The 130,458-nt window shown below is 33.6% G+C and overlaps 13 protein-coding genes, 4 long non-coding RNA genes and 2 other non-coding genes across 34 annotated transcripts; 4 read left to right on the top strand and 15 right to left on the bottom strand.

Moving 5' to 3' along the window:
- Window positions 1-14,366: 14,366 nt before the first annotated feature.
- On the top strand, window positions 14,367-17,101 carry LOC141689844 (metacaspase-4-like). The gene is made up of 2 exons (XM_074494331.1): window positions 14,367-14,846; window positions 15,971-17,101. The coding sequence occupies exons 1-2, from the start codon at window positions 14,501-14,503 to the stop codon at window positions 16,861-16,863; spliced, it is 1,239 nt and encodes a 412-aa protein (XP_074350432.1). The 5' UTR covers window positions 14,367-14,500; the 3' UTR covers window positions 16,864-17,101.
- Window positions 17,102-21,340: 4,239 nt separating this feature from the next.
- LOC141689847 (myb family transcription factor IPN2-like) lies at window positions 21,341-23,951 on the bottom strand. 5 transcript variants are annotated; one of them, XM_074494337.1, is made up of 6 exons: window positions 23,554-23,951; window positions 23,081-23,157; window positions 22,871-22,928; window positions 22,707-22,770; window positions 22,433-22,475; window positions 21,341-22,333 (listed from the first exon to the last, which is right to left on the bottom strand). In XM_074494337.1, the coding sequence occupies exons 1-6, from the start codon at window positions 23,705-23,707 to the stop codon at window positions 21,752-21,754; spliced, it is 978 nt and encodes a 325-aa protein (XP_074350438.1). In that variant the 5' UTR covers window positions 23,708-23,951; the 3' UTR covers window positions 21,341-21,751. The 5 variants fall into 5 exon arrangements, with proteins under 5 accessions (XP_074350438.1, XP_074350435.1, XP_074350436.1 ...); XM_074494334.1 differs by having other exon boundaries at window positions 22,707-22,773; window positions 22,862-22,928; window positions 23,554-23,950; XM_074494335.1 differs by having other exon boundaries at window positions 22,862-22,928; window positions 23,554-23,950.
- Window positions 23,952-49,644: 25,693 nt separating this feature from the next.
- LOC141689862 (uncharacterized) lies at window positions 49,645-54,894 on the top strand. Of its 2 annotated transcripts, none has more exons than XR_012562547.1 (5): window positions 49,645-51,684; window positions 51,933-51,982; window positions 53,889-54,070; window positions 54,353-54,637; window positions 54,757-54,894. It is a non-coding gene; the product is annotated as an uncharacterized LOC141689862 (long non-coding RNA). The 2 variants fall into 2 exon arrangements; XR_012562546.1 differs by having other exon boundaries at window positions 51,917-51,982.
- On the bottom strand, window positions 54,129-55,688 carry LOC141689845 (zinc transporter 1-like). Its single transcript, XM_074494332.1, has 3 exons — window positions 55,056-55,688; window positions 54,822-54,971; window positions 54,129-54,660 (listed from the first exon to the last, which is right to left on the bottom strand). Exons 1-3 carry the CDS (start codon window positions 55,686-55,688, stop codon window positions 54,355-54,357), a joined length of 1,089 nt encoding a protein of 362 aa, XP_074350433.1. The 3' UTR covers window positions 54,129-54,354.
- Window positions 55,689-60,419: 4,731 nt separating this feature from the next.
- Window positions 60,420-60,508, bottom strand: LOC141694484 (small nucleolar RNA snoR116). Its single transcript, XR_012563787.1, has one exon. It is a non-coding gene; the product is annotated as a small nucleolar RNA snoR116 (small nucleolar RNA).
- A 69-nt stretch (window positions 60,509-60,577) lies between these two features.
- Window positions 60,578-60,661, bottom strand: LOC141694485 (small nucleolar RNA snoR117). The gene has a single exon (XR_012563788.1). It is a non-coding gene; the product is annotated as a small nucleolar RNA snoR117 (small nucleolar RNA).
- Window positions 60,662-63,369: 2,708 nt separating this feature from the next.
- LOC141689859 (metal tolerance protein 10-like) lies at window positions 63,370-65,494 on the bottom strand. Its single transcript, XM_074494350.1, has 7 exons — window positions 65,337-65,494; window positions 65,267-65,289; window positions 65,119-65,231; window positions 64,721-64,966; window positions 64,556-64,636; window positions 64,198-64,428; window positions 63,370-63,818 (listed from the first exon to the last, which is right to left on the bottom strand). The coding sequence occupies exons 1-7, from the start codon at window positions 65,492-65,494 to the stop codon at window positions 63,468-63,470; spliced, it is 1,203 nt and encodes a 400-aa protein (XP_074350451.1). The 3' UTR covers window positions 63,370-63,467.
- Window positions 65,495-66,483: 989 nt separating this feature from the next.
- Window positions 66,484-69,015, top strand: LOC141689852 (tRNA-specific adenosine deaminase TAD2-like). Its single transcript, XM_074494343.1, has 3 exons — window positions 66,484-66,594; window positions 67,604-68,382; window positions 68,855-69,015. The coding sequence occupies exon 2, from the start codon at window positions 67,615-67,617 to the stop codon at window positions 68,188-68,190; it is 576 nt and encodes a 191-aa protein (XP_074350444.1). The 5' UTR covers window positions 66,484-66,594; window positions 67,604-67,614; the 3' UTR covers window positions 68,191-68,382; window positions 68,855-69,015.
- Window positions 69,016-69,124: 109 nt separating this feature from the next.
- LOC141689863 (uncharacterized) lies at window positions 69,125-71,768 on the top strand. The gene is made up of 4 exons (XR_012562548.1): window positions 69,125-69,262; window positions 70,122-70,395; window positions 70,544-70,994; window positions 71,544-71,768. It is a non-coding gene; the product is annotated as an uncharacterized LOC141689863 (long non-coding RNA).
- On the bottom strand, window positions 70,023-71,066 carry LOC141689861 (uncharacterized). The gene is made up of 2 exons (XR_012562545.1): window positions 70,939-71,066; window positions 70,023-70,429 (listed from the first exon to the last, which is right to left on the bottom strand). It is a non-coding gene; the product is annotated as an uncharacterized LOC141689861 (long non-coding RNA).
- A 1,406-nt stretch (window positions 71,769-73,174) lies between the features above and the next one.
- On the bottom strand, window positions 73,175-74,321 carry LOC141689860 (uncharacterized). Its single transcript, XR_012562544.1, has 2 exons — window positions 74,088-74,321; window positions 73,175-73,473 (listed from the first exon to the last, which is right to left on the bottom strand). It is a non-coding gene; the product is annotated as an uncharacterized LOC141689860 (long non-coding RNA).
- A 2,495-nt stretch (window positions 74,322-76,816) lies between these two features.
- On the bottom strand, window positions 76,817-77,806 carry LOC141692152 (uncharacterized). Its single transcript, XM_074496891.1, has one exon. It carries the CDS (start codon window positions 77,804-77,806, stop codon window positions 76,817-76,819), a length of 990 nt encoding a protein of 329 aa, XP_074352992.1.
- Window positions 77,807-79,155: 1,349 nt separating this feature from the next.
- LOC141689827 (uncharacterized) lies at window positions 79,156-83,614 on the bottom strand. 6 transcript variants are annotated; one of them, XM_074494250.1, is made up of 5 exons: window positions 80,661-83,614; window positions 80,108-80,324; window positions 79,887-79,943; window positions 79,536-79,607; window positions 79,156-79,371 (listed from the first exon to the last, which is right to left on the bottom strand). In XM_074494250.1, the coding sequence occupies exon 1, from the start codon at window positions 83,463-83,465 to the stop codon at window positions 81,654-81,656; it is 1,812 nt and encodes a 603-aa protein (XP_074350351.1). In that variant the 5' UTR covers window positions 83,466-83,614; the 3' UTR covers window positions 79,156-79,371; window positions 79,536-79,607; window positions 79,887-79,943; window positions 80,108-80,324; window positions 80,661-81,653. The 6 variants fall into 6 exon arrangements, with proteins under 6 accessions (XP_074350351.1, XP_074350352.1, XP_074350353.1 ...); XM_074494251.1 differs by having other exon boundaries at window positions 80,126-80,324; XM_074494252.1 differs by having other exon boundaries at window positions 80,193-80,324.
- Window positions 83,615-86,939: 3,325 nt separating this feature from the next.
- LOC141689857 (defensin-like protein 1) lies at window positions 86,940-88,216 on the bottom strand. The gene is made up of 2 exons (XM_074494349.1): window positions 88,068-88,216; window positions 86,940-87,232 (listed from the first exon to the last, which is right to left on the bottom strand). The coding sequence occupies exons 1-2, from the start codon at window positions 88,126-88,128 to the stop codon at window positions 87,024-87,026; spliced, it is 270 nt and encodes an 89-aa protein (XP_074350450.1). The 5' UTR covers window positions 88,129-88,216; the 3' UTR covers window positions 86,940-87,023.
- Window positions 88,217-91,759: 3,543 nt separating this feature from the next.
- On the bottom strand, window positions 91,760-98,086 carry LOC141692151 (uncharacterized). Its single transcript, XM_074496889.1, has 3 exons — window positions 98,052-98,086; window positions 97,844-97,900; window positions 91,760-92,708 (listed from the first exon to the last, which is right to left on the bottom strand). Exons 1-3 carry the CDS (start codon window positions 98,084-98,086, stop codon window positions 91,760-91,762), a joined length of 1,041 nt encoding a protein of 346 aa, XP_074352990.1.
- LOC141689835 (uncharacterized) lies at window positions 95,017-101,011 on the bottom strand. 5 transcript variants are annotated; one of them, XM_074494319.1, is made up of 5 exons: window positions 99,051-101,011; window positions 98,052-98,281; window positions 97,844-97,900; window positions 97,494-97,565; window positions 95,017-95,143 (listed from the first exon to the last, which is right to left on the bottom strand). In XM_074494319.1, exon 1 carries the CDS (start codon window positions 100,855-100,857, stop codon window positions 99,058-99,060), a length of 1,800 nt encoding a protein of 599 aa, XP_074350420.1. In that variant the 5' UTR covers window positions 100,858-101,011; the 3' UTR covers window positions 95,017-95,143; window positions 97,494-97,565; window positions 97,844-97,900; window positions 98,052-98,281; window positions 99,051-99,057. The 5 variants fall into 5 exon arrangements, with proteins under 5 accessions (XP_074350420.1, XP_074350419.1, XP_074350422.1 ...); XM_074494318.1 differs by lacking the exon at window positions 95,017-95,143 and adding an exon at window positions 97,002-97,329; XM_074494321.1 differs by lacking the exon at window positions 95,017-95,143 and having other exon boundaries at window positions 97,002-97,565; window positions 99,051-100,716; window positions 100,824-101,011.
- Window positions 101,012-107,798: 6,787 nt separating this feature from the next.
- On the bottom strand, window positions 107,799-118,575 carry LOC141689855 (uncharacterized). 2 transcript variants are annotated; one of them, XM_074494347.1, is made up of 4 exons: window positions 118,432-118,575; window positions 118,064-118,122; window positions 117,344-117,638; window positions 107,799-108,098 (listed from the first exon to the last, which is right to left on the bottom strand). In XM_074494347.1, exons 1-4 carry the CDS (start codon window positions 118,450-118,452, stop codon window positions 108,093-108,095), a joined length of 381 nt encoding a protein of 126 aa, XP_074350448.1. In that variant the 5' UTR covers window positions 118,453-118,575; the 3' UTR covers window positions 107,799-108,092. The 2 variants fall into 2 exon arrangements, with proteins under 2 accessions (XP_074350448.1, XP_074350447.1); XM_074494346.1 differs by lacking the exon at window positions 107,799-108,098 and adding an exon at window positions 116,268-116,541 and having other exon boundaries at window positions 118,432-118,571.
- A 1,091-nt stretch (window positions 118,576-119,666) lies between these two features.
- Window positions 119,667-121,250, bottom strand: LOC141689854 (uncharacterized). The gene is made up of 3 exons (XM_074494345.1): window positions 121,153-121,250; window positions 120,917-121,038; window positions 119,667-120,167 (listed from the first exon to the last, which is right to left on the bottom strand). Exons 1-3 carry the CDS (start codon window positions 121,213-121,215, stop codon window positions 119,807-119,809), a joined length of 546 nt encoding a protein of 181 aa, XP_074350446.1. The 5' UTR covers window positions 121,216-121,250; the 3' UTR covers window positions 119,667-119,806.
- Window positions 121,251-128,688: 7,438 nt separating this feature from the next.
- Window positions 128,689-129,489, bottom strand: LOC141692149 (uncharacterized protein At4g02000-like). The gene has a single exon (XM_074496888.1). It carries the CDS (start codon window positions 129,487-129,489, stop codon window positions 128,689-128,691), a length of 801 nt encoding a protein of 266 aa, XP_074352989.1.
- Window positions 129,490-130,458: the final 969 nt, after the last annotated feature.

Raw genomic sequence — 130,458 nt, 5'->3', positions numbered from 1 at the left:
ATATTCTCCTAAAATTTCTATAAAATCTTCTATTAAGATTTTATAGAAATTTCTAGATGCAAATCAAGCACCTGAAGTCTTTCAGTGCTTTGTTAAGTTTCTTTCTGAGACCTACTTTGTAGGTGCTCTAACTGCTAATCATGTGTTGTACTTAGATGTGCTAGGTGATTTCTGGAACACAGCAACAACCAGGACAGTTATGCATGAGAATCAAGTTGCGGCTATAGTGATAAACTGCACAATTAAGGGGCAGCAAGTGGAGATTCTTGAGGATGATGTCAACAAGGCTTTGGGCATTCCCACTGACAATCTGGTGGAGGCTCCAACTCAGGATGAGCTGAATGTGTTCATGGACTTCATAAACTATTCTGAGAAGATTAAACTGGCCAGCATGAATAAGAAGTATCTGAGGAGGGAATGGTCATTCCTATTTGACTCTGTGATAAGGGAATTTACTTGCAGAAAGTCAGGATTTGACAACATATCCAGTGTTGTCCAGAAACTGGTTTACTCGATCGCTCACAATAAACAGATAAATGTAGGACACTACATATTGGAGGAGCTAAGCATCAGGTTGACTATGTCATTGGAATCAAGAGGTAAGGAGATCTTTCTGCCTAGATTTATTATGCCAGCTTTAAATTATAAGGTGAATGACATACACATGCTAGAAGGTGTGAATAGAGCACTAATTGGCAATTGTAAGCAAGTATCCAAAATTCTATTTGGATCACTTCTTACTAAGAATAAGATTCCAGTAAGTCTTAAGTTAACACCTTTCATGATTGAAAGATTTAAGACTTATCCTTATTTTATGCTAGACATGAGAAGTATTGGTAATCAATCTAGCACAACTATGATCCCTGAACCTGTGAAAGTACAAACACAGGAACACCCACATGGATCTTCCCAAGCTGCAACCATTCTTTCAAAACCTTTGGAAGCTAGGCAACCAACCACCCCATCTTCTCAAAAGGATGAGGTGAGTAAAAAGAAGAAAAAGGAGGCAACCTTGACGGGTCATAACTGAGAGTGGTGAGGAGATAGCTGAAAAGGAATCACCTCTGGTCAAAAGATCCAAAAGAAGTAAACAACCTGAGCTGACCACTCTAGCCACCTCTGCATCCTCCCAACATGATGCAGTTATAAAAACAAGCAGGAGTCAGTCTGCACAGCCAGCACGAGAAGTAATTCAAGTGTATGGTAGGAGAAACAAGGAAGACACACACTATGAGGACACATCTCTTGAAGCCCCCACATTCATTCAGGGGGAGCTGCCAACACTCACAACTGAAAGTAACCCAGTCAAATCCCCTCTAATTCAGTTGGAGATTTCCACTACAAGTGAAGAACAACACGCTGTCAAAACCACAGAGCAATCTGTGAGTCAAACTGTGACCCCAGTCACAGGTGTTTCTGATGAACCATCCTCCTCACAACCTCAACAACCTCACATTGTCTCTCAGTGGCTGCAAGAATCTGGCTCTAAACCAACTTCTGTAGATGATCTACTAGTGGAGCAGATTTCTGGACTGACCAACATCTCTCAGCATCTTCTGACTTCCAACATGAGCAATCAAGATTATCAAGCTATCATGCTTACATACAATGAAGATGTTGAGAAGCAGAACGAGAAAATTGTAAATGATGCAGAGCAAGATGGAAATGTGGATGTATGGCTATCTGATGACTTTGTTTTGGAGATGAATTAAGTCTTGGCCAGATTCATGGAAGAGTATGTTACTATCCTTAGAGGCAATGTAAAGGCTTTGACTCCACAAGAAGTATATGATGCAGTCACAGAAGTGCATAAAGCTCAACTCAAGACTTTTCACCTCTTTGGTAAAGCACTTGAAGTCAAATTGACTGGTCACGAAGACAGGATCAGGTCGATGGTGAAGGAAAAGATGGATGAACTCATTCCCTCTCAAACTGAGATCAAAAATCAATTCAAATACTTCTCAGAACAAATGTCCAAATATGAACTCAGTGGAGTAGATATTGTTGGATTTTTAAACACAGCGGGGGCGTGGAAAAACACTATTACACATACAAAATCCAAATAAAAGAATATAAATCGTGAATAAAAATTCGAGGGATCGAATCTAACCTTTTAAAATAATTCGGAGACAACGATCAGAGATCATTAGCAGTTGCTCCTCAAGTGTGAAGCACTCCACCGGTATCCACCAAGAAAACGATGTTAAGGAGGAGGAAGAAGGTGGAGAAAATTGGGTTTTCCAAACTTTTTGGGTTTTCGGGTTTGATGTGTGTTCGAATAAAATAGGGTCTATAATAGTGTATTTATAGGCAAAATTTTCAGCTAAAATTTTCCCATAAATATTATTATTATTATCCCATTTATTATTCTTATTAATAATTAAAACACCTTTTAATTATTAATCCTTTTTCTAAATACTTTAGAAATAATTCTCTCTCTTGATTTAATTTCCAAAAATTAAATCCTTAATTAATAATATTAAGAGCTTTTCTTAATTAATTTATAATCAATTAAATCTCATTTAATCAATTATTAAATTTGCCAATTAATTAATTATTTCATAAATAAATAATTATTAGCCATTATTAATTAATTCATCCACCATTAAATCATTCTCTTTTTATGGTGTGACCCTGTAGGTTCAATATTAAGCCGGTAGTAGAAATAAATAATAATAAAACTATTTTATCATTATTTATATAAATTCTCCAATTTATTAAATATGATTAATTAATTAATCATATTTATTCTACATCGTGAGTGATGCTTCTCAACATATCGCGACTATCCGGATAATATGAATTCACTGCTTAGAATACCAAGAACCTGTCAGTGAATAGTTACCGTACAATAAACTCCTTCTACCCTACAATGTCCCGATTAAATACAAGGCATGGATCTCGTGTCAAGCCTATCTAATTCAATCACTTGCTTACCATTTACTATGCGTAGTTCTATGCAAATTAGAAACTCCTTTCTAATTTCATTTACTCTGGCCAGAGATTCCTGAACTAGCATAAGTGGATCAGCCTTGAACATTCGCTTCCTTCACTGGAAGGGGTAGATCCTTTATTGATCATACACTATCTTCGTGTACAAATTCCTATACCCAGAAGAGCCCTAATAATTGTCCCTGGAGACTAAAAACTAAACCAAAGCATAGTTCAGTGTACACAGGATGACTATGATGACCTCAAGTCCAAGGATACTTGTACAACTATCACTAAGCGAACAACTGCTGACACGTGAGTGAACTCCATCAGTTGTTTAGCTAGGCGAGTCATGTTCAGTGAACTTATTCTATAATAAGCACCTACATACTAGCTATAGTGTCACCACACAAATGTCTATGAGAACAGACATCCTTCATAATGAAGCAAGCATAGTATGTACCGATCTTTGCGGATTATTAATTACCAGTTAGTAATCCTATGACCAGGAACTATTTAAGTTTAGAGTTATCATCTTTTTAGGTCTCACTATTATGATCTCATCATAATCCATAAAAATCTTTACTCTAAACTATGGTATATCTTATTTAAACACTTGAATAGATAAAGTCCGTAATAAAAACAAAACAAGTCTTTTATTAATATCAATGAAATCAAAACATATTACATAAAAGTTATTCCTAAATCCTCATACATGATTGGACTTAGGACATATTCCTTTCAATCTCCCACTTGTACTAAAGCCAATCACTCTGGTAACTAATACCCATCTCATCTTTATGACGATCAAAGTGACTTTCAAAAAGTAGCTTTGTGAGTGGGTCTGCTATGTTGTTATGTGTGTCAATTCTAATTCAATACAATATAAGAAATGTTACCGCGCTCCCACTAACCCTTTTGTAGACGCATGGTTCATCTGCGTTTTTGATAAAATCAAACTCTTTGATTATCTCATCAAAATGAATGTTCCATCTTTCGAGAAGCTTGCTTTAAACCACATATGGTTCGCAGTAGCTTACACACTAGGTTTTCATTTCCCTTGGAAAGAAAACCATCTGGCCATCTGCCAGATTTCATAGTCGTAGTAAGCAGCATTCGCAAGCAAAATCCGAACTGATTTAAACAGGGCTACAGGTAAAAGGTTTCATCAAAGTCAATCCATTGCCTTTGTTTGAATCCTTTTGCCACAAGCCTGGCCTTAAAGGTCTTCACCTGGCCATCTGCTATAATCTATCTTTTGTATACCGTATACATAGATTCCATTCTGGATTTCATGCCATTTCTCTGAGTCAACACTACTCATAACCTCATTATAGGTTACAGGGTCGTCATCATCAATGATCGACAGCTCATTGTCATTCTCAATGACAAGGCCATATTACCTCTCAGGTTGGCGAGACACTCTCCCTGACCTATGAATGGGCTGTTCCACAAAAGGTTGTTCAGTCAGAACAGGTGTTTCCACTTGATCCGTAGTAGTTTGTGCTTCTTGAACTTCATCAAGTTCAATTTTGCTCCCACTGTTTCCTTCAAGGATAAACTCCTTTTCCAAGAAGGTAGCATGTCTGGAGACAAACACCCGATGATCGGTGCAAAAGTAATACCCTAAAGTCTCTTTAGGATATCCCACAAAACTACATTTTACGGATCGATATTCCAGCTTATCTGGGTCAACTTTCTTGACATAAGCTGGACATCCCCAAATCTTAACGTGTTTAAGACTCGGTTTCCTTTCTTTCCATATCTCATACGAAGTTTGAGGAACAGATTTTGGAAGGCACCTTATTCAGTAAATATGTTGAGGTTTCCAATGCATAACCCCATAGGAATACTGGAAGATTTGCATAGCTCATCATGGACCGAACTATGTCTAACAAAGTTCGATTTCTCCTTTCAGATACCAATCTGGAGGAGTCCACTGGGAGACTATACCATTTACTTTGAGATAATCTAGAAACACTCCATTAAAGTATTCACCACCTCGATCTAATCGAAGAATTATAATACTATGTTTGGTTTGTTTCTCCACTTCATACTTATATTCTTTGAACTTTTCAAAGGCCTCAGACTTGTGTTTCATCAAACACATATCCGAATCCAGATCTATCATCTATGAAAGTAATGAAGTATGAAAATCCACCCATGGCTTGCGTAGACATTGGTCCACATACATCTGTGTGTACCATTCTTAGCAAATTTGCAGCCCTCTCTCCATGTCTACTAAATGGAGACTGCAATGCCACTATAAAGTGAGATTTTCATCATCCCTTTTCTTTTATTAGTTTGTTCAATCTGAAATAAATTATGTCACATACATACAGACCATTATTTAAAGCACCATGTCCATAAAGAATATTATCTCTAAGAATAGAACATTCATTATTCTCAATAATAAATGAAAATCCAGCCAAGTCTAACATGGGAATAATATTCCTCACAATCGAGGGAACAAAATAACAATTATTTCAAACAATAGTCTTGCCCTTAGGCCTATGTAAATGAAATGATTCTACATCTTCAGCAACAACTCTTGCTCCATTTCCATCGGTAGAATCACCTCATCTTCCTCAAGAGTCCTACTTCTCCTTGGTCCCTGCAACAAATTGCAGATCTGAGAATCACAAGAGGTATCTAATACCCAAGTAGAAATTTGATTTAATGACATATTCACTTCTATCATGAACATACCTGAATCAGAAGCGGTAGTCTCACTACCCTTCTTCTTCTTTAATTCTGCAAGGTAAACCTTGTAGTTCCTCTTCCAGTGCCCCACCTTGTTACAGTGAAAGCAAACAACTTTGCTCTTGGGGTCTTCAGCTTTTGGTGGAACCGGCGTTTTCTCACCTACTTTCTTCTTCTTGGAAGAGTTCCTCTTCCTTTTCTTAGGATTGGAACCTTCATCAATTAGAAGAACAGAACTCTTCTTAGGGGGAAAATTCGATTCCGCAGTCTTCAACATGTTGTGGAGTTCAGGCAGGCTGACATCCAACTTATTCATGTGAGAGTTCACAACAAACTGCGAGAACGAACTCGGAAGCGATTGCAAGACCAAGTCTTGGCTCAGCTCCCCATCCATGGCAAAACCAAGTTGTCCAAGACGTTCAATCAAATTGATCATCTTAAGTACATGGTCATTCACAGATGATCCCTCAGACATCCTACAACCGAACAGCTCCTTCGATATCTCATATCGAGCTGTCCTCCCTGCCACATCATACAACTCTTGTAGATGCATTAGGATAGTGTGAGCATCCATATGCTCATGTTGCTTCTGTAGCTCAATGTTCATGGAAGCTAGCATGATGCATTGAGCAACATTTGCATCATCTATCCACTTACGATACACAACATGTTCATCATTATGCGCATCGCTAGTAGGTTCAGTAGGCTTAGGTGAGTCAATCACGTATTCCAGCTTCTCAATCCTGAGAACAATTCTCAAGTTTCGAAGCCAGTCAGCATAATTAGGACCAGTCAATTTGTGAGCATCTAGTATGCTCCTGAGTGATAGTGCAGAAGATATAACGTACAAAGTAAATCTGTAAATGATAAACACATAACAACACTTAGCAAATATTCGATTTCATTTCAAAACACTATATGAATCGGGTCTTTATTCATAAGTGGCTCCCACTATTTTTCCTAATTTATTCAACCCCCTACATGAAAAATTAAGCATTTATAATGCTAGTGGGAATAGGGATCCTATATTCCATTACACAACCCCGGCTGTGGCACGAAACGCCATGTAATGTTCAATAGGCAGACAACTCTTGTCAATTACATCTAATGTTATTCCCTAATCAAACTTTAGCCTCTTGAATAATTGAGTCACGGCTGTGGCACGACAAACTCGATATTCTAAGTCAAGTCTAACCCAACATTCCGTACAATTGAATCAGTCCCCAAAAGCCCACGGCTGTGGCACGTAGCGACCTTTAGATTCTTATTCAATGTACACATCTCTATGTAATAGACAAGTATTTCTTATTTCGAAATCAAAGCCCTCGGCTGTGGCACGAAACGACAATGATTCAAAAATAAGAACTACTTTCTATCATGTTGGAATGCTATGACCGACACAAGCCCGTTGTATCATTGGCCAATTACTACTTGATATTATTTAATTTTAGAGGGATTATATTACGTTACAATCATAATCATATTATAAAGAGATTCTTCCTTTTAAATTAAATATTTCAAATCAATAATCAATAATCAGATGATTCCCAGATCGGGTGGAGCATTGTCAAGAGGCGTCACTTAATAACCCTTTCTTACAGATAGAAATCTGTTGTTGACAGAATCATCCTTTCTCTCATATCGAAAATTCATATTCAATTACGTGTTTCATAAACACAAGAATCTCATGATTGTATTCATAATATTATTATTAAGGTTATGAAACAATTTCACTATACTAGGTTGTCTAACAAACGCCTTATGTTTATTTAAGTTCACCTAAATCTATCATCGCATGATAAACTAAGCATATATCACATATATCAACATGAATAAATATCAAGGTAGGCATGTTACATCCTCTAGCATATTAGTCTAAGCATTATACATCTCTATGTATCACATGAAGCATTTAAAAGCAATTAAAACAGTCAAAAACAGCTTTAAAACACTTCATGGAAATATAAACAGTTCAAAACTTTTATATAAACTAAAATTGATCACTCCATTAGATCCGTCTCGAAAAAATGAATCCAACGGTATATTGCACGCCTAAAACGGAGTTACGAAACTCCCAGTAAATCAATTTTAATATGGACAGTCGGGCTGTAACGCATTACAGGAACGCGTTACAAGCCCTGTAACGCATTCCGGTGATGCGTTACACCCCTTTTAAGCCACTAAAGGGTGTAACGCATTCCGTGAATGCGACACAGGTGTGTAACACATTCCCGGAATGCGTTACAGCCCTACTTTTTTTTCAGCAGCCGTCATTCTTCTCGATTAACGTGCGTGACATCTCCTGACAGCTGCCTGACATGTCTGTCTTGTTTGTTTTCTCCGTGCACCAGAAGTCAAATAATACAAACACAGCAGATGTATATAAACATATATATATATATATACTATATATACATATATTTACTTATTTAATTACGAATTTAATTGTAAGAACTTCAAAAATTCATAATAAAAAATCTATAAATCCTAAAATTATGAAAAAAATACCCAGACGATCTACAACACTTGTAGAACCCAGATCAACATTCAAAATTATTCTGAGAAACGATTTCTCATTAGACAAAATTAATCCATGATATAACTTGTAAAAATCATAATTAATTCATACAAGCACATAAAATTCTGAAATTTTTAATACAGATCTTTATACATACAACCTATGCTCTGATACAATTGTTGGATTTTTAAACGCAGCGGGGGCGTGGAAAAACACTTTTACACATACAAAATCCAAATAAAAGCATATAAATCGTGAATAAAAATTCGAGGGATCGAATCTAACCTTTTAAAATAATTCGGAGACAACGATCAGAGATCCTTAGCAGTTGCTCCTCAAGTGTGAAGCACTCCACCGGTATCCACCAAGAAAACGATGTTAAGGAGGAGGAAGAAGGTGGAGAAAATTGGGTTTTCCAAACTTTTTGGGTTTTCGGGTTTGATGTGTGTTCGAATAAAATAGGGTCTATAATAGTGTATTTATAGGCAAAATTTTCAGCTGAAATTTTCCCATAAATATTATTATTATTATCCCATTTATTATTCTTATTAATAATTAAAACACCTTTTAATTATTAATCCTTTTTCTAAATACTTTAGAAATAATTCTCTCTCTTGATTTAATTTCCAAAAGTTAAATCCTTAATTAATAATATTAAGAGCTTTTCTTAATTAATTTATAATCAATTAAATCTCATTTAATCAATTATTAAATTTGCCAATTAATTATTTATTTCATAAATAAATAATTATTAGCCATTATTAATTAATTCCTCCACCATTAAATCATTCTCTTTTTATGGTGTGACCCTGTAGGTTCAATATTAAGCCGGTAGTAGAAATAAATAATAATTAAACTATTTTATCATTATTTATATAAATTCTCCAATTTATTAAATATGATTAATTAATTAATCACATTTATTCTACATCGTGAGTGATGCTTCTCAACATATCGCGACTATCCGGATAATATGAATTCACTGCTTAGAATACCAAGAACCTGTCAGTGAATAGTTACCGTACAATAAACTCCTTCTACCCTACAATGTCCCGATTAAATACAAGGCATGGATCTCGTGTCAAGCCTATCTAATTCAATCACTTGCTTACCATTTACTATGCGTAGTTCTATGCAAATTAGAAACTCCTTTCTAATTTCATTTACTCTGGCCAGAGATTCCTGAACTAGCATAAGTGGATCAGCCTTGAACATTCGCTTCCTTCACTGGAAGGGGTAGATCCTTTATTGATCATACACTATCTTCGTGTACAAATTCCTATACCCAGAAGAGCCCTAATAATTGTCCCTGGAGACTAAAAACTAAACCAAAGCATAGTTCAGTGTACACAAGATGACTATGATGACCTCAAGTCCAAGGATACTTGTACAACTATCACTAAGCGAACAACTGCTGACACGTGAGTGAACTCCATCAGTTGTTCAGCTAGGCGAGTCATGTTCAGTGAACTTATTCTATAATAAGCACCTACATACTAGCTATAGTGTCACCACACAAATGTCTATGAGAACAGACATCCTTCATAATGAAGCAAGCATAGTATGTACCGATCTTTGTGGATTATTAATTACCAGTTAGTAATCCTATGACCAGGAACTATTTAAGTTTAGAGTTATCATCTTTTTAGGTCTCACTATTATGATCTCATCATAATCCATAAAAATCTTTACTCTAAACTATGGTATACCTTATTTAAACACTTGAATAGATAAAGCCCGTAATAAAAATAAAACAAGTCTTTTATTAATATCAATGAAATCAAAACAGATTACATAAAAGTTATTCCTAAATCCTCATACATGATTGGACTTAGGACATATTCCTTTCAGATAAGGGCATGACACAACTAAAGGACTCCTTTTGTTGCCTTGCACAAGCAAGTTCAAAATCATATCACTAACTCTAATGACACAAGGTTGAAGCTAGATCAGATGCACACTGCAAGATACACCCCTTCTCCCTTGGTTATGGATGAAATTCAGAAATTTGTGCAAGCTACATTTGGGTCTTCCACTGTTATCTCTACATCAAGCTCCCATCAACCTGCATCTACATCAACAAATCTACAGATTCAATCTCTACAAGGTTAAGTCACTGCATTGCAAGACTCCAACTCTTTTCTCACTGCACAAGTTAAGGTCTTGACATCTCTTGTCAAGAGCCAACAAACAGATATGCAAACCCTGGTGGACTCCCATAAGCATTTTCAAAAAGCAGAATTCTGTAGCCTTGGGAGCCATCATGGGTAAACTCGACATACCACTACCTTCTTTGCATGAACAAGTCAGGACTGAAATTCCTACTCCCCTTCTAATACCTGTCAACAAGACTAAGGGGGAGATAGAGGCTAGGTTGACACGATCAAGGTCATCTCAACAGAAAGTCCAGGGTGCTGAAAAGAAATCTAAAGAAGTTGATCTTGACATGGAGAGACTTATTAGGGCTGCTGAAAGACCTAGTCTGAGCAGAGAGTTTGATGAACTACTCACAGCTTTAAAAGCTTCTCTCAACGACAATCACTTCACATACAAAAAGGCCCTGGACAAGACAATTAATTTCATAAGAGTGATCATGGTCAATCAGGACAACTTTCTGCACAAGAGAATAGTGATCAATGCAAATGACTCAGGGACAGACATATGTATACAAGTGTCCCTAAATTACCTTGTCTCAAGGAGAGCATCTGAGTTAGATATCTTCATCAACAAAGTCAAAGTTGTAACTTATGAAGATACCTTGCTATTGACTGAATTGAGGAATGCTCAAATGGCTGCTTTTCCTGAAGCATATTTACAGCCAAACAAGGGTATAACAAACATCTGTCCAAACGCCAATTACTTCAAACATTTTCAGATCCCCAAACATTGTGTCATGAGCAACAAGAAGCTTATCATGATCTTAGGAACTGGCTTAAAAACTAAGAAAAATAAGAACAATGATGATATGAAAATGATAAAGCTACTAAGGAGATATCTGGACATTGCAGAAGCCAACTTGCCCAAAACACAAATCAACAAGGATAACTTGGATGGTGATGAGCAGAAGAAAGATGATCAAAATCCTTCTGGCTCAAATCCAAGTCAGTCCAGTAAGCCATCGGGCAGCAATGGTGGAGAGAAGAAGAAGGAGGATGACAAGAAAGATGAAGAAAGGAGGAGAAGAGGTGATAGGAAGAGCAGAAAGTCTCGTGATGATTCAGAAATTCAGACAACCCTAGAAATCCAAACACAACCAACTCAAACCTCAACTCAACCTACAACATCAACTATCTCGAACATCAAACCTTCCCTAACATCTAAGCCAAAATTTCTATACAAACAAACAACCAACTCTTTCCTAAAAATTCCAATCACCTCAAGCCACACTATTCTCAAGAAAATGACAACCCTACCTTTAGCCAAGCCTTCACTAAAATTCAAGCTTAAATATGTTGGGAGAAAACCTAAGAAATTCAGGCCTACAAAGAAAGGAGAAGTCACTAAAAGGGCCATCTGGAATTATTTTAAGGAGTCTGACTTTCTACCTCTAAATTGGTGCATCTCAGATGAAGACCATTTCCAATATCTAGCTGAGGAAATTGTTAGAGTTTGGATTGTATCCTTGAGAGAAGTTAGAATTTATTTTAAGGATGGTACATTCACTCTTCTAAACCAAAGCTTAATGGATTTCTTGGTTCCCACGAAAATTAAGAGAGTGATAAGTTTGTTAAAGGAAAATGATACTGCTATAAGGGCATGGAGATCATCTCTAGCTGAATGGTTGATTGAAAGGAAGGAAACAAAGAAAAGAAATGAGGCTGAAGCTGAAGAAAGAAGAAGGAGGCATGAAGAAGAAATAGATATGTACATAAAAAGATCAGAAGAGTTGAAAGCAAAAGGAATGAGCAGAATTTCTAAAGATGGGAGATTTCTGAACATCAAAGCTGGTGGATTCTCAAGATTCTGCTTAGAGGTTCTGGACAATGGTTATCCTAAGACAGCAAGACAAAAACTTGTAGAAGCTCTAAGTGGAACACTTATCATAGAAGAACTTTAAATTCTTGATCATTTGAAGGATAAACTTAGAGAAGAAGCGGACGTAAAAACTGTCTTGACCTGATTCTTGTAATCATTGAACCTTGTGAATCTTATGTTGTACAAGTTGTAAATCTATCAATCTTTATGTATTAATTCTATACTCCATCATTTCAACTTGGGGTTAGTCTTGTTAACAAGCATGAATTTGTATTAAGCAATCTTATCACAAATTGGGGGAGATTGTTGTAAGAGACATGCATGTACTTTAACAAGACTAAGATATTTTATCAACCCTAAGTAAGTTGTATTGTTATCTTAATTTGTATTTTGTACTTGTAACATTTAAAGTCTGTAAAAATGTCAAAAGAGCAGACTGAAACCTTTTTCTATAAACAGTATCAGGCCTAAAAATTCTATCTGGAAGAAGATTATGCCTCAGTAGAATTATAAAGAAGCTTGGAGTTGAATAAAGCTGTTTTAGGAAAAATACTCTAAGTGAAGATCTCTACAAGTCACGGATTTAATGTTATAGAGAAGTCATTCGAGAACTCCAGAATGGCTTATCGAGAAGTCAGGAAAGTTACAAGAGAACTCAGAGAGATATCGACAAGTCAAGAAGACATGAAGGTTGGAGATATCGACAAGTCATTTCTTCACTAGAGAACTCAGAGTTATCGACAAGTCTACATTCATTAGATAACTCTGGGTTATCGATAAGTCTAAGTCTACTAAAGAACTCAGAGATATCGATAAGTCACAATTCACTAGAGAACTCTAAGTTATCGACAAGATAAAGTGAAGACATGATGCTGAGAGATCTCGACAAGCTAAAGTTTCATTCGAGAACTCAGAGACCTCTATAAGTCAAATTCGCTAAAGCATTAGAGATCTAGATAAGTCATTATACTTATCGGGATGTCAAGATTTCTATGTGCCTAAACTGGAGATCTCGAGTAAAATTCTCAAAGTACAAAATCACAGAGAAGTTCAATATTCAAGATAAACAATCAACAAACAATCCAACCAGCTAGATTGACAAGTCTACAAAAAGCAGTTTGAAGAATGTGCAAGATCAATTTTTTTTTTTTTTTTTTTTTTTGTAAAGATTAACTGACAAAGGAATATCAAAGTGAACACTGGATGCTAAAGATATGCTAAGCTAGAAATGGAAGATCTACTTTTCTATAAATAAAAATGACAAGTGACAGTTTAGAAAAGCTAATAGCATATCTTATTACACACTGGGTAAACCAGCACTTAACTAAGTTATAAAGTTAACACTGGTCATTTAGTTAGTTGTAACAATTTAGTTCAAATTTCTTGTAACACTCTCGAGGAGAAGTTAAGCTCTTTATCAATAAAAAGCCTAGAAATTTTGTAGCAAAACAGTCTTAATATTAATATAAAATTAAGTGAGTTTTGAAGATATATGTTCTTTATTTTATGCAAGCTTTAATTCTGCATGAACACATTTCACTACAAGATTTAATTTACTTTGTTCAACCATAAATATTCAAGAAAAGCACAAAAACAGTAAAACACATTCACCCCCTGTGTGTTATTCATTTCCTAGCAGGATCAATAATATTTATTATTTTATTTTAGTCTGATTCTTCAAATCCAATTTACTAAATGAAGTTTTTATAGTTTTTTATTTAAAATTGGATCAATAGTATAATTTTGTATAGTTGAGCCGGGTGAATTTTTATATATTATTTGTTTTTTTTAAATCATTAGATATATTATAATTCTGTTATGAATATTTATCTATTTATGAGAGCTTTTTATTTTAAATATTACTATAATTATGATGACTAGACCGACTATCAATTAAAATTTTATTTTTTCATTTTTAATATAATGATATAGATATAGATGGTAAACAAAGAAAAATAATATCAATCCACGAGAAACATTTACTTCTCAAAAGATCATGTTAATTAATGAAAGATCTTATTGAGCATGGATAACTTCAGTGGTAAGTAGCTTATCATCTGTCGTCTCATGTCGTGGGTTCGATTCTGACTCACATGAGATACTCATTCGTAATACTATAAGCCATATTAATTAAAAAAAAATAAAAGATCATATTAAATCATATTCTTCATTTTCCAAAAAATACAATAAATATACTCCCAAAAACCCAAAAGATTTGGATGACACGTTCTCTCACCATCCCCCGACACTTCACTTTACATCTTACTAACTCCAATCAGTCCTGTAACAAAGTCAACCGCGTTACAAATAATTCTCCAACATAAAAAACACACACTTATTACACACACTTAACACACCATCATCAAACAAACGATGACTAAGAAAGCAGTGTTGATCGGATGCAACTACCAAGGCACTAAGGCCGAACTCAAAGGCTGCATCAACGACGTCAAACGAATGCACAACTGTTTGATCGAACGTTATGGATTTTCTGAGGATGATATTACAGTCCTCATAGATACTGATGACTCTTACACTCAGCCCACGGGCAAAAACGTTCGCACAGCTCTCACTGATCTTATACGTTCCGCGTCGCATGGCGATGTGTTGTTCGTGCATTATAGCGGGCACGGTACGAGACTTCCTGCTGAGACGGGGGACGAGGATGATACTGGCTATGATGAGTGTATTGTGCCTACTGATATGAATCTGATCACTGGTATGTTATTTTATTTTTTGAGTTTTTGAGTATGTGTATTATTTTTGTGGTTGATTTGGTAGATCTGATGTATTTGTTTAGTGTAGTTTGTCGAATTATGGAAATTATGAGTTTGATGTTATGGAGTCTAATGATGATAAATTGTTAGGATTGCGATTATGGTAGTAGAGTGAATTAATAGGATTGGAGCTGATTAGGTTGATTTATTTGTGTAATTTGTCGATTTTGTGGAATTGGGGTTTGGATGAATTGGATGATTAATGAAGATGGGGGTTTGGGATTGCGATTGTGATAGAGTAGTAAATTTGCAGTTTCGGAGCTGATTATACTTGTTTATTGTAATTTGTCACTGATAAGGATGCTTAGTGAAGATAGAGAGTTGCTAGAACACTGCAGTAATTCGCACATTAGCAGAATCGGGTTAGACTATGAGATGGAATTAGGTGATGTGGGTTGACTTTTTGTTGTTTGAGGTAATCGTGTATGCGGAAATGTTGAGTATGAAACTATGAATTATGCAGTTATATTATGTCACACTGTATCTTTTCGAGGTCTGAACAACATAATTTGCTAAGGGAAATGTGTAGGACGTTTTTATGCTTTTAAGGTATGCAGTTAACCGGTTACTTCAGTGATATACTTCTTTCTGTTTTGTTGTTGTGAGACTTTAGCAAGTAGTAGCCGCGTTCACTGTCTTAGATGATTCAGTCTACAATCAAATAGCTGATCAATCGGATAATGATGAATGAAGCTGATTTGGTATTTTATACCTGATTTGGTACTATATGCACATAAATAGCGAAGTAGAGTTTCAATGTATTTTATTGCTTATCACACACTGGTGAATGGCAGTGAATCATATGATAAAGTTAATTGATTTACACTATAGAATATCACTTTTAGTGCAGAAATAACATAGCAAATGACTAGTAATTAGGTATTGATGAGGGATACACCCTTTGATGATGATGATGATGATGATGATGATGATGAATTGCACTTATAATTATAACCAGTTCCTCTCATATACGTCAGGCATCATTATCCTTGGACTTGCCAAAGTCGATAAGAATAGCATTGCTTATTTAAATTACATTTAAACTGATTGCCGACTTTCTTTGCAGATGATGACTTCAAACAGCTCGTAGACGAAGTACCTCGTGGTTGCCAAATAACAATTGTATCTGATTCTTGCCACAGTGGTGGCCTTGTTCAGGATGCCGAAGAACAGATAGGAGAGAGCACAAATTCTTCCTCTGAGGGGCAAGGGTCAGGTTTTGGGTTCAAGAACTTTTTGCATCGGACTGTGGATGAAGCACTTGAAACTCGTGGCATTCATCTTCCCTCTAAATTCCGCCCTCATCGCAGGCAGGAAGAAGATTTTGATGACCAGGAAGTTGATTCAGGAGAAGGGGATCGAGGCTACACAAAAAGCAGATCATTGCCTGTTTCTACTCTTATTGACATACTCAAACAGAAAACTGGCAAGGATGATGTTGATGTCGGGAATTTGAGGCCAACCCTTTTTGATGTCTTTGGAGATGATGCAAGTCCCAAAGTCAAAAAGTTCATGAAGGTCATTCTGGACAAACTTCAAGGCAGTGGTGGTGGTGAAGGGTTCATGGGGATGGTTGGAAGCTTAGCACAAGAGTTTCTAAAGCAAAAGCTCAATGATAATGATGAATCCTATACAAAACCTGCAACGGAAACAAAGGTAGATAGCAAGGAAGAGGTTTACGCTGGTGTAAGCCACAAGGCACTTCCAGAAGGCGGTGTCCTGATTAGTGGATGTCAAACCAATCAAACTTCTGCTGATGCCAGCCCTTCCGGAAATTCAGCTGAAGCCTACGGAGCTCTTAGCAATGCAATCCAGGCCATAGTTGAAGAAACAGATGGTCAAGTTACCAACCACGAGCTAGTTACAAAGGCAAGGGAAATGCTGAAGAAACAGGGCTTCACCCAGCGTCCAGGTCTTTATTGCAGTGACCATCATGTGGAGGCCAATTTCGTGTGCTAGTACAATGAAGCAACTGCATTGAACTTGATTCTATTTTGTGTGGATCTCTGTTTTGTGTGGAGTGCTTATATTAAGCTTTGGCTAACATTGTGATTTTCAACTGGTTTTACTCTGTTTTTCTAGTTTTCTTCCTGTGATTGCCTGAATATTTTCTGATGTTGGAATTTTATATTACAATCTGGTTATATTTGCAAGTAATGTTGATGTTTGAAGAGCCTGATGGCTACTGGTAAGTCTATTCTTGCTTTCTTGAGTAATGTTGAACTGGTCAATATTACATATAATTTATAAATTATTTATAGCGTGATACACAACTATTAGTACTTAAGCATGTATTTTATTTAGTGCTGGAAATAATGTATGCACTACTAGTATGAAGATTCGGATGGGTCTCGTGACTTCTGTCCCGCTTATTTCTTTATTTTTTTTATTACTCGGCACGTATCTTAAAACGTATATAAAGTACAATTTCAGAACTTATCTTTTTTTAAAAAAATATTATTTCTCAATAAAAATTTAAATATTTAATTTTTTTCAGAATAATTTTTTTAAAAAAATTACAGGAACTATACTATATAAAAATCTAAAAATACGTGTCGAACCAGGTAAAGAATTAAGAGTGACAAAGGAATTATATTTTAATTTATCTTCAGGAATTTGTTTTGATGTGCAGGGAAAATATGAATCACCTATGGGCTATAACAATGTGAGCTTCAATTTCAGTTGACTAATCTGGGCCTCAAAATGAAGGCATAAAGCCCACCTATGTATTGGAAGCCCAAAAGAAGTGTTATTTTATACTAAAAAAAATCTAAAACAGAAGATTTGACAAAAGGAGCTTAACAAGTTTAGTGTCGGTTTAACGGGGGAGTTGAGCACGGTTGGATATCTTAAATGGATTTGACGAGAAGGAGCTTAAAAAGTTTAATGTCGAGCTGAGCATGTTGGATAACTAAGTGATTAGGAGTTTATCCTATCCTATGTCATCGCATGACCGGGTTCGATCCTCAATTATTCATTTGTAAAACTATAAACCATATTTGTCAAAAAAATAAGTTTAATGTCAATCTGGTTATAAGTTAATAAACAGCCCCTAAATTGAAATGTTTTTTTAACTTATAAGTAATTTTAAGTTGACGGGACTTAACACACCCTATGTCTATTTGTTTATACTTTCCTTTTTGGGATATCCCTTCCAATTGTTTACATTTCGAAATTTTCCAAAAATAATAAAGTTTTTATAATTTTTAAAATAACTACATCCACTACTTTTCTGTACTATACCCACTTTATACATATTATATTAATCGGTCTCATTACTTTACTCATTTTTTTAACTTTACTCCACTAGTTTATCATTTTTCTTAAACTCCGTTCCCAACCCAAATATAAACATTTGGGAGGGACCGAGAGAGTATATATTTTTTGATTTAAAAGTTAATTATAAGATATTTCAAACTAGAAATGACTTATTAGTGCAAAAAAATACGCAGAACACGCAACCTTATTTCTTTATCATATAAATGACACATCCAAGTACGTATGAATTTGTGCATGTAATGATGAGGAGTAGTGAATGAATCTATCAATCTTTTGATGGCAGAATTTTGGTACTTTGGTGCTTCCATTATTACATAAAGGATGCAGGGAAGCTTCCTTGAGGTTTGCACTCATGGGAGTGCTGTGTTGTCTTCACCTTCATTCTACTTGTGGATCTTAATGTGGAATCCTCCCTCCTCCGACCCCCTCAATTCTTTATATTGGGAACGGGGGCTCGACACGGATTTTAATGTTCTTATTAAATGTAGTTGCATAATTTTTTTTAATTTTTTTTTCTAAATTAAAATATAATGTTCAAACTTTTATACAAAAAAAATAGAATTTTAAAAATAAATTACGGAAATATATTTTATAGTTGCCTTAAAATGCGTGTCAAGCATGTGAAAAAAACTGTAAATAAATGAGAGGGACGGAGGTAGTATATAAAAGCTTCTTCCACCATCCGCTCTCCCCCTTATCCTCTTATAGTATCAATAAAACAAACTTGAAAAAAGGATTAAATATCAAAACTATCACTAAACTGAAAGTCATATATCAATTTAATCACTAAATTTAACAGCATATTATTTGAATCACTAAAATTAAACTAAATATCAAACAAATACCTCAAAATATGCACTCGAGAATTAAAAATTATTTTTATGAAGTTTCACGCTTTTTTCTTTAAATGCTACCGCAATAAAATGAAAAGTCATGATTTCTAGAATTTGAAATAAGATATCTAGATTTTATAAACTTAATATACTGATTATTTTTATTTATTTAAAAAACTTAACTATAACATTAAAAATAAATATTAGATATATTTTTTAAAATCTAAATATATTATCTAAAATATAAGAATTCATAATTTTTTATTCGATTATATTAGCTATATAATATAGCTAAATATAAAGCCTTGGCTCCAACAAACCAACCAATATTATAGCAAGTCCAATACTATCTTTGCTGCTATTATTATATCACAACATCAAATGCAAAAATACCCAGCTCCAAATGGGTGTCATACTTAGGTGTACATCTGTATATATGCATTCTTGATTTTATATTTGAAACCAAAAATGCATATATGCATCCTTACCACATGGAGGGGAAAAGTTAAATAACTATTGTCTCGTACACCACAAATTATCAAAACAATATTAAATTATGTAGAAGTTAAAAGATTTATAAAAATTTGAAACTAATTATCAAACTAGCTCTGGAGTGCAACTTTTATTTTAACACCAAAAAACACTTTTTGGTTTAATATTATAGCAATAGATATAGCTATTTTATATTCAACATTTGGTCTGCTCTTACTATTATCAAGAGATGGGAAGGAAGTGAGAAGGGTAGGAAAAGCAACAGCCACTGGACATATGAGTACAGAGTTAAGTTAGCAATGTCTTCTTCATTTGATACCCACATCTCTATGGCCATAGAATATATTATTCATGGACTTTTGAAGCTTAAAAAAGGCCATGCATGAAAGTTAGATACTCTTTGTCGGCTTTAGTCCTTCGTACTTTCTCCGTCCCAAAATATAATTTCTTTTTATTTTTTTTACGTATACTTAAGAAATATTAAAGTCATAATTTCGCATATTTTTTTGTTGAATTTAATTTAATATTTTTATTTTTATTTAGAAAAATAAAATTTTAAAAATAATTTATGAAACTATCATTTTTATTCTCTTTAAAATACGCGTAAAAGGTCAAATAATTTATATTTTGAGATTGAGGGAGTATATATTAGGGGTGTACGCGGTTCAGATCGGTTTTGGGGTAAAATTCGAACCAAACCGCGAAGAGCGGTTTTAGAAAATTGTCATCTGCCGCGTCAATTGCAGTTGCGAATTTGCGGTTATTACGGATCGGTTTGCGGTTCAATCACTTATTTTATAATAATTAATAATTTGTAAAAAAATAAACTAGGAATATTAATAAATTCAAGTTTAAGTTACGTGATAAATTTACATTCAAAAATAAAATACAAACTAATGCTCCGTTTAGAGTAAAAATATTAAAAACATACAAAAATATGGAGGTGAGAGAAAAGAAAAAAGAAAATGATAAAAAAAATTATATTTTAATTACATTTTCCATTTGTTTTGGTTATATATCTTATAATGATTGTGAATTTTATGAACGAAATCTTAACATTTACCTAAGATTAGTTAATAAATGTGTATACTTGTTAATTTATATGATATCAATTACATTTTTGGAAATATATTTTATTATTAATATATATTTCGAGTTGCGATTGCGATTTTACGATTTTCAAAAGTTTAAAACCGTATCCAACCCGCGAATGAGCGGTTTTTAAATTTTAGATCCACAACTAACTCGCGTTTCATGATTATCCGCAAAATGCGGTTCTATTGCGAGCGGTTGGATGCGGTTGAACCGTCGTCTGTACACTCCTAGCATATATCTTGTGGGCAGCTATATTTTCAACTCTCAAGCATTCATAAAGAGATCGAGAGAGACACTACTCCATCAAGAGGTTCAAAATCAAACAATCATCAAAGTGTCCATTTTTCGCACTTCCCGATGAATGATGATGCCTCTTTAGCAATCTCCTACTACCTAGCTAGTATTATATCTAGGCTTTAATTGTTTAGAGTTTATGTGTTCCCCAAAACCCCAACTCATCTAGCTTTCCTTTCGATTGTGTCATAAATTTGCAATCATATGGAGTAGTTTGTTCAAAATCAAATGATTGATTAGCAAATTTGTCTACAAGTAAAGAACATATAACAATCATACTCAATCTACCTAAATATCAACAAAAACAACCGATAAATATACGGGTTTCCTAATATATGCCCAATGACACACAATAAGTATTAACTCACATGAATTTGGTGATTCATCCTCTAATCATAAATATTGATGGACCCCTGCATTTACAACAACTCCACCAATAAAAATGTATCAAACTCATAAAATATATATAAGAACCTTTGTCAAGAGTCAAGAGCACAATATACTCATGGTGGTAATGAAGTAAACAGAGGTTTGTCTCCCTGCAGAGACACTCGTGTGTGAGTATTTAAAATTTAACTATCGGATGACGATAAAACACCAATAATTATTTACATTCTAAGAATTAAACATCACTCTGATCATTCACTGCAGCATATGCATCAATGTACACCGAATCATGCATGCATGCATTAGTACGTAATTGATCTCATACATTTACACTCATGCAAGCCAGTTCCCTCATGTCAGCATATAAAAACTGTTTCTGAGACTCTGTATACCAAAATCTCCAAGAAAATGTAATTAGGTAAAGTCAAGTATTTCTCCTATATTAATCGCAACTTTTGTTTAGTGTTTCACCCGAAAGGAGAAGCCCCTCGCGATATGCCACCAGCAATCATAGGGCTCATCCTTTCGGCCTGAAGATTTGGTCTTCTTGGCGACGGTCTTTCTAATTTAGAGAATGCATCAAATTTCTGATCATCAATGGAAACTCCGCGAAGAATTGGCTTTTGTTCATAGAAGTCAGCCACAGAATCCATATCAGCACCATCAATTTGAATCTGATCATGATCATTATCTTGAGAACCAAGACAAGAAGCTGCACTTCCACTTGCCTCATGTAGAAGAAGATCGTCTGACCAAATTATATGGCTCTTACCGCTACCACTGGTATAATTAGGGTTAGGCCTCTTTTCTCCAATACTACTGTAACCATCAAGTTCAACTTGTTCATCACCTCCATATAAATTAAGATCCTGAAAAGAGGGAAAATTGAGGGAATGGTTATATTCTTTTGGACCGGAAACATGCTCAGGCACTCCTCTGAAGCTGGAATTCGTCGTGTTTTCACCAGCAAGAGTTTGGCAAGCTTTGTCTAGGATTGTTTGCATGTACTTCCCTTGAGCTTCAATTCTCAATTGGAGGTGTCGTTGCACCTAATGATTGATACGTAACAAAAATATTATAAAATCTGCAAATTCTAAGAATCATCAATATCCGATCCTATTAAGAATACTTCTGTTGTATCAGCATACCTCCAATTGTTCGTGCAATCTTCTTTGCACCTCCATTTGCATCCTATTTGCATTAATCGTGTAAAAATTAGTGCAATTACATTAAATCTAACCAAATTGAAAAACTCAGAAATTAAAAATGGCAATTTTCTTTCCCAGTTATACATAAACTCTGAGCAGTAATGCCAAATTGTCGTATACAACTTGTTCCCACAACTAAATTAAAAGGAAAGGAATAAACATCAAGAATTGCAGACATGATATATAAAATTTCCGGTGCATATGATCGACTTACTCATTCATGCTACGAGCCATCAATCCGGAGGAGGATGCAGAATTCCTCTGCAGATCTAAAGCAGCTGCTGCAATGTAAAAATAAATAAAATGCATATAATTAATAATTAAACATGGTCTTAATTTCGAGTAATTGAGCTATAAAAGGAGTCACACCTCTCTCACCATCTTTAATCGAATGATCACTAAATTCCTTGTGGGGTTGTTTTCCAAGCCTAAATTTCTGATCAAAGCCATACAAATCAATTAATAACACAAAGAGCAAAAAGAAAAAGAGATGAAAACTTGTCAAGATCAACAAAGAGATTAAAGTGGAAAATTTACAAAAGAAAAAAAGGAAGCACAAGGGCTGGAAAATTTGTCTCTTGTTCAAACCTGAAGGTGACTCTTTAGATGATAAAGAGTAAGCCCCTTCACACCCATGGCTCTCATAATCGTCTTCGGTGTAGCCTCTGCAAAAATCGACTAAAAATTATAAGTATTTTGCAATTGTTACAACTGTATATGAATCACAACACTCGTGTGCTCAGGCACCTATATATATAAAATTCTCATGATCAAGGTATATGTATATAGTTAATTATCTCTGCTAATTGTTGAGTAACTAGTTCATCAAAACTCATACACGGTTAGAGACCAGGCTAAAACCATCTAAAACCTTAAGGTTTTAAGATGAAGGTCTTAACTGGATCTTATAAAGGATACATATGAGAAAAAAATCATGCCAGAGTTTGTGAATTTAAGAAAAAAAATCGTGTGTTTATATATGTGTGTGGGTGCATAGAATTTTAATGATCTTAACGATAAGTGTGTGATTGTGGAGAGATAAATAGGTATAGAATAAGTACTATCTGGTCCCCCAAGCTGAGTAACAGCATCAACAAAGCGTTCATGGAGCTCAACAGTCCATCGGAGACGAGGTTTAGGGTCAGTGGTGAGAACTAGACCGGAGTCGCCTTGAACACATGCTGACATGCCTCGGTTTTCGTGATGCGAATTCATATTTGTATTGTTGTTTACCTTCTTCGAGGAATGGAACTCTCTCTCTCTCTCTCTCTCTCTCTCTCTCTCTCTCTCTCTCTGTCTCTCCCTCTCCCTCTCTCTCTAGCTCTCTCTCTGCCTCTCTCCCTCTCTCCCAATCTCTCTCTCTCTCTCAGCTTCTTCTTTAGGAGAGAGATTCAAGAAGAACAAATGCGATGCAAATTTAAGAAGAATAGGGTGCGTTTTTTAACAAGAGAAAGCAAGCTTGGCTCTACAAAAAGAAATACTAAATTAATCTCGGCATATCATATGAGAAATATATACGAATTAGAAAAAAGAAAAGTTGGTTTATATTTTGTTTATAACATATTTCAAAATTATAGGAAAATGACGGGATACGTATCCCGCCGCTATTTTTTTTACCAAAAATTCATTTCTATATAATTGTGAATTGATTTGACTAGTAATACTTACATTTTATCCCGGAATGAATACGATCAAGCGATTGTTAGCCGTATATGATAACGAAAAAAATTGTGCTACATGTATAAAGATAAAGTTTCCACAATACGATATGACGTAACAATTGTGTGCTTTTGACTGGTCTCGATTCATGTGTATATTACTCTATCCGTTTCTATATATATGTCTATTTTGATTTTTGACTAGTCAAATTGATCAAAATTTGATCGAAATTTACACCTATTATATAATTGAAAAAATGATAAAAAAATATATTATTGAAAAATACATTTAGTCTATTTTAAACCGTAAATTTCAGATTCGAAAAATTATTAATTAATAATTTATAATGTTAAATTAAAAATTGGTCAATTTAATTTCAAAAAATAAATAAAATGAACATATAAAAAAGAACAAAGTGAATATTATTATACTGTTTAGCAAGAAAGATACGTTGAGAGTATCTGAAAATAGTCAAAAGTGTATCTATTGCTAGCTCGTTTATTATTCCCTCTTTTTTTCATTATATGACGTTTGACTTTTTGTCACACATATTGAGGAGGGTTGATTACATAGTTAGAATTATTATTTTAAAAAATTCTTTTTCTGAATAAAAATATGAGATCAAAACTTTTATTCACAAAAATAATTTTTTGAAAAAATTAATTTTTACTATACGGTCAAACCTCCTAAACATGTGTGTCAGAAAGTCAAACGCCGTATATTAAAAAAATCAGAAGTAAATACGAACTTCCGTTTCTGTTTGTGTACCAAGGCACGTGAATAAGGTTATCGTCTCGGAGAACATACAAATCCATACAATCTAATCAGCGTTATGCTTTCCTCCATTTATGTACGTATTTAACCCTCTAAATTGTAATTACATCACTGTCAAGTAGGGACAGTAATCTCGGACATGACCCGAAATTTGACCCGCACCCGATTCGATTTGTAATCCGATTTATCAAGTGAAAATCTGAAAATAAATTAAACACAACTTATATAACCCGAAATTGATCCGTTTACAAATACGAACACGATCTAAAATCCGAAATTAACATCTCTATTGTCAAATATGTTGCACAGTTGGCGAGTAAGGATAGAGTCTAGTGACAAGAACCGAAATCGATCATATATGCAATGGGAAAAAAATGTTTGATTTCGCTAGTATAAAAAGGTACAATGCATTATTTTTGTAAAAAGATATTTGAGAAAGATACTTTGATTTAATTACTTGTGACTTCGTCATTTTTAATTGATAAAAATGGGTCTGAGAATGCCCTCAGTAACTCCCGTGAGATTACAAACTCCTCCCACGCAAATTTAATGATATTTTTGTAAATTCCAGTAACTCATTCTGAAATAACAAATTTATCATTTTATTATTTTTTTTTTTTTTTGAGAAAAAACGTACTTGCATTGATTAAGCTTTCTCAAAATCAAGATTACATGTAATAAAATCCGGAGCAGTATGTATCCACTCCTGTAGACCTGCCATAGAATATGCAGCCTTAGCTAACAAATCAGCTACATTATTCGCAGACCTATGGACAAAAGTCACTAACACTTCATCAAAGTGTTTAATTATATCAACACAATCTTCAATCAGCATATCAAAGTTTGAGTACCCTCGATCTCCATTCACTGCATCAACTACCAATTTTGCGTCACATTCAAAAATGCATTTGGTATTACGCCAATGTTTAATCCACGACAAAGCTTCTCTCAATCCTATCGCTTCTGCTTCCCGGGACTGCACACTTCTGTGAATTAAAGTACACCGAGCTCGTAAGAAACAACTGTGTTCATCTCGAGCAACACAACCAATCCCAAACTGATCCGTCCCTGGAACACAAGCAGCATCAGTATTAATCTTAATCCATCCTGCAGGTGGTTTACGCCACGTTCGATCTCTATTCTGAAGGAGTGCTGCTGCTTTCTGTTTTTCCTCCTGAGCTTTATTCCACTCATCCAGCATATGATGGATTCTGGATTTCAAGCCAACAATAGATATATTTACATGATCCCATACCCAGCAGTTCCGTCGATTCCAAAGATTCCAGCACACCATGCCCACCATTCCTGCTTGACCTTTGTTTACTGACTGAAACACTCGTTGGAACACTGACATTACTGAATCATTAGGCCACACTGTGATCAGATGCCGAAGCCCCATCACCTCCCACACATCCACTGCAAACTTACACTCGAACAACACATGTTTGTCATCCTCCGTATATGTATGGCACCATGAACATATCGTACTAATATTAACATTTCTCTTCACCAAAGTGGCAGCAGTAGGTAAACAATTACGACAAGCTCTCCATATAAAGTTTATGACCTTACTTGGCAGCCTTAAACTCCATAATCTGTTCCAAAAACTTCTGTCTGGGCATGCATTTTCACCACGTATTTTTCTGTAGCAGCTTCTCACAGTGAATTCACCCTTGTTATCAAATAACCAAAACCACGAATCCACTATATTTCTCCTCTGCAATTGTACCTGCTTGATAAGATCTATGTCCCTCTCATTAAAAATGTCCCGGAGAATATCATCATCCCACTCCTTTTGATTCTCCATAAATAAATTATGAACTGTTATATCCTTAAGTTCCTCAGGCATAACAGTTGTAAGATTTCCGTTTTCCATACAAGGTAACCATGGCACATGCCATACTCTTGTGCTTTGTCCATCTCCAATTCTTCTTCTACATCCCTGTGCAATCACATCTTTTGCTTCGAAGATGCTTCTCCAGACATAACTAGGGTTTGTTCCAAGTTTGGCATTTAGAAAATCTGACTTTGGGAAGTATCGAGCACGCATAAGGCTTGTTACCAGAGGATTTGTATTATTGATGAGCCTCCAAGCTTGTTTTGCCAACATAGCTATGTTGAAGCTCCTGAGATTTTTAAAACCCAGTCCACCATCCTCTTTAACATTGCAGAGTCTCTCCCACGACATCCATTTTATCCCTTTCTTTTCCTTACCATTGCCCCACCAGAATGCGTTCATCTTTTTCTCAATGCTATCACACACCTCTGCAGGTATTAAAAACATATTCATCCAAAAATTCGGGACCATCTGAGCTGCTGATTTTAACAGGATCATCTTGCCTGCCTTCGATAAAGCCTGGTTCTGCCATCCATGTAGTTTTTTCTCAACCCGATCCTTCAAAAAAGAAAATGTTGATATTTTACTCCGGCCTATATTCATTGGCATACCTAAATATTTATCTGGCATCTGAATGGCTCTAATCCCCAGCTGCTCACAAACTTCTATTTTATCTCCTTCCTTCGTATTTGAAGAGAAGTTAATAGTAGATTTACTCTTATTTATCATCTGACCTGAGATGGCTTCATATCTATCCAGAATTCGTTTCATCACACCTGCTTCTGATTTTGTTGCTTTAAAGAAAAAGTAACAATCGTCAGCAAATAAAAGGTGAGATATAGCAGGTGCACCTCTAGATATAGTACATCTGTGCAATAAACCAGCCTCTTCATTACGTCTAATGATAGCACTTAAGCCCTCAGCACATAGAATGTATATATAAGGTGATAAAGGGTCACCTTGACGTACCCCTCGCTGTGGCACTACCTCTCCAAAAGTCATACCATTCTGCAAGAAACTATACGACACCGAGGTAATTAACTGCATGATTCTGTTATTCCATGACTCACTGAACCCAAACTTCTGCAACATATTCCTTATATACCCCCATTCTAATCTATCATACGCCTTGGATATATCTATCTTTAACCCTGCTACACCTTTCGACCCCTGGGTAAGTCTTTTCATGTAATGATTTATCTCAAAAGCGATCAAAGCGTTATCAGTCAGTAATCTTCCCTCCATAAAAGCGCTTTGTTTGTCTGAAACCAACTTTCCCAAACAAGATTTCAACCTATTCGCCATAACTTTAGATACAATACGTACCAACACATTACAAAGCGAGATGGGACGTAGCTCTGTCATTGATGTTGGCATTTTCACCTTCGGAATTAAGCATACCAATGTTCGATTAATCCCAGTAGGAAGCTCTCCTGTAGCCATAAAATTCTGACAAACTTTACTCACATCACCCCCAACAATTCCCCAATAAGTTTGAAAAAAGGCTGGATTTAGTCCATCCGGCCCTGGTGACTTTTCTGGGTGCATTGAGAACACAGCTTCCTTTACTTCAATATCCGTTACCTCAGCCATCAACTCCTCATTATCGTCTGCAGAGACTTGGTTAACCTGTTCTCGACTCGTCAAACTACCACCATGTGTCGAGGTTGCAAACACAGATGAGAAATAATTCATGATTACCTCTTGAATATCTTCTGCCCTTTCTTTCCACTCTCCATTCTCATCTTTAATACGTTGGATGCTGTTATTTTTCCGACGTGTTGAAGCTTGTCTATGAAAAAACCGAGTATTTTGATCACCCTCTTGTAACCAGAATTGTTTCGCACGCTGTTTCCAATATATCTCCTTCTTCTCCAATAGATTCAAATACTTCCAACGCACCTCATTGTACATCTGGATTCCACTTCTATCTCGACGAGACCTGAGCTTTCGTAACTTTTGTCGACATTCCTGTAAATCACGTTTAAATTCATGATTTAAACCTCCTCCCCATTCTTCCAAACGAAGGCAGCAGTAGTTTATTTTTTCTAAAATATCCTTCCCATCACTACACTCCCAGCTATTCTTTATCAGATTAAAGCACTCTTTTTCTCTGATCCAAATGTTTTCAAATTTAAACCTCCTGCTTCTTGGCACAAACACTTGCTTATTTAATTGCAAATGTAATGGAAGATGATCAGACGTGGCCACCTCAAGCACCCTTACCTCTGCTGTTGGAAAAAAATTACGCCATTCTTGAGTCGCCATACCTCGATCCAAACGTTCCTGTATCCAAGTATCCTTCCCCCTAGATTTTTCCCAAGTGTATTTTTCACCAATAAATCCCAAGTCTATCAAGCCACAATCATGCACAGTATCACTAAATCCAATCAAGTTTCTACGCGGGTGATCCCGTCTTCCTCTTTTTTCATCAGCAAACATCAGGTCATTAAAATCCCCTATAATACACCATGGCAACTCAGAATTACTAGCTAAATATCGAATTATCCCCCATGACTCACGACGTCTCTCCGCTTCCGGACATCCATAAAAACCAGTATATCTCCACCTACCTACTTGCGCATTCTCTACCTCAAAATCAATAAAGTGATTACTAGTTTCCCTGATTGTACATCCTCCCTCATTTTTCCATAGTAGTGCCAAACCTCCACTATGACCCCGAGAATCCACAACCAGACACCCTGCAAAGTTTAATGCCTTACAGATTACCTCTACTTTATTCTTGTTTGTTAACGTTTCAGATAAGAAAATAAAAGAAGATTTTATTTGTTGGACAATTTCCTTTAAAAATTGAACTGTACGTGATTTGCCCAGCCCACGACAGTTCCAGGCTAGAAGACTCATTTTTCTAGGCGGGCCTGCAACACAGGACCCGCCTCTTGCAAGTTTTTTGGCCCATCATTTAATATAGGCCCAGCTGGGATTTCCAATCCGTTAATCACATCAGTATGTTCCTTATCTGTACGCCTCCTTTTAGGATCCAAAACATCTGTAATATTTTCAAAATCTTTCCCTCCCGAGATGTTCTCCCCTTGATTGACAGGTTTGTTTCCAAATTGATCACGCTGCATAAACCGAATCCCCCCATTATCGCCTGTAATTTCGGTCAATTTACCATCCACTTCCATGAATCGTGCCTCCGCCTTATCCTTGCCGTCGCTGGTGGTAGTCTGGTGTGTTTTGGCCGTATTTGCAGTCCTTGTTGCAGCTTCATCAATTTCATTTCTTAACCATCTTGCTCCCATATTCTGATTCTTCATGTTTCTAGTAGGTGCCCGTAACCACACACCATAAGCTCTAGCGATTTCCTTTTCCGGATTTGCATAGACTATTCCACAATCTCTTTCCAGATGCCCAAGCATACCACACACAAAACAAAATGTGCTCAAACGTTCATACTTAAAATTAACCCAACTCCATTCTCCACCCTCCTTTTTAATCTTCATTCTACGCCACAGTGGTTTATTAATATCCATAGTTACCCGTATACGTGCATACATCTTCCATCCACCACTAATATTTCCAGGATCAGAACTTACAAATGTTCCCACAAAATTCCCAATATTCACAAAGATGTTCTCATAAAACAATCCCCTGGGCAAATCATAAACTTGCACCCAGATATCCATTTTATCTAACTGAATACGATGTGGATCTTCATTTTCCTTGAGTTTTTAATACACTAATAAGCTCTGTTCAAATATTTATACGAGAAAATGTTATAAACTCATGTAATACCCTACAGTCATTCTCTTGTACATGATTCTCTTATTTTCACCATTTTGTTTAATTTGTGCCTTTTAATTGTTAAGATTGTAAGCAATGTGCTAATATGAGCCAAGTATTAAAGAGATTATATACATAGGATGATAAGAGACATTACTTAATCTCACTTAATTATATAGCTAGATAAGCAGTAAATTATACTATTAAGGCTTGTTTGGCAAATCTTGTAAGTGAGCATATTGACTTATATATACGCCCGCAACAATTTATTGATGAGTGTTTGTCGACCTAATTTATAAGTTGAATTTACAACTTATAAACTGATAGGTTCAATGTTGGTAACGACGTATTTTTTCTAAACTTATTTTTTATTTTTCATTTTTTTTATTAATTTTAGTTTTAAAATATATTCTTTTAAATGTTAATCTAACTTAAAATATAAGAATTAAAAAAATTATATTTAAAAAAATTATTTTAGTTCATTTAAATAAAAAAAATCTGACTTATAAGTTAAATTATCCAAACACTTGTATAACTTATAAGTATTTATCAACTTATCGCTTATCAGTCACTTATTCGGTTTAAGTTATAAGTTACTCCCTTCGTCCCATTATACGTTTCCTATTTTGAAATCTGACATTATTCATGATAAATGATTGATTATTAATTTACGTCTAATCTATAAGATTAAATATAGTCATGAGTGATCTTTTTAAATTCGTATTTATGAGTACCTTAATACAATGAAGTTTTTATATTTAATACTAATACGAAATTAAATATATTAACAATTAAAAGTGTGCATAACAAACGTGTCCAATACAAATAAGAAACATTTTCAGAAACAGAAAAATACTTATTTTTTATTTTAAGATTTCCGGAACGGGCAATCGGGCACTAAAATAATAAAATCAGTGTGTGTCATCCACTTTAATTCCCAGTCAGTAATATTGCTGTGTCTGTGATCTACTAACTAGTAGCTAGAGTATTTTATAGCCTTGTATACAAATAGGGTAGCATTGCCAAGCTCTTCACAGGAAAGCAATATCCAACGAAATCAAATCTTTAAATATGACTGCAACAGCCTATACATATCATCCCTTTCTGCAGACAGCATATATCCAATGAAAGCTTCGTTTATATTTCATGCAAGCTCTGGTTTTCATGAGAATCGGGACATTCGTTAGTTGATCGAAGAACCCAAAAAAATGGAGTTGGAAATACAGCAGTGAAAAAGTTAAAACGTACTTAGAAAATACGTACCTATAATATGTACTCCCTCTGTCCCATTGTATTCTATACGTTACTTTTCGGCACACTTTTCAATACTCATTTAAAATATAATTCTACAATATTTTTTTAAAAAAGAGTTTTTCTGAATAAAAATTTCATGTTTAAACTTTTATTTAAAAAAAAAATTTGAAAAAAACATTACGGAACTATATTTTATAGAGGTCTTGAAATGCGTGCAAATAGTAAACGTATAGAAATCAACGGGACGGAGGGAGTAACTAATTATAAACTTCTCATGAAAGCACCTCCATCCTGGTGTCAAAAAATGCGTCAAATTATTATGTGACGTGACAATTTTGCTGACTATTCACTGGAAATTTAGGATTGTCAACCAAAATATTTCCTCGGTTTGAAAATACAAGTGTATTTGAGTTTTTACATGTAGTTTAAGGTATATAAAAGTCATATTTTCGCATATTTTTTTATAAAAAAACCTGAGTTAAAATTTAATATATATATATATATATATTTATTCAAAAAAAATTGAGAAAAAAATTATAAAACTATCATTTTTATTCATCTTAAAATACGCGTAAAAGTCAAACGAACTAGTATCTTGGAACGGAGAGATTAACAAATTTTCGGCATTTTTTGACGGGCCTCTCATAACGGAAAAATGCAAATATTTTCACCACACACATAACTTTAATCTCTATCTAGTTTCAAATATACATGATGCATCAATATTTTAACAACTTTAGTTGTCAGGAACATATATTTTCGAGAAGAGTGTTAAAGAGTATAAGACAAGAAAAAAAAAAACTCGCAAGGGTTAACTTAGTTGAATAAAGAGCGGATAATTATTCTCTTGGTCACATGTTCGAATCTCACGAGAGTAGAATTTATGGTTATGTCTCCTGAACCAGAATATGTTGCTCAAATACAGTTTATCTTGATTCACGTGATTTGCAGGATATTACATGTCTACCCGAAAAGTAAAGGTTACGGATTCCGTACAATAAAAAAGAAAAAAGAAAGAAAAAAGAAAATAATATAATATAAAAACATATGATAGTTTAGCATGTTTCGCTATTTTAATTGACACCCTTCCTTAAAGATGCTCAACATATTTATACTCAAGTCTCACTTGAAGAGAAAACAATGAATTGTCCAAATATAGCCAATGACAATGCAAGAAACAAGAATTTAGCGATTACTCCATCTGTGCCTCCCATTTGTTTACACTTTCCTTTTTGGGATGTCCCTTCCAATTATTTACATTTCAAAATTTTCCAAAAATAGTAAAATTTTTATAATTTTTAAATTAACTACATCCACTACTTTCCTCTACTATACCCACTTTATATATATAATATTAATCGGTCCCACTACTTTATTCATTTTTTCAACTTTTCTCCAATACTTTATCATTTTTCTTAAACTCAGCGCCCCATCCAAATGTAAACATTTGGGAGGTACGGAGGAGTACAAGAAAATCGACCGAGTAGACATTAAATACACCTAATTAAAGCTCCATTCTTTCTTCATGGGGGCCTTTAACTCTCTTCTAGTCTTCTTTAGTTTTGTTATATCTCCATACCTTTTATTTGGGCCTTGATCTCCAGCACTTTTGTGGAATAGAAGATTGTCCTCCCTCCTTCGCCATGCATGTGTGGTCACACAACCCTGTATATATCTATACCGTGAAACATGGTTTCGTTTGGTCGGTTCGTTAACACCTTTCTCAAAAGTATGTTATCACTTTTTAAAACTAAATTAAAAAAATATATAATTTAATTAAAAATTATAAATCATGTATTTAATATAACTACAAACTCTATGAATTATTATCCAACTTAATTTATAATCGTACTCAACTTTTTTTTCTTACCTCTTTTGTAAGGAATCAAACACTTTCAAAATTAATTTTAATAATTTAAATTATAATATAACAAAATATCTAATAAATCAAGAAAAAATTAAAAAACAATATTAATAAAACAATATCAAATCATTCACATACACTCAGGACTCCAACTTTCCTACAGGCTCTACACCCGCACAATAATATATAATAATTATTATATATTAGGAGGACCTTTTAAGATTTTAACTATATAAATTTTGAATCCTTCAATAATATAATACATACAAAATAATATGTAAATATTTTAACTTCATTAATCACAATAATATATAATAATTTATTTTTTTAATTAATTTTTTGTAAAATAATAAAATTATAAATGTTATAATCAGTTCGTGCATAGCACGGGTCATAGGTTAGTAATCATAATACGTGCTTCCTCAGTCATAATCGACCAATCCACTAACATGACCAATGTATACCCCAACTCATTTTGATTAAGTATGATTCGAAAAATTCGATTTTCCAATATAAATTGACCTCTTTTTTTATAAAATAACAATTTTTCGATTGGAATTAGTCGATTGAATTCGATTATCTTTTATATTGGAATTTAATTCACATAAAAAGTGTTATGGCAGTAAAAGGTCCTTGGTGATACTCTCTTTTCCTTCGTTCTACTTAATATCATTGTTCTAAAAAGTAGAAATCGACATTATTCGGTATAACAATTTTTCAGTAATTAATCAAATAATCCGTGATTAATCGGATTGATTAATTAGATGTATTTAATAAAATCTAAAAATAATTAATATATTAAACTAAATATATTTATTTAAGAAAAAAATGCGGTAATTAATCTGATTATAAAATCGAATCGACAAAATATATTAAAACAATTAATCGGATGATTAATCAATAAAATCGGTAATTTAACGGAGCTTAATACTAGTGTTATTATAACCATGGTGTTATAAATGAACAAATTATATTTTTTATGTGCAAAAAATATGTAATTAATTCAAGTTAAGTTATATCTGAAAGTCAAAGTCAAACCCCGTGAATTTGCAGAGAATGAAAATACTACTCCCTCTGTTTTTTTATTTGTTTCTTTGATTTTTACACACATTTCAATGTTTTTTGACCGGCTAGTTAAAATTATAATTTATAAAATTTTCTTTTTGTATATTAAAGATTTTGTAAATATACATAAATGGAGCGGATATCCGATCCGAAATCCGTGATCCGAACGGATCCGGATATAGATCGGCCTATAAAAAATTCGGAGCCGATCCGATCCGAATCCGAATCCGAAAAAATAAATGGATATGAATATGGATTTAGGCCGATCCGATCCAAACCCGATCTATTGACAGGCCTAAATTTCGACCTAAATGCAAAACAGAATAGATGCTTTCTTCTTTAGCAATTAAAGTAAGATGCTTCCTCTCGAGAAATCTTCATTCTTTATGCTTCACTGTTCCGTTTATTCATATAATTCTCTGTAAATTATCACATTTCTTCCCTGCCATGTACACACTCGAGCCGCTATTTCCTCGTATACTCTCTCCGTTCCACTTGATTATTAATATGTGGGCAAATACGGGGAATAACTAAAAAGTTATTGGTAAAAAAATGTTAACAATTAAATTGAATATTTAAAATGGCACATAGGTACTATTACGTTATTATAATACGAGAAATGACGGAGGCTTTAAATTTGTTTCCGGAGGAAAATTCAAATAACAAAATTTAATAAAAAAATGTTAATGATCATATTATGATGATATTTTCTACCGATATTTTTGTTGATTTTTGTCTGTTGAAGAAGATGACGGAAAAACGACCAACTCTAAGTCTGTACTGGGTTAGTTAGGATCATAATTGATATCAACAATGTAGTTTGCTAATATTCAGTTGAAAATGAAGATAAAAAATACGACCAGTTGTATATATTAATTGGTTATACTAGGTTGAAAATAACGATTAAAACTAACTAACAAGCACTGTTCCAAAAATCGCTAGGCGTGCCAGGGCGGTAAGGGTACCTTCGAGAGATTAATCGCTAAGTCGGAGATTAATCGAAACATTAATCGGAAGAATATAAATATTATTTTTAATATTTATAATTATATAATGATCAATATGTCAAATATTTGTTTGGAAAAAGAAATTAGAATGGTATTAAACAATATCTACACATTTGACATGCGTTGTGTACTAATTATTGGGTTTACAATATTAATTATATTTTAATTCACACTTTTAAATTATTATAATATGTTATTTTTATATTTTAAGTTAGAAAAGAAATATATTAGATTACTTGTTAATTCTTACCAATACTTTATATTACAAATTGACATGATATTATATGAAATTATGAAATAAATTAATTAAAATTATAAAAATGAAAAAAAAAATATTTTTTAATTATTTTCCGCCTAAACCGCCTAGAACCGATTTTTGACCGCCTAGGACCGATTTTTGACCGCCTAGTCCGCCTAATCCCGATTTTTTGAAAAAACGCCTAAATCACCGCCTAGATCCGAGTCGGGGCGTTTTACCACCGCCTAGCGCCTAGGCGCCGCCTAGGCGGCCGCCTAGATCGATTTTTAGAAGATCGATTTTTAGAACACTGCTAACAAGTGACGGTCACTTTTGTGACGGTCACTTTCCTTTTTTCGTATCACTGTATCGTATGTATACCATCAATTAAAATATATGATAAATAATTCGGTAACAATTTTGAATTTCAATTTAAAACTCCTACTATTGCTCTTATAATAATAAGTACTCCCTTCGTCCCTAAAACGTTTTCAATTTGTGATGAACACGTTTGTCAATGCAAACTTTTAATTGTTACTCCCTCTGTTCCTAAATACTTTTTCCATTTGTGTCGTACACGTTTGTCAATGCACGTTTTTGATTGTTAATATCTTTAATTTCGTATTGGTATTAAATATAAAAGTTTCACAGTATTAAAATACTCGTAAACACGAATACAACAAACAAGATCACTTATGAATATGTTTGATCTTATATATTAACTGTAAATTAATAGTCAATCGCTTAACGTGAACAATGATAAAAGTCAAAATGGGAAAAGTATTTAGGTACGGAGGGGGTAATATCTTTAATTTCGTATTAGTATTAAGTATAAAAACTTCATTGTATTAAAGTACTCATCAATATGAATTCAACAAAATCACTCATGGCTATATTTGATCTTATATATTAGACGTAAATTAATAGTCAATCATTTACCATAAATAGTATCAAAAATCAAAATAGAAAACGTATAACGGGACGGAGGGAGTAACCCGAAGAGTTGAAATATAAATTACTCAAGTTAACTAGGTTATGAAAAGTTGTTGATTTATATAGTAAATAATTAGTGCACAGTTGTACTACGAGTAGCTGTCCTGTTCTTAAAGCATACAGGCCTGTATTACAGAGGCACATAAAAGCTAGGGTTTAACTTTTAGTTAATAAATATGCACATATTATAATTAAATGGTTGTAAGAACATGATGGAATAGACAATTAAAGTAAGTTAGCTTAGATTTAAGGGCATGTTTGCTTGGATTTCAAGCATCTTTATATGCTTTAAAGAATTTATTCTCGACGATGAATATATTCCCATTTTTTTTTGACTAATTTTGGCTTATAGCCTTACAAATGAGTATCTGTTCTCAACAATTCTCGGGGTGAGAATTCTCGTGGTGAGCCAGGATCGAACCCAGGATCTGGGACGACAGAGGATAAGCCCTTTACCACTATATTCCCATTTTTATTCTCTTCTCTTGCACCCGAATTCAGTGGAAATGTACCGGTAAATATTACTCTACGTAAGTACGTAACATAAATATCGTAATATGCATTCATTAAACTAATATTACGAGTTTATCTGATGTATGTACACGGACCCACTCAAATTACTTACTCCCTCCGTGTCGAAAAATGTTTCATTTTTGTGTTGTACACGTTTATCAATGCATAATTTTGATTGTTAATATCTTTAATTTCGTATTAGTATTAAATATAAAAATTTTATTGTATTAAAGTACTCATACATACAAATTCAACAAGATCACTCATGATTATATTTGATCTTATAGATTAGACATAAATTAGTAGTCAATCGCTTACGATGAACAGTGTCAGAAGTCAAAACGGGAAATGTTTAACGGGACGGAGGGAGTAATAAGCTAGGAAATTGTTATTGGTGAGAATTTTTATTAAGAAGCAACATATCAAAAGCACATCCCACGGTAGGAGAATTTATGATTATGGCTTATGAGTCAGAGTTTGTCGCTTAAATGCGGTTTTTCTTGATTCACGTGTTTTGAAGGTCATTGTTTATCCATTGCTTACCCGAAAGATAGCGGCTGCGGGTTACCTGCGATTAAAAAAAACACATAAAAATATAGTTATTAATTGTATAGCTTTGGTTCTATTACATGTATCCGATTTTATGTTCATGTAGTATGTATAAATAAGTTATCAACTCATCCCAAATTGTTAGTTTATGGATCCTATTTTAGGTCAGAGTTATGCTGACATTACATATACAAAAGGGCATTTACGAGAGAATTTTTACACTAATTTTATCATAAATACCGTCATTTATGATAAATATTTTTTATCATTTAAAGTCCGGTTAAAAGTTCAAAGAAACGGTAAGAAGTTTATAATTTTGTACCCTAGTACGGGAACTAATTTTGTATCCCTAATATTTTCCTTTACGTAAATACAAGTTTTTCTCATGAAGTTATAGAGATGATGCAAAAAAAATCAATGAATATATATTTCATTAGTTTGTAAAGTTTACATTAAGAAATTTTTAGTAAAATTAAATAAATTCAATTCTCCCCTGACAAAAATATAAAAGAAAAAAAAGGTGAACTCCGATGAAAATGAGATACATCATGTATACTAGGGTATGACATGAGCCTGGTCTCGTGGGTAGGTTGATAGAGGTTTACATTTATACTAGCCTATAACCCGTGCTATGCACGAATTGTTTTTAACATTCGATATGCGATGCACGGATTGTTTTTAACATTCGATAGTTTTTAATAATTGTTGAAAAATAAATTGAAGAATATAATAAATTATAACAATGTATGTTTTATAATAATTTGAGACTTGACTGAAAATAAATAATATAATATAATATATTATTTAAATAAAAAATATAAAAGTTTAAATATAATAAGTTGTTGACGGGGTTCGAACCCTGAATCCATGAAAGCAGTTTAAATATTAATATAATAATATTTTATTATTGTATCCAATGGTTCTCATTTTTCTGACTTTAGATTTGACAGTTGTTAATTGTCGTACCCAATAACTGTACCGAGCAATTACCAAATAACTGTACCGAGTAAATATTAAATAAAGGGTGTTCTGTTTATAATAAGATAATATAGATGCTTATCGTTTGGAATTTGGCCTAGTCAACTGCTAGTTTGGCAAAATCGGCCCATTTTATGTTTTGATATCTTGGAATCTGATTCTGTTCTGGACCATATTTTTTTCATACGCACCTTCAGCCGTTCAGCGGTTAGTAATTTCGGGATTCAGGTCGTGATCGTGTTCATGTTTGTAAATGAGTCAATTTAAAATAATATAAAAAGATTAAGTTTTTTTTGACAAATATGACTCATAATCTTATAAATGAATATATATTTTAAGAAATTATCGGGATAAACGAAAGCCGAACTCATGAACTGGAACAACATATAATAAATTTTTAAGCACTTGAGCTAAATTTAAAAAAAGGAAATTTTTGATAACGAGTCATTTCGGGTCACTTTTGGATTGAACAATTCATGTTCGGGTCACTTTCAAATTTTTCTCTAAATATATCAGGCTACGACTTGAGTCGGGTTCGATTCGGGTTTGTCTGATATTGCCACGTAGGTAACGGTGATTTTTTTTTCTGTTCAATAAACGCCCCTACAAGATTAAAAATTATACAATCACATATTAAATAGTCCATTAGTCAATATAGTTCAATATTTGGGAAAGTATAATACTGGTATTGAGAGACCCAACAAGCCCATGGCTCAGTCCAATAGAATTTAATGAAATGGTATCTTTGTAAGCCCGGCCCAAATATTAAACGGACTCTACAAAAATTGGAAAAAAGTAATGAGCCCACATCCTTAAGAAGTAGTAATAACTTGCGTTTGGAAGTTAGATTTTTGGAAAATACTTTTATAAGTTTAAAATTAGAGGTTTAATTAAATCAAATTTTTAATATTAGTGTTTGATAATTAGTTTTTAAAAAACTATTTATCTCAAAAAGTTAATTTTGAAAAAATTATTAGAAGGAGTTCTTCCAAATAAATAGTAAAAAAGTTAATTAAAATAACTTTTTATCAAACAGTTTATTCGAAACAGTTAAATTCAATCGGATAGTCGAAATAATGGAAACAGTTAGCTAGTCAAAACACAAAATTAGCTAGTCATAACATAACAATTATTTCAAACCGCTAACAGCTAATCGACATTTAACTATTTAATTTTATAAATAGAAATATCTATTAAAATTGTTTTAGCCATATAACTTTTATATTACAATTAAAAAGAAACCAATTTTCATTATTTGTCAAGAAAAAAACAAACCAATTTTTTATTATGTATATATATGTAATATATTATTAACTGTTTTTATGTAAACGGGAAAATAAAATATGCAAAACCTGCAACAGTCTTCTTAACTTTATTTCTGAGAAAACAAAATACATATGCAGGTAGACTCCACAAAATAAGATCCTACAAAATAAGACATGAAAGCAACTACTTCCTACTACTAACTTATTCCATGCTCCTAAAAAGATGCCCACTACCTAATGACCAAATCAAACTAATACGTTGAAAACATTTAAACACATGTTTGATATTACACATTCAACAATCTCCCATTTAAACTCAAACATGTCCGTTCAGACTTTTAACTCCCAGAAGCTTTCTCATTTCTTCAAACTTGTTCTTGATCAAAGCCTTTGTCAGTATATTTGCTCGTTGTTCACTGCTATTCACGTGCCTCGGAATGACTTCACCCCGCTCCACACATTCCCTTATAAAATGGTACCGCACATCTATGTGCTTGCTTCGACCATGGAACATCTGGTTTTTCGCCAAGTCTATTGTTGAACGATTGTCGAGACATAGAATTACTGGACCAACAGCTTCTGATGTGATATGGTTGAGTACATTTCGAAGCCATATGGCTTGACAAGCAGTTGCGGTAGCAGCCATAAATTCTGCTTCACAAGATGATAATGCTATGCAACGTTGTTTCTGCGATATCCAAATTATAACGCTGTCATTCAAGTAGAAAACCATTCCGCTTATGCTCCTCCTATCGTCCGGATGACCTACTTTAATCACTGTCAGAAAACCCATTTAGCACATTGTTCTTGCTATTCTCAGAGTAAACCAGACCGAAATGAATTGTCCCCTTCACGTATCTCATGATTCTGTTCACTGCCTCCAAATGAAGCTTTGTAGGCCTCTCCATATAACGGCTAACGATTCCCACACTAAAAGCAATGTCCGGCCTTGTATGCACTAAATAACGAAGACCCCCGCCATACTTTTGAACATGGTTGTGTCCACTGCTTCGCCTCTTTCATCGCTCGTAATCTGCATCTTTGGATCCATGGGATATGTTGTGGGGTTGCAATCCAACATTCTTGCTTTCTAAAGAAACTTTCGAGCATATCCAGATTATTTCAGAACAATGACCTGCGTTTTGCTTTACTTCTATTCCCAAGTAATAGCTAAGCTTTCCCAAATTGCTCATCTGAAACTTTTGATTCATCTCAGTTTTGAATGTTTCCATCAAATCTGGATTCGAATCGGTGACTAACAAGTCATCAACATATACTTCTACTATCAATGTTCCGTCATTTTCTTTTCTCTTGTATACTGCTGGCTAGTAGAGACACCGTATGAAACCGGGTTTTTCAAGACAATGGTTCAACTTTGTGTACCAGGTTCGCGGTGCCTGTCGAAGACCGTAGAGAGCTTTCTTTAACTTATACACAAAATGTTCTTTGCCTGTTTTTTTCAAAGCCTTCAGGTTGAACTACGTAGACATCTTCCTTGATATCTCCGTTGAGGACCTCCCAGTTTTTCTTGACTGACAAGGTTAGCAGCAACCTCACCATTTCAAGTCTTGTGACTGGAGCATATACTTCGTCATAATCGACACCTTACTCCTGAACATATCCATGGGCGACGAGCCTTTCCTTGTGTTTAATAACCCTTACATCAGCATCTTTCTTAAGCTTGAACACCTATTTCAACCCGATAACTTTCTGTCCCGGTGGTAACTTCGTTAATTCCCATCTCTCATTGTCCTTAATAGATTTCATCTCCTGTTCCATTGCCTGTTTCCACTCATCATCTTTGACAGCTTGTTTGTAGTTTCGTAATTCATCAACTCCCATTAGATATAATTCATCTCGTGTCTCCACTTCTTCTGTTTCTTCATATATATCTCTGATTAATCTGAGTTCAACACTATCATCGTAATCATCACGATTTAACTGAATGACATTCGTTTGATGAGTAGGAGTAGCTGGATTATTTTCTTGTGAGACGTTATCTCCATTTCCCTCTGTGAACCCAGACTGATTTTCACCTTCGCTAACCTCCTCAAACTGCACAGTAAATTGTTCTGTCTTGTTCCTCTCCACATCCGTTTCACTCAATATCCAATTTTCTGATTATCTGAAAGTCACGTCACGGCTTACACAAATTCGATCAGCAGCAGGATCATAAAGCTGATATCCTTTTGTACCGGGTTCTTTTCCTAAATTGAAAACTCTTTTACTGCGGTCCTCCATTTTTTTCACATAGTTACCTGGCACTTTCATGTATGCTAGGCAACCAAAGACACGAACATAACTCAGATTTGGTTTTCATCCATACCTTGCTTCATATGGTGTCAATTTTGTAAGTGCTCTCGTAGGGACTCTGTTAAGAATGTAGACGGAATACCGGATAGCTTCTCCCCGTATTTTAACGGACAAGTTCATCTCCTTTAGACAACTCCTAGGCATCTCCACTACCGTTCAGTTATACGCTCCACTACGCCGTTTTTGTTGGGGCGTATACGGAGTTGTATAGTGTCGTTCTATTCCAGCACCTTCACAATATTCTTTGAGTTCATTGGATGTGAACTCACCCCCCTATTTGACACGAACACCTTAATTTATTTTTCTGTTCCCTTCTCAACTAAAACACGAAAATTCTTGAAAGCCTTCAATGATTCATCCTTTGTTTTAAGAAAGTAAACCCACATGAAACGAGTGAAATCATCAACCAAGAGAAAAAATACTCGTAGCCAGACGCTGTTCCCGAAGTAATAGAACCGCACAAGTCACCATGGATCAATTCAAGGAAATCCCCAGCTTCATACTTCGATTTATTCGAAAATTTCTTCCTTGCATGTTTAGACATCAGGCATCCATCACAAGCATTCTCCAGTTGGTCCATTCTAGGCATGCCAGTAACCATTCGCTCTTTCAACATCATGTGCATTGCTTGATAATTCACATGCCACAACCTAGACATCTCGTCATCCTTAGCTAGCATACACCACTTTTTTTCGGTTTCAATTAGCAATTTGTACAGGCGATTTGGTGCTCGTTTGACCTTCATTAACAGTCTTTCTTTCTTGTCATAAATCCACAGAAAATCCCCCTTCAGAACTACTTTGTTGTCATCTTCGGACATTTGTCCCAGGCTTATGATATTGTTACATAAGCTAGGGATATAGTATACGTCGAACAGGCATCTCTCTTCTCCATTTTTGCACAACATCGTGACAATCCCTTTTCCTTCAATTTTAACGGTCGAGCCATCACCAAAGTGCACCAAGCATGTGATTGTCTCATCGAGCTCAGTAAACTTTTCGCGAGATCCTGTCACGTGGTTGCTCGCATCGTTGTCGAGATACCACATGTTCGTATCTCCTGCTTTATTATCTTTCTTCGATAAAATCCCGCGTAACGCCTTGTTTTATCTGTGAGCATCACCACTCCATCGTCCTTCACACATTTTGCCAATAGCAGAGCTGGTTCATCGTCATCTACTTGAACCATGTGTGCTTCTTGCCTGGTTTCTCTATTTTTCTCGGGTTTTCTACACTCTACAACGTAATGTCCATAAATGCTATAATTGTAACACTTTATATTACTCTTGTCAAGACGACCAGCCTTGGTTTTGAAACTTGAAGACCCTTATTTGTTAGTACGTTTTATCCATTGCTCGCGAGTCAACAGTAGCTTCCCTTCAGTTTTCTCTCGTTTTGCCCACTTTTCTTTTGTCAGCAATAAACGACTCTCCTTTGTTTCCGTTTTTCCCTTTACACGTTCCTCATGAGCATGTAACGATCCCACAGCTTCTTCCATTGTCATAGTACTGAGATCCCCAAACTGTTCTATGGTGGATGTAATTTGCAGGAATTTGGAAGGGACAACTCTCAGAAACTTCTTCACTCTGTAGGATTCATCCATCTTTTCTCCAAGCGCCCTGATGTTAGTAACAATTCCATTCATTTTCATATGAAAATCATCTATTGTCTCGTCATCGTTCATGGTCATGACTTCAAACTCAGATTTTAGAGTATGAATTTTCGCCGCCTTCACCCGATCTGCTCCTTGGCAAAAGGTCTTAATTGCTTCCCATGCTTTCTTTGCCGTATCTTTGTCTGCGATTGTCAACAGAATCTCTTCAGGGATTCCTTGATAAATCATCGATAACGCCACCTTGTCAGTCTTGTCGTCGACTGTAGTATTTGGGTCTTTCAATTCTATGGCGTTCCACACCCCTTGTGTTTTAATAAACACCTTCATCTTGAGAGCCCATGCTGTATAGTTGCTCCTATCAAGCATCGGGTAACTCAGGCCTATCGACCCACTCTTCGACTTATTAGCCTCCATTCTTGTCTGCCTTCTGCTTTCACCAAGAACTTTCCCGCTCTGATACAAAGTGTTATGTATATATATGTAATATATATTATTAACTGTTTGTATGTAAACGGGCAAAACAAAATATGCAGAACTTGCAACAACAGGCTTCTTAACTTTATTTCTGAGAAAACAAAATATATATATATATAGAAAGACTTCACAAAATAAGATCCTACAAAATAGGATATGAAATCAACTAATTCCTAACAACACTCTGTCACTACTAACTTATTCCATACTCCTAAAAAGATGTCAACTACCTGATGACCAAATCAAACTATACGTTGAAAACATTTAAACACATGTTTGAGATTACACATTCAACATTTTTATTTTCATTTCAAATTATTCTTTGCGAAATAAATTCATTAAAATGTTTATCAAAAATCTAAATAAAAATAATAATTATAAATTCAAAAATCCAGGTGTATTTAAAATCAGAAGTTAGGGTTTTGGGTTTAAGACAACGTTCATTCATTCACTGTTGTTTGTACTGGTATGGACTCTTAACTCTCACTTTCTTATAATTATACATACACATATGTACATTATACACACAAGTAACGTGTAATTAACAACTGTGATTATTAATTTTCTGAAGAAATTGTATAATTGAGCTAAAACAAAACAACAGACCACTAATGTGTGAAGAGAGATCTGTTTTTGTTGCTGATGGAAGTCTTTTTAGGTTTCGATTACGCGAAAAAATGATAAAATGATCAATTAAGTAGTGTTTGATTAGTGATCATCCTGTTTCTCGTAATTATCGATATCAATTTGTGTTTCTGAATGTGTTAGCAGCCATAAATTCTGCTTCACAAGATGATAATGCTATGCAACGTTGTTTCTGCGATATCCAAATTATAACGCTGTCATTCAAGTAGAAAACCATTCCGCTTATGCTCCTCCTATCGTCCGGATGACCTACTTTAATCACTGTCAGAAAACCCATTTAGCACATTGTTCTTGCTATTCTCAGAGTAAACCAGACCGAAATGAATTGTCCCCTTCACGTATCTCATGATTCTGTTCACTGCCTCCAAATGAAGCTTTGTAGGCCTCTCCATATAACGGCTAACGATTCCCACACTAAAAGCAATGTCCGGCCTTGTATGCACTAAATAACGAAGACCCCCGCCATACTTTTGAACATGGTTGTGTCCACTGCTTCGCCTCTTTCATCGCTCGTAATCTGCATCTTTGGATCCATGGGATATGTTGTGGGGTTGCAATCCAACATTCTTGCTTTCTAAAGAAACTTTCGAGCATATCCAGATTATTTCAGAACAATGACCTGCGTTTTGCTTTACTTCTATTCCCAAGTAATAGCTAAGCTTTCCCAAATTGCTCATCTGAAACTTTTGATTCATCTCAGTTTTGAATGTTTCCATCAAATCTGGATTCGAATCGGTGACTAACAAGTCATCAACATATACTTCTACTATCAACGTTCCGTCATTTTCTTTTCTCTTGTATACTGCTGGCTAGTAGAGACACCGTATGAAACCGGGTTTTTCAAGACAATGGTTCAACTTTGTGTACCAGGTTCGCGGTGCCTGTCGAAGACCGTAGAGAGCTTTCTTTAACTTATACACAAAATGTTCTTTGCCTGTTTTTTCAAAGCCTTCAGGTTGAACTACGTAGACATCTTCCTTGATATCTCCGTTGAGGACCTCCCAGTTTTTCTTGACTGACAAGGTTAGCAGCAACCTCACCATTTCAAGTCTTGTGACTGGAGCATATACTTCGTCATAATCGACACCTTACTCCTGAACATATCCATGGGCGACGAGCCTTTCCTTGTGTTTAATAACCCTTACATCAGCATCTTTCTTAAGCTTGAACACCTATTTCAACCCGATAACTTTCTGTCCCGGTGGTAACTTCGTTAATTCCCATCTCTCATTGTCCTTAATAGATTTCATCTCCTGTTCCATTGCCTGTTTCCACTCATCATCTTTGACAGCTTGTTTGTAGTTTCGTAATTCATCAACTCCCATTAGATATAATTCATCTCGTGTCTCCACTTCTTCTGTTTCTTCATATATATCTCTGATTAATCTGAGTTCAACACTATCATCGTAATCATCACGATTTAACTGAATGACATTCGTTTGATGAGTAGGAGTAGCTGGATTATTTTCTTGTGAGACGTTATCTCCATTTCCCTCTGTGAACCCAGACTGATTTTCACCTTCGCTAACCTCCTCAAACTGCACAGTAAATTGTTCTGTCTTGTTCCTCTCCACATCCGTTTCACTCAATATCCAATTTTCTGATTATCTGAAAGTCACGTCACGGCTTACACAAATTCGATCAGCAGCAGGATCATAAAGCTGATATCCTTTTGTACCGGGTTCTTTTCCTAAATTGAAAACTCTTTTACTGCGGTCCTCCATTTTTTTCACATAGTTACCTGGCACTTTCATGTATGCTAGGCAACCAAAGACACGAACATAACTCAGATTTGGTTTTCATCCATACCTTGCTTCATATGGTGTCAATTTTGTAAGTGCTCTCGTAGGGACTCTGTTAAGAATGTAGACGGAATACCGGATAGCTTCTCCCCGTATTTTAACGGACAAGTTCATCTCCTTTAGACAACTCCTAGGCATCTCCACTACCGTTCAGTTATACGCTCCACTACGCCGTTTTTGTTGGGGCGTATACGGAGTTGTATAGTGTCGTTCTATTCCAGCACCTTCACAATATTCTTTGAGTTCATTGGATGTGAACTCACCCCCCTATTTGACACGAACACCTTAATTTATTTTTCTGTTCCCTTCTCAACTAAAACACGAAAATTCTTGAAAGCCTTCAATGATTCATCCTTTGTTTTAAGAAAGTAAACCCACATGAAACGAGTGAAATCATCAACCAAGAGAAAAAATACTCGTAGCCAGACGCTGTTCCCGAAGTAATAGAACCGCACAAGTCACCATGGATCAATTCAAGGAAATCCCCAGCTTCATACTTCGATTTATTCGGAAATTTCTTCCTTGCATGTTTAGACATCAGGCATCCATCACAAGCATTCTCCAGTTGGTCCATTCTAGGCATGCCAGTAACCATTCGCTCTTTCAACATCATGTGCATTGCTTGATAATTCACATGCCACAACCTAGACATCTCGTCAGCCTTAGCTAGCATACACCACTTTTTTTCGGTTTCAGTTAGCAATTTGTACAGGCGATTTGGTGCTCGTTTGACCTTCATTAACAGTCTTTCTTTCTTGTCATAAATCCACAGAAAATCCCCCTTCAGAACTACTTTGTTGTCATCTTCGGACATTTGTCCCAGGCTTATGATATTGTTACATAAGCTAGGGATATAGTATACGTCGAACAGGCATCTCTCTTCTCCATTTTTGCACAACATCGTGACAATCCCTTTTCCTTCAATTTTAACGGTCGAGCCATCACCAAAGTGCACCAAGCATGTGATTGTCTCATCGAGCTCAGTAAACTTTTCGCGAGATCCTGTCACGTGGTTGCTCGCATCGTTGTCGAGATACCACATGTTCGTATCTCCTGCTTTATTGTCTTTCTTCGATAAAATCCCGCGTAACGCCTTGTTTTATCTGTGAGCATCACCACTCCATCGTCCTTCACACATTTTGCCAATAGCAGAGCTGGTTCATCGTCATCTACTTGAACCATGTGTGCTTCTTGCCCGGTTTCTCTATTTTTCTCGGGTTTTCTACACTCTACAACGTAATGTCCATAAATGCTATAATTGTAACACTTTATATTACTCTTGTCAAGACGACCAGCCTTGATTTTGAAACTTGAAGACCCTTCTTTGTTAGTACGTTTTATCCATTGCTCGCGAGTCAACAGTAGCTTCCCTTCAGTTTTCTCTCGTTTTGCCCACTTTTCTTCTGTCAGCAATAAACGACTCTCCTTTGTTTCCGTTTTTCCCTTTACACGTTCCTCATGAGCATGTAACGATCCCACAGCTTCTTCCATTGTCATAGTACTGAGATCCCCAAACTGTTCTATGGTGGATGTAATTTGCAGGAATTTGGAAGGGACAACTCTCAGAAACTTCTTCACTCTGTAGGATTCATCCATCTTTTCTCCAAGCGCCCTGATGTTAGTAACAATTCCATTCATTTTCATATGAAAATCATCTATTGTCTCGTCATCGTTCATGGTCATGACTTCAAACTCAGATTTTAGAGTATGAATTTTCGCCGCCTTCACCCGATCTGCTCCTTGGCAAAAGGTCTTAATTGCTTCCCATGCTTTCTTTGCCGTATCTTTGTCTGCGATTGTCAACAGAATCTCTTCAGGGATTCCTTGATAAATCATCGATAACGCCACCTTGTCAGTCTTGTCGTCGACTGTAGTATTTGGGTCTTTCAATTCTATGGCGTTCCACACCCCTTGTGTTTTAATAAACACCTTCATCTTGAGAGCCCATGCTGTATAGTTGCTCCTATCAAGCATCGGGTAACTCAGGCCTATCGACCCACTCTTCGACTTATTAGCCTCCATTCTTGTCTGCCTTCTGCTTTCACCAAGAACTTTCCCGCTCTGATACAAAGTGTTATGTATATATATGTAATATATATTATTAACTGTTTGTATGTAAACGGGCAAAACAAAATATGCAGAACTTGCAACAACAGGCTTCTTAACTTTATTTCTGAGAAAACAAAATATATATATATAGAAAGACTTCACAAAATAAGATCCTACAAAATAGGATATGAAATCAACTAATTCCTAACAACACTCTGTCACTACTAACTTATTCCATACTCCTAAAAAGATGTCAACTACCTGATGACCAAATCAAACTATACGTTGAAAACATTTGAACACATGTTTGAGATTACACATTCAACATTTTTATTTTCATTTCAAATTATTCTTTGCGAAATAAATTCATTAAAATGTTTATCAAAAATCTAAATAAAAATAATAATTATAAATTCAAAAATCCAGGTCTATTTAAAATCAGAAGTTAGGGTTTTGGGTTTAAGACAATGTTCATTCATTCACTGTTGTTTGTACTGGTATGGACTCTTAACTCTCACTTTCTTATAATTATACATACACATATGTACATTATACACACAAGTAACGTGTAATTAACAACTGTGATTATTAATTTTCTGAAGAAATTGTATAATTGAGCTAAAACAAAACAACAGACCACTAATGTGTGAAGAGAGATCTGTTTTTGTTGCTGATGGAAGTCTTTTTAGGTTTCGATTACGCGAAAAAATGATAAAATGATCAATTAAGTAGTGTTTGATTAGTGATCATCCTGTTTCTCGTAATTATCGATATCAATTTGTGTTTCTGAATGTGTTAGAGTAATTGATTGGTTATACGGATACGAGATTATCGATATCAATTTGTGTTTCTGAATGTGTTAGAGTAATTGATTGGTTATACGGATTTTGTATCCGTATAAAAGATGTCATTAGGTAGAATTTAGGATTTTGAATCGTATGGCGGTTTTTATGACACTGAGCTTAGTAAAATGTGGTGTTTGTAGAGGAGATTGGAAGTAGTTAGCGTATTGCTTAGTCTTTTGAGATCCGAAGCTTTGCAGATAGTGCAGCTATTGTAAGTTGTAACGGTTGTTCATGTTGTTCTTTATTTAGATGTGTATTGTTTTCTGGAGCCTGTATAATTAGTGTATGTTCCATGTTGAGAATTAGCGTAACATAGATACTTACCCTAGTAGAACCATATGGGCTTTGTAAGGTTGTTGCGCAATATTTGAGATTAACGTTTGGAATCATTCGAAACCTTGGTTCATTTCTTTTGAATCCTGTCACAGGCCAGTATTTAGACAAAAGCTTAACCACACTTTTTCGTAGTTTTGCACTTCGATGCAATGTATAGTATGCCAACTGATTATTTTATTTACAAGTTTTGACTAGATTAGAATTGAAGTTGTTTTCAACAATTTTTCTTCATATGTTCTCTATATTCTTATAATCTGCGTATTGATGAAGTGTTATTTGAGATTATAAACCTTTATTTTGATGATGCGGGATTAAGTAAAGACTTTTTTCTTGTGTAACACGTTATATCTTGCTTATTAGAAGAGAGTCAAAACCTCCTGTATGGCTGTGTATATACTTTTTTATTCTCTCCCTTCAATAATTATTTCCTTGTGATCATATCTATTATGGTTTTGAATTTTTTTTCCTTCCCGTTCTGCAGCCTCTACCATTAACAATTTTGTTAATTGTTGTCCCGTTAGCAATTTTTACCCAGCTGATTATGAAGAAAAAGAAATTTTTCCAAATGACTCTTGAGCAATAAATATTTTTTGTTACCATTGATTTTCGGTTATTAAAAATTATTTTTACTTTTTGTCCATTACCTGTGTGAATGCGAACATGGTTCTAATAGCCCCATCGAAAAAAACGGCCATGACAATTACTTAAAACGGTGGGGCAAAGTAGCACAAACAAAAGTTGTGGCCCAAAACTTCATACAGACATATGCATAATCCTGTTTACAAGTGGCAAATCTGGGAGATGCATTACAGTTTAGATACCTGTGAAACTACATTTGATCAGTTCACACATTTTCCAAACGAGCGACATGTTAGCTTTTTTACTGGTCCTGCATCTAGGATGCACATCTCTCAAAGACAGTTGTGATATAAGATAACCTGTCATTTCTATAAGTTGTTGGATAGAACTGATCGCACTTGAGGCAGCAGTTCTTGTTACCACAGTTCTTTTGTGACATTCTTATTCCTAGTTACATTTGTTAGTAAGATTCATAGCTTCTGAATGAAGTCTGTCTCATCTTCATGAAGCTTGACAGAATATTTTTTGTTAGCAGACTAATTCTATCACACTAAATCTATGTTTTATGCTTTGAGTTTATATTATTATGTTTAGTAGTACTGAAGGTACTTGTGAGTGTGAGGTTATCTTCAATAAATTAGAATTGAGATATACTGACTATGTCCACTAATCCTCTTCTGTATTAGCAGATTAACCGATGATAGTAAAGGGAGGAAGGATTGGTAGGTGCATCCAGAAGGATGTACAAATTCATGGCGCAGTGTTGATATCTATGAAGAAGGGTTAAAGAAGGTACAAACCATGGGAAATAAATGTCATGGTCTTTCTTAATGATTTTAAATTTTTGATATTGTTACTACACTTTTTATATTTTGATATGGCGAGATGGAATATAGTTGTGATCATTGGCTAATTAATTATTATGCAGCCTGAAAGTCTGGAATGTCCTAATTCTTCTACTTTCAGTTATATAATTTGTTGTTATTTTCTTCACATCATTGGGGTCATCTTACATTCGATGTAGTGTTCTCTTTGTCTAGGCTATATATGCTTTGGTGCCTTTGGAGAACTTTAGAAATGACCCAGTAAGGTACCCTCTATACCAATAAGAGTTGTATTTTTTAAAGTGTAAATGGAGCCGTATGATTCATATTTAAATGTGATGCTGTAGGCAATAAGTTGAATTCTATTCTGAAGTTGGATTACATGTATTAAAAACATATACGGGAACTCCTTAGATTTAATTTGATCCATAGAGAATCAATATTATTGTGTTTACCAGTGTTGTATTGAAATACATCTTGAACTTAAGTCTTCACGTGATGATTTGGTTTACCTAACACATGTCTATATATATAGTATTACTTATCATTTAAACAAGGAAATGACAAGTTTTTAACAACACTTTTGCGTGTACATAGCATGTCCCTCAATTTAGCAGATCCTAATAGTTTAAAGCTTTAAGTAAACAATGTTTCACCAAAGCACATTTTATAAAGTAAGTAACATTCTTGTGTAACTCGATTGAGTAAAGAAATAGATTTATTGATGCCTAATTCTCACCAAAGCTCATATGCTAAAATCTATTTAGAACTCAAAAGCCCAAACTGAAACCTTATGACATGACTAGATAATCAATGTATTCCTTTGAATAGATTAGAATTGCAGGAAAATATATCCTGAATACTTTGAAACTTTCACTTACCAATAGTTGTGACGTTTAAGACTTCTAAATTGTAAGCGAGATTAGTTCTTGACGGCTATAATTAAAGCATAAATAAAGCAGATACTCTTTTCCTCCATTCTGGAATTCATGCCTGTTAAAAATGGAGGGACCAGAATGTATCACTGGATAAATTTTATAGCTGAACTTTTATCCTTACAATGAGTATATAAACAAATGAATCGTACTGGGATACGTTACCACCAATTATGGAATTTTGAATAGCTGAGCTTTTGAAGCATATCATTCTGTACTAAAGGTCCTACTGAAAATAAGGTCTTTTTTCACAGCAATTAAATATCTAATTGTATGTTATACACCAAGGATATTATTCTTTGCTTTTGTACAGCTGATTGACAAAACAATATGTCCTGTGATCATGCTAGTCCTCATAATTTAATAACCTAAACCTTCAGAGAATAGTTCTACTCTTCTCCACTTCAGATGTTGGAGTTGACTGTTTAATTACTAAATTGCATGTACGATGCCAATTTGATTGGAGCTGCTTTTCTTGTCTCTGCATTACTATTAGGCCAATTGGCTAGTGCAGATCTTATATATCAAATTTTAATTTCTGTAACTTTTGAATTTTCACTATAATAACATGTATAGTTCACACCATTCAATTTTAAATATATGCTGCTTCATTTGCTTCTTTATGAAAAGATATCTTGTATCTTTGTTATGCTTTTACTATGGAGAAGCAATGTCTTTCTAGAAGTGTATTTTCTTTTAGGATTGCATTTCAGGAGTAGACTGTATCTTTATTATTAATTCTGTATCATATATGCTTCCCTGCACGGTCAGAGGTGATGCGTCTGTTGATACCTGAAGCAGGATTATGACAAAGTTAAAGTTTAAAAAAAAATCAATTTCATTTTAATATGGTAAGGTGATCATGATTGGCTTTATTCTTTTTTCCCTGGAAAGATTACTCTATAGCTATGTTTGTTTGAAAGGACTATAGCACCTTTAGTGTTTATAATATTTACTTTTTTTGTTAATTGGAATCCCTTAATATAAAAGCCCATAAACAAGTGTTGATCAGTGTGTAGTTCATTTTGGGGGGATCTACAGATTATACAGTAGCACCCTCTCAGTAGGTATTGTAATTTCATGGAAATTAGGTAAAAGATTAATAGAAATGCAGTCCATGTGATAACTTAAGTTTGAAGTAAAAGAAAAAATCAGAGTAAATAAGCTAATAGTCCAGTGATTGTAATCCCATGAGGTAAAACTTAATTTCTATGTCATACCATCTTCATTTTATCAGACTTCCTGCAGTACTGTTAGAACAAAGAGAACTCAACAAGTAACTTAATTGGATATCGGTCCAGTTGGAGTAAGCTCATTTCAAATGTTTCTTCTAAAGCATTTTCTGCTGAAAGGTGTTGACGCGGAAGCAAAATTGTACTCCATTTCAAATGTTTATTCTAAAGCATTTTCTGCTAAGAGGTATATTATTGACTCGAAAGCAATATTGTAAAAGTTCATTGTGCATATTTAGTACTAATTCTCACAAAAATATTAGAATTTCCAATATGGATATGGTTACAGTTACACTTTGAAAATTGTTCCTCTAGGTAATTAGTTGCTACTACAATTCCGATTTTCTCCTTTCATTCGAAGGAGTTGTTTACATGATCAGAACCACCACTTGTTAGTCCAATTATGTCTATGTTTCTTCCGAACTCATTGCAAATCTTTCTTAACTAATAATTGCACTTCTACTTGTAGATTCAAGCCCATTTGGCCAAAATAGACATACAACCAGCTCCGAGAAGCAGTGATAAGTTTGCTGCTAGTTGAAGCCTTATGTTGCTTTGCATTTTTGGATCCATAAAATCTGCTGCTAGTAGGTCCACAAGTGCCATGTAAATCAAAATTCCAGCAGAAGCAGAGTTAAATATCCCCTGAACAATCAAAGCTGTGGGGGTATTTTCACTGTAAACGCTACAAATTCCAATACCAATAGCAATCCCAATTGGGGTGGTGAGCGAGAAAAATACTGCCATAACTACTGTATGTAGAGTTCTGAATCTTGCCTGCATATTACCAAAACAAATTAGTCTAGAAAGTAGGAAACATGCTACTTTTGGTGAATATTATCTAACTTTATATTTCTTCTTGGTGCATTTCAGGGTAAACAGGTTGGTAAATTGGTGTATCATATACGAGTAAGTATAGAGATGAACAGATGTGATACCTGAGAAATGCATCCTCCAAGCCCCAAGCCCTCAAAAAATTGGTGGAAAGACAAAGCTGCAAGTAAAGTCTTTATCGTTTCCGGACTTTGTGAAGCTCCTAAGGTGATTCCAATTACTATTGAATGGATAATTACTCCCAGCTCTAAAACCTGTGAATAATGTGATTATTAGATTTGCCAAGTACTAATTCTTCCCTACATGTCAATAACAAAAAAAACATGTGATATGCTTACCTGTGATATGATCCGATGCCTTAAAAGATCTGGATCACCAGTTTCTTGCTCTTCAGAAGGGACGACAGAGCCATGAGCATGGCCGTGTGTTCCATGTGTATGAATGTGTACATGACCACTGTGTTCATCATCACCAACCTTCTCTTCATCCACAATCACCTGCTTCGACTTCTTAAAGTGTGATCTTGTGTAAAAACCAGACGCCAAGGAGTCTATCATAAGTGTTCCAATAGAAGACATCATTGCTACAAACCCTGCAAATGGAAACTTTCCCCATGGATTCTCCTTAAGGCATGGTGAACTCAAAGTATCAAATGCATCCGGTAGTATGTGGACAAATCCAGTTGCAAGAATCACACCAGCCGCAAAGGCCTTGATCATAAAAAAGATGTCATTCTCCGGGTTAAGTGCCTCTATTCTCCTCCCCAGTTGTGGGAGGCTCACACCAATTCCACCAGCAACAAGAATCGAGGCGATAGCTGCTAATTTAAACTGAAGGGACTCACTTCTGTTACTCTCTTTAGAAATTTCATTGTCACATGTGGACATGCCAAAAGCTAGAGGTGGGAGCAGACAAAAGATCAGGCATAATGTTTTGGTATAGTTATTTTGACAAACTTGATATCTAAACATTGTGACTTATCTATCACAGATAGAGAAGGGTAGAGAGCAAAAAGAAAAAAGAGGCTTATGGATGATTTTAGTAGGAAGAACTTGGCTTGTTTTGTAGGTTATATATATAAAGAGCTGGGAATCAATGAAAGAGCAGTGTTGATGATGACTAAATGGAATATTTGGGTGGCCAATTGGCAAGGAATACTCTGGAGGGTCAAGAATGCAGAACAGAAGTGAATGGGGGAGATAATTCATTAATTTACTGTGTGTGTTAAACCTACAAGGCTACTGGTACAAAGCTTGCTTCAACATGTTTGGTAAGCCCTGGCCCCTGGTACTAATAGGCTTTTTGTAGTGTAATAGTCTAATATTGGTGCATTTTGAAGTATGATAGCCTGTTAGGTTGTTAAAAATCTTTACTTATTTTTTTAGTCATAGATAATATTTTTCGATGCGTTTTAATTTATTTTAAAACGGAAGAAAATCTTTACTTATTTTTTTAGGCATAGAAGTTGCTTTGGTACTAGGTTATCAACGAGTCCTCATTTCGCTCATTTTTCATGTGACAGAGTTGGTCAACAACAAATGTTGACCGCGTCCATAACCTCTAAACACACATATTTATCCCCAATATATACGTGTCACGTGATACTCACTTCCAGAATGTATATTATTTATCGTAAAAACAAAAAACATCAATATTTCGATATTGTGGTATTTATGTTCAACTTTTTTCAAAAATACGAAAAAACGGCCATCGCCATCAAATCTCGCCAACAACAAACCCTTAAACTAGCTTCCGGTTATCCAAATTATGTGTTGCGGATGGAGAAAGGAACTTAAAAGTGTTAAAGGCATACATCATGTTTTTCCTCATGTTCAACCTTGGTACTATTTTAATAGTAATTAGTTGGTAGTTCGGTCCAAAATGTGTTAACATAATGTTGTCATTCTTGTATGCACAAGGGGAGCCAAAGGAGCTTTTCAACTAAACTACAGGTTTATTTCTTCAATTCAACACAAGAATGTCGTTATTGTGTCTATATGTTTGAGCTATGTGATTGCTTTACATTCATTTATTTCCGGCTGATGTTAGGTTAGATGGAACTTGAAAACATATCTCATACTTTATAGCATGTTAGGAGACGTATAGGTTTTTAATTTTTCTACCCTAAAAAAAATACATTGCATTGCACATAATATTCCAAATGTGATGTATTAATAGTTTTACAACCCGTGCATATTTTTATATTATTTAAAATTATAATAAAACTCTTTTAGTTAATATTAAATAGCATATAATGGATGAAATTTGAATCATTAACCTTATTCATGCGTTTATAAATAATATTATTAATATTTATTATTGGCGGGAGTCGAACCTGAAACTTGGATAATGTACAAATAATAATATAAATATTTGTTGTTGACGGGGTTCGAACCTGAGAGCTTGAGTACTGTAAAATAAAAATATAAATATTCGTTATTGGTAGGCTTCGAACCTAGAAACTTGAGTAGTGTATGTTTATAAATAATATTATTAATATTTATTATTGGCGGGAGTCGAACCTGAAACTTGGATAATGTTTAAATAATAATATAAATATTTGTTGTTTGCGTGGTTCAAACTTGGGAGTTTGGGTAGTGTAAAATAAAAATATAAGTATTTGTTCTTGGCGGAATTCAAACCTAAACTTGAGTAGTGTATATTCTTTTAGTAAATAAATTTTTTTGTTGGCGGGGTTCGAACATGTGAGAGCTTGAATAGTATCAAATAATAATATAAATATTTGTTGTTGTCAGGATTTAAACCTAGAAATTTGAGTAGTGTATATTATTTTAGTATTTGGATTTAACAGTCTTGATCCCTTGATTAGAAAGATCTGACATGCCACAACTTAAATGAGGATAATCAAACCAATAAAAAAAAACATGTCAAATTATAACCCATCCCGGTTATTATAGTATAGATAGTATAGATTTAACCCGTTCCGGTAATATTTTATCGAAATTTTTAAGTTGGTAGATGTATTCGAAAAAATATGTGTCCTTAAGTCGAGTTAAGTTTGATTTCTCTGAAAACTTCTAGGTCAAAAATATTTTTCATAAAAGTCGTTTTTAAAATTTAAAAACAAGTTTTTAGCTATTTTTTTATCAAAAAAAAAAACTTTTCCGACCAAAATTGAAATTATATTGAACATGCCTACCTTTTTAAGAAATAAAACTCAAACAAATATCATAAACAAAAATTTGGAATCTTAGTGTTACTTTTTCTAATCTTACTAGTTTATAACCGTGCTTTGCACATGGGGATTTCAAAAATTATTTAATAAAATAAATAAATAAATTTATAATTTAAATTGAATAATATGATTATGAAAGATTAAATTATCTATATAATAAGTGTATTACATCTACATATTATGATAAATTTATTTAAGAACTACTTTCGTCACATATGTTATTTTTATATTATATATTTTATGAGATTATTTCTATAAATAGATCTGTTAAAATTTAAACTTTACTTCAAATTTGTATTAAAAACTTACCATTAGTGGTTTTCAAAAAAAAAACTTATCATAAATAACACAATTCATATTTATAATTGTATTATAAAGTTTTCATAATTAAAATGGGTCATAATAATTAAAATGTGTCATAATAAGTACATGGATCTTTTATAAATCTAATATGGATACCAAACCTAAAAATGGATCGTCCACTGGGTCAAATTAAAGTTAAAAATTATATCCGAATCAAAACATGAATATCAAACCTTAGGAAAAGGTTATCCAGCAATTTATAATATATAGATAAGCTTCAATCAAAAAATATTAAAAAATAAAAATTGAACATCACTCATAAATAGTAATAACGGAACTGGATTAACCACTGTTGGGCTACTTTGAAAATTTACAAGTTCGTTCTCGTATGAGACCCAAGAACCCATAGCCCAACTAACATGGGGTTCTTATCAACGTACTTCTACCCATAGACCTCACAAATTAAAATTGATTGTGACGTGAAATTTTGTATCATTATTTTCATATTTCATGTACTTGAATATACTAAATTCAGAATCGACACATTTAGAGTTCGTTTGTTGCGAACTCATGCTACTACTACTGTCTGCTAGTACCACTATGATCAAATCTAGACCCGGCAAATTAATTGTGTCGTGAAATTTTGTATCATTATTTTCGTGTTTCATGTATTTAAATGTACTAAATTCGGAATTGACACATTTAGGGGGTGTATTGAAGGATTCTAAGAGATTTTTTTTTTCATTCATGAAATCCTGGTATATTCAATTGAGATTTTAAAAAATGTATCAGAATTTTATGTTATTCAACTAGGATTTTAAATTATGCGGTATTCAATCGGGATTTTAAATTATACTTAAAATCTGAAGGCATTCAACTGAGATTATTTAAAATCCATTAAAATTTAATTGTGACGGATTTTTTTGGACTTTATAAAATAATGGATTTTATTGCATTATTCAATGTATTTTATGATTTTTGAAATCTCACCATAATACATAAGATTTTGAAGGATTGTGTTTAAATCCTAAATACTCTTCATCAAACTCTACGTCATTTTATCTAAAATCCGCATAAAATCAAAATCTGATATAATCCATTAAAATCCATGGATTATATATAATACATTAAAATCCGAGTTCAATATACCCCTTAGAGTTCGTGTACTCGTTTAGAGTTTATATACTTTCATTTTCGTTTATTTTCGTTTAATGTCATGCTTTCTTGTATAATTGAATATTAATATAAATATAAATAAATTATGGGAATACAATTGAATTCAGATTCGATAAAGAAAAAAATGATTCTATAATTGTTAACATTGCTAATACAAAAATTCTACAAACTTTTTTAGCACGGAAATTCAAATTTAGTCCCACAAATACAATATTAACCGGGCAATCATCTTTACATATTAAGCCAAATATTTAAAATTTTATTTTAATATTTAATCTAATGCATTTAGGAACATCTGAATGCTCAAACCCAAACAAAAAAACAGGGCAGCGCCAGAATCTCAGTCCCCAATTACACTTTTGGCAACGTACAGCACTGTAAGCACTATTAATTCAAGCGCCTCAGCGACTCTAAATTGTTGCCTTACTATTTCCGATTAAAAAGACTTTCGTTGTCGAGAATTCATTTATCGAGATTTAACTGTAACTCGTATTTATATCTTCAGGTTTAAGTAAAAATAATTATAGGGCTGAGTTCTATAGAATCCATCTTTTTGTCGGAGTCCTCTGAGTCATCTACATTCTGCAAATAAAATATATTGTAAAACGTATTATTTTGCAAAACATGTTATACAAATAACATAATTTCAACAAAATCATGCAGATCTCATATATTTACAGTACAATATATGTATTATGCAACATGAACATTTATATGTTCCGCAAACTAAACATGTTTTGTAAAATAATATATTATTGCAATGTTCTGCTTGTAAAATATATGCAATTTACAAGATTTTTAATAGAATAGTGATGTTTGTTGAAATATAATATGATTTGTAATATTTTAAGTTATATTTTATTTGCAGAACATGAACTCCAATGAAATACTGTACTCCATATAACTTAACTCAATAATTGTAAGCACTATTAATTTAAAATTGTTGCCTTAATATTTATATAAAAAAAAATTGTTCACGAGAATATTTATTTATCGAGATTTAATTGTAACTCGTATTTATACCTTCAGGCTCAGGAAAAAATAATTATTGTTGCATCAACAGGCTCCTTTTAGAGCCTTCAAAGTTTGATGGTATAATTTTCATCATCAATGCCACAAAATCAAAAAATAAATAAATAATGAAAATAATTATGATGAAAATAATAAGAGAGAGAGAGATAAGAGAAGCCTCAGATTAAAAGGATGCGATTACACATCAACAGAAATTAATCTTCAGATGGTACGGACAATCATCATACATCATTGACTTCATAAAACAGATAAAATACTAATAAATAAAATTAAAAAAGAGTGTATATTAATATTATACAGGACGGTGATGAACTGAGAAAGAACGGTGGCGAAGAGAAAGGTTGTGGATGTGTTGGAGAGGAGACGAAGTTGAATTTATATATAGGGGATTGGGAACCCTAATTTTTATTGGTCTACTGAAATTACTGATATACCCTTATGTTTGCCGAAGACAGGAGGAGGATGTAGGCGGCTATTTTCGTAAAACCGTAAATTGTTTTTTACGCAAGAAAATAAAAGAATAATTTTTTTTTGAGATATCTAATCTGAGAATGAGTATTTGATCAGTAAAAATGATCAAAATTAATATTAAAAATAGATATTTTTTTTTTTGAAAAATGAGAATAATTCAATAATGAAAAGCCATACGGCATCTACAAATATGATCGAAATTAAACAAACGCATAATTATATCACTATTGAATCCTTCCTTCTTGAATAGACAACCGAGCGATTTTTTAAAGTAATATCTACATGAGTCCTCCAATTGTTGTTTTGAGTAATCGACCACAAATGCATCATCATAAAAACTTTCATCACCAAATCAACACCATCAAAATTCCACAGATCTGATGAACCGCAAACAAATCAAATAAAACCAAACTCTCACAAGGAGAGACAAACAAAATCCAAATAAATTGGGAAATTATTGAAAATTAACAAGAGATGAACTAAGAGATGAACTAATGATAATAAATTGAGAAATTATTGAAGATTATCATTTTTCTTTCTTTTTTTATTTACTAGAGCTAGAAAACCAAAATTATCAAAAAAAGAGCTAAAAAACCCATATTTTGGGTACAAATAAGCAAATTTAAACGGAAATTCCTATATTTTAAATAGGTTTTTATATATTTTAATATGGATCCTATTTTTCATAAATTCCTGATAAATCGTTGATAAATCAGTCAAAAATATTCGATAAATTTCCGAGAAATTGTTCAATTTTTAAAAACTGCTCAAAAAATCGTAAATCGGCACCTCAATGGAATAGTTCCGATTTCGAAATCTATTACCATGAATTTACTGCCACAATTTCGAGAGGTTAGTTGCGATTTCGAAATCTATTACCATGAATTTACCACAATTTGGAGAGGTTAGTTGTTTGCTGTTGCTCCATGCTCCTACCAGGTGATGTTACTCATTCAGGGGAAGATGAAAACAATGTGATCAGTTGACGTTGTTTCATGACATTGGATTTAGCATTGGATTGAAAACTCCCATGTTGTTGTCGAATTTTATCAGGACATGTGTTAGTACTAGAGGCGGATCTAGGAATTTTCGTTTATGGGGACTCCAGAAAAATTTTGAGAAGACGTCTTTATATTTTTGACTTGAGAAGACCTCTTAATTGCAGTCAATTGTTAGGATAAGTGTTTGTGAATGCAATCGAAGAAATAAGAAAGACTCTTGATGAAAAGACAAACAGTGAGGGAGTGTTGAAAGGGTCTGAAATGTTTTTCGATCATATTGAAGCTATTAAAGGGCAAAGAAAGTCTGGGGTTTCTGGATCGCCAAAGTTTGACGATCACAGTATAGATTTTGGGTGGGGAAAGCCCAAAAAGTACGAGTTCATCTCAAAGAAATTTTCACTCGCTGGATCCAGGCAGTTGGATGGAGATCTTGAAATTGAATTATGTCTCGCAAAAGATGAGATGGATGCTTTCACTACTATCTTTGCCGAAGGATTAATCAAGTAATGCAGTACTTGGCTTTTCTGTAAGCTAAAACAATAATCGGCTCTTCAATTTTTCAGCATTTTATTCTTGTAACAAGATTCTCAGTAGTCTTTCCTAGAGCTGGCAATTCGCTCGTTTCGTGTACTTTCGTGTCGTGTACTTTCGTGTTTCGTGTCATGAATGTCTAACCCAAACCCGAACTGTTAAGGATTCGTTTCGTTTTCGTGTACTTAGATTTCGTGTACGTTTCGTGTTGTGTTTCGTGTAATTTAAAATTAATAATAAATATAAACATAAATAAAATATATATTTAAATATTAAGTTTTTACCATTCGAGTCTTAAGTCAATAAGTCATAAAGACTCAAGTGTAGTCAAGTCTTATGAAATTTAGATTTGAATCTATTTTGTATCTATATTCTGTAAATATTATATGTAAAATATTATTGTAAGATATATGTATTCATATAATTTTGATAAATTTATTTAAACATTTATGCTAAATTCATCCGTGTACTTTCGTTTTCATGTACTTTCGTGTTCGTGTATCAAAAATGTTAAACTAAACATGTTGTTTTGGTGTCGTATACGAAATTGCCCGCTCTAGTCTTTCCTTCTTCCATTTCATTTGGATTCTAACATAAACAAGGAGAAGTTAGAAGTTAGAACTTAGAAGTACAAATTTAGGAAAACGATCCTCAGATCGTCTACTTGGTTGATCTGCATTTACATTGTAGAACACACTCTGTTGTATTTCTGGGAAGTCTGTGTTCAGAACATTGTGCACTGTTGAGGGAGCATCAAATGCTTCAAGGAAACGATGGCTCGTATGATGTATCTGACTCGGATTCTTGATATTTCATTCATTTCTAATGGAAAAATTCAAGTATCTGCAAAGAAAGCATAAACATGACATGCACTAGGATTTCCTAATTACAGTCATGTAATCCACCCAAGTGCAGCTTTATTTGAATAGAACGCGATACAACCATAAACTTCACTAGCTCAAACAAATTATCCTAATGAAAAACCAGAAAGTAACTGACCAAAACATAATTTTACATAAACAATGTAAACTTGAATTTGATTACATGGTTTTCTTAGGCATGTGTTCTGGGAAATGGCAGTGCTCGAAATCTGTATGAACAAAGGCTCTCTCGATTTCAGGTAGCTGCTCCAGCTTTTCTTGCAATGTCTCCCCAATGTTGTGTGTTTGGCTAAGTGACATGTCCCCGGGCAGAACTATGTCAGCTTCCACGAAATACAGAGATCCAAATGTATAAGCTCTTACTGTGGCAATGTGCTTGATTTCTTCATGGTGATTCCATATCAGATATGTTAGTTTTGAGATGAATTCTGGAGGGGCTGTTCGTCCAATCAATGACCATACATTCGTCATCACTGTTCTTGACCATGTATTCATTGTATATAACGCGATCTGCAATCAAAGTACATTAGTGTCAGTTTCTAGACAGCAATAAAGTTAAAATCTGAGACAAATTCATGTCAAAGGAGGCAGTCACTAGCGGATTGATCAAGGAACGTAGAGGGGGTACGTCTTCTGTTAGTCTGCACAGTGCTGCAGGGTCACTTGAGACTGATCAAGAAACCTAGTGATTTCTGAGGCGTGTTGGAATAATATAAGATCATGAAAAAGACCATTCTCTAACACCTTGAGGTTTTAGAGTAACTGGATTCATTTGTGCTCAAGGGTGTGTGCTTGTTGTGTCTAGTTTATGTAAATTGTTTGAATTGCAGTCATTCAATTTCAGAACAACTTATAAGTAATATAGAAACCGAAATGAGTTGAAACCTACCAAGATGGCTCCAAGAGGATCAATCCACCAGCGAAACTGTATAGCTAAAATGGCTGCTGTAAGACCGATAGAGTTGGTAATAACATCAAAGAAATGATCCAGTGCATAGGCTTGAACGATCTCGTTCTTGAATTGGCGACAATATACCATCAGCGCAAACTTTATAACTGTCACTGACACCATGATTCCTATCATCCATTTTTCTTTCTCCGGCTCTCTATCTGGCTGCGTCTGCATAAGTGATATTCACAATAATCAGTAATTGACAACATAATCTTAAGGAGTTTATAACTTGGAAGCCAAAACAGACAAAACCAGTCTCATTATCCTCTGAGATAATGACACTAAATGCAGCTACCTTCATGACCAGCTGCTGTCCAGATTGGAATAGTATTTGTATCCCCAGTGTAGCCATTACTGATGCAAAAACAACTATACCCTGCAGAAATGAGAGTAAACGGAAGTATGAGACCTCAAAATTTGCTTGATTCAGAGATTTTCTCAAGTAAAAACTGACACTTACCACGGGCTGCATTCGTGTTTTTCCAATAGGATATCGATACTGATTAGGTCTTTTCATGGCATAAGCAGTAAACCAGAGGATGAATCCTGATAAAATATCCAAAAGGGAGTCTAATGTTGATGCAATTACAGCCAATGATCTACTAACAATAGATGCATAAACTTTGGCAGCAAATAGCACAACATTTGCTATGTTGGAAGCATGAATTGCCATCCTTTCGCTCTTCTCCAGCTGATTCATTTCGGACTGATAATAAAAAAGGAGAAAGATTTAACATTAGATGAAAACACAAGCTCCTCCTGACCTCCCGCAAGGGGTACAAGAGCTCAGCCACTGCACCAACACTTCGTTGGTTGTCAAAAATTTTGAATTGCGATAAAGTTAGCCAACAAACAAACCTCGGTTAAGCTTCCAGGCAAACGGCCTAATTCAATAAAAGAATCCATCTCATTATAATTTTCGAGAAGTTTCTCCTGCCTCCTGTAATAAGCCGTAATCTTTCTCTTGCTCCCTACAATATCAACAACAATCAAGCCACAATCAAACACAAATAACCAAAACCTAGACTACTTAACTTCACAGCAAGAACAAATTCCTACATCCAAAGTTAAAAAACGAATCATTTCGACTTTCAGGTAAAGGATGATCATCGAAATTGAGACGCCAAGACGGCCCCCTTTGCAACACAACACTGTTCTCAGCTCCAGCTGCAGCTGCTGGAGAAAGAAGCTCAGTCCTATAATCTGCAGAATCGGTACGAAGATCAGTTGCCATTTTCTTTTCTTATAACTCCGTAAGTACTTTCACCAATATATAGAAACCGCAAATACAAGATTACAAGAAAGAAGAAAACATAACCATACGTATAAAGATTTTTAACAAGCATTGTTTGATGCGTTTCACAAGAATGTTGCATGAAGCATGTTGATTTTCCACCCACAAAAATGTTTCAGACTTGTAGTAGTTGACCTTTATTTCAAGTATGAAAGCTTTACTAAGCAAGAAATCCTTTGAGCATGACCATGTCATAAAAACAGGCATTTTTTTATTTAAATTTTCCACCTGCTCGAAAAGTGAAAATTTTAAAAATGGCTACTTACTTCCACTTCTTGAGCTTAATTTTCTAAGTTCTAACTACTTCACTTGTGCATGCTTATATATTATAGAATCTGAAGTTGAACCTAGGCAGCGATGAATAATAGAGAGTTTAGTCATTTTTAATTTTTCCAAATTTCGGGGATGTTAAGTGAAGCGCTTAATAATTAGTACAATTTGCGTTAAGAATTTGGAGCCGAAAGTAATTCGACTCCGACATATTCACTGTGCGTTAAGAGTTTGGAGCCGAAAGTAATTCGACTCCGACATATTCAATATATCGAAAATTGGCGTGCACGTTCAAATAACCTTGTTAATTTTGAATTTATCTTAATCTATTTAATGCAAACACTAAAACAATGAGGAAATATTAATGTTATTATTTTAAAAAAAATTGTGATAAATCTTTTACAAATAAAAAAAACATTTTTTCGTAAATTAATTTCTTTGATTCTATATGATCAGTAAAAAGTCACTCCCTCCGTTTTAAATTACATGAAATTTTAACTTAAAAAGATAGTTATTAAAAAAAATTACTTATCTCGTATGAAGACATAGTTGTAAAAATATATATAATTATTTTGTTTAAAGTTAGACGGATGTGGTAATTAAATTTAGTAAATAGTAAATCAATATTTTTTTCAATATTTTTTGTTGTTTTTAAATAGACGGAAGTGGTAATTAAAATTAGTCCGAAAATCTCTTTAATTTTCTCGAATCTCGATTGCTTATTTATGGATTCTCTCTCAGAACCAGGGTTCTATCACCAATCACTCATGGTCAGTTACCTTGTATATATACGTATGTGTGTTAGTATATGTATTAAGTTGTTCAATTTCTTAAGCTCAATTATCACAAATTTTTCCCCTTTTAATTGATCATGTTAATGTAAAGTAAATAATAAATACATTATCATCCTTTAGATTATTTTAATTAAGCTCTTGACAACTAATATAATTAGCTTAGGGTTTTACTACTCTAGGATATGGAATCATGTTTTTGAACATTTGATTGATGAATAATAATTTGTTTTTTTTTGACAAATATAGATTGTAATCTTAACAAATGAGTATATGTTCTCGTAAATTCTTGAGGTGAGCGAGGATCGAATCCAGAACTAAAGAGGATAAATTTTTAGCCAGTTGAGCTATCCAACCGTGCTCATGAATAATAATTTGTTATGCATCATATTTTGTACATTATTGATTGATGAATATTCGATAAATTTGTTAAGCTCTGTCGATTCTTAATTAACCTTGCATCGTAATGCCAAATAGAATAACATAGTGAATGTATAGTCAGTGTAGTAAGTTGCTATTAGCAAGTATAAATTTCGTTTTCTTAGGAATTATAAGGAATAATGGTTAAAATTAGACTCGTTTTCGCTCTAGTTGTGTTTTAGGAAGGCATTTTTTTGGTTTATACATGTGTATGGATCTTTACTTGAATTACTTTTTCGTTAGCATTTAAGGATATAGTTAATCGCAATTGGACAAGTTTTAGAAAAATTATAGTTTAGAGTGGTATAGTAATTAATGTAGTTGTTTTTGGATTGGTATTACGAAATAGATACTGATTTGGATTATTTTAGTTTCATGGCTCTTTGCTTATACAAGGAGATGTAATCCATATTGAGTTTCATGTTTTTAATTTTCGTTTTTCTTTTGTCTAATTGGAAGGTATTTAACTCTAAGAGAGGAAACAATAGTATATGAAGCAGTGATTAGGCGTTTTTGGTGGTTTAGTACATGCTAATTTTTTACTTAATTTTGATTTACTGTTCTTGAGAGTAAGGAAGGATGGAAGCTTGTGAGACTGAGGAAGTTCGAGATGCTGATGCATATATGAAGCTTGCATTACAACAAGCGAAACTTGCCCTGAACAATGTTGAAATGCCAGTTGGTTGTATTATCATTGAGGACGGAACGGTCATAGCATCGGGAAGAAATCGGACAACAGAGACAAGAAATGCTACAAGACATGCAGAGATGGAAGCCATTGATAATCTTCTTGACCAGTGGCAAAAAAAAGGTCTATCAAAGGCAGCCATTGCCAAAAGATTCTCAAACTGCACTCTTTATGTTACATGTGAACCTTGTATAATGTGTGCAGCTGCTTTGTCAATTCTTGGCATAAAAGAGGTTTTTTATGGCTGTGCAAATGATAAATCTGGTGGGTGTGGATCAATATTGGCAATGCATACAAGTCAGCCTGAGTGGTCAACTAGGGATAGAGTTTCAAACAGAAAGGGTTTTAAATGCACAGGAGGAATAATGGCGTCAGAAGCAATTTCTCTTCTACGAAGTTTCTATGAAAGAGGAAACCCTAATGCTCCAAAGCCTCACAGGACACCTATGTTATTTGGACTCGGCTAGAAGTGTCCGACATGGATACGTGTCCAAGCATTGGACTCGGCAACATTTTGAAAAATATACATGTTTTTGGCCTAAAATAAGTGGCCAAGTCCGAGTGTCCATGTCCATGTGTCGAGTGTCCGACACGGGTACTCGAAGGTAAAATGAAGAGTCCGAGTAACATAGCAGGACACCTATCCGGAATTTGTGAAGGTATTCTTTGTGAAGCATTGCTACTGTGATGAAGATGAAAATAGACTTGCCATAATTATTAAGCACGTGTTTCTTTCGTCTGGTTTTTTATGGAGTTGCGGTGAATAAAATTACAAATGTATGGATCAATATTTGTTGGATGTAAATTTCTGTTGATTATGGGCTTCAAAATATATATGAGAATGAGATTTTACTTTATCTGCAAAACAAGCTTGGTAGAGGGACATACAGTTATGTTATTTCATACTAACATAAGACAATGTATAAGACTGTCACTTGTATATTGCTCGAAAATGTATAAGAATGTCACTTGTATATTGCTCGAAAATTCATTATTTTGGTGGTGCAGACAAAATTCGATGGAAGTGTTTAACTGTATATCATTTACTTGTCGTAATTTAAGACTTGCTGATATGAAATCTAGTTGGATGAAATTTGCATATATAATTCTTTTTCTTTTGCTTGTGATTAGTTATTACGCATCAGTTATGCTGATCTTTGCCTTTGACTCCTGATCAACTACACTAATTACTTAAATAGGTGCTGCAGATGGGACTCAGAGTTCTTTGTATATTCACAAGTAAACAGCTTTCACTTGAAAAACCTATTGTTTAATGTAGTATCTTTACCACAATGAAGTATTCTGTTGTATATTCATCATCCATCGAAGGGCAGTCCCCATAAAGTAGCCAGAGAAGCTATTGGGTTCACTCTGTTTCCCTTCTTAATAATACCTTCTTCACTTTTCTGCACTTCTATCTTTAAAAAAATATTCTTCACTTTTTATTGATTGAATGCAGTGGGAAAGTTTTTTTCCAAGCTTAAAGTCCAGCAATTGGCATCTCGATAGAGCAATCGACCAATCTTAGGTTGTATCAAGGTGAGTTCTGCCATTTTATTGCACTCCTATGCATGTAATTGTTATAAATTTTTGCATCTACCTTAACACTACCATGTGAAGTTGCCCCAGATATTTCATTGCACTTCAATTTTGTTTTTCACACTGGCTTCTTTACGTCGTAATATGTATATAAGGATTCCAGGATGCTAAGATCTACAACCTTGTTTTTCATCATTTTTACAATAAATTTAGGCGCCTGACACGTACTCTTGTCTGTCAAGCATCTGACACAGTCACTCTGGTAACATACTGTACAAGTAAAACAACTATCTTTTCCCTGTATGATTCTTCCTGCTACATAGAAAGAAGACTTCTATTAAGCGAATTAGCTCATTGTTGTATAATGTACAATTCAAAATACACGTCCTTACAACTTCCTGCTAAAATTAAAGCAATCTATGAACCCTGAGCTATCAAACAAATACAGTATGAAGGTGCAAATTTATGATAATTTATATATATGTGGTCGATGGATTTATAAGATTGAAAAATCAGAAGAGCAATAGGCTTTACTCTTTTTATAGGTTGGTCAATGCCATGAATTTAAATGATCATACACCTTTCCTTTTACTAAGGTTTAAACTCTCGACCTCTTGTTACCGAGGAAAGAGGGGTATCTTTTACAAGGCTGCAATGCTGGGTATAGTAGTATTTACTTCTGTTTTCAAAAATTATGAATGTATTATTACTTGTCATACCATGATACCAAGTCTCAGAATGATACAACTCACTCGAAAAGTCAATAAAAGTTGAACCAACAATTTAATACTTCAGCTGGATTCTATCATTTTCCAATCACAAGTATGATAAATCTTTTTTCTGTTTGTTAAAAGTATAGTCATTCGAGATCAGCTGCCAATGTTGGAGTATATCCCGGTGATGGTGAAGGCAGAGAATATACCGGCTGCGGTTGGGTCACAGGTGGAGGAGATTCAGGCGGATTTACTGGTGGTGGGCTAGGAGGAGATTGCTGTTGACAAGTGCCTAGACAGATGCAATGAGGTATTAACCCAAGGCATTGACCACCAGGGAAACCTTCAATCTTGCAAACCATCTCACAATGGTGGTCTATCAAGCAGAAGCCTAGGAAATATGCGCTTTGCACTCCACAAGTATCTATTGCTTCACCCTGCTCCATCCTTGCTTCTGTGTTGTCATACACAAACAAAACAAATGAACTTATTAGTGTATGAGTATGAGTCCATTCCTGTCTTTTTTCTATAATATGTGCTCAAACTCCATTTGTGTATGTGTGTGCAGGGGCGGAACCATGGGAGCGAACCCTGGCTGAAATCCCGGTTTTTTAAATCCCAATCTTTAATTAAAATGTAAAAGATTTTTTTCATCAAATCCCAGTTAGCACCAAAATATTGACGATTTTTTGTTTTAGCCTAGACTATTCTAAAATTTTGGTTCCGTCTACAGTGTTGCATACAAGATCTTAGTTACCCAGACTCTTCATTTTGCTTCGAGTACCCGTGTCGGACACTCGACACTCGGACATGGGTATGGACACTTGGGCACTTATTTTAGGCCAAAATGTAATTTTTTCAGAATATTGTCGAGTCCGACGCTTTAAAACGAACCCGTGTCCTACACCCATACCCGAGTACAAGATTGAAAGTGTGTGTGTGTTGAGGGAGAAAAGCACTCACGAAGCGTCAAGAGGAGCAGCATCACAAGATTAAGCCTCCATAGCTCGACCATACTGGTTTGCTCTTCTCAAGCTACTCTGTATCTTTTAAATTTTTATGATAACATCTAAATCTCCACTTGTGTCATACACATCTTATGGTATGCAATTAAATGATCCATCTAAATACTTGTCTTTGGTAGTTGCAGTTTTGGAGTTTTCTTATTATTTTCAAACAACATTAAAGTAGCAATTACACTTTCTTAGATCACATCCTTACTAGCAGACTTTGACTTCCCACGAGAAATTGTCTTTGCTATGCTATTAGGTCAACAACATATTTTGCCTGTTTGTCTGGATTTAGAACATTTATTAAACCCATCAGTTAAAAGAAAAAAACATCGGCTTCAACAGTCACTGAAAATTTAATTCTAAATAGGATTTGAGCACAATTTCATATGTTAAATTTAGATTTATGAGAGGTGTTCCGTATGTTAAATTTAGATTTATGAGAGGTGGTTCGTAACTACAATTAGGAATGAATGCGTCTCTAGTCTCTTGAACCTAATTAACGCTTGACAGTTCGATTTGCGATAAAAATTCAGGAGATATTTTTTTTTATCGTAGGTAACCCGCAGCCACTACCCTTCGGTTGCGCATCCTACGGGCTCACGTTATAGCCTACAAATCACGTAAACTAAGGTAAACCGCATTTTTGGATATGCTACCGGAAACAAAAGAAATTTTCCGAAAATTTCATAGACCAGAACATGTAAGTGCTTCTCCAATCTCGAGATACACAAAAATCAAAAATCAAAAATCAAAAATCAAGATCTAATTCGGGTCAGATTTTACGAAGTCAAAATTTTAAAAATGGATTAGACCTTTATTGCATTGGATCTCCTAAACATATCTAGGTTATTTAGGCTAGTTGATGGCCCAGACTTAGAATTTTTTTGCTAATTTTAATATTAGTATTTTGAATTATTTTTATTCGGTATTTTATTCAATTTTGTAAAATGTATGGTTAAGGTACGAGTTCCTCCCGTAAAATATAGACGCAAGTGGAACACGAGTGTTCAAAAATATTTTATAAAAGAATTTCAGTGAGAACTTGAGACAAAATAATATTGATTTAAAAATCTAAGATAAAGTTGCGTTCCTAGATAAAATGGGGCCATGGGGGTCATTTTCAAATTTCTAATATTTGGAATAATTTTATTAAGCTCAATTTTTTATTATATGATATTTGACTTTTGTACACACATTTCTAAGTGCTTTGACCGCATAATTAGAATAATAATTTTTAATTTGTTCTTTTTGTAAATAAAATTATATAAAAAAAACTTTAATTTACAAAAAAAAAAATTAAAAAATTTTATTTTATCTATACAGCCAAAAGACTTAGAATTGTGTGCAATAAAGTCAAACGACATATAAAAGAAAAAAGAGGAAATATAAAGGTTTTGATATCAAAGACAAAGTTGCCTGTGGAGGAGTTAATTGTGTCTCCCCTCTCTTCTACTCCTTCTGTTTCTTTTTATTTGTCTCTTGACTTTTCTGCGCACATCTCAATATACATTGACCGCATAGTAAAAATTATAATTTTTAAAATTTTCTTTCTGTAAATAAAAGTTTAATTTATACATTTTTATTCAGGAAAAGAAAATTTTAAAAATTATTATTTTAACTATGCGGTCAAAGCACCTATAAAAATGTGTATTGGCAAATGTGTCCAACACAAATCGGAAACGTTTTTAGGGACGGAGGGAGTAGTAACTGCTTGCTCCTTTTCTAATTACATGTTTATTTTTTAAAGATAATACGTTTTAAGAAAAATGAATATTGATAAATTAATTGTAATAAATAATTATAATACATGGAACAAGATTTATCTTGTAAATATGAATAAGAAATAAGTGGAGTACAATTAACGTTTTAAATTTATATTAAAAATTGAAGTGAATAACTAAATTAAAATAATATTTTTTTTTAAAATAGACATGTATTTTAAAACGGAGGAGTCTATAAACCTCAATAAGTATAATGGAAGGAAAAGATTATTGGGCCGAAGAAAAACCCACGAAAGGCCCATTTACAATTGTGTGAGACCCGATTATTATAAGATCGTATAGATTAGTTGGCCGTTTTTAGTCGTATCTAAATGCCGTTTTTAGTCATATTAGTTGGCCGTTTTTAGTCATATCTAAATGAATGTGTGAGGTTACTTTCCGCCATGAAATGTAAACTAGAGCAAGTTTAAATCAAAACTTTATTCTCATTCCTTGTTATTGCCTCCACATATGTGATCATATATTTAAGCAACACATTCAAGATTAAGTTCAATTATGATGATAATGATGATGATATCCATGGCAAGGTTTTGTGCAGTAACAGCGCTTGCGAAAACCTCTGCAATGGCCGCCGCGAAAACCTTCGTGTCTGCAGATCTGAGCACAGTTGCTGTTACTCCAGCACTGTCCCTTGAACAAGTGACTCTGTGACTCACAAACTCTTATTGTTCTTCCTCCATCTACTCCTTGCATCAGTATATCTTCTGCAAAATAAAAATAAAAAAGTTCGAATGAAACTCGTGAAAACCAGAATTTAGTTCTCCGATTCGTATCTTATACTCCCTCCGTCTCATATTGTTATGTATCTTGTTTTAACAATTACGTAGTCAAACTGACTTGTATCTTGTTTTAACTATTACGTAGTCAAACTGACTACACTTTTACAAAAAATTAAAACAAATTTATATGTTATTGAAGATACATTTTGAAAGTTCTCCAATTCATATCTTATACTCCCTCCATCTGATATCATGTGTCTTGTTTTGACTATTACGTAATCAAACTGACTACACTGACCGATAACTAAAACAAATTTATATGTTATTGAAAAATACATTTTGAAAAGAATTAGATATGTTTTTTAATGATACAAGTCTTGAATCATATTTAATTATAAATAAAGTGTAATTTACGGTCAAAATATAAAAAAATTGATCATAAACTAGTCAAAATAAGACACTTAATATGAGACGAAGGGAGTATACTATCTCCGTTTAGTACCTCCGTCTCATGATCATTTCAATAAACTAAGAAAATGACTCGGATAAAGGGACGGAGAGGGTATTATTGTCAATAAACTAAGAAAATTTATACTTACGAGAAGCCAAGACGAGAATAAAGAGCAGCAGCAGTTGGCAGATTCTCTTATTTGCCCTCATGATTTTATGATTTATCTAACACACTTTGGACCACCGAACACAAATCTACTACCTATACAATATTGGTTTGCACAGATTAATCATGAATTTTTATAGGCAGAAATTTACAAATTTTGTGGGGGTTGCCACGTGTAACGTTCGTTTTTTGGGGTGGAGACACGTGTAACGTTTGATGGATGTACATGCATGCAGAGTGACAGCTCAGTTCATGAGGTACCCACCTAAACTGCAGGCGTTACGAAACATCACAAGACGAGTGGGACCATTTAGCAAAAGAGAGGACTTAAAACTACTGCTCCTTACGTCCCACTATGATCTTCCCGTTTTGACTGTTCTTACTGTTCATGATAATCAATTGACTACTAATTTACGTCTAATCTATAAGATCGAACATAGTAATGAGTTATTTTGTTGAATTCGTATTTATGAGTACTTTAATACAATGAAGTTTCTTTATATTTAATATTAATATGAAATTAAAGATATTAACAATAAAAAATGTGTATTGCCAAATGTGTACAACACAAATTGGAAACGTTTTTAGGGACGGAGGGAGTAGTAAACTGCTTGCTCCGTTTCTAATTACATGTTTATTTTTTAAAAATAATATGTTTTAAGGAAAATGAATATTGATAAATTAATTATAATAAATAATTATAATATATGGAACAAGATTTATCTTGTAAATATGAATAAGAAATAAGTGGAGTACAATTAACGTTTTAAATTTATATTAAAAATTGAAGTCAATAACTAAATTAAAATAATATATTTTTAAAAAAAATAGACATGTATTTTAAAACGGAGGAGCCCTATAGACCTCAATAAGTATAATGGAAGGAAAAGATTATTGGGCCGAAGAAAAACCCACGAAAGGCCCATTTACAATTGGGCTCAGCTCAAGTAGAGCCGGCCAATTTTGAGTTAGATTTCGCTGCACCGAGAGGTATCGGGCTATTTTGAGTAGTTTTACTTTTCGTCTTTGAATAAAAAATGATAACCAAATGACTTAATTAGTTCGAGCAATTCCAAGTGCTGCTAAGAGACTCCTCATAAAAATAAATATTAAATTACCTCCAAAATCATTTTATTTGGGTTTCTACTATCTATAAAATCTACATTATATTAAAAGAGAATATATCCTTAATGATATGTCAAGCTCTAATTAAATAACTGACATCATCAAATCGGGGATTTTTTGGGGTACGACGTGGGGATCGGGGAGATGTGTGTGTAAAAAAATCAGGTATCGGGGCGGGGGCGGGGGCGGGGATTAGTGTCTCCCCGTTCCGATCCTCAACACCGAATCGTATTTTAAATAAAAATAATATTGTATATATATAAATATCTCAAATAAATATTGAAATATATAAAATATATTATTATTTTCAATTTCTTATCTCCTATATGATTTAAATGTACTTATCGTGATATTATTTCATTATAATAATATTATTTTTGTTTATTATTATACTAGAAATAAATATTAATTTAAATTAAGGTTTAACATTAATATTAAATTTAAAAGAAAATCTATATATTATGATTTACTATGTGAATTTTTATTGAAAAATATTATTTAAAATTTAATTTTTATTAAACGAAAAAAATAAAAAAAATTCCTGAATCCCCGCGGGAATTCCCGTTCCCGTTTGGGACGGGGAACGGGGAGTAAAATAATCCCCGATCGGGGATCCGGACGGGTTTGGGAATCGATTTTGGGTTCGGGGACCCGATCCCAAGGTGACCCGATGGCCATCCCTATCATCAAATCCTACTTGTCAAACTCACATTAATTTGATGATGTCATCTTCCACGGACATTTTTCCCTAATTAATTATACTTGCAATGTCTATCTTTTATTTATAACCTCCACTTATTCTCTCTCTTCCTCATTTCTCATTTCTCCCTTCTCATTTTTAAAGTCTCTTACTAATTCTCTCATCCACTAATTTAAATATTCATCAATTTATTATATATTTTTATAATTAATAAAAAATATTATAATTTGTCATACTATTTTTAGGCGTTTATATTTATAATTTTATTATATTTCTCAATATCATAACATGATATAAATATAATATATATTGAAATTAAACTATTTTAAATTATATTTTTATAAAAGAATTATAATATAACCGGACATATGCCCGAGAACTAATCCAGTAAAGAAAGAAAAACAGAAACTTTTTTATTAGATTCATCAAAAATGACTTAAGAGAATGGTCTAAGTAACACTTGGAGTTGCTCTTAGTGCCGTGTTCAACCAAGTTTGGGGACTCTTAAATGACGATAGTTTACTTTTACATATCTCAAGTCTTTCAAGTTTAGACAGACTGCAGGCATGCTATGAAGATTGACAAATTGCCTTGTTTTGCTGAATTTTGCTGAAATGCTGAAACATTTTGCTATTGATTTCACTTTTTACAAGCCAAAAATCAAGTGGGAATATAAAGGGTAAGGGTAAGGATGCGCGAGATCTTGTACGAGTCTTGTGCACTGAGTACTACGTGTTTGGTATTAACAGGCAACTCCAAACATACAAGAATTCCTGCAACATCCTCACAATAACAAAACTGTAATGGAAAAACAAGTCTATATTAACCAACTATCTACTCTTCTACTGTATTCCAGTCTTCAAGATTGACAAAACTCCCTGTGCTGATCACTCGGTTGCTGTGATTTCATCGCGATTTCCTTCAATTTGTTCAAGAATGCTGTCTTCTTCAACCTCAAGTTGTTGCAAAAACTCTTCAAATGCAGCCACCAGCTCTGGATTGAAGACGGAATCATCTCTGTATTCTTCAGATAATTTAGATTTTGGTTTATTGTAATTTCCAAATTTAGGCGTGACATATTCTCCAGGAGAGCTGATATTTCCTCCATTCTGAAGCCAATCTTTAAGACTTCCTGTTTTCCGGAACTCAGCTGCAGATGGGATTTGAAGTGATTCCAGCCCTTTCGTTAAGGCCTTTCGTTTCAGGCCTGTATCAGGAATGCTTGTTTCTTGAACACCGTCCTTATTAACACTGCTACTAACATCCGCGATCACTTCTTTAATATCTGGTTCCGTAGTTTGATCCTTATCATTGTCAATTTGTTTTCTTGGAACAGACTGAGCTGTTTCTTGAAACTTAGCCACATGGTTGTTCGTATACTTATCAGATTCATCATCATTATGTACGTGTGAGATCATAATACTTTCCATCATCGCATCATACTCCTCTACTGTGTGAAAGCTTCTAGACCGTCCTACGCCCCTGTTATCTTGATCATTGTTGAGCTCAATAGCAGTAGCTAATTTTGATATCTCACAGCTTTTAGAACGCTTCAATTTGTCGAGATCAGGTACTTTTGCATATGCCAATCCTTCCTTCTGCTCTGCTTGTTCTTCAAGGCCAGCCATCAGTTCCCAAGCATTAATCGTCTCTTTATCTTTCTCCTCCACACTTTTTTTCAGAGGCAAAACAAAATCCCCAGTACGCAGTTTGCTGACAAGCGCGAAAAAATGATTATCATTGCTAGTACTATTTCCATCGTCAGAGGCGAATAATTCATCAAGCATAGTCAAGCCATGAACTCCCCTTTTTCGATTGCTAAGATCCTCTCGAAAACTTAATGATTTGGTTATGAATTTCGACGAAATGCACCCCATTCAATCAGATAAGCTAATAAATTTCAGTCTGCTAGTATTGTTGCTGGACACCAGACATAACACAGGCACAAAATCAAGAATTTGTGAGCAAAAACATAAAATTTAGGCCATATAAAGCATGCTATTGTTTTAGATGAGTGACAAGTGCATCAAAGATGAGTACTACAAAAGAAGAGTAGCAAAAGATTGACTATTCAAGTTGATTGTAAATTAAAACAGCTGTTCATATTAAAGATTATGTATCAATGTATTGATTATTAGAGTTGAAACTTATCTATCAAGGTAGGTTGATGTTGGTTGTTAGTGAAGGGTGGGTTTCTATTTGTATAGAGGATTTTAGATTTTACCTGCTGCCGGAGGTGCTTTCGTGAACGATGCGGGAGACTTGTGTACTGGTTACGACTTATAATACTTCATGACATGAGTGAGCAAATCATGGTCAAAATTAACAAAACTACTAATTACCAGGGGGTTATTATTGGAAATTGAGAAGAAGTCAATCAAGGCTGTTGATGGTGGGGTTTAATGTGTTGAAATGAGTAATTTAATGGTTTAAACAAGCCGACACCTCTTGTAATTTATACGAAGGGACGTCTTTTTAGACTAAACTGCTCCACCTTACTCCATACTTCCTCCGTCCTCAAATACAAGTACTTTCGATATTTTAGGTGTATTTTATTTTTTAATTTTTTTTTTCTGAAGCTTATGTGAAAGCTAGTTTAGCAGTCTGTTAATCACGTCTATTAGTTGTAATCATAAATTAATACTACTTTAAAATTCGGGTGACTTCATGCCAAAATAAAAGTTTAATTTATTCTTACCTTTCCGTAATCAACGGCAATAATTCATACTTTCGGCTTTGCTGCAGCTTAAGTAATGGGAATTGTTGCTTTCTTTCTGATTTGTTTATCGTTAGCTTCACTAATTTCATGCCCCAATGTCGTATTTTATGACCCCGTATTTAGTCGCCACTAAAATTTGAGCAGTGTTATATACCCAAAAATGGTTCTAAAATTTGCTTAAAAAATTTGTTCCAAGATAATACATGGCGTGATTAAATTCAGAAAACTCATATTTATGCACGTGGTACATATCATTAGTAAGGAAATAACCAATCATATATTGACAACTAAACATTTTGTAACTGTTTTCGAAAAGTTTTTGAGAACCTAACATTTCGCCTAAAATTTCGGAACATGTAAGGACTTGGATATATGTTCAATGATTAATGACGCGACAAGACATTTGGCAAAAAAACGACACTATTAATTCAAAACATTCGACTAAAATAGAATTACAACAATTATGGGATCATCATAAACCCATATACGCACCAGGCTATCATGACATGATGAGAAAACCGATACATGATAATGATGTTGATACAGTTCAACAGAAAGATGTTACTTGAGTGAATTATTTTAAACTCCAGCATTTTGTGGCTAATCTTGTAAAACAGACAACAAAGATCAACCCAACAGGGAAAAAGACCTCAAAATTTCTGATATATACACTAGTTTTGTTTTCTCCATTATAGTTGCGAAGAAGATCACTTCGTTGTGAGGCTGTGAGAAAATAAAGTCATGTTATATGTGGCTTGTCATACTGTCATAGCATACTATGTCAGCTCACACAAAACTTATAATTTTCAACGCCATAACAGGACCGACACTCTTTATCTAAACACTGGGACTGATTTTTAATAAGAACTTCAAAACTAAACACTTACATCTGCTCTAACTTTGTTAACCTCCCAAGCTATGACGGCAAAGGGCCACTGACATTGTTTAAGGCAATAGACCTGCAATATTAAGAGGTAAGATACATTTCATAAACCCGCAAAATTTAGATAGACTGATATTAAATAGATCGACAAATATTTGATTTTTAATATTTGCCAAAAGGGACTAAAACCATACAATCATGTCAAATTAGTAATATTCTCCCAAATTCCTTCGAATTTCCCCCGAATAATCAATTAACATCCCGAGTCCCATAAACGTTACGTAAGACATGTATCAGAGTTGTATCAAATTATCTGAAAAATATAGAAATATAAATTAGTAAGAAATTTGCTCACAAGTTCGGCATGCTGCTATTAACATCTGGGCCGGTCATGTAATTATGGCGCAAATCCCTGCAATATATGTAGAAGAAACTTTACAATCATTAATAGCGAAAAGATGTCACCTGTGAAAACTATTCTACGTTGTCATGTCGATTTTCTACATATATGAGTGTGTGTGCAAGTGTGTAGGTGCACTGTAGCTTAAATGCTTAATAAGTAGCTGTTTAGTAGACCAGGAGTGAAAGATACACCCATTGTCCAGGTTGAAAAAAACAGATTGGTGAGGAAAGTCAGATTCCGAAGCTGTTCAAATGGAACCTCATGGCTCTCTCCATATCTCTATTTTATATTCTACAGATGGCCTTCCAAGCAGATCAGTATTTAGAAGCTTCTATTAAATTTTTGTCCAACTCGACTGAGTAGTAATTATTATACTGGCCATTATCTAACCTGCAACAATTCGAGATTATTAGGGAATAAGAACCTACCAAAGCTTTTTCTTCAACTGAATTTCACATCCTCCTATTTCTCCCTTTTCTTCAAACATTTCTATTAGATATTGAGGATGTCATGATAAATATTATGAGAACTACCATAATAACAAAACACAAATTCGGAACATCAGTTGCCAGACACTAGCAGAGATCATAATGCACATCAGTCTCCCATATTACAAAGCAGACAACTTTATAAATATAAAATTATAAATGATCTAATAATATGGAACTGACTCAAACAGTCAACCGAGTGGTTCACGCTTGACAAAGGAAGGCCATTGTCATATACCTCTTGAATGAAAGGACGTCTGCTGCATAGCAAGGGACCTGGAACATCTAATAATCACATTTGTATATATATTCAATTTAGGAAGTCTATCACATTTGTATGATAACATAGACCTAATGAATGCATCCCCTTAAAAGCCACAACCAAAAATGTCGTCAATAGGTACACATGTGATATGGATGCTTTTATTGGGCGGCATGAAAGAAGAAGAAACAAATCTGCATAATGCAGGAAGGAAAGGAAATCAGGAAGATTGTATTTGATATTCTGAATTATCTGATTTATATGCTTTCCACTATTGCTATTATTTCACTAGTTATGATCCTAAAATATTGCCTATAATTTAGGATCTGGTCAGAGTCTATTATATGTAGCTTTTATATAAAGCATGGAACAGGGAAGAGGAGAGAAATTTTTCTGGATTCAAAGTTTGTGTAAGAGGGTTCTGTCAAGGACGAGTCTTGCTTAAACTAGTTCACTATAGATTTATCTAAACGAACGTTTGTGTCAAGGCCTGTGACTAGATCCTACGCCAAGGAACATAACAACATGTTTCACTATAAGTCTTATGTTGAACATATATACACAGATAATGATATTGTAAGCAATACAAATAGAAACTAAGGAATTTAAAAGGATTAAGCATTACAATGCATCAAGTGAAACAAAGACATTGCCTTAATCTTACATCTTATTAAAAAAAGTGTACTTTATGTATTTACCCAGCTGACACAATCCATGTAAGAAAATGCTGAACAGTTGCAATTTCTCCATGAAGATAAATAGTTAGGTCTAGTTTTCTCTTTTATTATAATATGCATCCATCAAAATGTTAATATTTATAGCAATTTTTGCTAGCAGTGAATTAAAATTCATACAGGAACCTTCAGTTAATATCATAACAGAAAACAAAGGTATCAATTTGAGATTTTAACCGGAAAAAAAAACCGATCATAGAGCTTATCAAAGCCTGGCTGGAATTATACCAGGTAACTATGTCAAGTATTTCTTATGCAAAGCAAGAAGAGCAGGATCCTGATCTTTTAATTCAAGTAAAGCCAGTACCAAGGACATGGTAGATGCATCTTCTGAGAAGCCGCAAGCACGCATCTCATCTATGAGTGCACTTGCTTCATTGTACTTCTTGTTTCGAAAATTGCCGCGGATAAGTATATTGTAGGTAGCACTATTAGGCAAGCAAATACTATCTTTCATTTGTGCAAATAGTTCATTCGCTTCATCGAGTAACCCTTCATGACAAAATGCTCTGATCATGACTGTATATGTCTTGACATTGGGTTGTAAACCTTTTGAAGGTAGGCTTTCAAAAAGGGTTCTTGCCTTTTCTAGACGTCCATCTTTGCTCAATCCGTCAATCAGAATAGTGTAAATAATTATATCTGGATGTACACCAGCGCATTCCATTGTGTGAAAGAAAGAGAGTGCTTCACCAACAAGATGGTTCTCGCAAAGACCATGCAATATGATCCTAAATGTCACAATATCTAGTTTACAACCTTCGTTTAGCATCCTCTCCTGAAGAAACTTTCGTGCTTCAACAACTCTACCGGTATAAAAAAAACCTTGCAAAATAGTATTGAAAGTTTCAATTGTTGGTACCAAACCTTCAAGGGGCATTTGTTTAAGTAGATCAATTGCTCTGTCTACTTCCATCTTTTTACAACAACCATTTATCAAAATATTGTAGGTACGAGAATTGGGCAATATACCCTTTCCCCTCATGGTTTTGAGCACCTCTAAGGCTTCATCAAATTCTCCACGCAAGCAATATCCATCCATCAGTGAACTGTATGCGACTACATCGGGACATTTGCCTCTTTGAATCATCAATTCCATCACAGATTTCGCATCTTTAACCTTTCCTTCTTTGCAACATGCATCTATCAATATACTATAAGTATGCAAATCTGGAGAGATATTCCTTGCATTCATCTCTCCTAGCAATTGAATTGCATCTTCCCATCGAGCAAAGTTACAGAGACCTTGAATTAATGAACTATAGGTGACAACATTCGGTGAAATGCCTTTGTGGTTCATTGCAGAAAGAAGACTCAATGCATGATCAACATGTCGGTCTTTGCATAAAGCATCAATAAGGGTGGAATAAGTCACTGTATCGGGAATACAACCTTTCTTCCCCATATTTCTAAACAACTTGACAGCCATTAAAGTATTTGAAGTTTTGCATAGACCGTCGATGATAATGCTATAGGTTACTACATTGGGTTGAACCTCATTGAATAAAATAAGCTTCTTAAACAAATGTTCAGCCTCAACAGGCCTGTCTTGAGATAGAAGGCCCTTGATAAGAGTGCTGTAGGTCACAACATCTGGGACGAAACCACGCTTAATGGATCCGCCCAACAACGAGAAGGCGTAATCAAGTCTATTCAGGTGACAGCAACAGTTGATTACAGTATTATAGGTAAATATGTTAACGGGAACGCATAAAACGCACATATCTCTAAACATAGAGACACCTACAGAGTACTCTTTCATTCGAACAAGGCCAGCTAAGAGCTGACTAAAATTCAAAGCAGGAAGCAGAGGTTTCATTTTGAGCATTTTATCGAACACAAAGAGAGCATCATCGAGCTTATCGAAACCAACCTTGGATTTCTCGTAAAGTAATTGCTGTAATTGAGCATTAGGGTTTGATAAAGAAGGAATATAGGGTTTTTTAGGATGATTAGGGTTAATGTGAAGAGAATGTGAATGAAGAAAGGGCGTAAGATAAATACCTGATGATGATTTGCAACTCAAACAAAACCTCATCTTATTCATCTTCTTGTTGCTTCTAATCGATTTACAGAGATAAATTCATCTTAAGATAAATTCATGGCCATGAATTCTTGCTGGGTTTTTTTAACAATAACTTTTAGTTGGAAGTTTGTTCTTTTCTAAGAGGACTCAAACTTTCGGGTTTGGATCTAAGACATTTTTTTAGTGGAATCCATAAATAAATGGAGTTGTAATAGCTAGCTTGAAAATATTTTTGTTAATTAAAACTAATTAGTTACGTTTTTTTTTGGGATTAAAAAGAAAAAAAAAAACGTTTTTGATGAAAAGAGGGATATACATCTAGAAAACCCTAGCAGCCTCCTTATCTCCCTTCTCTCTCTCTGAAAAATATACATACATACATAGGTTTTCCGGGCGACTGAGGTCTGATCGCCGTTGAGCATCGCGCTGCTGTGAGCCCGGTGTTTTGTTGCTGTTTTATCATGGGAGGGTTATTGCGGACTCTGAACACAGTAAGTGGGGGCAATAAACTCTTCAAGAACAGTCTATTCTCTTGAGGGATTGGTGACTCAGCTGTGAAAGCTTCATTATGATAAGCTTTTTTTCTTGTCTTGTATTATTTAGCAGTTTCTGATTATTTTATGTTTTCAACCTCCGTGACTTGTTTTCGTTACAGGTGATCTGCCTTGTTCTTGTTATTCGTTATATAACTGCCTCATTGTGTTAATTTAGTCATTGTACTATTGAATTTTCCCAACATTTATAATATATTAGGATACCACTATCTCTTTCTCTCTTTTAAATGTTAAATTATAATTGATATGATGGATTTTTAATAATAAAATATTAAACAAGGAATAAGTATAAATAGTATTGTTGTAGACAAATATCCTTATTTATGGATTAATTTATTATGAACTATATTTTTGTATTATATTTGATGCCTGGATTAAGAGGTTGTCGGACTTGCTCTTATATGGGAGCGAACCCTTGCTGAAATCCCGGTTTTTCAAATCCCAATCTTTAATTAAAATTTAAAAGATTTTTTTCATCAAATCCCAGTTAGCACCAAAATATTGACGATTTTTTGTTTTAGCCTAGACTATTCTAAAATTTTGGTTCCGTCTACAGTGTTGCATACAAGATCTTAGTTACCCAGACTCTTCATTTTGCTTCGAGTACCCGTGTCGGACACTCGACACTCGGACATGGGTATGGACACTTGGGCACTTATTTTAGGCCAAAATGTAATTTTTTCAGAATATTGTCGAGTCCGACGCTTTAAAACGAACCCGTGTCCTACACCCATACCCGAGTACAAGATTGAAAGTGTGTGTGTGTTGAGGGAGAAAAGCACTCACGAAGCGTCAAGAGGAGCAGCATCACAAGATTAAGCCTCCATAGCTCGACCATACTGGTTTGCTCTTCTCAAGCTACTCTGTATCTTTTAAATTTTTATGATAACATCTAAATCTCCACTTGTGTCATACACATCTTATGGTATGCAATTAAATGATCCATCTAAATACTTGTCTTTGGTAGTTGCAGTTTTGGAGTTTTCTTATTATTTTCAAACAACATTAAAGTAGCAATTACACTTTCTGAGATCACATTCGATGTATATCACATCCTTACTAGTAGACTTTGACTTCACACGAGAAATTGTCTTTGCTATGCTATTAGGTCAACAACATAGTTTGCCTGTTTGTCTGGATATAGAACATTTATTAAAACCATCAGTTAAAAGAAAAAACATCGGTTTAAACGGTCACTGAAAATTTAATTCTAAATATGATATGAGCACAATTCCTTATGTTAAATTTAGGTTTATGTGAGGAGATTCATAGCTACAATTAGGAACTCTTGACTCTGATTGAACACCTGCTCGTTCGATTTGCGATAGAAATTCAGGATATTTTTTGGATATGCTACCGGAAACAAAAGAAATTTTCCGAAAATTTCATAGACCAGGACATGTAAGTGTTTCTCCATTCTCGAGATACACAAAAATCAAAAATCAGGATCGAATTCGGGTCAGATTTTATAAAGTCAAATTTTTAAAAAAGGATTGGACCTTTATTGGACCGGATCTCCTCGAAAATATGTAGGTTATTTAGGCTAGTTGATTGCCCAGAATCAGATTTTTCTTTTGCTAATTTTAATATTAGTATTTTGAATTATTTTTATTCAGTATTTTGTTTAATTTTGTAAAATGTTTGGTTAAGATACGAGTTCCTCCCGTAAAATATTCAAAAATATTTTATAAAAGAAATTTTAGTGAGAACTTGAGACAAATTAATATAGATTTAAAAATCTAAGATAAAGTTGTGTTCTTAGATAAAATGGGGGTTATTTTCAAATTTCTAATATTTGGAATAATTTTAATAAGGTATAAAGGTTTTGAAATCTAAGATAAAGTTGCTTGTGGAATTTATGAACAACACTTGGATGAAATGTTGTCGTATGAGTAATGGATTCTGGATGTGCATTAGAGAGGGAGTTAATTGTGTCTCCCCCCTCTTATACTCTCTCTATTTTTTTTATTTGTCTCTTAACTTTTCTACACACATCTCAAGATGCATTGACTGTATAGTAAAAAATATAATTTTTAAAATTTTCTTTCTGTAAATAAAAGTTTAAGTTATATATTTTTATTCAGGAATTTTTTTTAAAAAAAATTATTATTTTAACTATGCGGTCAAAGCACCTTGAAATGAGTGCAGAAAAGTAAAACGACTATTAAAATGAAACGGGAAGTATTATATGAGAGATGGAGGGTCTGTGGCGCTTCTCTGACAATGAAAGATTTAGATTGTCTCGATTCATTTTTGGAAAATCGATGTAAAGTACCACCCTCTCATGTAAAAATTTAAGAGATGGTAAATTGTATCGAGTTAGTTGGCCGTTTTTTGTCACTTCTTATAAGATTTGTGTAAAAATTTAACTGATGGTAATTGTATGGGTTTAGTTTATTAGAGTTAAGGTTTTTAGTATTTTTTATTAGATTTGTGTAAAAATTTAACTGATGGTAATTGTATGGAGGGTAATTGTATGAGTTTAGTTTATTAGAATTAAAGTTTTTAGTCATTTCTTATTAGATTTGTGTAAAAATTTAAATGATGGTAATTGTATGTGTTTAGTTTATTAGATTTGTGTTAACTGATGATAATTGTATCGGTTTAGTCGCCCGTTTTTAGGTTTTTAGTCATCTTAATTGACCGTTTTTAGTCATATCTAAATGCCGTTTTTAGTCATATTAGTTGGCCTTTTTAGTCATATCTACATGCCGTTCTTAGTCATATTAGTTGGCCGTTTTTAGTCATATCTAAATAAATTTGTGTGGTTACTTTCCGCCTAACCGATTGGTTATGATCCTTCTAATTTTGTACTCTTTCAACAAAACAGATGAAGGAGTTTCGAGTTTCTCATCAATGGATTCTATTCGGAAATACATCTGGCTTTTTTGATTGTTATCCGCCATGAATTGCTCAGGTATGAAATGAAAACTAGAGCAAGTTTAAATCAAAACTTTATTCTCATTACTTGTTATTGCCTCCACATATATGATCATATATTTAAGCAACACATTCAAGATTAAGTTCAGTTATGATGATGATGATATCCATGGCAAGGTTTTGTGCAGTAACAGCGCTTGCGAAAACCTCTGCAATGGCCGCCGCGAAAACCTTCGTGTCTGCAGATCTGAGCACAGTTGCTGTTACTCCAGCACTGTCCCTTGAACAAGTGACTCTGTGACTCACAAACTCTTATTGTTCTTCCCCCTTCTACTTCTCGCATCAGTATATCCTCTGCAAAATAAAAATAAAAAAGTTCGATTGAAACTCGTGAAAACCAGAATTTAGTTCTCCGATTCGTATCTTATACTCCCTCCATCTCATATTGTTATGTATCTGGTTTTAACTATTACTTAGACAAACTGACTTGTATCTTGTTTTAACTATTACGTAGTCAAACTGATTCGTATCTTATACTCCCTCCATCTCATATTGTTATGTATCTGGTTTTAACTATTACTTAGACAAACTGACTTGTATCTTGTTTTAACTATTACGTAGTCAAACTGACTACACTTTTACAGTTAATTAAAACAAATTTATATGTTATTGAAGATACATTTTGAAAGTTCTCCGATTCATATCTTATACTTCCTCTATATTATATATAATATTATGTGTCTTGTTTTGATTATTACGTAATCAAACTGACTACACTGTGATCGACAATTAAAACAAATTTATATGTTATTGAAAAATACATTTTTGAAGAGAATTAGATATATTTTCTAATGATACCCGTTTTAGATCATATTTAATTATAAATAAAATATAATTTACGGTCAAAATATAAAAAAATTGTCCATAAACTAGTCAAAATAAGACACTTAATATAAGACGAAGGGAGTATACTGCCTCCGTTTACCACCTCCGTCTCATGATCATTTCATTTTGCACGCATTTTAATATGCTTAGAAGAGGCATCTCTTCCGAGAAATCAGCACACATTTTAATATGCTTAGAAGAGGTACCTCTTCCGAGAAATCAAAATACGTGAAAAAAACAAATGACTCGGATAAAGGGACAGAGGGAGTATTATTGTCAATAAATTAAGAAAATTTATACTTACGAGAAGCCAAGACGAGAATAAAGAGCAGCAGCAGTTGGCAGATTCTCTTATTTGCCCTCATGATTTTATGATTTATCTAACACACTTTGGACCACCGAACACAAATCTACTACCTATACAATATTGGTTTGCACAGATTAATCATGAATTTTTATAGGCAGAAATTTACAAATTTTGTGGGGGTTGCCACGTGTAACGTTCGTTTTTTGGGGTGGAGACACGTGTAACGTTTGATGGATGTACATGCATGCAGAGTGACAGCTCAGTTCATGAGGTACCCACCTAAACTGCAGGCGTTACGAAACATCACAAGACGAGTGGGACCATTTAGCAAAAGAGAGGACTTAAAACTACTGCTCCTTACGTCCCACTATGATCTTCCCGTTTTGACTGTTCTTACTGTTCATGATAATCAATTGAATACTAATTTACGTCTAATCTATAAGATCGAACATAGTAATGAGTTATTTTGTTGAATTCGTATTTATGAGTACTTTAATACAATGAAGTTTCTTTATATTTAATATTAATATGAAATTAAAGATATTAACAATAAAAAATGTGTATTGCCAAATGTGTACAACACAAATTGGAAACGTTTTTAGGGACGGAGGGAGTAGTAAACTGCTTGCTCCGTTTCTAATTACATGTTTATTTTTTAAAAATAATATGTTTTAAGGAAAATGAATATTGATAAATTAATTATAATAAATAATTATAATATATGGAACAAGATTTATCTTGTAAATATGAATAAGAAATAAGTGGAGTACAATTAACGTTTTAAATTTATATTAAAAATTGAAGTCAATAACTAAATTAAAATAATATATTTTTAAAAAAAATAGACATGTATTTTAAAACGGAGGAGCCCTATAGACCTCAATAAGTATAATGGAAGGAAAAGATTATTGGGCCGAAGAAAAACCCACGAAAGGCCCATTTACAATTGGGCTCAAGCATCTGCATGCAAAGCCATGAATCTCTGTAGTCGGTGTTTTTGTTTTATATAATAAAAAATAATTTTTTAATAACAAAATATTTTTCTAAGAAATATGTCATCTATACTATACTATTATAAGTAAAACATAGGATAATTTGGTTGGTTGGTTAACAGCTTCCAACAAAGATTACTAACACTTTCCAAAAAAATAAAAAAATATGTATATAATTAATTTGGAAACACGTTGATTCTGTTTAATTAAGGTAAAATTATATATCCTACATAATTACCAATACTTGCACACTCCCATCATAGCCAAAACTCTACTAATAAGTTTTAGCAGAAACCCTCCATATATTTCGCATATTATTAATTAATGTTATTAATTAATATATAATAATTCAAACTAGTTACTATTATCAACCTCTTCAGTCTTTACTATATTTCTTATATTTACTTTGTAGGAGACATGTCTACATAGTTGTTCATAAAGAAAAAAAGGAGTACACTTATTAAGTGAGGATATATAAACGAATTGTACATCTATACGAATTAAAGGGAAAATGAAAAAAAACAAATTTAGTAAACTTTGAGAATATATATGTCTTCTATAAAACTATAACAACTATAAAAATTGTTGAATGGAGTTTTTAGCAAGAAAAAACTAAAGCTTTTAAGAAAATAAAAAGTTTTATTATTAATTTTTTTAATCTCTTAAGATAAAATAAAAAAAAATTAGTTTTCAAACAGAAATAACACAAAAGGCCATTATAGTTGAAAGATAAATAAATTGAAATAAAAAAATTTAAATATATAAAAAAATAAACTATTTAACATTAAGTAGCCCGTGCATCATAGGGTTATAGGCTAGTATTAATGATATTTTAACTAGTCTTTTTTTTGCCTTCCATCTAAATCGCAGAGGAAGCGAGTTAGATTTCGCTGCACAGAGAGGTATCGGGCTATTTTGAGTAGTTTTACTTTTCGTCTTTGAATAAAAAATGATAACCAAATGACTTTAATTAGTTCGAGCAATTACAAGTGTTGCTAAGAGACTCCTCATGAAAATAAATATTAAATTACCTCCAAAATCATTTTATTTGGGTTTCTACCATCTATAAAATCTACATTATACTAAAAAAGAATATTTCATTAATGATATGTCAAGCTCTCATTAAATAACTGACATCATCAAATCGGGGATTTTTTCGAGTACGGGGCGGGGATCGGGGAGATATGTGTGTAAAAAAATCGGAAATCGGGGATCGGGGCGGCGGCGGGGGTTAGTGTCTCCACGCCCCAATCCCCGACCCCGAATCGTATTTTAAATAAAAATAATATTGTATATATATAAATATCTCAAATAAATATTGAAATATATAAAATATATTATTATTTTCAATTTTTTATCTCCTATATGATTTAAATGTACTTATCGTGATATTATTTCATTGTAATAATATTCTTTTTGTTTATTATTGTACTAGAAATTAATTTTAATTCAAATTAAGCTTTAACATTAATATTAAATTTAAAAGAAAATCTATATATTATGATTTACTATGTGAATTTTTATTGAAAAATATTATTTAAAATTTAATTTTTATTAAACGAAAAAAAATAAAAAAATTCTCCGAATCCCCGCGGGAATTCCCGTTTCCCGTTTGGGGCGGGGAACGGGGAGTAAAATAATCTCCGTTCGGGGATCCGGGCGGGTTTGGGGGATCGATTTTGGGTTCGGGGATAGCACTCCCCGACCCCGAAGTGACCCGATGACCATCCCTATCATCAAATCCTACTTGTCAAATTCACATTAATTTGATAATGTTATCTTCCACTAACATTTTTCCCTAATTAATTATACTTGCAATATCTATCTTTCATTTATAACCTCCACTTATTCTCTCTCTTCCTCTGTTCTCGTTTCTCATTTCTCCCTCCTGATTTTTAAAGTCTCCACTAATTCCCTCTTCCACTAATTTAAATATTCATTAATTTATTATATATTTTTATAATTAATAAAAAATATTATAATTTGTCATACTATTTTTAGGCGTTTATATTTATAATTTTATTATATTTCTCAGCATCATAACATGATATAAATATAATACCTATTGAAATTAAACTATTTTAAATTATATTTTTATAAAAGAATTATAATAATTAAACTATTTTAAATTATATTTTTATAAAAGAATTATAATACAACCAGAGATATGCCCGAGAACTAATCTAGTAAAGAAACAAAAACAGAAACTTTTTTATTAGATTCATCAAAAATGACTTAGAAAATGGTCAAAGGAACACTTGGAGTTGCTCCTGGAGTTGCTCTTAGTGCAGTGTTCAACCAAGTTTGGGGACTCTTAAATGACGATAGTTTACTTTTACACGTCTCAAGTCTTTCAAGTTAAAACAGACTGCAGGCATGCTATGAAGATTGAGAAATTGCCTTGTTTTGCTGAATTTTGCTGAAATGATGAAACATTTTGCTATTGATTTCACTTTTTACAAGCCAAAAATCAAGTGGGAATATAAAGGGTAAGGGTAAGGATGCGCGAGATCTTGTACCAGTCTTGTGCACTGAGTACTACGTGTTTGGTATTAACAGGCAACTCCAAACATACAAGAATTCCTGCAACATCCTCACAATAACAAAACTGTAATGGAAAAACAAGTTTATATTAACCAACTATCTACCTTTTTACTGTATTCCAGTCTTCAAGATTGACAAAACTCCCTGTGCTGATCACTCGGTTGCTGTGATTTCATCGCGATTTCCTTCAATTTGTTCAAGAATGCTGTCTTCTTCAACTTCAAGTTGTTGCAAAAACTCTTCAAATGCAGCCACCAGCTCTGGATTGAAGACGGAATCATCTCTGTATTCTTCCGATAATTTAGATTTTGGTTTATTGTAATTTCCAAATTTAGGCGTAACATATTCTCCAGGAGAGCTGATATTTCCTCCATTCTGAAGCCAATCTTTAAGACTTCCTGTTTTCCGGAACTCAGCTGCAGATGGGATTTGAAGTGATTCCAGCCCTTTCGTTAAGGCCTTTCGTTTCAGGCCTGTATCAGGAATGCTTGTTTCTTGAAAACCATCCTTATTAACACTGCTACTAACATCCGCGATCACTTCTTTAATATCTGGTTCCGTAGTCTGATCCTTATCATTGTCAATTTGTTTTCTTGGAACAGACTGAGCTGTTTCTTGAAACTTAGCCACATGGTTGTTCGTATACTGATCAGATTCATCATCATTATGTACGTGTGAGATCATAATTCTTTCCATCATCGCATCATACTCCTCTACTGTGTGAAAGCTTCTAGACCGTCCTACGCCCCTGTTATCTTGATCATTGTTGAGCTCAATAGCAGTAGCTAATTTTGATATCTCACAGCTTTTAGAACGCTTCAATTTGTCGAGATCAGGTACTTTTGCATATGCCAATCCTTCCTTCTGCTCTGCTTGTTCTTCAAGGCCAGCCATCAGTTCCCAAGCATTAATCGTCTCTTTATCTTTCTCCTCCACACTTTTTTTCAGAGGCAAAACAAAATCCCCAGTACGCAGTTTGCTGACAAGCGCGAAAAAATGATTATCATTGCTAGTACTATTTCCATCGTCAGAGGCGAATAATTCATCAAGCATAGTCAATGTAACGGCCCGCACTTCCGGACCATTAACTCTAAAATCGAAACTAAAAGCAAATACAATTTCTTGATTAAAAAGTCTATTACAGAGGTCACTATTACAAAAGCGCAGCTAAAAGCGGAAGCCCAAAATTTAATATACTCTAATCTAAGGTCCTCGAACTCCAATGCTATTCAACTTGAATCTCGGACGAAACCTGAAATTGTAAGAATGAGCTATACAGCCCAGCAAGAAAATAATCGATCCAACTAGTAGGCCAAGTAACACATACACATATTAAAAAAATACGATAATCAATATGATACGATATAAGAAACAAACACTTTTGATACATATTCTTATTCTTATTCGATACACATAGCACATAAACAACAATAATTCCAAAATCAATAACTCATGCCAAGACCACTACAACCCGGTGATAACGGTCCTAAATTTTCATAAAACTGTCACTACAATCCGGTGACTGCGGTCCTAAGTTCTTATTCGATATTTTCACAAACCATGGCATAAATCAGAGATCTCAAATTATCGTCTGGACATCACATATATACATCGATACATATTCTATATCACATAATAATATCAAATATATGATCACTTAGCCCAAGTTTTGATAATCAAATATAAACGCACAACACACAATTTTAAAAACACTAGCAAGATCGATTGAAAACTTACCTCAAAATCTGACCAGATCTGAATATAGCTTTTTTTGACCCTCTAAACGACGATTTCTTGGAAAACACGAAACACGAAAGTTGTAGAGAACGAAAAGAGCTTTCCGAAAAGTCCAGGATCACTGAATTCTGACTTAAGATGAATTTTCTACGAATTTTACAAGACTGCTGAATTTTATGAATAAAGACCTACGAATTTTAATGATTAAAACGAGGAAGACGAATAGAATGTATTTATAACGATACAAAACCCTATTTCTTAACCTATAAGTTATCCATATTAGAATCTGATCCAAATTTTAGGCCCATTAGTCTAATTAAATTTTAAATCCTAATCTTAATCAAATTTTAATACTTTTTTCTATTATTCTATTATTAATCAAATTCTAAAAAATTACGGAATATTACATACTACCCTCCTTAAAAAGAATTTGGTCCCCAAATTCACAACAATCCTAAAGTTCGAGACACATCTACCCCCTGATCTACCAAAGGTCAAACTATGGTCCACAAGATCGAATCCTAGGGAATGTACTAGTCCCATACCTAATACACTCCGAAAGACAGCCTGCTCTGATACCAACTGTAACGGCCCGCACTTCCGGACCATTAACTCTAAAATCGAAACTAAAAGCAAATACAATTTCTTGATTAAAAAGTCTATTACAGAGGTCACTATTACAAAAGCGCAGCTAAAAGCGGAAGCCCAAAATTTAATATACTCTAATCTAAGGTCCTCGAACTCCAATGCTATTCAACTTGAATCTCGGACGAAACCTGAAATTGTAAGAATGAGCTATACAGCCCAGCAAGAAAATAATCGATCCAACTAGTAGGCCAAGTAACACATACACATATTAAAAAAATACGATAATCAATATGATACGATATAAGAAACAAACACTTTTGATACATATTCTTATTCTTATTCGATACACATAGCACATAAACAACAATAATTCCAAAATCAATAACTCATGCCAAGACCACTACAACCCGGTGATAACGGTCCTAAATTTTCATAAAACTGTCACTACAATCCGGTGACTGCGGTCCTAAGTTCTTATTCGATATTTTCACAAACCATGGCATAAATCAGAGATCTCAAATTATCGTCTGGACATCACATATATACATCGATACATATTCTATATCACATAATAATATCAAATATATGATCACTTAGCCCAAGTTTTGATAATCAAATATAAACGCACAACACACAATTTTAAAAACACTAGCAAGATCGATTGAAAACTTACCTCAAAATCTGACCAGATCGGAATATAGCTTTTTTGACCCTCTAAACGACGATTTCTTGGAAAACACGAAACACGAAAGTTGTAGAGAACGAAAAGAGCTTTCCGAAAAGTCCAGGATCACTGAATTCTGACTTAAGATGAATTTTCTACGAATTTTACAAGACTGCTGAATTTTATGAATAAAGACCTACGAATTTTAATGATTAAAACGAGGAAGACGAATAGAATGTATTTATAACGATACAAAACCCTATTTCTTAACCTATAAGTTATCCATATTAGAATCTGATCCAAATTTTAGGCCCATTAGTCTAATTAAATTTTAAATCCTAATCTTAATCAAATTTTAATACTTTTTTCTATTATTCTATTATTAATCAAATTCTAAAAAATTACGGAATATTACAGTCAAGCCATGAACTCCCCTTTTTCGATTGCTAAGATCCTCTCGAAAACTTAATGATTTGGTTATGAATTTCGACGAAATGCACCCCATTCAATCAGATAAGCTAATAAATTTCAGTCTGCTAGTATTGTTGCTGGACAACAGACATAACACAGGCACAAAATCAAGAATTTGTGAGCAAAAACATAACATTTAGGCCATATAAAGCAAGCTAGTTTTAGATGAATCACAAGTGCATCAAAGATGAGTAGTACAAAAGAAGAGGAGCAAAAGATTGACTATTCAAGTTGAAATGTAATTAAAACAGCTGTTCATATTAAAGATTATGTATCAATGTATTGATTATTAGAGTTGAAACTTATCTATCAAGGTAGGTTGATGTTGGTTGTTAGTGAAGGGGCGTTTCTATTTGTATAGGGGATTTTAGATTTTACCTGCTTCCTGAGATGCTTTCCTGAACGATGCGGAAGACCTGTGTACTGGATACGACTCATAATAAACACGGTAAAAAGGAATCATGTCATGAGTGAGCAAACATGGTAAAATTAACAAAACTATTACTTTCTTGTTTGAGTTTTTGTGGTCAAATTGACTCAATTTTGAGGGTAAATTAAATATCAATCTTTCGTTATTTTGAAAAAAATGAAGAATACGTATTAAATTAGATTACGTGTACTTTCGAATGATATAATTTTTATAATTTTTTTCAATTATACTATATAAAATTTTCAGTCAAAATTTGGTTAATTTGATCGCAAAAAGTCAAACTGAACAGATAAATTGGGACGGACGGAGTAGTAATTACCAAGGGGTTATTATTGGAAATTGAGAAGAAATCAATCAAGGCTGTTGATGGTGGGGTTTAATGTGTTGAAATGAGTAATTTAATGGTGTAAACAAGCCGACACCTCTTGTAAATTATACAAAGGGACGTCTTTTTAGACTAAATTGCTCCCCCTTCTCGCCCTTCTCGGTGCTCTCTCCGTCCTGAAATATAAGTACCTATGATTTTTTATACGTATTTTAAAATAAATAAAAATTATAATTATATAAATTATTTTTCAAATTTTCTTTTTCTGAATAAAAATATATATATTAAATTTTCATTTAAGAAAAGAAATTTTAGAAAAATATATACGGAATTATAATTTTTATACATCTTAAAACACGCATAAAAAGTCAAAGACACTTCTATTTTAAGACGGAAGGAGTGTCATTTTACATGAAATAATGAATGGAAGAAAAAAAACTTGCTAACAGGGTCAAACCCGAGGACGTATCTAAAGTCTCGGCTGAGCTGAAAATTTTAATAATTGTTTTTTTTTTGAAATTCCGATTTTTAGTTAGAAGTTGGTGAACTTTTTGTTTAACTTTTACAAAAATCAAATTTTGCCGATATTACTTTTTAGGCGGAACTGTTTTGAAATCGTGATTCTGCTGCTACTTTCATTGAAGGAAGCATGAGATTGAGATCTCAAGCTTATGTGAAAGCAAGTTTAGTAGTCTGTTAATCACGTCTATTAGTTGTAATCATAAATTAATACTACTTTAAAATTCAGGTGACTTCATGCCAAAACAAAAGTTTAATTTATTCTTCCCTTTCCGTAATCAACGGCAATAATTCATACTTTCGGCTTTGCTGCAGCTTAAGTAATGGCAATTGTTGCTTTCTTTCTGATTTGTTTATCGTTAGCTTCACTAATTTCATGCCCCAATGTCGTATTTTATGACCCCGTATTTAATCGCCACTAAAATTTGAGCGGTGCTATATACCCAAAAATGGTTCCAAGATAACACATGGCGTGATTAAATTCAGAAAAACTCATATTTATGCACGTGGTCCATATCATTAGTAAGGAAATAACCAATCATATGTTGACAACTAAGCATTTTGGAACTGTTTTTGAAACGTTTTTGAGAACCTAACATTTCGCCTTAAAATTTTGGAACATGTAACGACTTGGATATATGTTCAATGATTAATGACGCGACAAGACATTTGGCAAAAAAACGACACTATTAATTCAAAACATTCGACTAAAATAGAATTACGACAATTATGGGATCATCATAAACCCATATACGCACCAGGCTATCATGCCATGATGAGAATACTGATACATCATAATGATGCTGATACAGTTCAACAGAAAGATGTTACTTGAGTGAAAAATTTTAAACTCCAGCATTTTGTGGCTAGTCTTATTAAAAAGACAACAAAGATCAACTCAACAGGGAAAAAGACCTCAATATTTCTGATATATACACTAGTTTTGTTTTCTCCGTTATAATTGCGAAGAAGATCACTTCGTTGTGAGGCTGTGGGAAAATAAAGTCATGTTATATGTGGCTTGTCATACTGTTATAGCATACTATGTCAAGCTCACACAAAACTTATAATTTTCAATGCCATAACAGGACTGACACTCTTTATCTAAACACTGGGACTGATTTTAATAAGAACTTCAAAACTAAACACTTACATCTGCTCTAACTTTGTTAACCTCCCAAGCTATGACGGCAAAGGGCCACTGACATTGTTTAAGGCAATAAACCTGCAATATTAAGAGGTAAGATACATTTCATAAACCCGCAAAATTTAGATAGACTGATATTAAATAGATCGACAGTATTTGATTTTTAATATTTGCCAAAAGGGACTAAAACCATACAATCATGTCAAATTGGTAACATTCTGCCAAATTCCTTCGGATTTCCCCCGAATAATCAATTAACATCCCGAGTCCCATAAACGTCACGTAAGAAATGTATCAGAGTTGTATCAAATTATCTGAAAAATATAGAAATATAAATTAGTAAGAAATTTGCTCACAAGTTCGGCATGCTGCTATTAACATCTGGGCCTGTCATGTAATTATGGCGCAAATCCCTGCAATATATGTAGAAGAAACTTTACAATCATTAATAGCGAAAAGATGTCACCAGTGAAAACTATTCTACGTTGTCATGTCGATTTTCTACATATATGAGTGTGTGTGCAAGCGTGTAGGTGCACTGTAGCTTAAATGCTTAATAAGTACCTGTTTAGTAGACCAAGAGTGAAAGAGACACCCATTGTCCAGGTTGAAAAAAACAGATTGGTGAGGAAAGTCAGATTCCGAAGCTGTTTAAATGGAACCTCATGGCTCTCTCCATATTTCTATTTTATATTCTACAGATGGCCTTCCAAGCAGATCAGTATTTAGAAGCTTCTATTAAATTTTTGTCCAACTCGACTGAGTAGTAATTATTATACTGGCCATTATCTAACCTGCAACAATTCGAGATTATTAGGGAATAAGAACCTACCAAAGCTTTTTCTTCAACTGAATTTCACATCCTCCTATTTCTCCCTTCTTTTCAAACATTTCTATTAGATATTGAGGATGTCATGATAAATATTATGAGAACTACCATAATAACAAAACACAAATTCGGAACATCAGTTGCCACACTAGCAGAGATCATAATGCACATCAGTCTCCTATATTACAGCGCAGACAACTTTATAAATATAAAATTAGAAATGATCTAATAAAATGGAACTGACTCAAACAGTTAACCGAGTGGTTCGCGCTTGACAAAGGAAGGCCATTGTCATATCCTGTTGGGTTCGAATGGGGAGCAGAGTCTGCAATTACCTCTTGAATGAAAGCACATCTGCTGCATAGCAAGGGACTTGGAACATCTAATAATCACATTTGTATATATATTCAATTTAGGAAGTATATCATATTCGTATGATAACATAGACCTTATGAATGCATCCCCTTAAAAGCCACAACCAAAAATGTAACAAAATGCTGAACAGTTCCAAATTCTCCAAGAAGATATATAGTTAGGTCTAGTTTTCTCTTTTATTATAATATGCATCCATCAGAATGTTAATATTTATAGAAATTTTTGCTAGCAGTGAATTAAAATTCATACAGGAACCTTCAGTTATATATCATAACAGAAAACAAAGGTATCAATTGGAGATTTTAACCGGAAAAAAAAACCCGATCATAGAGCTTATCAAAGCCTGGCTGGAATTATACCAGGTAACTATGTCAAGTATTTCTTATGCAAAGCAAGAAGAGCAGGATCTTGATCTTTTAATTCAAGTAAAGCCAGTACCAAGGACATGGTAGATGCATCTTCTGAGAAGCCGCAAGCACGCATCTCATCTATGAGTGCACTTGCTTCATTGTACTTCTTGTTTCGAAAATTGCCGCGGATAAGTATATTGTAGGTAGCACTATTAGGCAAGCAAATACTATCTTTCATTTGCGCAAATAGTTCATTCGCTTCATCGAGTAACCCTTCATGACAAAATGCTCTGATCATGACTGTATATGTCTTGACATTGGGTTGTAAACCTTTTGAAGGTAGGCTTTCAAAAAGACTTCTTGCCTTCTCTAGATGTCCATCTTTGCTCAATCCGTCAATCAGAATAGTGTAAATAATTATATCTGGATGTATACCAACGCATTCCATTGTGTGAAAAAACGAGAGTGCTTCACCAACGAGATGGTTCTCACAAAGACCATGCAATACGATCCTACATGTCACAATATTCAGTTTCTGACCTTTGGTTAACATCTCCTGGAAAAAGTTCCGTGCTTCAACAACTCTACCTGCCTGAAAATATCCTTGCAAAATAGTATTGAAAGTTTCAATTGTTGGTACCAAACCTTCAAGGGGCATTTGTTTAAGGAGACTAATTGCTCTGTCCACTTCCATCTTTTTACAACAACCATTTATAAAAATATTGTAGGTACAAGAATTGGGCAATATACCCTTTCCCCTCATGGTTTTGAGCACCTCTAAGGCTTCATCAATTTCTCCACGCAAGCAATATCCATCCATCAGTGAACTGTATGCGACTACATCGGGACATTTGCCTCTTTGAATCATCAATTCCATCACAGATTTCGCATCTTTAACCTTTCCTTCTTTGCAACATGCATCTATCAATATACTATAAGTATGCAAATCTGGAGAGATATTCCTTGCATTCATCTCTCCTAGCAATCGAATTGCATCTTCCCATCGACCAAAGTTACAGAGACCTTGAATTAATGAACTATAGGTGACAACATTTGGTGAAATGCCTTTGTGGTTCATTTGAGAAAGAAGACACAATGCATGATCAACATGTCGGTCTTTGCATAAAGCATCAATAAGGGTGGAATAAGTCACTGTATCGGGAATACAACCTTTCTTCCCCATATTTCTAAACAACTTGACAGCCATTAAAGTATTTGAAGTTTTGCATAGACCGTCGATGATAATGCTATAGGTTACTACATTGGGTTGAACCTCATTGAATAAAATAAGCTTCCTAAACAAATGTTCAGCCTCAACAGGCCTGTCTTGAGATAGAAGGCCCTTGATAAGAGTGCTGTAGGTCACAACATCTGGGACGAAACCACGCTTAATGGATCCGCCCAACAACGAGAAGGCGTAATCAAGTCTATTCAGGTGACAGCAACAGTTGATTACAGTATTATAGGTAAATATGTTAACGGGAACGCATAAAACGCACATATCTCTAAACATAGAGACACCTACAGAGTACTCTTTCATTCGAACAAGGCCAGCTAAGAGCTGACTAAAATTCAAAGCAGGAAGCAGAGGTTTCATTTTGAGCATTTTATCGAACACAAAGAGAGCATCATCGAGCTTATCGAAACCAACCTTGGATTTCTCGTAAAGTAATTGCTGTAATTGAGCATTAGGGTTTGATAAAGAAGCAATAAAGGGTTTTTTGGGATGATTAGGGTTAATGTGAAGAGAATGTGAATGAAGAAAGGGCGTAAGATAAATACCTGATGATGATTTGCAACTCAAACAAAACCTCATCTTATTCGTCTTCTTGTTGCTTCTAATCGATTTACAGAGATATCGAGTGCAAGGGAGCGTGTGCGTTAAATGAACCTCACAGCCCTTCTGAGTTCTGAGTACTTCATTTCTGTGCAAATATGTTTTGATATCTGTTTCAGTTGATCAAAATCGTGCTCAGAATAATTACTGGGAATAACAAATTTAGTCAAAAATTTAGTCAATTTTTATATAAAAATGATTAATTTTTGAAAATTTGACAAAATTTAGCCGATTGGATATTCAATTGTCGTTTGAAAGTCTATTTTATATAAAATATCCAATATATGAAATATCCAAAATATCCAATTTATAAAATATCTAACTGTCAGTATCTCATATATAAAATATTTAATTATTACTGAGTATATTTTATATAAATAGGGATACGCAAGAGTGAATTATTCAATCGGTTAAAATTAGTCATTTTTCTTAATACTTTTTTTTTGTTATTTTTTTTAAAAAAAATCAGTTATTTTAGTCATTTTTTCAACAATTTTCTGGTCATTCTTTAGAGCAAATCCAACAGATAAGGCCTCTTAACTTTCAATTATAAAGATTTTGAATAAAATTTGTACTCCAATAGCCTCTAACTACTTCCTTAAAAAGTTATCTACTCTGACTTCTTATTTTTAAGTATTTGTCTGGTCTTTTAAGATCCTTTAACTACTAATTTATATTATATTAGGGTACCACTATCTCTTTCTCTTTTTTAAATGTTAAATTATAATTGATTTGATAGGTTTTTAATAATAAAATATTAAATAAGGAATAAGTATAAATAGTATTGTTGCAGACAAACATCCTTATTTATGTCTTAATTCATTAGGAACTAATTTTTTGCATTATATTTGATGACTGAATTAAGAGGTTGTTGGACTTACTCTAATATGGTTATTTTTAAATAACATTCTTCTTTTTTTGAGAATCCCTTAAACATTACTTCATGCGTCCCTCCAAAATTTTTAATATTTGAGACGGGGATCCACACGCATTTTAAGTTAGGCTCCGTAAAGTAACGTTCCCTAAATAATTTTAAATATCTTTTCTTTTAAATAACAATGTAATAGTTAAGCTTTTATACATAAAAATAAATTATAAAATTTTGCTTATATTAGCCTTAAAATACGTATAACGAATGAGCAAAAAATATTTAAAAAATGAGTGAGAATATTTTATAATAAAAAACGAGTCAAATCATCTTTCTCTCTTACTTTAATGAAAAGAATGAATTGATATTATTAAATTATTAAATAAGGAATAAATATAAGGAGAATTGTTGGAGACAAATGTTTCATCTATATCTTAAATTAATAAAACTAATATTTTATTATATATATATAATAAGTTAAGACGCTCTTGGATTTGCTATGAATGACTCAGGGAATATGGTTTAGGAGTTTCTATTTCTAGTGTTACCGTGAATGTCATTTTGAAAAATGGTCAAATATATTGGAAATTGTTATAAACCTTGACTGAAAATATTAGTTATGTTTAATGTAGAGGAAGTATAGGAGAATAGAAGATGCAGAGAAAGTTGTGTTGTATTTCATTAGCTAAATGAGTTATTTATAGTAGTTAGTTTACAAGGCTTACTAAGTAAGCTATTCAAATCTTCTTCATTAAGTATTACAAAACTTCCTCGATAAGCTTTACAAGTCTTCCTCGATAAACTTTACAAGTCTTCCTTGGTAAGATTTGAGAGACTTCCTCGATACGCTTTGACAATCACTTTTTTTTTATTCAAATATTTTAACACCCCCCCTTGATTGTCAAATGCGAATTATTGCAAAGATTGACTGCCTCGTTAAAACCTTACAAGGAAAAACCCAGTGGGATAAAAACCTTGACGAAGGAAAACAAGTACAACCTCCCCCTCAATAAAATGTCTCACATTTTGACATTTTGATGTAGCAAACTTTTTAACCTCCGCATACCCATATTATTTCTTAGCTTCTCAAATGTTGATGTAGGTAGTGACTTTGTAAGCATATCTGCTAGATTATCGCATGAGCGAACTTGTTGAATATCAATATCACCATTTTCTTGAAGTTCATGAGGGTAGAAGAATTTTGGCAATATGTGTTTTGTTCGATCCCCTTTAATATATCCTTCCTTAAGTTGTTTGATGCAGGCCGAGTTATCCTCGAATAAAACTGTAGGACTATCTGAAATACTTGATAATCCACATGATTCTCGAATATGTTGAATGACCGACCTTAGCCAAATACATTCTCTGCTTGCTTCATGAATTGCTAGTAACTCTGCGTGGTTTGATGAAGTTGCGGTCATAGTCTGTTTTGTAGACTTCCAAGAGATAGCACTATCACAATATGTAAATAGGTAACCTATTTGTGATCGCCCAAAATGAGGATTTGACATGTATCCAGCATCCGCATATCCAACTAGCAGTGATCTTGAATTATTTGGGAAGAATAGTCCAAGATCGATTGTCCCTCGAAGATATCTAAATATATGTTTTATTCCATCCCAATGCCTTTTAGTAGGGTCAGAACTAAATCTTGCCAACAAGTTCACTGCAAATGCAATATCAGGTCGTGTGTTGTTTGCAAGATACATGAGAGCGCCAATTGCACTGAGATATGGAACTTCAGGTCCAAGAGTCTCTTCATCTTGTTTTCTAAGACGGAAAGGATCTTTTTCAACCTCGAGTGATCGAACAACCATTGGTATGGTTAGTGGATGAGCTTTGTCCATGTAAAACCGATCAAGAATCTTTTCAGTGTAGTTTGATTGATGAACAAATATTCCTGAAGATAAGTGCTCCACCTGTATACCTAAACAAAATCTTGTCCTTCCAAGATCTTTCATTGCAAACTCATTTTTCAAATAGTTAACAGCATTAGTAATATCTTCAGTAGTACTGATAATATTCAAATCATCCACATATACAACAATAATAACAAAACCAGTTGATGATTGTTTAATAAAAATGCAAGGACACACTTGATTATTAACATATCCATCATTCAATAAGTACTCACTCAGCCTGTTGTACCACATACGACCAGATTGTTTCAAACCATACAATGATCGTTGTAATTTAACAGAATATAGATGTCGAGGCTTAGTGTCCTCAATATTTAACCCTTCAGGAATTTTCATATAAATATCAATATCAAGTGATCCATATAGGTATGCTGTCACAACGTCCATCAAACGTGTTTCCAGTTTTTCCATACAAGCCATACCTATTAGAAAACGAAAAGTAACTCCATCCATCACAGGAGAGTATGTTTCCTGGTAATCAAAACCATGTCTTTGAGAGAATCCCTGGGCTACTAGTCGGGCCTTATATCTCACAATTTCATTCCTTTCATTTCATTTTCGTATAAACACCCATCTATTCCCGACAGGGACTACACCAGCTGGTGTTTGGACTGCAGGTCTAAATACATTTCTCTTGCGTAATGATTGCAATTCTTCTTGAATCGCAATTTTCCATTTTGGCCAATCATCTCGGTGTCGACACTCTTCCATACTTTGTGGTTCAGGATCGGAGTTCATAATAATATCAGATGTCACGGAAAAAGCATATACATCATCAACCTCAATACTCCCACGATCCATGAACATCTTTTCAATAACACAATATTTTCAGAGGAAAAATATATATTACCTAGTGAGAATTTGATTGCTGGAAATTTGGATTTCACAGCGATGCAACCATTAACTTTGCCATTGCCATAGTACCCGTGCCACTACAACAAATCTGGTCATTTATGACGGGTTTTTTCCGTCGTAAGTTAGGAGCGCATTTTTTTCCGTCGTAAGTTGGCCGTCGTAAATAGCCGAATTTGTTGTAGTGACAAGAACAGTAATAACCCCCAATAGTATTGGTGTACATTTTCTCGCACCATTTTTTGTTTGGATCAGCACATTCATCGAAATCTACCAAAGAGCATCACAACAAATTATACAGGCACAATCAGGATACAATGTGCTAAATATTTGTATCAGTACTGTTTTTGAGTATGTTTTGAATGAAGACTGACCTTGGCAGCCTGGGCTTAGCTAGGTATGGGTTGCCTCGAAAACCTTGACGGCATCTACAAGTGTACCCTAGAAGATCATTGGTTGAATTAATCCAGTTGGTATTTGACTGACAGGCATACCCGTTTGATTTTTGTGCTTCATCACAAGTTTGATTCCCAAGTACCCAGTCAAGTATCGATTGTCCTCTCAATAAATGTAGGATCAGATAAATCTGAAGCACCACGGAACTTAAATCTATCCTTTTCAGCCAAGAAAGCATAGCTACAACGGTTAAACGACCAAGCCCTGGCATGGTTGCTTATTGATTCAAGTTGAGCCTCGAAGTACTTTAGACCTTTTGGTATTAGTACTCGACAACAACCAATCCGGTAACAACCATAATTAAGAACATCTTTAGCGTTGATGCATTCGGAACTGCAACCAGTACTAGTACTGTAATGCTTCTCTTTAGGGTTGGTGATCAATGCTCGATCATCACAACCGACCACAGTGAAATCATTTAAATACGAGAGAGTGAAAGGAGAATTCAAAAGATTTGCACTGATGCTGTAGCTATTGTTTGAATCACATATAAGAAAATGATATTTCACGAAAATGAATAACTGAAAGGATCGATGATTAACTGAAAGGATCTTTTCTAGTTTATAAAGATGGATGATTTGAAGCTAACAAGTAAAAAGCGCTTTTATAGACACTTTGATAATTGTTTGTCTTGAACAAAAAGCTGTATTAGTATGTTACACTTGTACCCGACAATTTTGGACACGACACGCTTGCACGACACAAAACGACATGAAAATTTAGTATTTGTGTTTGCTCTTTTAGTAAACGACATGAAAATACACGAACACGAAAGTACATAGTCTAGATTTAGTGTCGGTTTTGTGTTTAACCTTCGAGTACATGACACGACACGAAATATACGACATAAATAAATATTATAATAAATTTTTAATATTTTTTATAAATATATGTAGTATTATAATAAATATATGCATATTTATTTTTAAAATATTATTTGATTTTATTATATTGTATAGAATTGAGATCCGAATATATATTTTTCATATATTTTATATATTTTAATTTATATTAATATTAAATTTAATATATATTAATATTCAATTAATATGACATACACGAAACGACACAAAATGAACGTACACGATCACGAATATAGAGAAACCCTAAACATGTCGATTTTGCGTTTGACATTCAAGTACACGAAACACGAAAATACACTACATGGACGAATTGTCAGGTATAGTTACACTTACTTACGTCCTGTGAGAACATTGCATGAGATGATTTGTTTCCACCTTGATGAAAAATATTACCCACACTGCACATGAATTTGACTTTAAACGTTTAATCAAGTGACATGGGTACGTAAATGTCTTGATGAACTTGCCCCAGAATTTAAACAGATCATATTACAATCACACCATGAGCCTGCTAGGCCAACAATCAATTACGTAATGTACTCTCCACATTAATACTGCTGGTGCAGTACCTAACCTAATTGGTCAATATTACCAATAGTGACGGCTTTTGATGAAACTAACTTTTACTTAAAAGTTTTTCTCATTGCATGAAACTAATTTTTGTTATAAATTTACGTACCCACTGATACTAATAATTTAAGGACTTGTGGTAATATTAAGAAGATATAATAGCAAAAGAAAATAACAATAGGGTCAATCTTTTTAGGTAATACTAGAGGCACAAAAGAAAATTACAAAAAATTGTAACAAAATGACATGACATGGGTGATGTGACAAAATGAAATAATTCAATTGATCCTATTTTTTTTTTTTTACTAATATGGCTTATATGTCTTAGAATTGAGTATCCGTTCTAACAAATCTCGGGGTGAGCGATAATCGAACTCAGAACCTGGGACGACAAGAGATAAGCTCTTAACCACTTGAGCTATCTCATCGCGCTCAATTGGTCCTATTAATATAACTACAGAGAGTTCATTTATATTTAGCCAACCAACATGAGAGAGAGAGGAGTTGTACAAGAGGCTAGATGCTAGCTGAGACAATATAATCATCTCCCACAGTGTGAATATACAATAACATTTACCCCCTCTGTCCCCTAATTTCTTTACATTTTCTTTCACATATTTGACACGTATTTTAAAATAGCCATAAAATACAGTTCCGTAATTCATTTTTAAAAATTTCCTTTTTTTATAAAAATTTGTACATTATATTTTTATTTAGAAAAAAAATTAAAAAAATTATACAATTACATTTAATAAAAGTATTAAATGCGTGTCGATCGATGTAAAAAATTGAGGGTATGGAGGGAGTATATTCTTGCGTGTATCGGTATTCGTGATGTCCAATTCTTCATTTTATTAGGTACTGGCTTATAACCCGTGATATGCACGGATTGTTTTTTAACACTCGAATAATTTTGAATAATATATTTTATTATAAAATTATTAATATATGAGTATAGATTTAGTTGAAAAATAAATTGAAGAACATAATAAGTTATAATAATATACATTTTATGATAATTTGAGACTTGACTGAAAATAAGTAATATAATATATAATATGTTGTTCACGGGACTCGAACCTTGAACATGTAAAAATTGTTAAAAATAAAAAATATAAAAATTTAAATATAATACGCTGTTGACGGGATTCGAACCCTAAACCAATTACAGCAGCTTAAATATTAATATAATATTATTTGATTATTACATCCAACGGTTCTCATCTATCTGTCTTTAGATATTGCGGTTGATATTTACCGTACCAAACAACTGTACTGAATAACCGACCAACAACCAAATAGAGGGTGTTTGCTTATAATAGTATAGTATAGACGTATAACTTTTATTTTTTTTCATTAATAATGAGTCATGCATGAATTTCATTTTGAATGTATACCACTTTTATTTATTTAATTAAATCAAAACAAATCAAAATTCACCATTTATAATTAGCCAAAAAGAACACACCACTTATTTACAAGAAAAAGGCAACTGGCGGCCATTCAGTTACTTAATTACTAGTATTATTTAATTACATACAGACTTTTATTACAAATGAAATAAAAGTTTTTTTAAGAATGAAATAATAAATATATATACAAATGAAGTAGATAATTAATCGGGTAGCATGCAGCGCGCGGCAGGAACTCGGCTCGGCTGGACTCAATTTTAAGCTTCCACTTTCTCTACATCTTCATTCATGCACGCAATAAAATAAAATAAAAAGTCAGCTAGTCTGCTAAATTATAAAAAGAATTATTAAAGAAGAAACTAATATATTCACATTTGTTTTATTTTTACAAGATGTCAGCGTATATAATTATATACTGATGTTTACGGTTTAAATAAATAAATATATTTGGAATTGAAATATTTTACTCATTAATCGGGATTATTCATTTATCCGAATGAAAACTATATTGTCTCTATTATGTTAGGAACAAAAAAAATAGTAGTATTCATTTATCGAGATAATTCGTTTAACAAATACTAGCTTATAACCCGTGCGACGCACGGACTGATTATTATTTTTATTATTTTATTATTTTTTATTATATAAAATTAAATTATAGCAGATAATAAATATGTTTTATTGAAATTCATGACAAAGGTAATGATTTATATATCGTGTTATTGTTATTGACAGATTCAAATTCTAAATAGTTAAAGTAATAAAAAGTCCTCCGACCGTGGACGCTTATCAGAGCAGTGTATGCGGTTGATTTGGTGTATGCGAATGATGTGATATTTTTTTTTTAATGTGTTCTTGATTTGTTAATAAATTGTTATTTTTAAATTTGAATTATTAAAATTAATTTTGAAAGTGTTTAATTACCTACGAAAAAAGTGAAAAAGAAGTTGAGTGCGATTAGAAATCAAGTAGGATTATCATTCAAAGAGTTTGTAATTATATTAAATACATGATTTAATTTATTTAAATAAAATATATTTACTTTAACTTTGTTTTGGAAAGTATTAATAGGCATTTTAGGAAGTTGGTAACCAAGACCAAACGAAACCATATTTGGCTCATAATAATATAGTATAGATTCATTTATCGATGTTATATTGTATTTAGTAAAAAATAAATAAATTATACATTGATGTTTGATTTATGACTTATGAGTAATACTAGGATACCAAATTAGTACCAAAATTATTATAAAATAATATAGCGTAGGTAATGAAAGAAACTTTTATTTTGAAGGGCACTGGAGTAAATTCGGAAAGACACCTTCTCTTAAGATTAAAAAATTTATTTACTTGAAACATGTCTCCCTTGCCCCGGTACTATATAAATGTTAATTTATGTATCCAAATATCATTACTCCCTAAGTATTATTTACATTGTGGACCGGGAACCGGAACGCGTTTTAAGGTTTCTGACTTTCCGCAAAACATGCTTGCCTAAATAATTTTAAATATATTTTTTTAAATAAAGATATAATATTCAATTTTTTATAAAAAAAAAATTAAAAATAAATTATAAAATTATATTTTATAATAGTCTTAAAATACGTGTCAAACAATCGAGGGACGGAGGGAGTATATAAGATAGGTTGCTACAGATTATTACCTGGTAGGGATTAGGCGAAGCTGCATTAGATTGTTGTCCAATAAAGTTGTAATTGAGCTGACCCAGTTTCTTGCAATACCATACTTTTTACCCACATTAATACTGCTGGTGCAGTACCTAACCTAATTGGTCAATATTACCAATAGTGACGGCTTTTGATGAAACTAACTTTTACTTAAAAGTTTTTCTCATTGTATGAAACTAATTTTTGTTATAAATTTACGTACCCACTGATACTAATAATTTAAGGACTTGTGGTAATATTAAGAAGATATAATAGCAAAAGAAAACAACAATAGGGTCAATATTTTTATTCTTAATGAGAGAGAGTTGTTGTACATGCCAGAGGCTAGATGCTAGCGGAGACTAGGGTGTAAACTAACCAAACTGTTCGTGAGCTACTCGAACTCGGCTTGTAAAAAATTTGAATTCGGCCCGAAAATAATTGAGCCGAGCTCGAGCTCGAACTTTTCTAATTTTTAACCGAGCCGAGCTCGAGCTTCAAATTATTCGGCTCGTAAGGTTCGCGAGTCTTATCGAGTCTCTATTATTTTTAATTTCTTTTATTATAAATATATTTTTATGTAAATATTTAATATTTTTTATATATTATTTATTTTTATCGAGCCGAACTCGAGTCGAACCGATCATATTTCGAATTTTTGTTAATACTTAGTGAATTAATTCGAGTTTTCGAGCCGAACTCGAGCCTACCGAATATTTTACGAGCCAAGCTTCAAACTTGAAATTATTGGCTCGGTCGAGCTCGAGCCCGAACTATTTTAATCGAGCTCGAGCCGAGCCTGACAGTTTCGGCTCGGCTCGGCTCGATTACACCCCTAGCTGAGACGTCCTATTTATAGACAATATAATCATCTCCCACAACAGTGTGAATATACAATAACATTTACCACCTTCGTCCCTTAATCTCTTTACATTTTCTTTCATATATTTGATACGTATTTTAAGATAACTATAAAATACAGCTCCGTAATTCATTTTTAAAAATTTCTTTTTTTATATAAAAATTTGTACATTATATTTTTGTTTAGAAAAAAAAAATTAAAAAAAGTTATACAACTACATCTAATAAAAGTATTAAAATGCGTGTAGATCGATGTAAAGAATTGAGGGGATGGAGGGAGTATATTCTTGCGTGTATCGGTATTCGTGATGTCCAATTCTTCATTTCATTAGGTACCGGCCTATAACCTGTGATATGCACGAATTGTTTTCAACACTCGAATAATTTTGAATAATATATTTTATTGTAAAATTATTAATATATAAGTATAGATTTTAATAGTTGAAAAATAAATTGAAGAACATAATAAGTTATAATAATATACATTTTATGATAATTTGAGACTTGACTGAAAATAAGTAATATAATATATAATATGTTGTTCACGGGACTCGAACCTTGAACATGTAAAAATTGTTAAAAATAAAAAATATAAAAATTTAAATATAATACGCTGTTGACGGGATTTGAACCCTGAACCTATGAGAGCAGCTTAAATATTAATATAATATTATTTGATTATTACATCCAATGGTTCTCATCTATCTGTCTTTAGATCTAACGGTTGATATTTACCGTATCAAACAACTATACCGAACAACTACCAAATAGAGGGTGTTCTTCTTATAATAGTATAGTATAAATATGCGCCTAACTTTTATTTTTTTTTCATTAATAATGAGTCATGCATGAATTTCATTTTGAATATATACCACTTTTAATTATTTAAATAAATCAAAACAAACCAAAATTCACTATTTATACACTACAAGAAAAATGGCTATTTCCTACCAGCATTTTGGTAGGAAATGGTCTATTTCTGGTAGGAAAAGGGGGCAATTCGTACCAAAAGGCTTGGTGGGAGTTGCTCCAGTCGGAATTGCTTTGTGGTAGGAATTGATGCTTGTATTTCAATTGACCCCCATTTGCCAAGTGTCAGTCTATGTGGTGTGCCACATAGTACGCCACATCACCTGCCACGTCACCTGTCACGTCACTCAAATATGGACCCTTGTTGATGATTTGGATTGTGGGGCCCAGATACGTGGCATGCCACGTGGCACGTCCCTTTGACAAAGTCAAGCCCTTTTCCTACCAGAATTGGTAGGTTTTGTGTCATTTTTTCCTACCAACGTTAGTAGGCTTTGATTGATCAACATTTCCTACCAACTTTTTCCTACTATATATCTTAGTTTATGCAAGAACCAAAACCTACCATTCTGGGTTTGTAATGGGAATTCTGGTAGGTTATATTTGGTAGGATTTTATTATTTATTTGCCAAAAAAAATTATTTGTTTCTGGTCATTGCCATAAACTAAAGCCAAACACAAACCAAAACACCAGTAACCAACATACAAATACATAATCAACAAGCACAAAATAGAATTCAGTACATGATCAATTCATAATTCGAACAATTGTATCATTTCCGGACATAGTTACCGGACACTAAGGATTGACCAACCATCCATAATTAAAAACAAAAGCTAAGTTTCCGGCAACTATATCCCTACTTCAGAAATTCACCATTCGTCGTTATTATAAAATAACATACAATTATTTGCACACACATCAATTTTTTCATATCCCAACTTCAATTTTTTTTACCATTTTCTTCATTGCATAATAAGAAACCAGTAGTTTATGGCAACACTTCCCCAATAATATCAAGTAGTAAATTAAATGATTTCTCACTACAACGAGATACGTCTTTGAAATGTAACAATCTTGTAGTGAAAGAGAGTTTTGTATAATTTTTGTTACCGGGATAAATAGGAGCTCCCGACTCATTGGCATCGGTGTAAAATCGAGAAGCATCAAAATTTGGAGATTCTTCGGCATCATTCATACTACTACTATTACTACCCCTCATATCATTGAAGCTATAAAAATCTTGCCCGGAACTATCTCGTAACAACCCTAACATGTCCACCGGTGGTTCCACAATTGGTGGTGCACGTCGTTTACGATGACGTGTCCGTCGAGACTCCGTTGTTGGCTCTTTCTCACCATGTAAAGTCCACACGGTATATGATTCAAAAAATCCGGAAGCATACAAGTGAAACTTTATGGTATCTAAATTTTCCCAATGACTATTCCCACAATTCTTACAAGGACACAACGTCTTATCTTTTGTCAACCCAAACCTTTTTGCCGAATCTAAAAATTCTTCCACACCATTTTTATACTCATCCGTTAATGTAATGCGATCACTTTTCATACGACGTGACATCCAACCACGGTTTACATTTGACATCTACAATATCAACAAAACTACATTTCAATTTAACTTCACTTTTTGGAATTGTTAACATTTCAAGCATATATAAATTATTAACATACAAATTATAACATCTTTCTCACCATCTACAATAATAACAAACACCATTTCAATTTAACTTCACATTTTTTCTCTTCAATTATAAAGCATATACAAATTATACATACAAATCATACACAATATCATCCTAACTAACATAGAACAAAAAAAACTTACAATATTGAAATAAAGAACAATGAGATCAAATTATATCTTTACAATGAAAGTGATTCTTGAAGAAAAAACAAACTTCTCCTTTTTCTCCTTCTTCTTCTTCTTCTTCTTCTTCTTCTTCTTTCTTATCTTTCTCTTCTTCTTTCTTATCTTTCTCTTCTTCTTTCTAAATTTTCATCTTATCTTCATTCTATTAACACCACCCAAAACAAAACTAAAAAGGCGGTGGGTCCATTTTTAAAATATTAATAATTCCAGGCCTTTTCCTACCAAATATGGTAGGAAATGCTTTTCACGGCCAGATGTCTTTTTCCTACCAATATTGGTAGGAAATGACCTGAATTATTAATATTTTTTTATACTTCAAAAAAATGTTATATGTTCTTAATAATATGTGGCCTGCTGATGTGGTCGGTGGGGTTATTTTCACAATAAGACTCTACCAAAACCTACCAATCTTGGTAGGAAACACTTTCCCACCAAACTTGGTAGGAAATGGTCTTAGATTGAAGATATTATTTCTTTTTTCATAAAAAAGTTTAAACAATAAAATAAGTGAGGGCTGATGACGTGGTTGATGGGACCAATTCGGTATCAAATTTTGGTCAAAACCTACCAACATTGATAAGTTTTGAGTTTCCCATCAATATTGGTAGGTTTTTGTACTTGCGTGTACAAAATCTGGGCCCACCTAGAGCAATTCCTACCAGTTTACGGGTTGGTAGGAAATGCTCTACCATTTCCTACCAAGTTTTTCTGGTTTAATTTGCTTGGTAGAAAAAGGCCGTTTTTCTGGTAGGGATAATTAGCCAAAAACAATACACCACTTATTTACAGGAAAAAGGCAAATGGCGGCCATTCAGTTACTTAATTACTATTATTTAATTACATAAAAACTTTTATTGCAAATGAAATAAAACTTGAAAATGAAATAATAAATATATATACAAATGAAGTAGATAATTAATGGCTCGAGCTCGGCGTCGCTCAATTTTAAGCTTCAGCTTCTCTACATCTTCATCCATGCACATAACAAATTAAAAAAATCAGCTAGAGTCTGCTAAATTTAAAAAAGAATAATAAAAGGAGAAACTAATATATTCACATGTGTTTTGAATTTTACAAGATGTCAGCGTATATAATTATACATTGATGTTTATGGTTTAAGTAAATAAATATATTTAAAATCAAAATATTTTATTCGTTAATCGAGATTATTCATTTATCCAAATCAAAACTATATTGTCTCTATTATGTTGAGACCAAAAAAATAGTAGTATTCATTTATCGAGATAATTCGTTTACCAAATATTCATTTATCGATGTTTTACTGTATTTAGCGAAAAATAAATAAATTATACATTAATGTTTGATTTATGACTTATGAGTAATACTAAAATATCAAATTAGTACCAAAATTATTATAAAATAATATAGCATAGGTAATTAAAGAAATTTGTAGTTTGAAGGGTACAGAGTAAATATATAGCATAGGTAATGAAAGAAATTTCTAAGCTGAGTGGATGCTCGAGGATGGCATGATGCAGTTGTGGAATCTGATTGCTAATCCATGGTGCAGGCGATGAGAAGTCATGTCCCTATGAGATCTTATCTCGGATTGATCATCGAGGATTGTCGTGAGATGTTGTGAAGTTTAAACAAAATTAGCTTGTTTTTGTCAAGCGATATGCTAATAAGGTTGTCCATCAATTTACATCAATTTACAAGGGAGTCATATTATTTGTTAGGTCGTAGTTTGAATAGGGAGTTTGTTCTCAATTCAATTAAAAACGTTATTGCTTTGGATTTGAGTTCTTAATAAAATTGTCACAAGTTAAATATCATTGTAATTTCTGTCGCTTCTCGCGGATTTTCATAACCCTGATGTGCAAAAATGGGATATGCACTTGAAATGGATGGCCGGGTTATGATATATATCATGAGCGATACGGAAATGGATCGAATAATTTGTTCCTTTATCCAAGAAAAAGTCTTTCTAGTTTGCATGGTCCAACCATTGAGCCCAAAAATCGAAAGGGACCATCTGAAATGTAATGATAGTTATACTTTCGACAGTAATTTGTTTCTAATTTAAAATAATTATATGTCCTAAGTTATTGGGCCTGTTTGGCATGCTACTTATAAGCCACTTATGGCTTATAAGCCCTTAACAACTTATCGACGAGTGTTTGTCGACCCAACTTATAAGCTGAATTTACAACTTATAAGCTGATAAGTTGAAAGTTGGCAGTGACGTACTTTTTTCCAACTTATTTTCATTTTTTCACTTTTTTCTAAAATTTTGATTTTAAAATATAAATTTTTAAATATTTTCTAATTTAAGATTCATGAACTAAGATAATTATATTTAATAATTATTTGTTTTAATTCATTTAAGTAAAAAAAAATTCTGACTTATAAGTAAATTTATCCAAACACTTATAGAACTTATAAGTATTTATCAACTTATCACTTATTTCGCACTTAATCATTTTAAGTCATAAGTTACTTATTTTAATATTTCCCAAACGGGCACATTGTCTTGGACCCACAAGCCAACCATTAATTGCAAAAATTTCATTATTTTAAAAAAATGATGAATAATATCATAAGTATCCGAAAATCCGTCATAAGTAAGCTAAAATTTTGTCTTAAGTTACCCATAATTCGACTAGTAACCCGAAATTAACAATAATTAATTATCATAAGTAAAATCATAATTATGTCATAAATTTATTTATCTAGAGGTATTATCGCGCTGCTTTTTTTGATTCTAGCCATTTTTTACTTCTAAATTAAAACTCACAATCTATATATAGTCGTAACGCAATCCAACACCTAAATTGAATATGAAATTCTGTATATAATAAAAATTAATCCACATGTTCGTACTTAAACGAATCTAAATATAAAAGTTACCATAATTTACATAAATTTTATCACAAAATCATATTCGACCATACCAAAATTTTAACCATCTTACAATGGAAAGACAAATATGTCAGAAGTTGTAACGAAGTTGTTAGTTTCAAGTTGATTTTTCCATAAATTGTTGGACACCCGTTTTTATTAATAAAATATTAAAATTGCGACGTTATTTGTAATCTCCGTTGTAATCGACGATAGTTTCTTCCTTTTAGGCGTAAATTTACATCGATATCTTTATTTTCATTTCAATCGACGATAGTTTCTTCCTTTTAATCGTAAATTTGTGCTTAACTCTGTACTTTCAAAATAAATAATGAGTCATGCATGTTACTTTTATTTTGAATGTATACTACTTTCATTTATTTAAATAAATCAAAACAAACCAAAATTAGCCAAAAAAATACACCACTTATTTACAAGAAAAAGGCAACTGGCGGCCTCTCAGTTACTTAATTGCTATTATTTAATTACATACAAACATTTATTAAACAGAGTTGAAAGTAAAATAATAAATATATATACAAATGAAGAAAATCATTAACGGGTTAGCATGCAGTTGCAGGAGCTCGGGGCTTGGGGTTGCTCAATTTTAAGCTTCCACTTCTCTACATCTTCATTCATGCAGGCAATAAATAAAAAAAATCAGCTTAGTCTGCTAATTTTAAAAAATAATTATAAAAGGAGAAACTAATATATCATATTTACATGTGTTTTGATTTTTACAAGATGTCGGCGTGTATAATTACACATTGATGTTTACGGTTTAAATATATAAATATATTTGATATCAAAATATTTTATTCATTAATCGAGAATATTCATTTATCCAAATCAAAACTATATTGTCTCTATTATGTTGGGACCAAAAAAAATAGTAGTATTCATTTATCGAGATAATTCGTTAAGCAAATATTCATTTATCGATGTTTTACTGTATTTAGCAAAAAATAAATAAATTATACATTGATGTTTGATTTATGACTTATGAGTAATACTAGGATACCAAATTAGTACCAAAATTATTACAAAATAATATAGCGTAGGTATTGAAAGAAACTTTTACTTTGAAGGACACGGAGTAAATTCGGAGAGATACCCTCCTCTTATAAGCAAAAAAATTATTTACTTGAAACATATCTCCCTTGCCCGGTACAAATATCATTACTCCCTCGGTTCCCCTATATTCTTTACATTGTGGACGGGGAACCGGTACGCGTTTTAAGGTTTACGCAAAACATAATTGCCTAAATAATCTTAAATATATTCTTTTAAAATAAAAATATAATATTTAATTTTTTTTTAAATAAATAAAAATAAATTATAGAAATTATATTTTATAATAGTCTTAAAATACGTGTCAAACAATCAGGGACGGAGGGAGTATATATAAGATAGGTTGCGACAGATTATTACCTGGTAGGGATTAGGCGAAGCTGCATTAGATTGTTGTCCAATAAAGTTGTAATTGAGCTGACCCAGTTTCTTGCAGATACCATACTTTTTACCAGCTGATGCCATGACTTCACTGGAAAGATCAAGCTCCGGGAAACTTAGTCTTTTCTTTTTGGACAAATTCACCCCCGGAGAATGTGCTAGATGCTGAAATGCTGTGCTCATGCCCACCCCTACACTGATGCAGATTCCTAATGTTACCACTCCAAGGCTCACATTTTGTGTGCCCATTTGGTATCCTTTAAATCCAGTTTTGCTGTCACACAGAATGTTGCAGTTGTTAGTGTAATTGCATGTGCTACCGAAGTTTGAGAGTGATGTTAGGTGTACAGAATTGTGTATAAAAATTTATATAGAATGACATGACAATTGATGTGAGATACACGCAGTTACACCGCATTGAACCGACAAGCTCTAACTCAGGAGACGTAATCATAAATTCTCCTCTCGTGGGTTTCGAACATGTGACCAAGAGAATAGTTATCCCCTCTTTAATCAACTCAACTGAGCCAACCCTTGCGGGCTGATGTGGGATGTTTTAATTGAGCTCGTTGATGTGAATAAAAATGACCCATTCCAATTAAAACCCACCACATGTTATTATGTACAAAATTTTATACACAATTCTGTATATCAAGCATTTTCCAAATTTTAAATGTTTCGGTGTTAGTTTACGCGTACCTTGTAGCATCGGCAGAGGCCATCACAGTCTTCATTCCGAAAAATGATCTCCAGTATTTCTGTAATGTTCTAAATGTTATTAACGTCACAATAAAATATCACTTTTTATGAAAAACTCGTGAGAATAGCAAGAACAATATTATTTTACAGTTAAATATCATAATACTGAAAATATGAAAAATATGTAATATTGAACACGACACAACAATACAATGTTGAAAATATGAAAACGATGCAAAGTAATATTAATTTTACACTTTCTAATTCTCACATTTAAATAGTTCTCAACAGAATAACGCTATCATAATATGTACACATTTTTGCGATCTATCTAATTATAACACCATTAAAATCAATTCTGAACTTACCGCTGCCCAGGTGGAAGCCATATTCAAAACTAGAATTTTAACAATTGTACGTGAAGTAAGAAGTATAATTCAAAATTAACCAACAATAAGCATGAATTTGTGGGAGAGCCAAAGGGTACAGCTACATTTATATATCTGTTATGCAGAAACGAAAATGAAGGAACTATTCTACATGCAATTGTATAGGCGACAGAGACTGAGTAGATGACAAGTGTTGGTATGAAATTTCGAAAATTATGTTTTCTGTTGCTACCTGCAGGTACCTGAATATAAATAGAGGGAGATTTCTGTGGATGTATCAGATGCAGAATAGATGGTAGAGATAACATTTAACACCTGTAAACAGTGTTACAGATTTCGGAAATCGGAACTATTCGGTTGAGGTACCGATTTACGATTTATCGGACGATTTTTATAAAATCGGATGATTTATCGGCGATTTATCGGGAATCGGTCAAATCGGACAAATATTTTTGACCGATTTTTGAGCGATTTATCGGCGATTTTTGAAAAATCGGCCGATTTCTATAACAGAGCCTGTCAAATTAAAGTAGCCAATTACTGAATTTTTTTTGATTAAAATTTAGCTAAATTTTCTGTTTTAGGTGTTTCTATTTAATCATTAGTTAATAATTATGGTGTAAAGTATGACTAATTCGGTTTATGAAAAAATTAATTTTTGTATGTACTCACATTCTTAAAAATATGAAAATAAAACTGACCGATATGAGTTTTGTTTTGTATATTATCTTGATCATATCTCACGATTAAAATGCGAAAATAAAACTGATCGATGCGATGTACACAAAACTAAAAGTGATTGATGTGCTGATACATATATCTTACTCCCTCAGTCTCATAAAACTTCTCCTTTTTTGACTTCTGACACTATTCATAGTAAGCGGTTAACTATTAATTTACGTTTATTCTATAAGATCAAATATGTCATGATTGATTTTGTTAGATTCGTATTTATGAGTACTTTAATACAATGAAATTTTTATATTTAATACTAATACGAAATTAAAGATATTAATAATCAAAAGTGTGTATTGGCAAACGTGTCCAACACAAATAGAAAACGTTTTTAGGGATGAAGAGAATATTTATTACTTAATATTTATAAGTCCACATTCTTTATCTTTATAATCGTTATAATATCGATTCATATCTCTCATCAAAAACTATATTTTCATTTCAGCGGATAATTACGCATGACATGATTTTTAGATGAACTCGTTACTCAACATTATTATAAAAAAACACTTGCAAGCATGATTGCATATTAAATTTTAGAATTACAAAAATAAATACTAAAAAAATTAACTAGTGTATACCAAAAGTTATAGATTACAGGTATGGAAAAGCCAAAGTTCTAAATCTTATTAACTAATTTATCAGTAGTTGTCGTAGTAGCAGTACTTATGTAACTACTAGTAGTATAAGTAGGTTTCCGTTGAGAGCTAGAGCTGCCGGAAGAGGCTGCAGGCTGATGATGAATCTTGCCGAATTTTCGGAAAAAAGATCTGTTGACAAATTTATCACCGGAATGTCTGATCTGCTGGGGACGGTCCAATTCCCACAAGGAAGATCTGTTCTCTTTGGAGATTTTAACTGCAGGAGAATGAACTAGTTGATGATATGCTGTGTGAATCCCCATTCCCACCGCTCCAAACACTATTCCCATCAATGGCAGTAGCTCAAGTACTAGCTTCCCACTTATAGCTCCTCCTTTCCTGCAATAACATGAATTTTTGGACCATGACGGAACATTTTTGAGTTCGAAAACTTGTACTTTATGTTTGGTTTGGGCACGGAGGTTAAGAAATATATATAAAGTAGTGAAAGGAGAAAAAAAAAGTTGATGAAATGGTGAGACCCATTAAAATTTAATGTATAAAAAGGAGATAGTGGACTAAAAATAGTGTGAAAAGGTGGGAAAGTGGTGGAAGCCATTGATTATTTTTAATAAGTTTTAAAATATAAAAAATTGAATGGTACATCAAAAAAAACTGTAAAAAATGACGGGACAGAGGGAGAATTATTATAGACTCTCGAAATTTTATGTATCAGTATTAGAAACCGAGTCAGAACTGACGGTCGGTTTTGACAGGAAGAGATCGAATTTATAATGGTGTGAACTGACTCTATTTTTATAGTACAAATTTAAATCCTTGAAAGGTTAAGAAAAAAAGGAGAAAACATGCAAATGCCTGTGCTAGTACGTGTGTTTCGTCCTTGTTTAGCAATTTTTATCCATACACATGCATTGACGAGATCATATTAACCAGGAGGGAGAGAGAGAGAGGGGGAGAGAGAGAGAGGGAGGGAGCGAGAGAGAGAGAGCGGGAGGGAGGGTGGAGAGAGAGAGGGGGAGGGAGAGAGAGAGGGGGGGGGGAGAGAGAGAGAGAGAGAGAGAGAGAGAGAGAGAGAGAGAGAGAGAGAGAGAGAGAGAGAGAGAGAGAGAGAGAGAGAGACTTATTACATTGTTCGTCCCTGATGATCTCCAACATCGGAAACAGTGACCACTTTGGGAGATGACGAAACCGATGATCCAAATTGCCCATTAATCACATTCACATTTTTTGACATAGATCTCCAGTACTTCTGCATAAATATAAATCACATCTCTAATGTTAACACACAAATATATAGGAATCAACAGATAAATAGATATTAATTTATACAAACATTTAGTGGCTTGATCCAACATTGCTTTACCATTATCTTGTTAACCATATCTGAAACTTGCTGCCAGGAGACAAAATGTGTAACACAAAACATGCACACGTATAAGTCTACATGTGTGTCTATATATATGAAGTGAAAGAGAAGATGACAAGTGTGATGAGTAGAAAACAGATAAGATTGCTTGCTTGTAGGGAAGGCTTCAATGTAGTGAGTTTGTTGGAACTTAGAAATGGGAGAGGGAGACGAATTGTGGGAATGTGTCAGCACATATATGAGTGATCATAGCTTAAAAATAGTAGATTTGGGAATTTTCTTTATTTTTAGAATAATTAAAGTTCTTGAATGAATACAAAAATATCTACGAAATGTCATATTTCGATTGGTTATTTTTATTACCGCACTAGATTAGTTCCTCTGGTTTCATTAAGTTTACTTTTATAAATATATTTAAATATAATATTTTAAAAATATTTGTAAATATTATTATTATAATTAAAGAAAGAAAAAGATATAAAATAGGGAGAAAGAGAATTACTGGAGTTAAATAATTAATGAGAAGAGAGATGTTAGTAATAAAAAGTTAATTTTGTTTGAGGTAGTAATTAATGAGAAGTGGAGGTAAAGATAGTTAATTAATTAGCTAACTAAGCGTTGGTGCAATATTTGAATATTTATATACTTTGCTGTAGATCAGGAGTTCGAAAACTCATTGCTGGATGTGTAACTAGGCAGTCTACCGATGATAGCGGTGTTTGTTTAATATTAGTATAGATATAACCATTTCATTTCTCTTTTTTTTTTTAATAAAATCGTACTTATATTTTTGTTCAATTAATTTTTTAAATTAAATTTGACTAAATTTAAGTTAAATTAATCAATTTTTTACTAATTCAATCAAATTTTAGTAAAAAGATATTAAAACAAGAACATATGAAGTATAATGTCTCTATTACTCTAAATTATTAAAATGTCTTGCTTTTAGTTATCAGGTACAATGAAATAGCAAAAGAATTGATTTAAGAAGACGGAGATAATGAACTTGGAGGACCATAACTGTAAAAAAAAATAATCTTCCCAAAAAATAATGGTGTCTCACTTGAGACACCATGTACACACATACATCCGCCACTGAATACATGAGATATAAAACTGGGAGGAGTGACAAACCACTCTCCAGAATCTGACATAGAATTGGCTCATGTTAACTCATGTGCCACCCTATTCGTAGATCGAAAACCAAACTGAACGAGCACGTGATTTATGTGCTTTAATAATTAAGTACAATCATCAACTATCGTCCCAAAAAATGGATCACCTGAAGCTCCCTTACATGGCTGCACCAGAGTTTTTGAATCGGTTTCAAACACACAGTTTTCAGACCTTAAATTAATTATCCAGGACAAAGCTTCCTTGAACCCAATAGCTTCTGCTTCTCTCGGGCTCCACTTCCCTGCTACCTTCTTATTCATGGCTGCCCTAAACTGTCCTTGGGCATCTCTAAAAACAGCACCACAACCTATATTACCGTCCTGGAAAACCGCTGCATCAACATTAATCTTGAGTCAACCTGCATTTGGTTTTCCCAGTGCCGAGCTGCAGTCACCTGTTGTTCACCCTTACTCATCATCTGAGCTTGTCTCCAGTCACTGAGTAAATGTTTTGCTGCAGAAACAACTCCAAAAGCAGATCCATTTGCCTTGATCCAAACCCATTTATTACGCCTTCTCCACAAACTCCAACAAACCATCCCTAGAAGACAACGCTGCTCTTTTGAGAAAGTATCAAAAGCTCTACGAATTATAATACCAGCTGACTCATAGGATGGACACTGCAAAACTTGCCCCATCCCTGCTATAGCCCATACTGTCCTCACAAAATCACACGAGAACAACACATGACCATCAGTTTCAGCTTCAGAATGACACCAGGGGCACATAATATCAATACTAATCTGTTTTAAAACCAATGCACTTGCTGTAGGTAAGCATGATCGACATACCCTCCACAGGAAATTAGTCACCTTTCCTGGTAGATTCAAAGCACGCAGTTTAGTCCAATAACATCTATCTACATCTTCAAACTCCCCTTGCAACCAACGATAGCCACTTTTAACTGTATATTCCCCTTTTTCATTGAGTATCCAGAACCAAGAATCATTCTTATCTTGAATTGGTAGTGGAATCTGCTTAATCAAATCTGCATCTCGACTTTGAAACAAATCATATACTATATCTGTGTCCCACTGATTACCACCTTCCTGCATTAGATTATTCACACTAATTTCATGAAGATGCTCATATCTTGGTGTTGTAATACAATCATTAATCATATCTGGCAGCCAAGGAACATCCCAAACAACTGTATCTTTCCCATTTTCAATTCGTCTTCTAGTCCCTGCCTTAAGCACCTCCATAGACTCCATAATACTTCTCCAAACAAAACTTGGATTTGCACCTGCTGTAGCATCTAACAAACTTGTTTTTGGATAGTACTTCGCTTTCATAACTGCAGAAGCTAACGGATTAGTTTCCTTGAGTAGTCGCCAACCCTGCTTAGCCAACATAGATAAGTTAAATTTCTGCAGTTCTTTAAGCCCTAACCCTCCAAACTTCTTAGGCCTACACACCTTGTTCCACGACATCCACTTCACGCCCTTAGGCCATCTCCAACAGTGGCCTATCGGCCCAAATTTGGACCGATTTCGGTCTAAATCTACCCAACAGTAGTCTATTGCCCCGTTCCAATTTAGGCCAGTGAATAGTTTAGGTCGGCACTATTCACCGGCCTAAATCTTTTTAATAATAAAATATTAACTTTTTATGTTTTATATATTTGTTAATTTGTTGATTGAATGTTATTCTATACATATATTAAGTAGTTTTTAATTATATTTCTTAATTTTCACTTATATATAATAGTTATTTAACAAAAATATATTAAACACCATGAATTGTTTTAATTCAAATTATTAATACATTAAAAATAAAATAAAGATTACACTTGATAAAAAAATAATTACAAATACAACTTATGCAAAAGCATAATATGAACTTAAACATTGATTTAATCAAATAAATTATTTCTTGATCCTCCTAGATAATCATAATATTGATTATAATTATGATCATTTTGTGATCCTTGACCTTCATCTTCTGAACCTCGAGCTTGAGAAGTTGATCTTTGTTGTTGAGCCCTTTTTTCCATAATTTGGGTCTGTTCAGTACGAAAAAATTCACGTAAGTTAGGATCAAATATAGAGTTCAAATCTTTCAACAAAATTTTATTTTCCTCTTTGTATTCCGTGAGAGATAGTTTTCGTTCCGAATCTTGATTCTTTTTTTTAATTAATTCGACAAGAGCATTATTTTGTTCGATAATTTTAGAAATGCCTTCATCATGTTTTCGTTTTCCTTTTGCTTTTTTGACTCCCATTGGACGAATGCTCGATGTAGCACCAATTTCCTCGTCAGTTGAATTAATATCAAATGCAGATAAATTTGGACGAATATCATCGGTTGAACTTGGACATTGAACATGTGGTGTTGTGTTTGGGCTGAAGAATTTTTCACAATCTTTAAGTATATGCCATACATGACCGAATTTGAACCCTTTTTGATATTTTGGGTCATCTTTCAAAAATAATTTAGCTTTCTTCATCGCAAAATACAAGTTACTTAGATGAAAAATAAAATATAAGTAACATAGATGAGTACTAAAATTCAAATTTTAATAGTTTACTTACGATATCTTCGTTTAAAACACCACTTGGATGTTGGTTTTCAACTTGGCATACACAACCTTTCAGTTTGGATATTGCAGCATTGATGGCTTGCATGCGCTTGCGTAGTGATTCTTTGGTTCGATTAAGATGTTAAAATCTTGGATCCGAGTGAAAAGCAGTTGCAACTCAAGACCAAAACTGATCTCCAGGTTGGTTGATTCCTATAACAGGATTTTGAGAAATGTCAAGCCAAATTTGGCTTAAGTGCATATCTTGCTCAACTGTGTATGATACACTACGATTTCCTGAACTCGTTTTTTTTAATTATATGGAAGTAGATAAGAGGATGGTGAAATGAGTTGGGTAATAAAATAATTTATAGAAAAAAAGGTAATTCATCCAACGGTAGTGAAATCCATCTAATGGTGAATATGAGATAAGTAAAATTTTCTTATCTTGTACACAGAAGATAAGATTTAGTGTCCCAATGCTTTTGTCACTTGTGAAACATGATAAGATTTGATTAGCTTTTTGCAGAAGATAAGATTTTTGCATCCTACGGTTTTGATAGACGGTATTGAAAAATAAAAAAATAAAGAAGCTCATATTGCTCTTCCAGATGCACTAATCGAGTATTTGTGAGAACAATATACTAATTCGGGGTAGTTTAATCTTTGTTATTTTTCTTTTAGTTAACTAAATATAATATTATTTTTTCTTCATTTTCTTGTTTAAGTGTAATGTTTTTCCAATTTAATAAATTTATTAAGTTTGAACTTAAAGTGATTTTATTCGTTTGGCGTCCAATTGAATTAATATGTATGTGAATTAATATCAATACATTAAAATAACAATATATTAATAGTTGAAAGAATAAAATATTGATATATGAATTTGGACCAAAATTTAGACCGAACTGTTGGAATAGAGAGTTGTCTCGGTCCAAATTTAGGCCAAAAAGTATGGCCACTCTTGGATTTGCCCTTACTACCACCTCCACTCCCCCATAGAAATGCATTCATTTTCCATTCAACCTCTTCACATATAGTTACTGGGATCAAGAACAGATTCATCCAAAAACTTGGTATTGTTTGAGCTGCTGAAGACAATAAAGTTATCTTCCCAGCTCGAGATACATCATTTCCATACCATCCTTTTAACCTTTGTTGCACTCGATTTACAAGAAAACCAAACACCTCTGTTTTACTACTCCCCACATTCATAGGCATTCCGAGGTACTTTCCAGGTTTTTGAACTTGTCTTACCCCTAAACTTTCACAAACCTCCATCCTATCCTCTTCATTTGTATTTGGACTGAACACCACCTCTGATTTCTCATAATTGATAATTTGACCTGATAGAACTTCATACCTCTGCAGTGCACTTTTTAAGGTTATAGCTTCCGATTTTTTGGCTTTTAGAAAAAAGTAACAATCATATGCAAATAGAAGATGAGAGATACTTGGTGCTTTGTTCGCAATCTTACGTCCGTGCAATAAACCACATTCCTCATGTACCCTAATCATACCACTCAACCCTTCTGCACAAATGATATACATAAATGGCGATATCGGATCTCCCTGCCGTACTCCTCTTTGGGGAATTATTTCACCAAACACATCACCATCCCTTAGAAAACTATACGAGACCGATTTCACACAATTCATTACTCTGTCAACCCACAATGTAGGAAATTCAAAACGCTGAAGCATCTCTTCAATAAAAGACCATTCCGATCTATCATACGCTTTAAAAATGTCCACATTCAACCCAGCAACACCCAATTTACCTTATGTTTTCCTCCGGATGTAGTGGTTCACCTCGTAAGCTATCAACACATTATGAGTTAAGAGTCGTCCCTCAATAAATGCACTCTGCTTCTCAGAAATAATTACATTTAGAGTTGGTGTTAACCTATTCGCCATTACTTTAAAGAGGATTCTCATCAGCACATTACACAATGAGATTGGTCTCAGATCAGCCACCTTTTTTGGATGTTTTACCTTAGGAATTAGACACACCATTGTACGGTTTAAACCACTCTGTAGCTCTCCATTCTGAAAAAATTCCCTGCAGAACTTAATAACATCCTGGCCTACTATCTCCCAATAAGTCTAATAAAAACCCGGATTTAAGACATCAGTACCAGGTGATTTATCTGAATGCATAGCAAAACCAGCCGCTTTAACCTCTTCATCTGCGACAGGTCTAACCAGTATCTCCTTTTGTATATCTGAGATTACCGGGAATTTAATCCTTGGAGATAATCTCATGCTATCTTTAACACTACTGAATAACTCTGTAAAATACTCAGTAATAACCTCTTGAATTTCAGCGTTCTATTCTTTCCACTCCCCATGTTTATCCTTCAGTTTCTTGATTTTGTTATGCTCTTTTCGAGTGGTTGCATACTTATGGAAAAAACTACCATTTATATCACCTTCCCTTAACCAAAACTGTTTGGCTCTTTGACGCCAAAAAATTTCTTGCTTCTCTAACAATCTCATGAACTGCCACCGTGCTGCATCATACTTTTGGATTCCAAATGTATCTTTCCTAGATCGTAACGCTGTATTTCTTTTCTATACTTGCCTATCTGAACCTTCATCTCACGAATCAAGCCCCCGCCCCATTCCTCCAGTTTCAACGAGTAACTCATAATTTTCTCCATCAAATCTCGTTCACCATCCTGCCTCCAGCACTCATACACTATATTTCTACATTCTCTCTCTCCAATCCATATATTTTCAAATTTAAATTTGCGTCGTCTTTTTTCAAATATTTTTCTATGCAACTGCAACATTAACGGTAGGTGGTCAGAAGTTGTTACCTCTAAGACTGTAACATCTGCTAACGAGAACATATTCCCCCATTGTTGTGTTGCCATCCCACGATCCAATATCTCCTGAACCCATTTATCCGTCCCTCTAGATCTCTCCCAAGTAAATATATCTCCAGTAAAACCCAAATCATGCAACCCAGAATCCATTATCGCATCCCAAAAGCCTTCCATTAACCTTCTTGGTTGCTGTTTTCCTCCCCTCTTTTCTTCCAACGAAACAATATCATTAAAGTCGCCCAGGATACACCACGGTAATTCTGAAGCTATAGATAATTCCCTAAGCATATTCCAAGCCTCCATTCTTCTCGCCCTCTCTGGAAAACCATAGTATCTAGTATATCGCCATCTCCCTAGCTGCTCATTACTTACTTCAAAATCTATAAAATTCCTACAACTATTTGTAATATGAACTGCTACATCGTTCCTCCATAACAAAGCAATCCCTCCTGAATGAACTTGAACATCAATTGCATAACATCCAGCAAATCCTGATTGTTTAGTAACCTTTTGCACCGTATCATGTTTAACTAGAGTCTCACTCAAGAAATTGAGACTGGGCCTATACTGTTGATCAATATCCAACAGAAGTCTGACTATCCGTGGGTTGGCCAGCCCACGACAGTTCCACGAAAGGATACTCATAATCTTTGGCGGGTATCAAGTTTTTTGGCCCAACATTCTGTTCATTTCCACTTATCTGCATATTATACAGCTCATCTTTAGCCTCACTCTCCGTATTGTCAACCCACTTTCTTTTCATATCCATCACTACATTATCGGAAGGAAACTCGTTATACTCCTCTCTCATATCCTCATTTGTTTATTTGTCATTCAAATTCAAACTCTTTCCTGTTTTCTGTTCCCTCAAATCCCGCTGCCTAACCAGAATTCCACCAGCATCTCCACCAATCTCGCAAATCTTACCATCTACCTCCATGAATCTCGCATCACCCGGGTTGCCACCATGATTTCCCGATGAGTCACCTTGCTATTGCTTTGCACCTCAATCCTCCTTCCTTACACCACTATTTCGAAGCCATTTCGATCCAGGATTACGTTGTCCTCTTTTTGAAGATGCACGTTGCCATACTCCATACATTTTCTCTACCACTTTCTCAAGATTCACGTAAACCACAATACAATCTCTATCAGAATGGCCAATAATGCCACATACGAAACAAAACGTACCCAATTTTTCATACTTAAAATTAATCCAACTCCAACTATTTCCTTCTCTCTTTATCTTCGTACTTCTCTTTAATGGTTTATCAACATTCAGTGCAACTCGAATACGTACATATGGTGTCCACCCTCCATCAAACGTTCCTGGCCCTGATTTAATATACGTTCCCAAAGATGCACCAACACTTTTCAAAATACTTTCTGAAACATAACCCCTAGGTAAATCATATATTTGCACCCACATTTCCATATTCTGTAACTTAACTGTAGCTGGATCATCCCCCATCTCCACTTGATGAAGCACAAGCATCGCCTGCTCAAACGACCATGGGCCACCTTCCATTACATTTTGCACATCCATCTTGTGGTAAAATACAAACAAATACTTCAAATCCCCCGTACTGTAGACTTCCATTCCTTCTCGTGGCCGCCATAATGACTCCATTAGATTCTTCATAGCTTGAAAGTTTATAGTTTTCTCCGTCAAAAATTTTCCCATCAACATAAACGTTGTTTTTTGTTCAGTTATCGTATTATTTGCAATCACTATTTCGTCCATCTCCTCATCCTCGATGACCAAATTCGCATACATCTCCTCTAGGGGTTCATCAATACGTGCCATGTTGTTCAAACAGAATTATAATATTGGCTAATACTGTTAATGATTGGAATATAGAGATTAATAGAACAATGATTTGACGAAAGCTGTCATATAAACAGAAGAAATGAAACTGTCATTTAATTTCTCTTATTTTTCTTAAAATTGAAAAAAATGTAAAACTTGCCTATTCTAGTTATTTGAATTCATTTATTGGTCTTGTCTTTGTTTGTGCCTATTTTTGCAAATTGTTGATGTGTATGATGTGATATGACTTATGAATACAATGAGCGTGTACTTTTCAAACTTTTCACAAATGATGCAAATGACGTGGTATTACATATAAAAAAATAATAATATGTGATCGATTTCATATTATTTTTAAAAAATTGAAAAATTATTTGGATATTTATTATTTCCCGTGTAAATTATACTTTGATGCAATGAAATATAACAAAGTCGATTTAATTTTTAAAGATAAAAAAAATGTATTTAGGTTTTGTTTGGTATGGGTGTTGCAGACAATTATAACAGTTTTTTCAAAGAAAAATAGTTGCAATTTTTTTGATCAAAAAACTGTTGTTAGAGAAAGTATGTCACCCCTTATTTTTGAAAAAAAACTGTTTTTCGATTTTTGCGGGAAGCAATTGCTTATTTGATCATCAAATCTCATCCAAAATATTATTATAATTTTTTTACATCAAAACAAATGCATATCAAAAATATTATCAAAAAATAATCTTATTATTTCACCAACATTTTTTAAATCAACATTTTTTCTTAAAGCGCAACTTTTTAACTATAATACCAAACATAGCATTATTTTAAAGTACTAATTTTTGGGCTGTAATGGGGAAACACTCCAATAATGAACAAAATAAATGGGCCATAACTTTCCGTCCATTAATCAACCATTTAACATTTCAGTAGATTCAGCCACAGATAAGGCCCATAATTAAAATCACAAGGCCCACAAATTATAAAATGCTCTGG

The sequence above is a fragment of the Apium graveolens genome, chromosome 10, assembly GCF_009905375.1.
Source record: "Apium graveolens cultivar Ventura chromosome 10, ASM990537v1, whole genome shotgun sequence".
Lineage (NCBI taxonomy): Eukaryota > Viridiplantae > Streptophyta > Magnoliopsida > Apiales > Apiaceae > Apium > Apium graveolens.
The sequence above is the reverse complement of the archived record's forward strand: the minus strand, read 5'-3'. Positions and strand labels throughout refer to the sequence as shown.

Coding starts and splice junctions, on each gene's coding strand:
- LOC141689844 (XM_074494331.1), top strand. CDS start 14,501: ATGACTAAGAAAGCAGTGTTGATCGGATGCAACTACCAAGGCACTAAG. Junction 14,847..15,970: donor TGATATGAATCTGATCACTG/GTATGTTATTTT, acceptor CTTTCTTTGCAG/ATGATGACTTCAAACAGCTC.
- LOC141689847 (XM_074494334.1), bottom strand. CDS start 23,707: ATGAATTCGCATCACGAAAACCGAGGCATGTCAGCATGTGTTCAAGGC. Junction 22,774..22,861: donor GATTAAAGATGGTGAGAGAG/GTGTGACTCCTT, acceptor TTTACATTGCAG/CAGCTGCTTTAGATCTGCAG. Junction 22,334..22,432: donor GATTGCACGAACAATTGGAG/GTATGCTGATAC, acceptor ATCAATCATTAG/GTGCAACGACACCTCCAATT.
- LOC141689845 (XM_074494332.1), bottom strand. CDS start 55,688: ATGTTTAGATATCAAGTTTGTCAAAATAACTATACCAAAACATTATGC. Junction 54,972..55,055: donor GGCATCGGATCATATCACAG/GTAAGCATATCA, acceptor CATTATTCACAG/GTTTTAGAGCTGGGAGTAAT. Junction 54,661..54,821: donor TTGGAGGATGCATTTCTCAG/GTATCACATCTG, acceptor GGTAATATGCAG/GCAAGATTCAGAACTCTACA.
- LOC141689859 (XM_074494350.1), bottom strand. CDS start 65,494: ATGGCAACTGATCTTCGTACCGATTCTGCAGATTATAGGACTGAGCTT. Junction 65,290..65,336: donor CCTGAAAGTCGAAATGATTC/GTTTTTTAACTT, acceptor TGTGAAGTTAAG/TAGTCTAGGTTTTGGTTATT. Junction 64,637..64,720: donor AAACACGAATGCAGCCCGTG/GTAAGTGTCAGT, acceptor TCATTTCTGCAG/GGTATAGTTGTTTTTGCATC.
- LOC141689852 (XM_074494343.1), top strand. CDS start 67,615: ATGGAAGCTTGTGAGACTGAGGAAGTTCGAGATGCTGATGCATATATG.
- LOC141692152 (XM_074496891.1), bottom strand. CDS start 77,806: ATGGGGTGCATTTCGTCGAAATTCATAACCAAATCATTAAGTTTTCGA.
- LOC141689827 (XM_074494248.1), bottom strand. CDS start 83,465: ATGAATAAGATGAGGTTTTGTTTGAGTTGCAAATCATCATCAGGTATT.
- LOC141689857 (XM_074494349.1), bottom strand. CDS start 88,128: ATGAGGGCAAATAAGAGAATCTGCCAACTGCTGCTGCTCTTTATTCTC. Junction 87,233..88,067: donor TATTCTCGTCTTGGCTTCTC/GTAAGTATAAAT, acceptor TTTATTTTGCAG/AGGATATACTGATGCGAGAA.
- LOC141692151 (XM_074496889.1), bottom strand. CDS start 98,086: ATGGGTGTCTCTTTCACTCTTGGTCTACTAAACAG. Junction 97,901..98,051: donor ACTCTTGGTCTACTAAACAG/GTACTTATTAAG, acceptor CATATATTGCAG/GGATTTGCGCCATAATTACA. Junction 92,709..97,843: donor AATAGCAGCATGCCGAACTT/GTGAGCAAATTT, acceptor ATTTGCTTTTAG/TTTCGATTTTAGAGTTAATG.
- LOC141689835 (XM_074494319.1), bottom strand. CDS start 100,857: ATGAGGTTTTGTTTGAGTTGCAAATCATCATCAGGTATTTATCTTACG.
- LOC141689855 (XM_074494347.1), bottom strand. CDS start 118,452: ATGGCTTCCACCTGGGCAGCG. Junction 118,123..118,431: donor TGGCTTCCACCTGGGCAGCG/GTAAGTTCAGAA, acceptor AGAACATTACAG/AAATACTGGAGATCATTTTT. Junction 117,639..118,063: donor GCCTCTGCCGATGCTACAAG/GTACGCGTAAAC, acceptor TCTGTGTGACAG/CAAAACTGGATTTAAAGGAT.
- LOC141689854 (XM_074494345.1), bottom strand. CDS start 121,215: ATGTTTTGTGTTACACATTTTGTCTCCTGGCAGCAAGTTTCAGATATG. Junction 121,039..121,152: donor ATATGGTTAACAAGATAATG/GTAAAGCAATGT, acceptor ATATTTATGCAG/AAGTACTGGAGATCTATGTC. Junction 120,168..120,916: donor GATCATCAGGGACGAACAAT/GTAATAAGTCTC, acceptor ATGTTATTGCAG/GAAAGGAGGAGCTATAAGTG.
- LOC141692149 (XM_074496888.1), bottom strand. CDS start 129,489: ATGGCACGTATTGATGAACCCCTAGAGGAGATGTATGCGAATTTGGTC.